Source organism: Rhamphochromis sp. 'chilingali' (assembly GCF_963969265.1).
Source record: "Rhamphochromis sp. 'chilingali' genome assembly, chromosome: 2".
Taxonomy (NCBI): domain Eukaryota; kingdom Metazoa; phylum Chordata; class Actinopteri; order Cichliformes; family Cichlidae; genus Rhamphochromis; species Rhamphochromis sp. 'chilingali'.
The window spans coordinates 5,612,203-5,755,523 of NC_137930.1; the positions used below are offsets into that span (position 1 = coordinate 5,612,203).

Genomic DNA, 143,321 nt, shown 5'->3' on the forward strand with positions numbered 1-143,321 from the left:
CATTTAAGTCATATTTTCAGTCCTTGTCTTTGGATTTAAAGATGTCCAGATATTTCCAGGAGCTTCAGGAGTTGCTGATTTAGGTCTGTTTTCTTTGAAATGACAATTGCAGTAATTACACTTTGGTTATACAGTTGAGTTTTGTTTTTATTGGACATCCAAGTGAAACCTTTAAAGATAAAACATCATTATTGGCTGTCATTGGCCTACTACCAGTCAGACCTGGTAATGACCTGTTCAGGTGACGTATGCCCGCTGCCTAGAAGATATCCAGTGCGTTTGTTTGTATATATATGTCACACAGTGGAAATTTGTATTTGTCTTGTATATTGTTTTTATTCTGATTTTTAGTGTTTATTTATGAGTGTCGTTTTATTTGCATGGTTTTATTCTGTTTCTATTGCATGGTTTTTATCCACTGTGGACTGGCTGCACATGGGACAAATTAGCTGATAGGGACCACCTGCTGAGGCAGGGTGTGTCCAGAGGTGGCCTATCAGCTGTGTAAAGACCTTTTAAAAGCAGGCTAGCTGAGCACTGAAGGAGAGAGGCCCCAGACTGGAAGGTTAATGCTAGATGGCCAGCGTGACACGGCGACCCAGTCCTGACCTCATGGAACGGCAACAGTAGGAGACAACGCGTGTGATTGGCAGCAGGGCAGAGGTTTAAGCTGGGCTGGGATGTGATGGGCCAGTGGAAGGACAAGAAGATGGGAGGCTCTTCCTTGGCTGCCGAAGACGAGGCTGGCCTGGACTCTGCTCTAAAGAAGGAATTCCTGGCCCGCTGATGGACCCATAATGAACATGTGGCATAATTATAGCAGGGGGGGTTAGTGAATGTAGAAAATGGTAGTTTTACGGGTTTTAGAATTGTTTTATTTAGTTTTAGTGGATTGACAAACATTTTATTACATACATTTTAAGGGTGTTTTTATTTGTGCTCCCTGGCCTAGTAATAAACTGTTTCTGATCAGACCTGCTTCCTCTCTGTGCCTGTGGTATCTGACTCGCTTGCTCCCCCTTGTATTTTAAAGAGTCTTTCTTTTTAGCATGACATTCTGGCGCGACTGCTTTAATGTTGTCAGTTTGTTACATTATATAAACTTACGCTAATAGCACCTTTTAAATTGGATTGTAAATATGGTACTTAGAGTTGGGTCTATGCCAGAAATTCAATTCAGTTGTATTAATATCGCTCCAAATCAAAACAATAGTCACCTCAAGGTGCTAAAGATCATGCAAATATAACACACAAGAACCACAATTAAAACTACTGATGATCATCAACAAATATGTGGTACAAAACACCTTTGTCTCAACTCTTCTTTAACAATCTGTACATACACAGTCTTGTTAGATTAATCTAAGTACAAATACTTGAGCCACCTGCCGCTGTTTGTGTTTATTTGAAGAGTTTTTTTAACTGGATGTTTTTTAACACCACAGATTAGATCAAAGCGGAAGTATTATAACTGTTTCTTTCAGTCAACCTGTCATAACTAAACTGTTATCACAGCTATCATAGACTTCTGACCACTGCACACAAAGACAGGTGATTTCACATTAAATACTACTGTCTACACATTCATCATACATTTGGAGAACATGGCTCCATAAATTTATCAGTCCTAACGCTGATGAGATGATCATGTCCCTTACCTGAATCTTGCCTCTGGCTTGCTCCAGACCCCATCAGTCTTCAGTCAGCTGAGGCACTGTTCGTCTACATCCACCGACATGACGCTTACAATTTAGTGAGTCCACACAAAAGCACATAAAGCACCAAAGCGCATTTACGTAGAGTCTACACCCGCGTGGCTTGGCTAATCAGCTTCTTTTCTTCTCCGTCATTCCCTCTGTCTGGTTGAGTGACACTAATCCTGTGCACCAGCTCAGAGCAGCAGTAAGGAGGGCTGGATTTAAAGGGAGCACAGGATTAAGGCTTTATAAACTCTTATTTAATTATAATAAACAATGACAAAATTGTGCATTTAATTTAGGCTGTTATGAACAAGCCAGTACTAGCACTTTGATAAAAAAAATACTCAACAAGAAAATGGAAGAAGCCGCTTTGATCCATTTTTTTCCAGCTTTGCATGACCTTTTATCTTGGAATTCTTTATTATTATTATTATTTTTTATATATGTTTAACTATAGTGCTGCTATACTACTTTTGATCAAGGTCTATTGCGCACTATCATGGCTCTATTATCTTTATTTATTTATAGTATACAGTAGAGTACACAAGAAGGAGAGCAGGTGGGAAATGGGCTCTTCCAAGGACAGACTCAAACCCAGACCTTTGCTGTGGCCTTTGGATAAATGGGTCGCCTTCTTTTTTTTTTGTGTGTGTAGTTTCTTGCACACCTTTTCTGTTATGTATCTTTTTTTTTTTTTTTTAATGGGTCGCCTTCTTAACCCAGCACCCCACTTTCCCTTTCTGAACCAAACAGGAAAATAATGTGGACATCGACATTGGTTGTGTTGTGCTAGAATCTACTGTATTAAATATTACTTTGAAGCCGCTAATGGACCAGGAGAAGACAGCCCAATTATGCTATTAGCGTAGACCGTATGAGAGATGGACATGATTGGTTTCTAAAGCCCTTTTTTTAAAGCCTCAAGTTGGGCATTTCTGCTGTTGCCATGTTTGTTACAAAAAACCCACATGAAACGAAGAAGGGTGAGTCTGACAGGCAACTTATTAACCAATCACTGTGTTTTCAAACCACAGATAAGCCTATATTTGGAAACATGGTAAGACCAAGACTAACAAAGCGGTCGTAAGTTTTTATCCACAACAGCCAAAATGACTGTATGACATCATAAATTCAGCAGAGGTCAAGACTGAAACCTGTTTTTTCGTAGATTTCTATATACTGGGAAGACTTTTTGCAGACTGCAACTATCGCCATCTGGTGGCCTGCAGATAGAGGTTTTTAGGCATTTCTGTATTGGCTTAATTTTGTCTTGGAGGCTACCTCCATGTTTTGAGTGAATCTTCCGATCAATACTTTGATGCGATAAAAGGATATAAACAAATCAAGGCAGTAAGATTTTGAAAATACTGGCAGCCATCCTCGTAGATACACCAATGGTATCGATTCCAAAATCCAACTTTGCCTTGTTCTCGATTTATCGCATTCAGAAAGCTTGACCTCTGACCTTGAGGTCAAGGTCGCCGGGATTCGACCTCGTCCAAGGTTTTTAGTAGATGACTTTGAAACTCCTACATCGTTTTGTTCTTGAGTTATTGCATTCGCAAACTTGGGTGATGACAATACACCATCAGCCTATTATGCCTGAGGGGTAAAAATTAATGCTATTGGCTATAATGTTTTTAAGTCTTAAACCATAGGCAAATTTAATTTGGACTGTTAGCCTCCTTGAGTTTAATTTTCCATTGTCTTAAGATCTTTTTAAGGGCCTGTGGAAAAAAAGCCCCTCCCCATTAGTGAAGTGTTTTATTTTTGAAACAGTCTTCGAAGAAGAGAACACAACAGGTAACAGAGGTAACAGGGTGAGACTCAAAGACAGCAAACACATGCAACACTTATGTGCTGGGAGTCATTGGTGAGTTTTGTTTTGTGTTTAAAGAAAGCAAAAGTAGCTTAGTTTCAGTGAGTTCAGATAACATCAAAGTCATAACATCAATTAGTTATCAAGCCAGTAGTGTTGTACTAATGATGGTACTATAAGGATGTGTTCATAATACTTAATTTTACAATTTGAATTCTGAAGTCTCTGTAGTGTCCTGTGTATAAACATCAACATGTTCACTGGCATCTCTGGAGTAGGTAGAAAGTCAAATGTCCATGAAAATTAAATTAAAAAAACAAACACTCATGAACAAATACAATAAACTGCTGCCCATTTATTCCTTTCTGTGCTTCCCTCGCCTCTTCTAAATGTTGTAACTGATGGTGCGTTCACGAGGTGCAGTCGCCCAACGTCGAAGATACTCTAAATCATCTTCAATGTTTTCTTCGTCCGTGTTGACTTTGAGGAAGAAAAAACAAAACAAAACAAAACCCTGAGCAACCTGCGTGAATTTGTAGACACCACAGCAAACCGCAGGAATCATGAAAAAGCTCTCCTGGGAATTCTTACCGGGATGGGAATGTGATCCAGTGGTCAACACTTTGGGACAAAGGACCCCAGCTTCTTCTCCATCCGAATCATTGAAGCTTTCATCCAGATTCTTTTGGAGCTTCTCCAGCTCTTCCATCAGCTCATCCTGAGACAGACAGAGAGAGAGAGACAGCAATAGGCACACAGCAGCTCAGCAAGTGTCAAGAAGTGTCACAGAAGCGGAAAACCTGACTTAAAAATAATAATGATTCAGCAAATCACACTGAGCCACATCAGGCAAATGCCAATAATGTAAGCAGACTCTAGATATCAGACAAACCAAGAATCACTGCAAAAACAAAAGCTCCAAAAAAACATTAAAATCATCCTTACCTCATTAAATTCCACTTCAAATCTCACAGCTGTGTAGAGGCTGTCTAGCAAGTCTTCGGTCACGTCTTGTTCCTCAATAATGTCCTTGATCGGGTCATTGACCTTGGTGATGATTTCTCTGCAAAACCCTGAAGACAGTAGTGGTCAACACATTCATCTATTCGCCTGAAACATCCACAGTTTGACAAAGGAGCTTGCAAAGAAAAGCGTCTGGACTTCTTTAAGTTGCTTGAAGACGTTTCACCTCTCATCTGAGAAGCTTCTTCAGTTCTAAGGTCAAATGGTGGAGAGTCCCAAATATAAACCTAGTGGGAGTGACCCCCCACAGAGGGACAAAAGGACCCCCTGATGATCCTCTAATCGCCTGAGCCAAGGTGTGAAACTGGGTGTGGGTCCCAATCAGCCAGAGTTTCGGGTGAGATCATTGTGAAACCTGGCCCCACCTTCTCATGCGAATTCCTGAGGTCAGATGGCCCAGTATGTGAGTGGGCGTTAAGGTGTCTGGGGAGGGATCTCAAAACTGGATTATAGATGGCAGAGAGTTGGTGTCATAAACCACCGCCTCTGTTCAAAGATGGTCGCTCACAGTGGACATAGATGGCTTCTTTCACTCCTCTTTCAAACCATCTGTCCTCTCTGTCCAAAATGTGAACATTGGCATCCTCGAAAGAGTGTCCTTTATCCTTAAGATGCAGATGGACTGCTGAGTCTTGTCCTGTGGAGGTGGCTCTTCTGTGTTGTGCCATGCGCTTGTGAAGTGGCTGTTTGGTCTCTCCGATGTAGAGCTCTGGGCATTCCTCGCTGCACTGTACAGCATACACCACATTGTTAAGTCTGTATTTTGGCGTTTTGTCTTTCGGGTGAACCAGTTTTTGTCTGGGGACAAGACTCAGCAGTCCATCTGCATCTTAAGGATAAAGGACACTCTTTCGAGGATGCCAATGTTCACATTTTGGACAGAGAGGACAGATGGTTTGAAAGAGGAGTGAAAGAAGCCATCTATGTCCACTGTGAACGACCATCTTTGAACAGAGGCGGTGGTTTACAACACCAACTCTCTGCCATCTATAATCCAGTTTTGAGATCCCTCCCCAGACGCCTTAACGCCCACTCACATCCTGGGCCATCTGACCTCAGGAATTCGCATGAGAAGGTGGGGCCAGGTTTCACAATGAGCTCACCCGAAACTCTGGCTGATTGGGACCCACGCCCAGTTTCACACCTTGGCTCAGGGGATTAGAGGATCATCAGGGGGTCCTTTTGTCCCTCTGTGGGGGGATACTCCCACTAGGTTTATATCTGGGACTCTCCACCATTTGACCTTAGAACTGAAGAAGCTTCTCGGATGAGAGGTGAAACGTCTTCAAGTAACTTAAAGAAGTCCAGATGCTTTTCTTTGCAAGCTCCTTTGACTACGATGACCTGGATGACTGAGAACATTCACAGACATCCACAGTTTGAGTTTGAGGTAAAACACCTTTCCTGACAGGTTTGTGTTATTTTTGTTCATCTTGGCTTTGGGGAAGAAAATAAATCCCTGCACAACCTCCATGAATTCACAGACACCACAGCCAACTGCAAGAATAAAGTCGAAGCTCTCCCAACAAGTCTTACCACGATGGGAAGGCAAAGTAGTGGTCAGCACTTTGGGACAAGGGTTCCCGTCCTCTGCTTCATCCGCCTCAAAGAGGTTTTCGTCCACATTCTTTTCCAGTTTCTCCAGCTCTGCCAGCAGCTCACCCTGAGAAAAAAAACACACAGAGACACAGCAACAGGCACACAACAAGTGACAACTCTGGTACACAGAATCAGTGCAATCGCAGAAGTCTTCAAAAAATTAAGATCATTCTTACCTCATTAAATTCCCCTTCAAAGCCCACAGGTGTGCAGAGGCTCTCTAGCATGCCTCCAGTCTCATCCTCCTCCTCTGCAATATCCTTCATCAGGTCACTCACCTTGTTAATGATTTCTCTGCAACAGCCAGCAGACAGTTTCTTTGTTTTTTTTAAATTATCTTAGTACTCAGCATTCAAAGGCCATGACAGACTTCTTTCTCATTCATACATAGCTTTATTTCACACATTCCTGTAGTGTTTCTCCTCACATGTGTTCGTAAATGGCTCTCATGGCTTTTAAAGCGCAGTCAATGTAATTGATGTGTTTCTCGTAGAACTTCTTTCTTCTTAGCGCCTGCAGAGCCGCTGGTAGGAGAGCACGGTGAAACAAAAACAGCACATGAGCAGGAATAGATTTAACTTTGCTTTTTCAGTATTTTTTTAAACAGAAAACCCCCAAAATAGAGACTGTAAAACTGTGAGGTTTAGTTAATAGATGGATCTATGGTTCATAAACATTTTGCTCAAAGAAGTCCTACCATTAATTAATGCTTCAATCTTAAATATGATGAACCTAGCTCTAATAATCAGCTATGTACTACAGACCTTCAAGCTGGCAGTAGTTAAACCATTACTTTAAAAGCCAAACCCAGCAGTCTTAACTAATTATAGGCCAATAGCACAGACACTAACTCTGGATGGCATTACCTTGGCCTCCACTAACACTTTGAGTAATCTTGGAGTCATTTCTGACCAGGATATGTCTTTCAATGCAACACATATGTAGGACTGCTTTCTAACATTTGCACAATATCTCTAACATCCTGCATCCTGATGATGAAAAACTAGTTCATGCATTTATTAATTCTAGGCTGGACTACTGTAATTCAGGATGTTCTAAAAACTCCATGAAAAGCCTTCAGTTGAGCCAAAATGTTGCAGCAAGACAGCAATAGTTCTGACAGGGACTAGAAAGAGTAGAAAGAGTAGAAAGAGTAGAAAGAGTAGAGTATGACTCAAGTATATGTGTTGAGGTATCTGCACAAACATATAATTCATTTGAACCTTTCCAGTACTTTTTTTACTACGTTCATCTTCTTTTACATTACTTTTAACAAGTCAAAATAAATGTATAACCAGTTTTAGTTCTTGTTTCATAGTTGTGTGGCTAACGATAGTTAGTTTAATACCTAGCTAATTAGCTTTTAGCTAGCTAAGACTGATGTTTTATTGCTTGCCTACCCGTTTCTTTTCTTTCTTTATTTAAAGAAATATATTTTTCTGTAAAATAGCTCACCTCTTCTGTTTATTGTGCTGTTTTTCTTGGCAAAAAACTCTAGGTGGTCAATTTTCTTCTTCATAAATTCTTTCTTCTTCACCAGCAGCTCTCCTCTGGCTGGAAGCTTCTCCATCCACTCATTAACACAGGGCTCCTTCTCCACCTTTTCCCGCTATTGAAATCAAACAGAGATGTGCCTGTGAGCTTGACAGACGTGCAAAACAGCTTCAGGCTTTGACTCTGCAGTTCTTCGTGTCTTGATTATCTGCAATTTGAAACTGTAGTCAACTGAGTCCTTATGTACCAAGTTGGAGACCTCTTTCAAAAGAAAACACATCCCTGTGCTGCAGAAACAGGTGATCACCATTGAATATCACTGTAGAAAAATATAAAGAAAATTAGGGGTGATACAATACATAATTATCATTAGTTTTCTCAGTTATTTTTATCTTTTAATTTCAAATGTTCATCTTTGACTTTGAGTTTAGCCACCATTTGTCTGCTATTTATTTATTAATTTTTTATTTATCGACTTCTAGATAGCTATTTCACCTATCCATAACTTGTTAGGAAAACTGATTTCCAGTGTAGATCACCTATTTACCTATTTCAACTGTATTTTAAATTTCTTTTAGCTTTGTATCCACTACCTTAAACTATTTGTTTTGTTGTTGTTTATTGGAGAGAATACATTTGATAAAACATATAACCATATACTTTTGAAATATGCAGATAGACAGATAGATTGTAGATAGATTTTGTTCTTTGAAATTGGTTCTTTGCTAAGTTATCTGATATGTGACAACAATGATTCGTCTCTTGAGTCAGGTGCATTTTTATGACTGAATGACTCACAGGTCAGTGTTAATATATTTTTATGTATATTATATAAAAATATATAAAATATATAATATGAAGATCTTCAGGTACAAGAACTGAAGTGAAAATGAGTGAAAAAGCAGAAAAGAAATGTAGAGAAACGAAGTGTGGCTAAAAACCTTTGCTCTATGCTATGCAGTTTGCTGTATCTAGTTATGATAATAGGTGGCAGCATTTCACTTGAGGCAAGATGCCACCTTCGAAGAATGGGCGAGGAAGGAGAAGAAGAAGAAGAATTCGAATCACGTGACTACTGTTGAACCAGGAAGATCCACGGTGTTACCAAAACAACTCAGGACTACCTTGTAGAGGCGCTACAAATAACTTCTTAGTCGTCTCCTGGTATCATCTTCACTTGGACATGGATGGTATGTCGTGTGTTAACTTCTGAATTGTCTGTCTGAGTAGCCTTTGGTTCTTTATTTTAGCCAAAGCGACAGACTACGTTAGATAGCTAAAATTAGCGCTTTAGCTTGGGTGTGTGGTTAGCCGGGTTAGCTGTCTGACCTGTTTTTTGTTGGGGGTTTTTCCGTTTATCACATTTGACGTCCACTGAGTTTACGGACTCATTATTAAATGGGCCTTTGGTTTTATTGGGCTGTGCCAGAGTCTTTTCTTAGCAGTGACTTCTACAGTAGGAATGTGATACAGCAGCCAGAATTTGATTGGAACAACTTTGACAGACGGAGACACATTTCATCGTTCTCCCCCGGTCCTGTTAGATACAAGTCATCGCTATAAAAGTTTAAAAAAACAAAAACAAAAGAGCTTCCTCTTGCCTGCTTAAACGCTCAAGATGTGTTTCTTTAACTTATATTTATGCATGTACCTGTTCTTACAGATATAAATATAACTCAGACATTTGGTTCAGTTGGCTTGATTTGGGAAAAAATGAACTTAAAATAAATATATAAATGTATTTCCGGTATCTACAACCGTCCGCTGTTTTCTACATTATCATTGTTGTTAAAGTAGACTTGTTATACTTGATACTTACTATACTTACTATGATTTATTATGTGACATCGGTTAAATAAAACTGCAGGCTGTTCTCGATGACATCATACAGATCCAAAGGTCGGAAAAAAAAAACCTGCCTGAATTTGAGTGTTTAATTAAAGCAATATGAAGCCTGAGCTTTTGGTTCATAGTGTGTAGCTGGACATATACTTACACTTATTTAAAACTTTGATCTTGTTTAATGTGAACTTTTGATAATTTATATAATATATGATAAGCACAATACCTATTGTGGTGCTAAGCCAGAGACAGAAACTGCCCAACGTGATCGTTCTAAATAGCTCACTGAATTCGAGTGCGTACTTTAACACAATGCCAGTTTGTGAAATTTCTTCTCTCTTAGATATTCCACGATCTGCTTGAAGTGGTATTTTTGTAAAATTGGAGTTTAGGAATCACAACCACTCAGTGGCAGACCACATAAATAATGGGTTTGCAGAGGGCTGTGGCCCATTGATGTAAAAGTCGTCAACGCTCTGCTAACTAAATAACTATCTCCAGTGTCCCTCTGGCATTAACATTAGCACATAAACTGTTTTGGGAACTGCATGGTATGGGGTTCAATGGCAAGCAGCTCCTGTAGATGTAATGTGTAGTAAGGTGCCCAGCACGTTTGTCCATATAGTCTATGTGACAGTTTATGTTATATACACTCCAAATGTCTGACTCTGTCTCTCACCATCTCTTCACAGAAACACTCTTTCAGTTAAAGGTATGTTCCAGTGAAAATCTTAAACCTATATCAGACAACAGATAACTTAAAGTGGGATATTTATTAATGTATTCACATTTTTTCTCTGTGGATCACAGTTCACTTCCAAGCAGCTGGAGAGGCTGGCCAAGAAGGCAGAGAAGGATTCTGAAAAAGAGCAGGCAAAGGTCAAGAAGGTAAGCAGGCCAATTAGCTGGGGTGACGTAAGGGCCAAACGGTCCCACAGTACACTGTATACATCTTTCTTGCTCCACACATGTCATCATTCTAATACAGACAAAATGAAATGTCTGTATGTCTGCTCTTTACTTTTATTGGCATCCGTTTACTAGTTCTAAGTCATCATAGGGTGCTTTATTGTATTGTAAAGTAAACCCTGTACAGTATTAGAGGGAGAACCCCAGCAGTCAGATTATTGCCTGTGAGCACCACTTGGTAAGGGTGGTGATGAAGAACTCCCTTTCAATAGCAAGTGACTTCCAGCAGACAACAATGTCAGTGTAAGTGGAAATTTGGATAGCACAGACAAAACAAACAGGAGCCTGTTTTAATGTTAGATTTGAAGTACAATAATCGGAAACACCATCTCTTCGTCATCAGCTCTAAGTTTAGCAGATGTGAGCAATGTAAAACATCCAGTCTGTTATCATCAACATTAAGGGAGCCTATCTGCATTTTTCTGCTTTCTTTTTTTGACATGATATGAGGTAATGCTTGTGACGTAATGCTTTGTGCTTTGTGATCTGTGCAGTTGTGCAGTAGCGTCTGCTAATAAGCTTTGGGTGTGGCTGTGTGTTGTAGTAAATGGAAGATGATGAGTCAGTGAGTAGAAAGACTACTCCATGGAGGAGATTTTTTTTTTAAAATTTATTTTAACTGGACATCATTAGCACTTAACAAAAATGCAAATGATCCAGAAAATACTCACCAAGCTCTTTTTAGCAACCTGTGTACAGCGGCCTATTCATGCAGCAAATATCCAGCGACTTTTCATGCAATAAATAAAAATCTTCTGGTAAAGAATCAGCGCTTTAGTTAGTGTTTGCATCAAATGTGTGAGTTAAGAACTATGTGATCACTCACTTTTAGTGTCAGATGAACTGATTTGTGTGTTTCTAAACTCGTTACTCTCCTAGATTTTTACCACAATGTTTGTGAGAACTTACTCAAAATCAATGAATTTAATATCAATTTCTGCACAAGTGAAATCCTCACTAATTACTGAAGACAGAGACCAAGTTATTTGCTGCCATTTCCAGTGGTTCAATTTAAGTGAAACTGCTTTGATTGATGGGTGACCCAGCAAAAGGAACTGTAGTTCGTAGCCTTTTGCTCAGGTGGTAAAACAGCTGGCAGACAGTGATGACAGGGTCCAATAAAAAGTATGAAAGTATAAAAAGCTTTTTTTTTTTTTTTTTTTTTTTTACCTTTTTGAAATATTTATTAGTAATTTTATTTTGTGACTCAGTATTGAGGCCATTATTATTAAAGCAATAACTGAAAATGTGAAGTGAGTTTAACTATAGACCTAAAGACAAGACTCAAGGGAAAAAAATAAAAAGTAAACATATTGTAGGTTCTTCTGATTATTAGTCAATGTAAATACATGCAGTTAATAAATATAAATACAAATGATATTGAACTGAATAAAATAACATTCAACACTTACTAACTACTACTAACTACCTGACCTAATGAGTACTTTTTACTCCCTAACAACACCCCTAATCTAATAACAATCCAACAAAAAGAAACCTCCGACTCAGTCAAGAAAACTCAGTGAAATTAAACTGAAACTGGAAAAAACAGAAACACAATCTTACAATTCAGTGATCGTGGTGTAGTTATGCTGATCATTTTACCAGTCTGCTGACACGTGGAGTGGCACACATGAACCAGCAGGTGGCAGTACAACACTAGCTCAGCTAGTTTTAGGTATTGGGCAGGTCTGTCCCAATTAGAATGTATGTTTGCCGTAGAGAATACAGAAGTGCTATTCAAACGCATTCTCGAGCAACGGGGTTCTGACATGACAAAGCTTTTATTATCTGAAACGTCAGAAATATTTCACTGTTCAGTCATGACAGGTTTCCCTCCTGCTTTGCTTTGTTGAAAAGCTGACATGCATTTGAAATGAGGAAAGATGGAAGTTTGCTCTTTGATGCTGCTGCTGTTTCCTGTTACCACTGCTGAAAGAAATATGATTATTGCCAACTTCATGCAATCTGTTCTGCTGTAAATTATTTGTGTTTTAAATGAGGTGGATCACGTGTAAGGTTGGGTCACTCTAATCACAACAGAGATGGTTGCTGTTTATTATACATTTCATAATTATACAACCAGGATCACAGTAACATCATAAACATTTGGACTTTTAACAGACATTGGTGTGAATTGAGCACATTCCAAAGAAAAACAAATGCTAATTTATTGAGTTGTTAGTTATGGTGTATGAGGAAGAACACAGGAATACACAGTAAAGATGCAAGGTTATTGCTGATTATGTCTTTGATATTATTGAACCTGCAGCGTCTATGCTGTGCTAACACTGAGCCAAACTTGCAAAGCTAAGTATATTTTTAGTAAACAATTGTTTAGTTACATTTATGGCTGTAATTCCTGTAATTGTTCTAGTTCATTTGTCGCTTGTATGTGGAGTGTCTACAGTAAAATTTACCTAGTGATGTTCTGTGTATCAGTCCTAGGATGTATCCACCCTGTCTGTGCACATAAACAAAGGATTATTCTGAAGCTGAAAAGTGTTAACAGCATCTTTGTCTCATCAACAGGCTTTGCAACAGAAAAATGTGGAATGTGCCAGAGTTTACGCGGAGAATGCCATCAGGAAAAAGAACGAAGGCCTTAACTGGCTGCGCATGGCGTCTCGAGTCGATGCCGTGGCCTCTAAAGTCCAGACCGCTGTTACCATGAAAGGCGTAAGTTAGTGTTCAGTCAGCTCAACAGTTTGAATCAAAGACATATTTTTCCATGTTGAAATGAAAGATTCTAAATCAACTATTTTCATATCACAAAGTGTGTATGAGACGTATGTTACAAATGCCTTTTCTTTACTTTCCAACAGGTGACCAAAAGCATGGGTCAGGTCACCAAGGCGCTGGACAAAGCTCTGAACTCCATGGATCTCCAGAAGGTCTCTGCAGTCATGGATAAGTTTGAAAGCCAAGTCCAGAACCTCGATGTCCACACCTCAGTGAGTGCCTTCACTCTTTGTTTGTAGAGCACTTTTTCATGCTTTTTAAAATTCCACAGTAGCGCTAGAGGATGTAATAAGTCAAACCCAGCTTTGCACTCTCTGACCTCACATTCCCTTTGTTCTCTCCTCACCTCTTTTTTTTGTGCACCAGGTCATGGAGGATTCCATGAGCTCAGCAATGACGCTGACCACGCCTCAGGAGCAGGTGGATGACCTGATCCACCAAATAGCAGAACAGAACGGCCTGGAGGTGATGGACCAGCTCAACCAGCTGCCTGCCGGGGCTACCTCAGTGGGCGCAGAGAGCTCACGGAGCCAGGATAAGGAGGACCAGCTGTCTCGACGGTAGGAACCAGATTCTATAAGTTAAACATGTCCCCAGTAGCTATGGCTCTATGTACAAACCTCAAACAATTATCTGTTTAAATGCCAAAAAACACCACAGCAATGACTGCTTATTAAATGTAAACAACACACACGGTGCAAATATCTTTTTGCAGTATTTCCTCTGCACTGTGATAGCACCATTTTAGCTCTTTTTATATTCTGTGACAAAATGGTGTCAGTCATCTGCAGACAGGTAGCTGGCCTGCCAGTTTCTCCTAACCCATGCATCCTCCCATTAACCCACACACCTGATGCGTCTGGAACAAATCGTAGCATTATACAACAAATTAGAACCATATTTGTGCAGGAGCTGGGTATGGAGCTGTGCAACACCTGTTTGAGTCTGGCGTAAATTAAAAAAAGACATTACATGTGTCTTATTTCAGCCCCTGCAGCTGTGTTATAACTTCTGATAAGAAGAAACTTCAAAGTGTCCTCCGCGTTTCCCTTACTCACTGAATCCTCCCCCTCCTCACCTGGTTTTCATACTCTGGCAAAAACTTAATAAGTTACACACAATCCCGCGCTTCTGTGTTTACAACAGAGCACGAGATCAGGAAATCAGATTACTCCACAAGTCCCTGCCCCCACACTGAACACTGCTGTTGCGGTTGCAAAGTCATGAGGGAACAAGAAAGGCACAGTATGTTCAGTTCAGATATGACTCATCAGAATAATCAAATCAGCTTTTGAAAGAAAATGGAATTCTGCTTTGAAGCTTCCAAGTGTAGAAAATTGTTGTCTCCTTGTTTTTAGTACTAGTTAGTTACTTAGTCATTACTGTAGGTCTGCAGATGGGCGATAATGTGGGCTGAAAAGTAAAAAAACAAGCAGATTTTTCTATTAAATGAACCAAAAGTGACCAGTAGTTGAACAGAGCAAGCAATTCAACATCGCTTCAACCTTTTAGATTGCATCTTTTTCTTTTTGTATAGGAGTTAACTGTATCTCCCAGGCCAGTAAACGCTGCATAAAATAATTTGTTGACTTGAGTTTAAATGATTTCTCTGCGTGCTGTTGTGGCAGTCCTTGTATCTGACATCAAGTTATTCCGAGACAGCATGATTAGGACACAACAGGAATAGTTTCACACACCAGCCAGGCATAGGTGTTATAAACATATAAAGGTGTTGCTGTCGTCCTGTGAGCGACAGGTTTCTGGCAGGAAAACGTGCAGCCAGGATGAAACACTGTTTGTGCATCTTGTTAGTGAGAGTTGATTTAATGTTTGATTGTGGTATCATCCAAGTAATTGTTTCTGGAAAAAAAATTAAGTCTTTTACAAGTGCTAACGCTCATTTTATCAGCTTTAACACAACGTTAGGTTTGATTTTCTAAGAAAAAATCATAAATTTCCAGAATTTAAGGTCAATTTTAAAGAAAATGTTTTCTGATGTTAGAAAACTTTGTCACACCACTTCATAAACAAGGAACCGCACACGAACATAACAATGAGAAGATGAAACTGTAATAATAAAAACACAATCTTTATCATTTCTTTACAAGTGTGTAACTTCTCATGTTTTATTCCTGGTCAATATTTATTTTGTATGCAACCATTATTTTAACCACTTATCCAGTTCTGCATTGCCCACCAGCCCATCACATTGCACGCACAGCCATTCACTTTAATATTCAGGATCCTGTGACCTGAACATCATCATCTCCACACAGAGAGGCCTCAACTGACGGGTCAATTCACACCCAGAACCTTCCTCCATGCTGTACTGTGCAAATCATAAAAGCACACCTGGCGGTGGTTACACGAGTTACTGCAGGCACCTGTTGGACGCAGCTAATTGTTTCACTCTCTGTTTGTTCACAGCAGAAGTCTCAGAACTTTCTGACTGGATATGATAAAAAGTATGCTGGGAAACGTTTGCCAAGCAGAAATGATATTTAAAGGTGTTACGGTGAAATAATGAGTGACCTGCAATGCACAATGAAAATAATTGTGCATTCCAGCATTACTTATAGTATATCTGTAGGTTTTTCCCTGTCAATGGTGCGAGCGCTGAAACACTGACAGGGAAACATGTTTTTAAGGCTTCTATATGTTACAAAGACCTTTAACTTTCCTCATATTTTTCTTCCAGGTTGGCGGCTCTACGGAACTAAAAGCTGCTGCAGGAGAGGCGACGGGGCTGCGTGGAAACAGACAACTTCAAAGATGGCGGCAACGAGAGCTGTGTGTGTTTCTATTGAACTGTTCCTACTGGGAGGACTTAATGAGCCTATTGATTTACCAACCTTCCCCCGTCTGCTCTATAAATAAGTACACACAAACACACAGCAGAAGAAGCAGCACCTGAGAAGGCACGGGCGTCTCTCTCTGGCTCACCTTCCCTTTTCGATCCATCTTCCTCTGTTATTCCCCGCTGGAATCTCATTTTACCTTCACCCTTCTTCCTTCCCCTTTTCATCCCCTTTGTCGAATCACGGGCTTTCAGGTTGAAGATTTATAAAAAAACCAAAAACACCTTTTACAAAATGATGAGTTTTAAAGAGTAGTTGTATTGATTATATGGGGGTTGGGTGGGGGTCAGAAAGGGTTTAAATTCTTTGGAAGTGATAGGAAAGGAAATATCAGTTGACAATAGACTTTGGAAACACTACCCCACTGAACTCCTTCCTTTGTCAGATTTTCCAATCTTCATTTGTGTAACACTGCAAACAACAAAGGACAATCTTTGTTTCAGGGTGATATTTTCCTATTTTATTTTTATTCAGGATTTATTTTGGATTGTTTCTCATGCCTGTATTCAGACTTTTTTTGCTTTGAACGCCTTATTTGGAATGCAGATGCTTGCATAGGTGCTTCTCCGCCAGTGCCTGATGGACAGTCTGTTGTTTAGAAGGCGAGAGAGGAATTTTCCGTTGCTCTTCCTGCCAGCAGAGCCTGAGATTCTTTTGTCCTGTTCCAGCCAACTTCTACGCTGTCTGTGAACAGCAGGGCCTCAGGTTTACATTTATTATCTGCGTCTCTGTAGCCAGATCTCTTTTGTGGTTTTTAAGGCTGAGCTTTTGATTTTTAGTGGCATTGAGATATTTTCGTACGCTTCTGTATTTCAAAATAACACGATCGTCCCCCATCTGTCTCCGTTCCACCCTGAATGGTTTCAGGAGAGTAGTCACATCAGATGTGCAGGCATGTGATGAACTCCTAATTTGCCTTGCAAACCACACATTTGCTTTTTGGTTACGCAGGAAATGAACTGGAGGAGGGTTTAGATTAGGAGCCGTTTTAAAATAAAATGTACAACAGCGTCAGAATGTGTTAACAAGATATCAGGAGACTGCTTCCCATTTTTTGTTTTGAACGCTCGTAGCTCAGCGTTGACTTGTTGAGGGCTTTGGCTTGTTTTGGTGTTTCCTTCTTTGAGTGTAGACATCACGCGGGCGAACTGGAAGAAGCAAGACCTCCACCTATAACAGAGAAGCTTCACCCTCGGTATAATGTTTTCAGTTTCTTCTCCATTTTAACAGGAGGGTTTATTTATACTCTGGTTCCTCATACTCTGCAGCACTTTTGTTTTGTATATTTATCTTGTGAAAATAAAGTCATACCCTATTACGCCGACCCATGCTTGTTGTTTGTGGTTTGTGGTGATGCGTTAGCATGAAGGTCAGAGGTTTCTTTCCACTGCACAAACTTTACTCATCTGCCTGCTTATCGAGGGACATACTTTGAACCTCAAAGTTGATTGTGAAAATGTTTATCATTCTGTGTCAGCGCACCAAACTGCAAAATTGGGAACTGTAGTGATGAGGGCATGACGTCAGCATTACTCAAGTCTTCTCTTCCAAACGCAGCCACTGATAAAGGTTTGCTGCGTGCCGACGTGTAAAAACCAACAGTGAAACGGCAGCTATGTCCCTCTTTTATGTGGTGTCTGCGGTTTAAAAAAATAAAGAAGATATGTTTTCATATATTTATTTTTAACTTAAAGAAAATTATTCCAAAATCATGAGCATGCCTAGTCTGTAATGAAGCAAAAATACTGAATTTCTAGTGAGATGTGTGAAAACCTTTTCACAAGGCACTGAGGATTTAAGGAGCTTGGAAAGAAAAGCGACTGGACTTGTTTAAGTTTCTGGAGGACGTTTCACCTGTCATCTGAGAAGCTTTTTAAGTTCTAGGATCAAATTGATCAAATACAATCCTAGGTATTTAAACACAAGTGGGAGTTGTCCCGTTTGAGGGTTGTTGACCTATTATTGATCGTGAGCCAAGGTGTGAAAAGGGGTGTTGGTCATTAGCAGCAGAGGTTTCGTGTGAAACCATTGTGAGATTTTGCCTCACCCTGTGACCTATAAAGCTCAACTGAGGCAAGTTGTGAGTGGGCGTTAAGGCCTCTGGGAAGGGATCTTAAAACGGGATTATAGATGGCAGACCGTTTATGTTGTAAGCCCCGCCCTCTGTTCAAAGATGGTCGTTCACAATGTACATAGATGGCTTCTTTCATTCCTCTTTCAAACATTTGTCTTCTTGGTCCAAAATGTGAGCATTGGCATCCTTGAAAGAGTGACCTTTGACCTTTAGGTGCAGATGTACAGCTGTTGTTGGCTCTGCAGTACACTGGGATGTTGTGCTTGGTGAAGAATCACCTGAGTTTCTCTGATAAACCTACATAAAGGATGACAGTGTTGTTTTGTTTGAATTCAATTCAATTTTATTTATATAGCACCAAATCACAACAAAAGTCGCCTCAAGGCGCTTCATAGGTACAGAGAAAAACCCAACAATCATATGACCCCCTATGAGCAAGCACTTTGGTGACAGTGGGAAGGAAAAACTCCCTTTTAACAGGAAGAAACCTCTGGCAGAACCAGGCTCAGGGAGGGGCGGGGCCATCTGCTGTGACCGGTTGGGGTGAGAGAAGGAAAACAGGATAAAGACATGCTGTGGAAGAGAGACAGAGGTTAATAACAGATATGATTAAATGCAGAGAGGTCTATTAACACATTATGATTCTCCCTGGTTGGTGTCTGATCTTCTGTACAGTGATGAAAGCCCAGTTAGGATAACTACGTGTTTTAAGAGTTTTCTTTACATGTGCGTGTTCCTTTTCTTTCTCTTTCGGGAACACTTTCTTCCCGGTCAAACAGTAGGTACTGGGCTGTGTGTGTGGGCTCCTGATAAACTTCAGTGTTGAGGTTTCATTCTCCTCACTGCACACAGCACAGTCCAGAAATTTCAAACTATTACCTTTTGTATCCTCCCTGGTTAAAGTTTCTACTTCTTGGGTTTGGATTTTGACCCAGGTGTCATTCAGGTATCTGTGACAGTAGCTGGGTGCTGTCACTTTGAAAGATTCAAGAGCCTTACTTTCCATTTCCTCCATGTAAAGGTTGGCTACAATATGCAACACCGGGAGGCCCGTGGCACATACATGTTTTTGTCTGTATAAGACCCTTAAAATATATGGTGTTAAGGCAGAGGTCCGACAGTGTGCAAATGGGATCGGGAGTAAAGCTGGTTCTGTTTTCCAAGCAGCTGTTTTGCTGTAGTCGTTTTCTGACAGTCTCCACTGCTTTTCTTTGCAAACTCCTGAGATTACCATGACCTGGATGACTGAGAACCTACACAGTCACACTGAGGCTTTCTTCTTTTGAAGTCGCCATTCATGATGTTCAAAGATGCACTCGAGTGGGATCTCAGTCCTCGATTTGATGTATCCATTTTTCTTGTATCCCACCTCTGCCCTCACGGTTTCCTTTGATACCACTGGCTTTATGCACCAGCTGTCCTGCAACATACTGGCTGCTTTTTCCCAGTTGTTTCTGTCTTTACTTGATTTTCACTTTACTTTAAAAAGTAATTGGTTAGCTTTAGATACCCAAAACTGCTTGGATTTGTTTAGGCAATACAAACAACTTGATTAGTTTTAGGTATTAAAAAGTACTTTTAGGCACTACAAAATACTACAACTATTAAATTAGGTTCAAATAACATGTATGATTATCTAGAGACTGGTGGTGGATCACCTTACCCCGTTGTCCTCTACTTGATAACCATCAAGTAACCTTGCACAGAGAAAAATGATGAGTTTGAAAGGACAGTGTGTGTGCAGCCTAACCACCAAAGGACACCTTAGAAAAGCCAGATTGAAACTTATTAGCCAAAGGACACGTCTACTTCTTTGGATGAAAATCTGATAGCTCACCTCCACCTGACCTCTATGGGTTCTGAATATACAGTGCAGGAGGTGACTCTCTTAGTTCATAACGGTGGGGAGGTACTTAGAATGTCCACCGAAGCTAAAAGGAGAGAAAACTGGGACTAAAACATCACAGAGGAAGGTGACTTCATTCTCTGCTAAGGATGCATTACCCCTCCGTAATAACAGCAAATGGTTACTTGCTGCTAGGAAAATGAATAATGGCTGCATTTCACTTAGACAAAGTGCTGGTATTTTACATACAGAGAAAACCTCTTTCTATCACTATTGCAGGAAACCTCATGTTAAAGTTCATTTTTGTTGTACCTCTCTGCCTGCCGTAGGTCAAAATACTGAATGTAACTTGTACTTCATGCTCAGCATCCAATCATTTCTTCGCACTTTACATGCTTTTTGCATTGAGGTTACCTTAGGAGAACTGTTCTGCTAGCATAAGAACAAGTTTGTGATGTTAATGGGACAGACAGCTTCAGATGTTGATAAACCCACTGACACAAAAGCGTTATTGTTAAAGAGATGAAGTAACAGAGCAGCGCAGTAAAACATCACCTGTAACGGATATGATAACATGTAAATGATATCAGGCTGTAAATTCTGCAGCAACCTCAACACTCGAAGATGCTGTTTTAACTGGGTTAAATGAGAGTTTATAGTCAGACAGCCTTACCCAGGCATTTACCAACCAGAGGTTATCAAATCTGGGCAATGTGAAATCCAATCAAGTACATCTACATGAAGTGCTCTGAGAGTACCTTAAGGATGGGTTCAGTCAAACAGTTGGAGTGTAAAGCACTGTACACTTTGTACTGTACACTCTGTACACTGAGCTACAACGATGGAAAGACAATTACAATTATCTGGTGACAATAAAACAATGTAAAGCCAGTAAATAGAGGACAGGCATGTAGGCACTGCAAGTCAAACTGCATGCCATAGTGTTGGTTGGTGTTTGTGTGTGTTTGTCACAGAAGAAGAATGTACTGTGTTATTATAATACCAATAGCCCAAGCAAGACAAATACAGGCTCAATGTTATAAGAATGTATAAAATTATTATTATATACCTTAAATATAAGAGGAAACAGTAAAACCTTAAACCTAAAATGAACATCCACATTTTTCCAGATGATTTTTTTTAATGTCCTGATATGTAAAGGAAAGAGAGTGTACTTTATGCTTTATACTTTTATACAGTTACCTTGATGTCCAATATTTAGGCCTCTGTGCATTAAAGGCTTGAAAAGCAAAATTAAAGTGCTGTAACTTCTGCTGGCAGTACGTTGCTCGTAGTAGGATTACTGTTGTGTTGCCTGGTGCAAATTTGGCATTTCAGGACAATGCTTTTCGATTAGTCATCATGGCTGCTTGTGATCTAATTTGCAGCACAAGGCAGATCACGACAGTGGCTTTATGAATATTCATACACTGTGCAAATACAGGCGTCTGTGCTCTCTGGGTAAACCGATGAAACCACATCAGGAACAGAAAATGCAATTTCCCTCTGAAGAGTAAAGATGGGTGGCGTTTTTCAATTCCTCTTCCTTTATTTCCTCCTACTCTCCCTGGCTGTCTCCTTCTCTGTGTTTGTGAAATAAAGTAATGAGGTAAGTGATCATACCATGGATAAATAATTCGACAGCTCGGGGGAGCGGCACAAATGCCAGGCAGGAAATGTGCGTGCCTGGCAGCTCTACAACAAACTGGCTGTCACTCCATGAAATGTCAAAGTGTAGGCCACGGTGATCACCCCAGCAGGTTGTCTGGGCGTACGCCGCGTGTTCTGCTGAGGACTCCCCCGCCTTTTCTTTTTTTGGAAGCCTTGACTTAGCCGTGGTGACAGAAGGAGGACGCACAGCTCATGAAAACACAATAGATGATGAGCAAGCCCTCCCAGAAGTGACTTGACCACAGTGAGAGAGATGAGCCTGTGGTGAGAGAGATGAGCCTGCGGTGACATTGCTCACCTTCCACAGGGAAGCAAAACTGGAGGTTATGAATTGAAAATGGCTTTTAAATATGTGAGTGAGTCCCAGCAGAAGCCGGTTACTATAAAAAGACATGCGGGCAGGGTTATGTCGACAGCAGGGATTTCCTCTTTCATGCCAGAGTCCTGCAATGTGCGCCCGTGTCAGGTTTCTGCCGTATGTGTAGGACAAATAAGCACTAACCTGTTTGACAGCAGGTTTGAATGAGCATAATTGATCACTGTCACAATATACTCCTGGAATAAAAGGTGAGGAGGCAGCCTTGAATGAAACTCTGGGTGAAAGTTTAGAATAGAAGAATCGCCCTTTATTGTTAGTTTGGATTAGACCCAAGCCGATCAAAGGTTTACAGTAAACTAAGAGCATTACAGGGGAGTGGGGCACTTCAGCATGACACCCTTGTTATGAAAAAAATGAGAGAGGCGTTGACGTGTGAAATGTCACTGTTTTGGTCAGTTTTTTTTCTTCCAGCAAACCTCATGGTGAACTGGGCAGCAACTAAACCTTCTGCTCGAATGGCAAACAACAGAATGTATTCCACTTTTCAACAATTTTTTAATTTTAGTGCATTAAAGTATGCAAAAGCATTGTCCCATCTCAACACAGGGGGGATTGTGACACGGACCTCAGCAGCACAGACTTCCTACGCCAGGAACCATAATTCAAAGAGAGATAGCAGATTTTCTTCATTATTTGTATCTGCCGTTTGTATCTTTTTAATACATTTTGTGCATATTTGCAATCAAATTAAATGCCTTTAGTAGTCTTTTTGTATCTCTTTCTTTAATGTTTTGTATGTCATTTTGCATCCCTTTGTGGTTGTTTATTATAATTCCACTGTTTTTGACCAGTTTTGGTAATTTTATAATTGTTTAGCAAATTTATCTAGTTATTTTGTGCCTATTTAGTCATTTTGCATCCCTTTGTAGTCCTTTTTTGTATCCATTTTCATTTTGTATTGCTTTGAAGCTGTTTTATGTGTCATGGATATTTTTGGGAGTGTTTTGTCTTTTCTTTGTAGACATTTTGCACCTCATGAGTTGCTTTGTGTCTCTTTGTTTCTTTTTCATGCATTTGTAGATACGTCGCATCTATTTTTTTTGTCACTTTGCTGCACTCTGTTTTTCAACTCTTTGTAGTCCTTTTTTGCCACAAGCCAATTACTTAAAATGCAGAATGGGAGAAGTTTCTTCTTAATAATCGAATCGATTTTAAATTTCTTATTGTTGACTTATAAAATCCTAAATAATATGGCCCCCGATTACTTAGCGGATCTCCTCTGTCTGTGTAGCCCTAAGAGAGCTCTAAGATCATCGGGTCAACTGCTCGGCTGAAGACCAGAGGAGACCGTGCCTTTGCCACTGCCGCACCCAAATTATGGAATAATCTTCCTCTTGACATTCGCGCATCAGATTCTATCCAATCTTTTAAATCACGTTTAAAAACGTTCTTGTTTAATCTGGCATTTAAGGCTAATTAGTGTGGTTTTTATCTGGCTCTGCATTTATATTATGTAATTATTTTATATCTGTAATTTAGATTTTATATTCAGATTTTATCTGTATCATGGTTTTACTGGAAAGCACTTTGGTGTACTTAGGTCTTTAAATGTGCTATACAAATAAATTTGATATGATATGACGATAATAAAAGAAGCTTGTACTAAAATTCATTATATTTACTACCTTGATTGCTGAAAAGCATGATTGAGTTCAATAAATGCATCAATAATGTGTGAATTAAATAATATAGTATATTTGTATGATTGCTTCCATCATAAGTTGTTAATATTAATACCTGGATTTCAAGATGTTTTCTTAATTTGATTTGACTGGAGGATCCGGTTGCCTGAATACAGATACCAGCAGGTCAGCTGTTTTGGTCTGAATGCCTCCTTTGCTTGTGTTTAGTGGGTAATCCCTGGCTGCCCCTCCTGTGGATACAAATCACGATGTTCTCTTTCCCATGTGACCGCCCCTGTTTGTCTGAGCAGGGAGAGCTGAAGCCGAAGACCGCTCTGATTGGCTTAATGAAGGACTGCGCTAAGGTAAACACACTCACCCAAACACTAACAGGAAGTGCTGGGATTTTTCTTTACAAAATAAATGCATGTGTTAAATGGGCCGATTACTACAGCAACACCTATTACAAACAACAATTCAATTCAGTTTTCAATTCAGTTTTATTTATATAGCGCAAAATCACAACAACAGTCACCTCAAGGTGCTTTATATTATAACACACCTGTGAACTGGCAGAATTTGGTGAGTATGTTTTATGTTGTTGTGTTATCATTGTTAATTATTCATTTTTCATTTTTTAAGTTGCTGATTAACTAATATTTTCAGATGACAAAGAATTTTAAACATGTAACATAAAGCAATTTAACAGGCACACAAAATTCTGTTTTTCAGTAGGAAAATTTCTCAGCAAGTCTTTCACCCAAAATCAAACTGCTCAACCTGAGCTGTGCCACTGATGTACTGTACTCATTTCTAACCCTATCCATCCTGGTCGCTCCTAATGGAAATCTTATCATTTTTATCTGTTCGTCCCACCATACATCATAGCAGGTTTGACCGTCATCTCGTAAACCTTCCTTTTCACTCTTGCTGCCATCCTTCTGTCACAAATCCCCCCTGATACTTGTCTCCACCTGCCTACACTTTCTTCTTCACGTCTCGTGTGGACTGTGCACTGCTTTGGATGGTTGATACTCAACTATGTTCACTGCCTCTGCTCCTTGCAGCTTCACTGCTACACACCTGTATTCTGTCTTGCATTCATCTACCTCCATTTCTCCTGGCTCTCTTCCACCTGCTCCCTACTCCCACTATGAAGAACAATGTCATCTGCGAACATCATAGTCAGCAGAAATGTCTGCCTGGCCTCCTCTGTCAGTCTGTCGTTAACATTATAAACAAAAAGGGGGTCAGAACAGATCCCTAATACACCCCAACTTAAACAGTAGTGTGTTTATTAGATATAATTCAGATGGATTTTAATTCCAAATTTTTTGCTTTATGTTTACTAAGGGTGAAAGTGAAGTTTTCTTTTTTAGCTTTTATTTTGACATCCCATGCCCGGAAGTACACCCTGTTCGTGCACGTTCGCTTCACCAAAACATCATCGAGCAGCAAACAAACGGCTGCGAAGCTACGATGTTTTCTGTTTTCACCAACCGGAGAGACAAAAAGGACGGAAGAAAACGGTGCGGGTGTGCCTCAGCGTGACCGACATCTTAGCAGCGAGTAGCCAAAAGGAGACCTGTGCGAGTGTTTTCTTCCCGGGGCTGCCGCCGGAGAGCTGTGCCTCGACAAGGCTGGGCGGGGTGATGTTTAGGTTCCGGTATAAAGGCAGCGACAAAATGGGAACCAGACGAGATGTGAAGCCGGCAGCCCGCGCTGTGCTCTTATCTCGGAGACTAGAATGAGAAGTTGGTCGCCCGGGTGTGAAAGGGCGGCGGTATAACCGTCTGGGGAGGCCACTGGCGGGGGAGAAGCGTGTCGCTGCCGCGTCCCTCCGCCCCTCATCCGCCAGTACCATGAGGACGATCTTTACATTCTGCTGTCTTTTCCTTATTACCGGCGGATCGGACCGGGCGTGGGCCACCGGAAACCTCACTGTCGATGGCAGCAACAGGACCAACGCGACGGCCGACAGCAGCAGCAGGTATATCACAATCGGGGACGGGTCATTGCAGGAGTTCGAGTTCCCTGAATACACCAACGGCGTGATTGTAATCTCCAGCCGATACCGGAGCGCCGCGGCCGCCAGGACCGGCCGCCAGAGCTTAAAGCAGACTGTGAGAGTTCACTCCTTGGAACCAGAGGTGCTCTCGATAATCAACGTGACGGACGGCGGCCACGGAGGACAGGCTCAGAGCTACATCATCAACATCCGCTCTGGGCTGCCGGGCAGGGCTCAGCTGCAGATCCAGCTGCTGGACCTGGACCAGGGCTCGGTGCCGGTTCTGATTGAGGAGAGGACAGATTACTGCATCAAAGTGGAGCCCAGTGAGGATGACCCGGCCACCCGGCTCATCCAGTCGGGTGGTCTGTCCCATTTCTCTGAGAACCCCGTTCTTTTTGCCTTGCTGCCCCTCATCTTTGTCAACAAGTGTGCCTTTGGGTGCAAGGTGGAGGTGGAGGTGCTGCGGGGCCTGCTGAAGAGCCCCATGCCGTTGCTCCTAGGCGCACTGGGTCAGTTCCTGGTGATGCCTTTATATGCCTACTGTGTGTCCCAGTTGGCCTCACTGCCCAAGGCACTCGCTCTGGGGTTGGTCATCACCTGTTCTGCCCCAGGTGGAGGGGGAGGATACCTGTACAGCCTGCTGCTCGGAGGCGACGTCACCCTAGCCATCTCCATGACGCTGGTCTCCACAGTGGTGGCGGCGGCAGCCATGCCTTTGTCGTCAGCCCTGTACGGTTGGCTTCTGGGTGTCCATGCTGCCCTGCACGTGCCCTTTGTGAAGATCTTGGGCACCTTGCTGTTCATCGCTATCCCCATCTCACTGGGCATGCTGGTGAAGCTGCGGCTGCCTGCCCTCACTCGCGTCCTGCTGGCGCTCATCCAACCCTTCAGCTTCGTGCTCATTGTGGGCGGCATCTTCATGGCCTACCAAATGGGAGCGTCCATCCTGGCTAACGTCCAGCCCCAAATCGTGGTCGTTGGGATTACGGTGCCTTTGCTGGGCCTGGTGGTCGGGGCTGTCCTGGCCAAGCTGGCGGGCCTTTCTCCGCCACAGAGGAAGACGGTCAGCATCGAGGTGGGCGTCCAGAACAGCCTGCTGGCTCTCGCGGTCATGCAGCTGTCTTTCCGGCGACTGGAGGCAGACTTTGCGTCGCAGGCGCCCTTCATCGTGGCCCTCAGCAGCACCTCGGAGATGCTGCTCATCGTGCTGGGATACGTCACCCAGCGGAGGCTGTGCGGCTCGGCCGTCCCCAGGAGCGACGCCTGATTGTAGCTGCAGTTTTGCTCTTAACGTTTTTTGAAGAATGAACCGTTTGAATCCTGTGGAAAGCTGGTGTCCCTCTGTCTCAGCCTCAAGACGCCCAACAATCACCAACCCAACATCACTGTTGTTGTACACAGGACAGTGAATGGACTTTTTATGGGACTTTTGTTGTCGTTTTGGTATTTTTTTCATGAAAACCAAAGGCCTTTTACCCCTTTTTGTGTTTATTTTCCAGTACGTACTTTTTCAGATAAGATTATACTGTGAGGTAAATGTAAATATTCTTAAGAAAACAAATCCCTATTAAAAGAAAAGATATTTTTCTACCAGATTACTTTTTTTTTTTTTTTTTTTTTTTTGTGATCAAAAAGCAAAGACTGATATTTGTATCATGTTTACAAGCGGTCCATGTGTCTTAGCCTGTGGAGGGGGACGTTTTGTGGGGTGGGGTTAAAGTGGAAACTTTTGTGACTCAAACAGGAACATGGTGAAATTATTTTGAAAGTATTTGCCTCTGATTGTGTGTCCGGGATCTTTAAATCCATGTACTTGAATATTTGCAAGGAGAAATTCAGAAAAAGTCAATAAAAAAAAAATTCTTGTTAAAGCAGAACTTGGCTTGTTGAGTGTGTGTGTGTATGCATGCATGTGAGCATGTGCCAGAGAAAACCTACCAAACAGGTCAGTGCCCTCTGAGGCCCAACAGGCTGTTTGTTGAAGTTAACGGAAGCCAGGCTGCTTTCACACAGTCACGACCTTTATAAATGTTTGGTTTCGCTTTGACGTGAAGATGGTGAAACTGACTGTTGAGTGTTTTAATACTGAAACTTTCGTTTTTGCCTCTTTCAAATTGTGTAATCAACCACACAGTTAGTGAGGGGCTTTCTTTGGGCTAAGCCATTCATATGTAATTAGGACAAAGTGTGGTACATCGATGTGCTTAGAGGAAGCAAATATATTTGAAACCACTGAACAGTTCACCAGATGGCTCCAGTAGCACCTTGGTGTTAGTGCACCAGGATTTCACAGGCACTGTAACTCACCTTCAAGCACATATGAGTGATATTCTTCATATAAGTGCAACTGTGACAGTAAAATTTTTACTTTTGCAAACAGTGTTTACTTATATTCAGTTTGATTGCTACAGTGGGGTCAACAGGGTTTAGTTTGACTTGCTTTTAGTGTTAAGACAATTTAATCATCTACTATAATAAGAGATTGATAAAATCGAGGAATCGGTGACCGTGTTACATTATCTAAAAACATCAAGTTTTAAGTTTATGAGGTCCCAGCTGTGCCAAAATTCACATTCACTCCATGTCGACTGCATAAGCGACCAAACATTTGTCTGTATTTCACCTTTGATGAAACGGCTTCGACAAATATACCGTCGTGCTGTGATTTTGGTTTCCTAAAAAAGTATTTGTGTGTGTCAATCCATCATGTTACACTTCCTCTAATTTCCTCGTGTTGTTTGTCCAGTGAAGTTCCACATAGCCAGGCTTTCTTTGTCACAGCTGAAGCGAACCGAAGCTGAAAAGACGACACGCGTTTGCCACGTCTGTACATAATTTTGACACAATTGCAACATCATATAAAAAGCTTTAGTGTTTACCCTACGGGTGGCTGTCTCTGAAAAACGTGCTGCTGGGAGGTTTTCCAAATGATTGTTGTGTTTTTTTAGTGCTTGAAGCACAACACGCCTCACATGGGCTGATGATAAAAGTGTAAAAAAAGGAAACAAAACCAGTTTTCTGAACTGTCGTAGTGTTACAGGTGAGCTTGGATTTTTTTGTGTGTGACTTCCCGAAACCTCAAAAAACTCACTCTGGCTGACTGAAGTATTGAATGCAAGCTCGAAATTCAGAGTTTGCACAGCACCACAGAAACTCCCCTTCCTGCAGCTCTTTTGCAAAACATGCAAGTTTAGATGTGCATTTCCTGTTTACAGCACCAGGCTTTTATGTGCCTTCATTAGGAAACTCTCTGGGAGTGATTTGTGGTGGAAAAACAAAGGCCTGGCCTGCTGCAGATTTCAGAGAGCTCTCAGGAGGGAGGTGCAGCTGTAAAACTGCCAGACCTCTGCTTCAACTTGCAGAGGAGCACGAGGCCAAGAGATCCACGTTTCTTACAGAACAACCACCAAAAGAAGAAGAAGAGAAACATGGGATGTCTGAGTCACGACTGCTTTTTTCTTCCCTCTAATATTAAAACATGTGTCGTTTAGCCAGCAGAGGCCAAATGTGACCCAGATAAGTGTAAATGCAATAATGCGGTCAATGAAAATGAACCTTTGTCACAATATAAGCCTCTTTGACTGTTACGCATTCAGAGAATGGAGAGGGGGGTTTGCCTTTAACTGATTTGTAAACATTCATAAATTCTTTTTTAAAAGTAATATTTGTTTTGAAAAATATTAAATTAAAAGTATATAAGGAAATAATAATTATTAATATAATTAAATATTTAATGTGTTTTTATTTATTTTTATTATTTAATTGATTTATATTTTTACTTTTGTATTGCTTTTGAGTAACATCAATAAAACTTTTACCACTACTACGACTAATAATAATACGTAGGAGAAGAATTAGTTTTTTAAAAATAGGCTACCTGATTAATACCGGTAATAGTAAATTTTATTTCTGTAGAACAATTAGCAAAAATTGCTGCATGTATAGTAGCACAAGGATAATTTCATTTTATTAAAATTAATAAATTAAATCTCATTTCAAGAACAGTTTAATTTAATTATTACTGAACTGAATAATAATTCATACCTTATAATTAATTAATATAATTTGTCAGCTCTAAAGGACTGATTATCTTAACTGTAGTTGCGTGCACAACTGCATTTTGAGACAAAAAGCAAATACTAAATACGTAATAGAACTGCAAATAAATCTAGTAAAAAGTAAAGTATTGTTTCCTGAAATGTTTTAGTGTAAAGGTGTTATAGTACTGGATTACTTCAGTAAAGTACAAGTATGCCAAAAAGTGTTAATTTACTTCTCACTTAGCTTAACATGTGAGCCAAAAAGCAAAACCGGGAAAAAATACAATGTAAGTACATTAAAATGCAGGTAATCCTGACACGGGAACACACAGCGTCATGTTACTAAGATGATAACAAAACCAAGTGGATCAGGTCAACAGATTTATTTACAAATAGAGTGATTTCAGCAGTTTACCAAGTTTGTATATGTAACACTTTTACTCTGATGCAGGCAGGTAAATATACAAAAGTACTGGCAGTAAGTAAGTGCAGGTTAAAGCAACAAATGTTTTTCCAAGAGCATGAAGTTACCACAAACAGGTGAAATAAACTGACAAAAGTGAAGAAGAAAAAACACGTTTCTGCACTGCAGGAGAGCTGGAATGATGTTAGACAGGTATTTAACGAGATCACAGGTGCAGCAGGTGACCACACCTCCACAGTATTCAGAGAGAGATAGCATCAAATATGTATGTCACAATCATCTGTGACAGATGTGGTGTTTTTGTGGTGTGTTGTCACCTTTGTTTCAAATTGATAAGAGTAACTGATTCTCAGAGCTGAGGGGACTGGGCAGCATAAGGTGTTAGGACATTTGATTAGGAATTTGAAATATAAAGTGGAACTATAGCATGAAGTGATCTGAAAATAATGAGTATAATGTTTAACTGGATTCTGTAGCAAATGGGCTGGAGTGATGCATTTCCTGCGCTGAGTGTGGACAGGAAACGGCTGCGTCATTCAGGCCTGTACACAATGAATTGCAATAATCTAATGAGGAGCAAATGAGGGTGTGGATACGTGTTCAGTTGTATTATTCTGAAGCATTGATCGTACACTGGTAGTATTTCTAATCTGTATAAAGCAGGACTGCACGAGATCTGACATGCTGGTTGAAACTGAGATGGTGATAGGAAATAATGCTCAGATTTCTAGCTAACTCATTTGTGTTGGGTATCTAAAGGGAATCTGGATTTGTGTTTTTCTAAAAAAAATGCAGCTGGCAATAATTAACATAACAATATCAGGACGCTTGTAATGTGCATAAAACAGGTCAAAAGACTGAGCCCGGTAGGACCCCACACGAGGTCATGAGGGCAGCTGATGAGGTAAGTGATCACTCTGATAAGTAGGAGCAGCAAATAGAGCTTCTGTGCTCAGAGCTGGATCTCTTTGCCTGAAATGGCAATTTTAGGGATATCTATTCTTGATACAGATCATAGGTAGGAAGTTTTAGCTCACAGGGATATTGATACATATGCTGAAACTTTGAGCATGCTTAACATGGGTATCTAATATTGACAGAAAATAATAAAAATCAGAATAGGTTGATTCTAAGGTGAGCTTTAGGTGTGTGGTATATTAAGGTCAGCTTCGGGTCAGGAAAGCTTTAGGTTCAGGTTAGGATTTAGCTGTGACTGACAGGCCTAGTGCTGCGTGTGTGTTTGTGCCCTGAGGTATCAGTTGGGGCTGTTCTTAAGGAGGCTGACAGGTGATGACGCTCAGTCTTGCTGCCTTGCTGCTGCTGTTGCAGATAAACTCCTCTCTGAACATCAGCACTACTGTTTATATTCCTATCCTGCACATTAGCGCCACAATGGGAAGAGAGGGCTCTTAAAAATTCATGAGGAACCACTGCATTAAGTTTTCATGAGTTCCTTTCACCGGCTCCCATGGGATGGTTTTCCTGCTGCCTGCTCTGCAGCAATAAAACTGGGAAATCCAGAAAACACATGAGTGGCTGAGGGGAAAGGAAGTGAGGTAGATCTAAACCGAAGACTAGATGGAGCCTGCTGCTGTACAGTCATTGTTACAGCGCGATTTGGTAAGGTGTGGCACTCAGCAGGCCACTCCTGATGTGAGTGAAAATCATATTTGTTCAACTATTAACCCTGTGGAGTCTCTGCCATTTTAATCTTCCCCTTCCCTCTCGTGCCCCCCCCCCCCTTGAACTAAATTGTGTTCTGTGTATTCAAAAATGTAACTGATGTCATGTTTATGGTTTATGGTATCTGTTTTTAGACCATAGTGTGAAAAATGTTCCAGAATAAAACTGTGTTGAGAATGAACTGGACCTCTCAGCTGTGTTTACAAAGTTAAAACGTTATAATGAAGTTATGACATGGCCTGCTGTGGGGTACAGGTCAACCTGTCAGTTTTAAAGTGACACTCGATTACAGGATTGAGACCATAGAGTCATTGGGTAAGTAAATACTGAGGTCACAGATCAAGGGTCATTCCCTGATACACTTCCAAATAATTAGAGCTCATTTTAAAGGAACAAGAGTTGCCCCCTGCTGGCCATTACAAAAACTTAAGCACTGGCTTCCCATTTTTAGACCTTGGCAGTAAATCAATTTTTTTTATATACAGCCTATGAGAGAAACCAGGAAACATACACATTGGAGAAGCATGCCACCTTTGACTGATCTGGACAGGGACCGATCAGTCCCTACATCTAGCTGGTGTTGCCCAAAAGCAGGTTGCAGCATTATTTGGAGTGAGCCATGGTACCATCTCCAGAGTAAATGCCAAGTTCTTTATAAAGGGGGATCCCTGACAGGCCTCTCAAGAAGGCAACACCACAAGAAGACAGTTTCTTCGCCCTGTCAGCACTTAGGACCTGTAGGCTTCTTCGACATATTTACAATCGAGGTTTGCAGAACGATATGGCTGACCGCTCTACACCCAGACAATCCGGAAAGGACTGCATGCAGCCAGTCTCCAGCCTTACAGGGCTACTAGGATCCCACTGAACACTTGTGGGATCAGCTTGAACATGCTCTTTGTGGTAGAGTGACCAACACAACCGCATTGGTTGACTTGAGAAAAATGCTGGTTGAAAAAATGGGATGCACCCAACGGCAGTGTGTGAACAAGCAGGTGACCAGCAGGCTGTTCTAGCAGTGTATGGTTCTTCCACATGCCTCTGTGGTCCTTGTCTGTTAAATTAAGAACTTGTTAAATGACCTGTATGTATTGTTTGTTCAGACTTTAATCATCCAAATCAATAAACAATAACAAATAAAGATCAATAGCAGAATAAGGTGTTTGGGACTGGTAGAGAAGTTTTGGCAGAGTTTTTCATGGGCGCAACCTGCATACTCAACTCTGCTTCTCAACTCTGCTTCTCAACTCTGCTTCTCAACCCACAAATGCATTTTTCTTATTAATGTGGCACCACTGACGGGGAAATAAACAGGCTTTCCAACACCATAAGGTCAGTACAACAAAGAAATAACTGCTAAGCTTATATTGAACGGTATTGCAGTACCTTGGGAAATATTGAACATGTAACTCTCACAGTACACTGACAAAAATGCTGTATGAAAACAAAGATACTTACATTACAGTAACGCCTCTCCTTTTACACTGTGTGCCCTGATTACTGTAAATACCAGTCTGGTAATAGTATAACTGTAGAGCTTCATCAAGCATAAACATGCAAAAAGAGTTTTCTTTACTTAAGTCACATTTTTATGCTTTCAATAAATGAAATACTTTCAGTTTTTTTTTTTGTTTTTTTTTTACCTCTTTAATTCATCATCCTGAAATAGAATAATTGTTTTATTCTGGAGAATTTTCTGTTTTAAAGTTCTCTGTGAAGAAGAAAAATGTAACACCTGACAGATCAGAATAGAATAGAATGGAATAGCCCTTTATTTTCATTCTACAAATACAATTAAAATGTGTATATGTATACTTTAAATGTGGAGTACTTTTACTCAAGTACAGCCTTTGAACATTTCTTCAAGTACTGAACTTCGCAGCTGAAATCTGGCAAAGAGGAAATGGAGGAAAAGTCAATGCTTTGTGACATGTTGTATTCACTTCACTTCTGCTGCTTTGTGCACGAGTGGATTAAACTCATTGGAAAAAAAATACAGAGTTTGTAACCATATCATTAGAAGGTGCAGGTGAAGTGAGATTTACAATGCACAGTCAGAAGTTATTGGAAAATAGCATCATAATAAGATTAAGCATTTCCCTTATTTTCTACCATATATACAGTTCCAGCAATGTATGTTCATATTAAACCTGGGTAAAGCTTCAAATAATGAGGTCCGTTTATGTGTAAGTGATAGTATAGCCTCAGATTGGCTGGATTTAGACAGCTTTTTAAAAAACTTGTGGCTCTGTCATGTCAGAGATAGCAGCTAGATAGCATCTAAATACTCAAGAACGCTCAGTGCTTCCAGGGGGGCTCCTGAGATCACCCAGAATAAATGATGCCTGAAAATGTAAAGTCTGTGGCAGTTTTTTAAACACAATTTTTATTGAAGACGTAGCGCCGCTTTACAAAACAAACAGTAATAGACAAGAAGGCGGGAGGTGGCCTTATGGAAAGAGAAGCTATAACAGCCTATTTCAGACAGAGAAAAAAGCTCAAGGACTGAACCAAGGACCAGTGGAAGGATTATTTTAAACCGCTCTAGTATATGCCAAGCGTTAATAGCCTGATGAAAACTTGTTAACATTTATGCAGAAGAACCCATAAAATTTAAAAATAGCATTCATAAAGAGTACAGAATAACAATACATTATTCTGACTATTACAGAATAATAATACAGATACTGTCATGAAATCAATATCCTTAGTATCCTTATTTTCTTATTATATTGTTTTATGTACTTTAATAATGAAGGCTTGTAGAGCAAGGCCACTTTTGACTCACAAACTAAGTGCTCAGCCAGACTAAAAAACAGGAAGTTTTAGTGCACAGGCATATTAATAGATAAGACACAGAAAAGAGGAACTTTCCATATAAGCAATGTTTGAAACTGTGTGTGACGTGTGTGACGTCTGAAGTACAGAAATAACACCATATAAGACACATGTTGAGCTAAAAATGTTAGAGCTCTTGCAACTGGCGTTTGAGCTGTGCAGGGGTCTCTCTCTTCCGGAAGATGATTGAATAAAAAGAAATATAGATGTTTTAACACACTATGAGTCGGTTTTCTCTGTTCTATCATGGGGACAAAAGAATCGGGGTTAATAATACAGAGCGCTATGATAAATTGGAGCCACTCCTGCATGGTAAACATCACGAGGCCAAGAAGCGAGAGCAATGACCTGCGCTCTGTGTCAATTATTTATTGTATTCTTATCCCAACACTAACAGCTCTCCTAAATGGCAAGAAAAGTTCCTTGCTTAGAGTTCTCCGTTGAAAGCTTTGGGCAAATAGTGATAATAGTAAATGGCAGTACTGCTGTGCTGTCTCTGATTGAAAACTTAAATGGAAAAGAAGGTTGCATGGCTATTTGAATGTTTGTGGTCATGATACATGGTAGCAGGCAGGTTTCAAGAGACCTGCCTGCTACCTTTAAAAGACCTTTAAAAACCCTTTTTGTTTAAAATTTAGGTTTTGTTTAATTTCCAACAGATGAAAATATCAGAGGGACAACTCAGGGTGAGCCATATGGAGAGGCAAGGTTTGGATGGTTTGGGAATGTGCAGAGGAGGGAGGGTGGTAAATATTAATTAATATTTTTTGTAATGAAAAAATATACCTCAAACGTTCTTTATGAAATGAGTGACTCTTTTGTACTGACTGTCATTTCTTTTCTATTCACAGCCTATAGAACATTTAAACAACAGAAGCAGACCCAAAGTGCTTTAGAGACAAGAACATTATCATTCCAGGTTTGCACCCCCGCCTCTAGAGGTCAAAAGTATTGATAATGGTATTTGTAATACTGGCCCTGTATTTACTTCGTATCAGATCTATACAATAATTTGTGGTATTGCACAGCACCAGTTCATGGATGTTGTGAACGAGGACATACAGGAGGGTGAAATTGAGGAGACACTGCTCCTCAGTGGAGACACCTATAGGAAGCAACTGAAAGAAAAAGACACAGTAATATGTACACAGTTCAACCTTTTGGTTTTCATATTATTTATATCTTTAAAAAATAATAATGATAAATAAAATAACGAAACAAAACCATTAAAATAAACGAAAAGACTAAAGAAATAAAGCAAACCTTTATGAACTCACTCCGGCATATTTTCTGTTTGGCCCACAGTTGGAGGGATCTGATTGGCTGCAGTCCGGGCCAATGAGAGAGAAGAGCGGCAGGCGCGTGAAACATGGAGGAAAGCTTGAACCAAAACAGAGATTTTGCCTACTGTAAAAGCTAAAAAATGCGATTTAAGACGATTTATTTTGCCCGCTATTACTGAGTGAAGGTTCTGTGAAGGCGTTTTGTGAGCGGACAGTGAGAGTGAAATGTCTCTGAGTGCTACGTGTGAGTCGGTGTCTCAGAAAAGGACTCTGTCGAGCCTCCTCGGTGAGTTTGACAGCTGCACCCACCGTCAACACTGAACACGAAGATAATAAAAACGTTCATTCATTTCATTCATTCATTTCATTTATTTATTCATTTTCAGGCACAACAAATACCTATATTGAACATAAAATACACAAAACAAAAAACAAAACTTGCCTGAAACGTTTTGAAACAAGCCTTTCGTGCAGTATTATTATTATTATTATTTTATTGTTGTCTTCCTAGCTGGTCGTGAGCTGAAGAGGCCTAAGCTGACAGATGCCCAGAGGCTGCAGGAGGCAGCGATCCAGCTGTTGGAGCAGCAGCAGAACATCTGCAGCCTGTTCAGAGAGGTCGGGGTGAGTGAGGGGAGAGAAGCTAAGCGCCTACACTGAGTCATTTCATTAAGATTTTATTTAGGCCATTCTGTAGACTGAACATGTAACAACGCACAATGTCACGACTGTCAGGAGTTTAAAAGAGAAACGATAACCTTCAACTTGGAAACACAAGCACAGAATGATTGCAGGAAGTGCATGAAATGCTTTTAGAGATAAAAAAAAAAAGAAGCAGTATCACTCTGCACTATTTCGCAAATATCACATATATGTTTTTTCACACTTTTTGTAGCAATCTGAGACATGCAACCTGTCCTCTCATCAGGATGGAGAGAAGAATCAAGTGGCGTCCGAAGGTCTCTTATCCACCATCACTGGGTCACTGCTGGGTGAGACGAGCACTCTGAAATGCTCTCTGAGCTGTACGCCGCTTTTGTTAAATGTGTGGAAAGCTGCTGCTTTCTACAATTTCACTCTCCAAAACTGAAGCACTAACCTTTTTGGATGGCCTGTACACGACAATAAGCCATAATACCAGTCAGATAATTCATTTAAAAGTTCTCCGGTGAGCACCAACAGCATAAACATAATGAAGAGGTCTTATTCACTGACTCCAGGTATTACAGGTGATCCCAGGTTGTAGTGCTTAATATATTGTCTTGGCAAGCTGAAGGATGCTGGTTTGATTCCAGCTGGAGGCATAAATCCCCTCTGGGGTTGCGTCAGTTCAGTGTAAAAAACTGACAAATCAAACATGCATTTTCCTGCTGGGGTGACCCCTCGTGACACCTTACTAGGTAAAGTGTTTTTATTGCTCTAATACAACTATTGTCACTTTAATCAGTTATGTTTGTGTCTGCTGAAAGCAAAACATCTGAATTTTTCTTGATTATACTGTACTGTAGTGCACAGCTCTCATCAATGATGGGATTCAATGGCTGAAATAAGCTCATTGCTGCAGTTACCAGTGAATCTGTCTTGAAACATTTGCGCAAACACATGAAGTGATGTGACGCACCCAAAATTTCTTTGTACATGTACAATGACTATAAAGGGCTATTCTATACCTCTATTCCACGGAAGGGCAAAAATGCCAAAATGCTTTTGCATGAAAGTGATTATTATGAATGGAATCTGTGGTCCTTCAGTTGTGTGAAAAAATATCAGAAATGTTGTTGTCTTCTTCAGATGTCTCTTTTTTGTTTTGTGCTTTCATATCCCTTAATGTGACTTGTGGAATTTGAGTGCCACCTAAAACCAACGTAATTGTGGCATAAAGTTAATGTTTTGTGTTCCACTGTGTGGATAGCGAGTGAGCTGAGGCGTCAAGCTGTGCAGCTGGGTGTCCCAGTGGCAGTGCTGTCGGTGAAGACGGTGTTGGAGAGACTGAAGGAGATCACAGAGGAAACCAGCGAAAGGGAGGAAGAGGAGACAAAGAGAGAGATGCTCACTTCCTCTCAGAGAGTGAGTAACTGCCAGAGCATCTGACCATCTAATGCACAGGTGTCGAACTCCAGGCCTTGAGGGCCGCTGTCCTGCTTGTTTTCCAACTAACCTGCCCTTGTAGCTTCTTATTGGCAAAGCACACCTGATCCAGGTAATCAGCAGCAGGTAGGGCAGGGATATCTCAAAAACAAGCACGAGGCTGGCCCTCAAGGAATGGAGTTTGACACCCCTGATCTAATGTGATTATGGTGGGGAAGCATCTGTTGCAGTGGTGGATTCATCTGTTAATAGCTGCCAAACTTTCATATCTACATGGTGATCTCCACGGTTTGCTCAAAAACAAGCAACAAAAAAGACAAATATTGTTGTATATGATGTCTGGAACTTTCTGGCTAAAGAAGCAACAGTCTGTTCCTTCTTGTTTTAAATTTTGAAATTTCTCTTTATCACGCCCAGTCCAGCTATCCCTTTTTCCCCGAATTAAGTCCGTTCCGGTCCTCCTTCCAGGTCCAGCTGTGTGTTCTGTTGGAATCCAGCAGAGAATTGCTGTCACAAGGAGCCATCTGCCCCAAACTGCTTTGGCAGGAGTACATGAGAGATCAGGTGTGTGTACACACAGGAGCTTGTATACTGTAAATAAGCAGCTGTCTGTGAAGGTTCTCAGTCATCCAGGTCATCGTAGTCAAAGGAGCTTGCAAAGAAAAGCGTCTGGACTTCTTTAAGTTGCTTGAAGACGTTTCACCTCTCATCTGAGAAGCTTCTTCAGTTCTAAGGTCAAATGGTGGAGAGTCCCAGATATAAACCTAGTGGGAGTGACCCCCCACAGAGGGACAAAAGGACCCCCTGATGATCCTCTAATCGCCTGAGCCAAGGTGGAAAACTGGGCGTGGGTCCCAATCAGCCAGAGTTTCGGGTGAGCTCATTGTGAAACCTGGCCCCACCTTATCATGCGAATTCCTGAGGTCAGATGGCCCAGGATGTGAGTGGGCGTTAAGGCGTCTGGGAAGGGATCTCAAAACTGGATTATAGATGGCAGAGAGTTGGTGTCGTAAACCACCGCCTCTGTTCAAAGATGGTCGCTCACAGTGGACATAGATGGCTTCTTTCACTCCTCTTTCAAACCATCTGTCATCTCTGTCCAAAATGTGAACATTGGCATCCTCGAAAGAGTGTCCTTTATCCTTAAGATGCAGATGGACTGCTGAGTCTTGTCCTGTGGAGGTGGCTCTTCTGTGTTGTGCCATGCGCTTGTGAAGTGGCTGTTTGGTCTCTCCAATGTAGAGGTCTGGGCATTCCTTGCTGCACTGTACAACAAACACCACATTGTTAAGTTTGTGTTTTGGCGTTTTGTCTTTCGGGTGAACCAGTTTCTGTCTGTGTGTGTTGCTGGGTCTGAAGTACACCGGGATGTCATGCTTGGAGAAAACTCTCCTGAGTTTCTCTGATACACCGGCTACATAGGGGATGACAATGTTGTTGCGTCTGTCCTTCTTATCCTCCCTCGCTGGTGTCTGATCTTCTTTTCTGTGCCTCTTTGCTGACTTTAAGAACGCCCATTTAGGATAGCCGCACGTTTTGAGTGCTTCCTTTACATGTGTGTGTTCCTTCTTTTTTCCTTCAGGCTTAGAGGGAACATGTTCTGCCCGATGGTGTAGGGTCCTGATTACTCCAAGTTTGTGTTCCAAAGGGTGATGGGAGTCAAAGAGGAGGTACTGGTCCGTGTGTGTGGGCTTCCGGTAAACTTCGATGTTGAGGTTGCCGTTCTCTTCAATGTGCACAGCGCAGTCCAGGAAAGGCAAACAGTTGTCCTTTGTGTCTTCCCTGGTGAACTTGATGTTTTTATCCACAGCGTTAATGTGCGCAGTGAAGGATTCCACTTTTTGTGTCTTGATTTTGACCCAGGTGTCGTCCACATATCTGTACCAGTGGCTGGGTACTCTTCCTTTGAAAGAGCCAAGAGCCTTCCTTTCCACTTCCTCCATGTAAAGGTTGGCTACAATAGGTGACACGGGGGAGCCCATGGCACAGCCATGCTTTTGTCTGTAAAAGCCTTCGTTGTACTTGAAATATGTAGTGGTGAGGCAGAGGTCTAACAGTGTGCAGATCTGATCGGGTGTGAAGTTGGTCCTGTCCTCCAAGGAGCTGTCTTCTTGTAGTCGTTTTCTGACAGTCTCCACGGCCTCCGTGGTGGGTATGCAAGTGAAGAGAGAGACTACATCAAAGCAACTTAAAGAAGTCCAGACGCTTTTCTTTGCAAGCTCCTTTGACTAAATAAGCAGCTGTATCACCCATTGAGAAGATAGGTGTAGCTCTTTGAAACCACATACTCACAATCCCTGGACAGGTTGTGTGATCAAGGGACTCTGCAGCTTGATAAAGTCATATGACTTCTTTTTGAGCGGAGAGTTGCTGCCATCTATGCAGTCAGTCAGTCAGTCACACTTTGGACCCCTTAGGACCAACTGGGCATCATTTAAAAACACCACAGCTTACCTGTGTCTTGTAGTTGAACTTGTCCATCCCTTTATAACCACGGTGTACCCATCTTCTGACGGCTGCTTCCAGCAGGACAACACACCATGTCACAAAGCTCAAATGATCTCAAACTGGTTTTTTAAACATGTCAATGACTTCACTGTACTCAAATCGCTTCCAGAGTCACCGGATCTCCATTAGAGCACCTTTGGGATGTGTTGGAATGGGAGAATAAAATTAAAATGTCTGAGAAATGTTTCCAGCACATTGTTGAATTTGTGGCACAAAGAATTAAAGAAGTTCTGAGAGACAAAGGGGGTCTAACCCGATACGACCAAGGTGAACCTGAAAAAGAGTCGGGTGAGTGTAGTTTGAATGAAGCAGTGAGATAGTGAGAAAAGAGAAACGAAACTTTGACTTTGACACAGAACAACCGTCCTCATATGTTTAATTTATTTTGCTTTTCTAGACTTTGCCCAGCGTTGCTGGTGGAATATTAACCAACTTTCTGTTGGACTCAAAAAAAGAATCAATATTTGGATCCATCCCTTTCTGCTTTCTGGGTCCAAGCCACAGTAGTTTATTTAGCTGTATCTCTGTATCAGAAAGTTAAAAAACAAGTTGGAGAGTTACATGAAACTTGGTGGAGAGGCCTCTGTGGAGAAGCTCTGTCTGTAACCTTCTAGGTGTTGCACACAGCTGCAAAAGCGAGATGATGTAGTTCATGATAACCTTCCTGGTTTCCATTAATATTTCTACACTCAGGACTGAATTATATTTAATAAAGATTGAAACTGTGCTCTTGTTTTTTGTAAAAAAAAGTCTTTCACTTGGTGAACGTTGCTAAAATAAAGAATTTGTTGGGGTTTTTCAGAGGCTACCCAAACTGGAGATGGTCTACTATCTTCACTCTTACAACATCCTCAATCTGAAGTACATTTTAGAGAGGTAAGAAATATCAGTTAATGATTTTCTTTCTGCGCAGTCTCACAGAGATGAAGATCAAAACAGGGTGTAACTGTCTGATTATTTATGATCTGGGCTGTTCTGACAGATTAAATACCCCCACTCCTCACACACAGTCATTGTTTTGTTTTTTACCTTTGTTTAGTGATGAAGAGGTGAGATCATGGCTGGTGTCCCAGTTGAGGCTCCTGTGTGGATGGAGGCCTCCACAGGAAGAAGAGGAGACCAAACAGCTTCAGCAGAAAGTGTTGTCAAGTAGGAGACGCTCATATGTTTGTAGCTTTCACTCAAGAAATCGTTCAGTTCTTAATGCTGCTTCAGGTTTTAGAGATTTGGTCTTTGGTCCTGTCAGTTATTAGCTTTTCCTTACATGGCATTCGTGCAGCCCCTCAGTTCATCCACTGTCTGAAATAAAATGTTCTGATTGGCAGCCCCTCATAAACAAAAGGTTTGAACAGCAGGTGGGTGGGGCTTCTTTGCTCACAGCCAGAGCTATATGCATGAAATGAGAGCACTAGGGACATCTCCTGTTTCAGGTGTGGTTGGCGTCTTAGTGGGAGCAGGCTTTGAGCTGAGGCGCGATCCGGCGGCTGCAGACAGAAGGCTCTCCCTGCTCTGCTGCTCGATTCTAGACGACCTGCTCTTCTGTGAGTCTGCGTGTCCTTGTCCCACTTAGCCTGTCCTGTGTCGATAAAATATTAACTAAAGCACTTTGATTCACACTTCTGCATGCGGAAAACATCTTTTTTGACTTCTTCGATTGTTAATTGTTGTCTTGGTGTAAAGGTAGTACTTTCTTTTCTTTATTTTTAGCCACACTTTTTATTGCTTTCTGTCGTCTTTCAGGGGTTCTCGATATTGTGGACGAGAGTCTGATGCTGGAGTCTGCTGAAGCAGGAGCTGAGCTTTGGTTCTGGGTTTTTAAAAATTTATTTCTTATTTACCTTTCCTGCAATCAGACAGCACTGTTGAGGTCTCTGTCTGAGAAAGGAGACCTGCGTTTATATATATGTCACTGCAAGATCAGAGAAGAAAACTAAATTTTAGATTTTCCTACAAAACTCAGGAATCAAAGGCAGGAGAGCGGGCAAAGGGATTTATACTTACCTACAAATAGTCACACTAACATAACCTCTAGGTTTCGGCTCATTTTTTTATATGCAGGAGAAATGGTGATCTTCTGGATGTCAAATGCTGAGCTTGATTTATATAAACTTTATTGAAACCATGGTGCCTGACACCAGTTTTAGTCTTGCTGTTACATGCAGTGTGTAATTTCTCGCTCGGTGTCTTCTGCAGGATTCAGATTTTTGATGCCTCACTGTGTGGAGTTTCAGTGTCAGCCGACTGCCTTCAGCGTTTCTTCAAACACTCCCTCACGCAGACTCTCACCTACAAGCCCCGACTGAAAGGTAAAGACTTGTCACAGGCCCTTTCAAACAGACTGAGGCTTTAGTTTTTTTTTTAATGTTGAAGATTAGCTGGAACCTATCCACCTCTATTCATCTGGCAAGACCTTTAAGAGGGAACTGAGAGTTCAGTTTCAGAAAGATTTTCTTGATCTACAGTACGCAGTAAAAAAATCGTTACTGAGATTTGATCACAATGTAAAAATCTGTGTTTTTGTCTGTTGATGCCTTTTGTGCAGGTGACGTTTAAACTGTCATCAATAGTACTAAGGAAGGTGATTAAATCATCAAGTTTCCAAAACTTTAATGGGTTAATCAATACCCATTTAGCTACCAGTTTATATTATTTAGCTATAAATGATCAATGACTATTTAAAGGTCACACCACCCTGAGCGCGCCCGATCTCGTCTGATTTTGGAAGCTAAGCAGGATCAAGCCTGGTTACCTGGAGCAGGTCATCTACTCACTGGAAGATTGATGGTTCAATCCCTGGCTGCTTCAGACATGACAGATCTGCAAACATCTATAACACATCTGTCTTTGCAAGAATTATTTAACTCTCCATGTGGTATAAATATTGCACAATAAGTTTAATAAAAACTCTTTTAGGAAACATCACAAAAAGCATCAAATTAAGGTCTAAGTAACTCAAATCACTTGTAGGTCCAGCGATATTTGATGTGGTGTAAATAAATCTTTAAAAGTCATTTTTATGCTGCAGAAATGACATAACTGATATGTTCTCAGTGTCAGATGCAATCACCCTGCAGAATGAGTGGACCTTTGCAAAAGCCAGCCGCTTGCTGACTTCTCTCTTCCGTCAGGTAAATGTGTAACTGTAACTGGGTTTGTCAGTTTGTCACATGTAATTAAGATTAAGAAGAAGAAAACATGTTCTGTATTATATCTGTTTTCTTTCTGTGTCTGAATTGAAGCTAAATGTGAATTTCTTATTATTAATTTCTTAACTAAAAATAGGTGGAAATACTTTTGAACTTTTTGTCAACTTTATGTGAGACTGTAAACTATTCCCGAGGTTGGGGGAACAACCGAGAACGATCAGCCACATTTGGTTTTTAAGTGAGGAGGCGGAGTAAAGAAACTACTGATTTGATTGTTAGAAGTCAAGTTTTAGCTCCTTTCCTTCTCCCTTTAAGCGCACTTTCTTCAGATCGATCTCCTCATCACAAGTTAAAACAAAGCTTTGCACTGCAATATGATCAATTATAAAGGTGCGGCAGGATGCTGGTTTCACTATGACTTTTAGGTATTAAGTTGCTTTTAACTTTGAGACCTTCATTTGTATGATATTGTCTCTTTCACATTTTGCCAGCTCACAAGCGCTTATCTACCAACATCAGTGGTTTCCTCTTCAGGATTAACGCTTTCACTAAAAAGCTGAAAAGACCCACAGTTTACAAATCAGTGGTCAGCAGGGACTGCTGAGTAACTGTTCTGTGCTGTTTTGTTCCTCTAACAGCTGGCTGTGGTCTTCAGCGTGGAGCAGCTGCTGCGTCACCTGCAGCAGGTTTTGGAAACCCATGAAGTCAACTGGAAACATGTCCTGTGCTTCCTCTCTACCCTGCTGGTGTACTACCAATGTGCCCAGCCCAGCCTCAAAGGTAGGCGTGCTGATGGTCTATCAGCACAGACAGGTGGAAGTCTTATGTGTGAAAGGAAAAAGAAAAACCAAATTTAAAGAAAAATCATGCACAACCTTTATTCCAAACCAGCGTAGTGATATTGAAATAAACTCGAGTTTCTGTAGCAGTAAACTAGTATTTCAGAGAGAGAGGAGCACAGTGATATCTGTCCTGTTCTGTGTCTCCGATAGAGCTGCTGTCCAGACTGCTGAACTCTGCATTCGAAGGTTATGACCTTGAGAACCTCATAACCGCCTTCTTATTGGCTCGACAGGGTGGACTGGAAGGACCCAGCATCTTCCCCTCGTACAGCGACTGGTTCAAGGTTTCGCCTTTTAACATCCATTAATAGTTTCTAGTTTATTAATAGTTTTGGGAATTACCTTTTCTGCCATAGACTGAAACACTGAGAGCTTTATACCTTTTATTTGAATATTTTTAATACCAGCAGAATCTTTTTCTACCTTTCCAGATGTCGTTCGGTGGTGGCAGTAGCTATCATGCAAGCAGTAAGAAGTCGCTGGTGTTCCTGCTGAAGTTCCTCTCTGACCTCGTGCCTTTTGAACCTCCACAGTACCTCAAGGTGACATCCACGCGTCTCTGAGTTTACACTTAGTAGGAATGCACAGGGTATTAATATGCTTATATTCCCTTATTTGTTTTGCTAGTGCAGACTGCTTTGATTTGCAGTAGCACTAATGTTGCTGGTTTTGTTACTGTGAGTGCATCTTCTCAGTCTTTTCAACTCACTTGACTTGTCTGAATCCTGAGCGCTGTAGCTGCAGTGTTTGTTAAACCTGAAGCTACTTCAGTCGCTGTTGCACTGAAATCTTAATGCTTATCGGAGTGCATTAATGCAGCAATGTTTTGCTTATGGAAAATAAGATTATTCATCATTTGTTTACACACGGCAAATGTATTAATTCTTAGATTTAAGACTTCAATTCTACTCAAGGTTAAGCAGAAGCAGGTCCGACCACATATTTTGAGGAATTATTGAAGTTGAAACATTAAATTCAATGGACACGGTGATATGAAAACTTCATGTACAGAAGATAAAAGCTTTTATTTGCCATTTGTAGAAATACACTAGTTTAAAAAATCCGATTAAAAAACAATATGTCAAAACATTTATAGAATATTTATGACTACTAAAGAATAACCACTTAAATATCTTAAATATTAAAAAAGTCTTAAGTTTTACTTATTTAAACCTCTCGACAAAGCATTTCCATTTCCACGTGAAAGTCCCCTCTGGTTCTGGGGATGCTAATCGCTCCAGGAGGTTTTCTGTGTTGCCTGCTCGTTGCTGTCAACAGCCGCTCTCCTGAGCTCTCATGCTGCTTGCTTGTTTTGCTTGTTAATGATCATTTTCAGCTGCTATTTTCTACTTTTTGTAACATATCTGCTATGAAAAATGGATCGCCCATGAATACTTTTATATATTCATAACTACATGTCTGCTGGGAACAAATGCTAGCAGAATTATGGCATTTCCTGGAGAGCGTACACTATAAGAAAACGCTAGAAACTGAGAGGAATAGCCCAGCTCTGACACCTCACTGTCATTTTCCCCTGCTAGGTTCACATCCTCCACCCTCCATATGTGCCTGTGAAACACCGCAGCCTGCTGATGGAGTACGTCTCACTGGCTAAGACCAGACTGGCTGACCTCAAGGTAAGAAGAAAAGGGAAAGAAGAAGGTCGTTATCACCGTGTTACTTTGATTTTTCCATATAATACAATAAAAACAACACTGTGAGTGGATTGTGGTTAATAGTGTAGCACACATGAATTAAATATCATGGTGTGTGTGTGTGTGCAGGAGTCAGTGGAGGACATGGGTTTATATGAGGATGTTTCGGCTGCAGGTACATCGGTGCAGGTAACAGTGACACACAGTGGATATTCTATTATAATTTTAATTTTTGATACATATTCTATTCCATGCTGTGCCCTCCTTCTGTTTTCTATGCTCTGTTATTCTATTCTGCAACCCGCAAACTGGCATCAGAACCCAAACTATCTTCTACGTCTTAAGTAACAAGCAACACAAAACTTTGTGTGGACACGGGTGTAATTAGGGATCGCTGAGTCCTGGGTTGACATAAGACTAATAGTCCAATGTTTGTGTGTCTGCAGCCTCAGTGTCAGGCTGCCCAGGATGTGGACAAAGCTGTGTCTCTGTTTGAGAGCACAGGCAGAATCTCTGCCACAGTCATGGAGGCCAGGTAAACTACAGCACATTTATACCAGACACAGGGCTGAGGAGCCAGGGCCCCCAACCCTCGGCTTAAGAGAGCTTTAAGGTGTTTTCTTTAAAAGAATTTAGCAGCTACAGAAAGGTGTTATTCGAAAGCAGGACAACCACGAAGAGACTTTAATGGTCTGAAAGTGACACAAGACATTAAAGGGATAGAAAATACAAAAGTATGAGAACAGACTTCACAGAATGATCTGGATTACTTTGTGATATTTTCTTGAGAAGATCTGAATGGTATAACTCAATTTTACATGTATTTTTAATATACATGAAGCAACCAACCAGTCAGCCTGTCAGTGCTCAGGAGGCCCTTTTCTCATAATCTGTTTTAAATATAAAATACATGTTATTTGAAAGTCCTCTCTGGTCTTCTCACAGTATTTTCCGGAGGCCGTATTTCCTGACTCGGTTCCTTCCCGCGCTGCTCACTCCGAGAGTGGTAAGCGCTTCCTGTTATCCCTCCCGATATTCTTCTGTGCATTCTCATGTGTGAGGTTGTGTTTTTGTTGCATGACATGCATGAACTGTCATTTATTTGCAGCTTCCTGTGAAAGTCGATGCTCGAATGAGTTTCATCGAAGCGTTGAAAAAGTGAGTTTCTATCAGAGAGATGAAAATGTCAGCAGGTTGTTCCCAGAGTTTCTTCTTTAATTAAGTTTCTAGTTGTTTTAAGTGATAACATTGATCATCATCACCACAATATGATTATTTGTTACTTTTTGTGTGTGTTTAGAGCTGATAAGATCCCTGCTGCACAGTATTCATCCTACATGGAGTCCTGCCAGAAGCAGAGACAACAGAATAGTGGGTATTCTTTTAAAGGACCGCTGACATTATTTATTATTATTTATTTTAAAGATGGACATTATTTGTTTGATTATTAGCACAGTGCAGTGAAAAAGTATTCAAGGCCTCCTGATTTCTTCTGTTCTGTGTGCATCTCAAAATTGAAAGTTAAAACAAACCCTGATTAAACACAACAAAGTTCATATTGTCAGGTCATGGTGGTCTTGAGTGCTCAGATCATACAGCATACATACATGCTGCAACAGTTTGAAAGATGAGAGGTCAAACATCTTCACAAACCAAAAAAAAGGAGAATTGCTTTCTTTTTATGCACTTTTTATGTGTTGATTATTTTGTGTCTAAAATGTTTGTCATGTTATCAAATCACCAGTATAAGAAAGTGATCTCCCCCATTGACCTAAATGGTTAATAATGCCACCTTTTCTTAACATTGCTGTGGTGGAAGTTTGACCCAGTGATCTTTGAAATACTTGTACGTTGGAGGTCCTGCCTCAGCATCTCACTGGGATGCATGTCTGAGCTCTTTGACAGTCTAAAATGTTTCCTTTAAAGTCATTCAGACATGGATTTATCCTTGTTCTGGCACTAGATTTCCAACTCTATTTGACAATCCGATAACTTGATGTTCTCCTTTTGGGATTTCTGTCAGAAGCCAGAATCCAAGTTTCTCCGACAGGTCACCCTGTCCCTGAAGCAGCAAAGCACCTCTGTAAGATAAAAATAGTGCATAATAGATATAATTTGGAATTCTATTTGGTTTAGCAGACAGAGAGACATTCAACAGATGTACTTCTTAGTAGAAAGTAAGAGAGCACAGAATGACTGGTAATGTCTTTCAAGGGAAGTGATCAGTGATTAGAGTTTATAAGTGGAGATATATCAGCAACAACTACAGGTAAATTGGATTAATGCAGTGCATTCTGCCTGCTATAGCTCTACTTGCTATTGGTGTGCTGGCTCAGACAGAACGGCAGGGTTGCTGATCTGCACGTCCAAACCAGAGACAGACGCTGGAGACTTTCTTCATTTCCCAATTTAAGCATGAAGACAAACAGCTGGGCTAGTCTTGTGGAAACTTTGTTGCCTCTGACTTTAAAAAAATAATCCCCAACCTGTAACGAATGGTCAAGCATAAGTTACAAGATATGGTGACTTATCTTTTATTTGACTACAATATAATAAAAAAATCAATAACATCAATGAAAACATACTTTCATGACAGCAAGTGTAGTCTCCCTCTGCTGGGCATTCGGAGAATGCACGTTTTAAACGCTGCTTCATCAGCTTTCGTCTCCAGACCCTGAAGGGTTTGGGTGTGCATGTACACCTCTGTGTTGAGTCGATTTTATCCCTGCAGCCTCCTGAAGGAAGCAAAGCACTCATGATCTGAGAAGTGCTGCATCAGAGAGGCGTGTCATCGCACATGATCATTCAGCACTGCACTCATCACACTGACTCACTGATGTCTCAGTGTGATGAGTTTATGTGGGGAAAGTCAGATTAGATGTAAGATGAGGTTTCACTCTATGATGAGTGAAAACCGGTGCGATAAATTCTGTCACCTTTTGACAGATTTGTGTTTTTCAGTCTACGCGTGGGTATAATTTTGCAGAGACTCTGTTAGTTGAGCTGCTGTGCTTGAGAGTGACAGGTTAGACTGATTGCTGATTATATTTAATTGTCTCCACACTCTCAGCCCTGAGAGCCCTGTACATATAAATAATAAGCAGCTGACCTGTGCAGCCTCAGCTTTGCACTTATTTCATATAATACAACAATCTCATAGTCAGAAACTGATCCTCATCTCCTGTTTTCAGTGAATGCTACGTGTTCAGACGGCAATGATGACCCCCTGGAGGTCCTGAAGGTTCAGCTGCAGGAGTTTGCAGAACTTGTCGTTGATGGAAATGATGGAGGTGGGAAGGTGTTCATGCGCTCACTCACACGTTTTATATTCTGTCAAGGAAAACCCTTCACCAGTGTATAATAGAGATTCACACAGAGACCAGTTTCTTAGGTCTTTCTGATCTTATCTCTATTTATTTATATATACTTTTCATTTGTGGCATTTAAACTTAAGCAACATGCGTACAAACCTCACTTTCAGGTCTGTACTTTCATTTGGTTAGTAATATTTTAGCTGATAGTTTAAACTCCTTGATGTAGTTGCTAAACATCAAATTAAACTAATTTGAGCCTAATTATAGGGTTCCTCATATATAATACTTCGGATTTACAAAAAGAAGAGGGCTAAACAACAAGTACACATTCTGTACATAAGAAATGGGCATAGCCAAAATAATGTTGCCCACTGGTTAATAATGTCCCACTGTGAAGCCTCCAGATGCCTCACCGTGCAAAGGGCCCCGACTTGTCAGTCAGAAGGCAGGCCTGTCCTAAAGCCTGTCCTAAAGCATACCCCACGTTATTCCACCTTTTTCACTCTAATAAAGAGTTTTTTTGTTTTGTTTGCTGCTTTTGGCTTGTTGTGTTGTGAACCACAAGATGGCGCCACAGTATGTGAATCAAAGACCCTCAGGAAGTGAGTGTCTGTTATAAAGGCTCAGCTACTGAATGATGTGTACGTTTGAAAAAGTATACAAAATAGTTTTGATGAAGGCTTAGCCTGTGTTAGGCCTTCAGGTTCCTCCACAGTTTGTTCAACACTCACGTGTCCTCAGACATGTCGGCCCAGCTGTCCAGGATCTCACACACGCTCAGTGTCATCTTCCCTGGTCGTCCCGACGATCCGATTGGACAAAAGGTCATCAGTCTTCACACTGACGCTCCTCCATCCTCCGAGCTCCATGTCAAAGTACGCACTGATGAAAGTCTATAAATCAGCAGCCCTCTTGCTGTATGTGTGTGCTAACTAGTATGCATTTTTATTGACTCTCTCTCAGGTTGTCAATATGATCCTAAGAAACTTCTGCCAGTGCTTGCTAAATTCTTCCAAATCAAACCCTCCGAATAAGTGAGTAGGAACTTTCAGGAAAAGTTGCAAATCGTATATTTAAATAATCCTGAGCTCTTTTTAAATGCCTTGCCAGACTCAAAGCCTTTAATAGAGCTTTGCAATAACAGATAGCAAGTTTCTAAATAGGTTCTAATCATTAACACCGAATCTGGAATCCTGATTCTGACTGATTTGAAGGTGTGATAAAACCAACATGTGTCTCCTTTGTGTTGTCCAATTAAAAGGCCAAAATATTAACTAGTGCCTGTAAAATGAAAGTTGACCTCTGCAAGATGTAAATAAAACCTTGTCCAGGGTACCTTCAGAGTCTTCTTATATAAAGAGTAGGGGTGCAACGATACACAAAATTCACGGTTCGGTTCGGTTCGATACTTTGGTGTCACGGTTCGATATTTTTTCGATACAAAAAAAATGTTCATGCCTTTTTAATTTGTCATTTATTAAAATTATAAATATATATTTTAACTCAAAAGTACAGTTTTTAAATTTAATGTTGCTGAAACAAAAGTAATTAAAAAAATAAATCTATCTCAGGGCTCTCAAAATTTCAAAATCCCTGGTAGCCCTTCGGGCAGGGACTCTTCAGTTTTTGGTAGCCCAAAATAAATATAAGTAGCCCAAATAAAAAAGAGAGCAATTTTTTGATTGATGTTTTGTTTCCTGTTTTGTTTCCTTTACAATATTATACATTAAAGTATAATATTGTAAAGGAAACAAAACATTAATCAAAAAATTGTTGAAAAACAAATTAGAACATTGTATAAAAATTACAATCATCAACTCAAATACTTGGCTATAATTGAACAGAAACTTCTATGAACTTGTAAGAACTGTGTAGGACATGAATCAGTCTGTGTCAGATCCTGAATTTGAAATTTCCACTGAAGTCACGGGTAAGAGACAAGTGGAACCAAGATCGAGGCCATTTGCTTTTCGAAGTTTGCAAAGACTGCTACATTTTGCCAGTGGTAGTTCACTCTTTGCAACATAGTACGCTGTTCTAAACAGATTTTTCAGGTTTATTTTTAGTATGTTATTTGCAATTGGTGTTTGTTCTGGGAAAGATATTGCAGACTGAGCAATAATGCATTTCTTGCATTTCTCATGGGTTCTAATGGGGGCCTTTCTTAAAATGACTGGTCCCAGTAACAAAGGCGCTTGTCGACTCAGAAATCGAGAGAAAACCAACAACACACCCGGCAGAACATTATGTTATTTACACGAGTGCACATAAGTGGTCGCATGTGCGCATTCGCTGTCAAAATAAAAGACGCGCACCAGATAAGAAGTTGCAACGCACGTTTGCGTCCATATAAAAAGCACTGTTTTTGTCCGCTAGAGTGGGATTTTCACGGCACATTCCGCACCACATCTCTGTGCGTTCATCATTTGTTTGAAGCCAGCTCACCTCCTGCAACCACTTTTCCGAGAATACGCGCTTCTTTTGTGGTTCGGACTCCTTCTGACATTTGTTTGGAGGTGGAGGAACACCAAAGTAATTGCTTAAAGGAGCTTCTTCGACATCTTTAAGAGTTCTAAACAAATGTCTGTCCTCCTCCAGAAAATCTTATGTATGCAAACACGCGTTGCAACTTCATATCTTGTGCGCGTTTTTTTTTGTTTTTTTTTGACAGCGAATGCGCACCTGCGGACCACTTATGTGCAGCCCCGGTTATATAGCTCGTCATATTGCAGCCACAGAAATTCTTTTGTCCATGAAACCATAAAGCTGCACTTTCTTTTTGCCTTATAGTCTGATTTGTCATAACTTTTCCGTTTTGTGGTAAGCTTTTCTTTGGCTGTCACTTCTTCACCCTGACCTCTCTTATTTGGCTCAGCAGAACTGAAATATATATCCTGCTACTTTTACACACACACACATAACGGTCAGCGATTCTCTGCGCGATCAACCTCTCATATGTTTAAGCTTGCTGCGGGAGATTTCACTTGTCATGTTTGCATAGTAAGCTAACGATTGATAAGACTATGTCAGAGGAATTGGTGCGCAAATTATCATCACTCACCAATCAGTGCTTTCGCTCTCTATACATGTAGCGCGTGGCGAACACTAAAGCGGTCGCGCCAGAATGTCACGCTAAAAAGAAAGATTCTTTAAAATACAAGGGGGAGCAAGCGAGTCAGATACCACAGGCACAGAGAGGAAGCAGGTCTGATCAGAAACAGTTTATTACTAGGCCAGGGAGCACAAATAAAAACACCCTTAAAATGTATGTAATAAAATGTTTGCTCTCTACTAAAAACAATTCTAAAACCTGTAAAACTACCATTTTCTACATTCACTAAAAACCCCCTGCTATAATTAGGCCACATGTTCATTATGGGTCCATCAGCAGGCCAGGAATTCCTCCTTTAGAGCAGAGTCCACGCCAGCCCCGTCTTCAGCAGACAAGAAAGAGCCACCCATCTTCTTGTCCTTCCGCTGGCCCATCACTTCCCAGCCCGGCTTGCGTTCTGCACCCGAATCCATAATGTGACCACCGCCACAGCTCCCCTTGCGTCGGTGTCCTGCAACATAACAAATAGGGGCCAGAACAATGGTCCCAGAAGCGGCCCTGGCTCATGGCCATGGTGACCCTCTCCCAATCCAGCTGCACCCAGTAAACAACAGTAGAGACCCTACTCACAAATGCAGGCAGAGGTAAACCTCTGCCCTGCTGCCAATCACACGCGTTGTCTCTTATTGTTGCCGTTCCATGAGGTCAGGACTTGGTCGCCGCATCACACTGGCCATCTCGCATTAACCTTCCAGCCTCTCTCTTCAGTGCTCAGCTAGCCTGTTTTTAAAAGGTCTTTACACAGCTGATAGGCCACCTCTGGACACACCCCTGCCTCAGCAGGTGGTCCCTATCAGCTAATTTGTCCCATGTGCAGCCAGTCCACAGTGGATAAAAACCATGTCACATAAAACACTAAAAACCATGCAATAGAAACAGAATAAAACCATGCAAATAAAACACTCATAAATAAACACTAAAAATCAGAATAAAAACAATATACAAGATAAATACAAATTTCCACTGTGTGACATACACAGTTTGCGTGATTGCAAAGTGAAAGCAAAAAACAAGCGCAAATTCAAACGCGATTTCAATATGTCACATATTGACAGTGGCTCACCGATGCCAATGACATAATTACCCAGCTACATTTCCGAAAGAATGCAAAAGCATTGACATATATTTTTCCTTCCTACAATAGCCCGACGGGCAGGGCAGAGATAGATTTTTGTAGCCCGACTGGAAAAATCGCTAGCCCCGGGACGTCGGGCTAGCGATTTCGTGAGCCCTGTATCTGATTGAGGAATCACTCATCTTTGGAAAAGAGAGTTTATTACAGAGAAATGGCTCTTTCCGAAATAAAAGCTATACTATAAGCTTCTTCTGGGCTATATTCTCAGCAGCATATTGTAGCGGGTCAGGGCTGTTCGGGGTTCTGTTTGTACAGTTATGTTTTGTTTATGTTGCCATAGTGACGGGTGACGCCTTCTCGCTGCGACGGTGTGTCCTTCCGGGGTCAGAGGGCGCCCTGTGTGTTGTTGTTGTTGCTGCTGTGCGGTTGCCGCGCTAAGCAGTTAGCTAGCGGCAGTGTTCTTCTGCAGATGTCAATAAACGGCTGTGCTCCCTGGCTAGCTAACGGGAAGCAAGTATAGGGGGTCTATGATTTCGTTTGTGGCAAACTGCACAAGAACACAAGACCAAACGACACCTCCGTCTCCTCGTTGTCTGAGCTCGCCACATTGGTGTCAGAAGTGGGATGATGGTGGCACCCCATGTTCTGACCCGAGTGACTTTTCCCCCGCCAGTCGTGACTGGCCGGTGCGCCAAAAGAAGGCACCTGGACATTTGCAAAGTGAAAGCAAAGAACAAGCGCAAATTCAAACGCGATTTCAATATGTCACATATTGACAGTGGCTCACCGATGCCAATGACATAATTTACCCAGCTACATTTCCGAAAGAATGCAAAAGCATTGACATATATTTTTCCTTCCTACAATAGCCCAACGGGCAGGGCAGAGATAGATTTTGGTAGCCCGACTGGAAAAATCGCTAGCCCCGGGACGTCGGGCTAGCGATTTTGCAAGCCCTGCGTTACAGGCATGGCCCTTTAAGGATGAAGCCTGATGGGAAATGTATTCGGGATGTGTGTAGCGGGACTGCCTGGTGTGTGTGTGAAGAGAGAGAGCGGAGAAGGGGAAAAAGTAACGGTTAGCTACAGAAGAGACGAAAATAAAATAAATAAAAGGAATATAATAACTCCCTCGACAGCCAGAGTTGTGTCGGCGATGCTCGCTGTGAGTAAACTGTTTCAGCCCACTGTACGCGGTGTTCGTGCCTTAGAGAAGAAATAAAGTTCGGTGAAGCAGTTTCCTACGCCTCCTTCGATCTTTTTGCTAGCGGAGTTGACCTGTATAGTAAGCTGTTGCCGGCTACGAGTCAGTTACGGAACCTTCAAGTAACTGCCAGAGGTTTCCTTACTACGGTTCGGGGGCGCGGTAACACCTGTATCTGATTGAGGAATCACTCATCTTTGGAAAAGAGAGTTTATTACAGAGAAATGGCTCTTTCCGAAATAAAAGCTATACTATCCGCTTCTTCTGGGCTATATTCTCAGCAGCATATTGTAGCGGGTCAGGGCTGTTCGGGGTTCTGTTTGTACAGTTATGTTTTGTTTATGTTGCCATAGTGACGGGTGACGCCTTCTCGTTGCGACGGTGTGTCCTTCCGGGGTCAGAGGGCGCCCTGTGTGTTGTTGTTGTTGTTGTTGCTGTGCGGTTGCCGCGCTGAGCAGTTAGCTAGCAGCAGTGTTCTTCTGCAGATGTCAATAAACGGCTGTGCTCCCTGGCTAGCTAACGGGAAGCAAGACCAAACGACACCCCCGTCTCCTCGTTGTCTGAGCTCGCCACATTGGTGTCAGAAGTGGGATGATGGTGGCACCCCATGTTCTGACCCGAGTGACTTTTCCCCCGCCAGTCGTGTCCGGCCGGTGCGCCAAAAGAAGGCACCTGGACATTTGCAGGACTTTGTGTGGGGTAATGGGGTCGTCGGGGACGACTGACCCCTTAGGTGGGGGCTATGTAGCGGGTCAGGGCTGTTCGGGGTTCTGTTTGTACAGTTATGTTTTGTTTATGTTGCCATAGTGACGGGTGACGCCTTCTCGCTGCGACGGTGTGTCCTTCCGCGGTCAGAGGGCGCCCTGTGTGTTGTTGTTGTTGTTGCTGCTGTGCGGTTGCCACGCTGAGCAGTTAGCTAGCGGCAGTGTTCTTCTGCAGATGTCAATAAACGGCTGTGCTTCCTGGCTAGCTCACGGGAAGCAAGACCAAACGATACCTCCGTCTCCTCCTTGTCTGAGCTCGCCACAATATTAAACATAGCAGGTCCCCATAAGGAGAATCATGTGCTAACGGCTGTCTAAATGACTCGGGTAAAGTTCGTAGCATGCACGCTTGTTGTTTTTGTCTGCTTCCACTTGTCTTTGTACTAGGATGATGTCGGCGTAAATGTGCAGTCATATTCGTTGTGTTCCCACTAGTGCTGTCAGCGTTAATCTCGTTGAAATGATGTTAACGCCACAACACGCCAAATCTCCGTTAACGAGCTACCCCTGCGTGGGGCTAGACGGCCAACACGTTAACGAGCTAACTGCGCTAACACACTAGTTCCCACCCATGTAATTGAGCATTGCGTGGTACACCCAACATACTGTTTTACTTTAGTCCATGACGCGCTTACCTTCAGGGTCATATGTCACATGAAAACCAAAATAATTCCAAACGCCAGATCTGAATGAGGGTGGGGTAGGTTCAATTTGCCATGTTGCAAGGAGAGCTTAACTTCTGTCTCGCTAGCTTGCCCTGTGCTCTTCCTTCTGATGATGCTGTCTGTGTTGAACGCTCAGTGGATCTGCGCTCGACAGTGCAGCCTAGGCGGAGTAGTCGAACGCAGATTCACTGAGCGCTCAACACAGACAGCATCGTCAGAAGGAAAGTTGATAAAATAAATGACAAATTTTTTATTGTTCGATACATATGCGTACCGAACCGAAAGCACTGTATCGAACGGTTCAATATCGATACGAGTATCGTTGCACCCCTAATAAAGAGCTATAGAAAACAATAAATTAAAGTTATATTTGGTCGTCAAATTACATCCTAACCAGTTTCCTTTCAGTCGACTAATTGCTGCTGCTCTAATTGTTTGCATCTTTAGACAAAGCCCATGGGCCTCGAGGTTTGTGAGCGCTCTGCTTGGTAACACACAGCTCCTCTCCAGCCTCATACACAGACTCTGGGACCTGCTTCACAACCAGGTGCATAAACCCACATTTATTCCCTCTATTTATATCTGACTTTCACTTTGTGTCGTGGACTTTTAATTTTATTCTCATGCTTAAGAAAAAAAAAGTTTTTTTTATTCTTCTATGTGAAGTGGCTGTCGCTGAATGCTGCCCATATACTCGGCCTGGCAGCATTCCTTGTCCACCTGTATTCCTTGGTGTCTCGTGGTCCTCTGGTTCAGTTGGTGCTGCCCATTCGGCTTGAGCCAGTGCCGGCTGAAGAGGCTCTGAGCTTGGCGCTGTCCTGCAGCACACACGCCAACATGCTGTTCTGTGCCAGGTGAGGCTTTCCATGCATGGATGTTGACTTTTAATGGAGCGTTTTAATGATTGCATGCTCTCTTTATGTGCCTACAGCAGAGAAAGTTGACTGGTTAATGTATGTGGATATCATATTTAATTCCTTTGTTAATGATAATGTCCTGCACCTGTAACTAACAAGGATTGGCCATGCATACAATCCACATCTCTACATCTACAATATATGTTCAGTAATAGTGATTTGGCTCATTGTGGATGTCCAGGTTGTGTGTAGCAGCTGTCTGTTATGGGATCTGCAGAGAGGTCTCACTGCCTCAACAGCAGGACTGTATCCCCCATAGTCTCTATAAGAAGGTAACCTTTTTTATTTGACATGTGATTAAGTAATGAGGTTTGCTTATTGCTTTTCTTTCCAGAATTTATGCAAACCTTTCCAGAATAATTTCTTGGTGGCCGTTTGTTTGTCTTATGCTTTTTCTTATTTCCTGTCATATACATACTGCGACAAATATGGATGCTCATATTCTTGGAAACTTTTAATTAAAGATTTCTGTGTATGTAAAGTAATCTATGTGAACTTTTACTGTTAAATATTAGATATCCCTAATTTGCCCATTTTAGACTCACAGCTCTGACTGTGAGCACAGAAGCCCCACCCACTGAGCCAATCAGACGAAAGCTGTCTTAACTCTTTCCCCCATAAAGATGACATTTGATGACTTTGCCCAGTAGCCTTAATGACAAGTTTTGACACCTCAGTATATATCAACAAAGATGTGGTTTGAGGGCTATTAGAATAAAGTACTCGCTCTAATTTCTGATGCAAACCCGAACATTTTATTCTATAAGCAGGTATGAAATATGACAGAAATCACTCTTTTCAGAAAAAGAGCTTTGATGATAATTCATTATAGGCTGTCACTGGGTAAAGAGTCAAAGGTGGCCTTAATGGATGTAAAGCAGCTGGTTTCTGGCAGAGTGTGACCTAAGGGGCTGCACAAAGTCACAGAAAAGAGACAAATAAGGAATTTTTCTTTTAACTGTAACCAACACAAAGCAATTCTAGTGCAGCACAGGAATAAAAACATGGAGCTGGTAATGAGCATAATGGGTCACCTTTAAGCACAGGGTTAAATTTGAGGGCTAAATCTAGAAAACAGATGTGTCCAAAACTGAGACTTGCAATAAAATAAAACAGAAACGCAGAACTACCTCGCACCCTGCCTTTGAGAAGCTGAAATAAAAGCATGTGATCAAATAGTTTATAATGAGCTTATGTTTCCTCCACACTTGCTTGGCCTTGGCTATGAAATGAGGGCGGTGCAAAGTTTTGATTTTATTGTGTAAAAAGAAGCGGAACAAATGCAAATATCATGACAGACGCTGCACAGTCACAGTGCAAACCACTTCTTTGCTCAGTGCTTGCATTTGTACCTTTTATTTAATCAATAAAGCCAAACAAACAGCCCGAATAAACAAAGTGCGATATAGAATAAAGTCTTAAAACTCGTAATAAAGGCAGGAGGTGTTTTTAATATCATTCTGTGTATCGTCAGTCTTAACCAGCTTTCTGGGCCTTCCCTCCTTTCATTACTTAAACCTACTTATACTATTCTGTGTTTGTGTTTAGCTTCTGTACCTCATCCCACGACTGTTACCTGAAGCCAGAGGAACTGTAGCTGATGCTGGGCTAAGTGAACAACTGGAGGAGAAACAGACCGGGCTGTGGAGCAGCATCACTGACTCCAACAACACCTGGAGGAAGACGGCCTGGCATCTGTGGAGGAACGCTGCCTTCCAGCAGCTCAGACAGATACCACAGTATCAGGTCTGTGCTGGGTCCCCTGTTTCTCCATTAAACACACACCTGTGCAAACATTGTTTGCATTAATGAGCACAGGTGTTTGAGTGCATGTAGAAAATGATTCATGGAGTAGCTGTATTGATGTAATAATCATGAAGTCTCCTTATGTCTGTCTAGTTATTGTTCTCAGAATGGTTAGCTAATGAGCTGAGAGTACTGAGGAGTGAGGACGCCCTGCCTGACGCTGAACGGTAAGACGGCAAACACACCGTGTGAGTTTAGAAAATAAAATCTATGCCATAAAAAGCAATAGGAAGTTTAATCTAAAGTTTAGAAACTCTGCACTTAAAATGAAACAAAAGGCAAAAAAACATGCCCTACTGGCCCAGCCTCCACTTCCAGGATGAATCCTTATGCACGTACAGATCGGTTGAAGCGGTGCTGCTAATTTTATGATCCTGTTGCAAATCAGCTGTTTCACCGCAGACCTCAAACTTGTGCAGAGGACTTTCAAGCAAAAATACTGAAGCTGTGGTGGTCTAGAGGTGCAGAAGAGGACTTTGAAGGAGAGATTGGTCAACTTAAAATCTGAAATACTTCTTTCTGTGATGAAATTTCTTCCCCTGCACCTCTAAAGGAAAAAAAACTTGTTTGGGTTCCTGCTTTTATTTATTTGTTCCTCTCTGCAGTCAGGAGTATCAGCAGTGGGCCTGCATGGAGCTCTATCTGACTCGTCCAGAGAAGCAGGGAGGCTGCGGAGGAGACATGAAAAACCTCTGTTCTCATTTGCTTAATGCCATCATGGACCAGCAGTTAAGGTACTAGTAGTTAACATTAATGTGCGAAGTCCTTAAAATGAACCTGTCAGATATTTGACAAGAACCCAAATAAAAATGTTTCTTCAAGTCAGGAAGGGCGCGGTGGGAGAGGCAAAGTGCTTGTGGTAACTTAAAAACCTCTTTTAGAGCTTGGAAAAGTTCAGTTAACCTGACAAACAGTGTTTATGGATTTGTGTCCATGTGTGCATGTTTGATGTCAGCAGTTGGCAGAGCCTGGAAGCACAACAGCACAGAGTGCCAGGAAGAGGAACCTGCTTACCAGACATCCTGTCCCGACTCCAGGTGCGTGTACACTAACTGCACCACTCGGAAAAGCTTGTTTATTATAAACCTGGTAAAAACAAAGAATCTAATGTAATATTTAAGAAATTATTACATATGGAAAAAAAGAAGGCGGTTTTGCTTTGTTTCTGTATAACAGTCAAACTGCTGTGTATCAGTAACACCATCTGGACTTTTATATGCTAATGTTTATCACTGTTTCTGCAGTTTTATCAATTGGTGAAACAGGTAGTAAAATTTTAAAAAAGTATTCATGACTATAAAAAATGATACGTAACTTTGAAAAGTTCCTTTCCCCCCCATTTCTGCAGCAATAGCATATGGATGGGCTGTGTAGACATTATAGTTAATAAAGTGTGGTAAAAATAATGTTTATATTGAGGTATATTGTATTAAAGCTAGCAACTTCACACAAAACATTTTGTGATCAAGAAAAATATTTTAGTGAAGTGATCTTCTTACATATATATTCTTATAATAAAATAATATAATCTTAGCCTTTTATTTGATTTAAAAAACATGCAACAAAAATTCTGAATGCTCAATGAATAAAAAATAAAAGCCCTGAAAATTAAAGAGCGTGGATTTGTGAAAAATGGCTACAGAATGGGTAAAAATTCCTTAAGTGTCACACTTCACTCTGCAGAACAAGCAGAAATATCAGTAGTAGTAAAGTTTGTCTTTTTTTAGACGTAAAAACAGAAAAAATAAAAGCCCTCGTACACAGAAGTTGCACAGCAGCTTCTGGAGCGTCATCAGCTTCCATGTTGTGTTTTACTCATTAGTGTACAGTCTGTGTGACTTCAGTTAAACTAGTGAATAACACTTACGTGCTTGTGTATGTGCAGGAGCTTGTCTATGAGATGGACATGATGGAGCGGTCTGGCAGCCATGGCAGCAGAGCTGGTGTGGGTGACTTCCTGTTTGAGGTGTTGTTTCAGAGATGCTCCTCTACAGTGACCTCACAGAGCATCAGCACTGACGTCAGCCTGCAGCGCTTGCTGCATACATGGAACAGGTACGCTGTTAAATATAAGAAGGGAGGCATTGCAGGGGCGTGGCCAAAGGGGGGGCTGTATAAGGCTGATGGGGTATTGTTGGCACACTCGTTCTGCGATACGTGTCGGCTCATTGCGATTGTTAATCCACTGAATTACTGTTTGTGTGTGTGTCAGAGTGCTCCTGGCTCTTCCAGCTGTGTTGTTGATTAAAGTAAACACTGATGGAGGGGGAACAACACTGAGCTGCAACAGGCTAATAGAACACATCAACCAGCATCAGGTGAGCAGCTCATTTAATGTCTTTTATTAATCTGATTTAAATGTTTGGCTGGAAAAAGTACTTTTTATGCTCACCTCTTTCTTCACCTGCACTCCCCTCTGTTCATGCACTAGAGGAAAGCGTGTTCTCCAGCAGGCGTGCTGTCCTGCAAGATAACTGCACACTTCCTGAGAGTAAGAATCTTTCTGAAATCTAAAGTTCATACAGGTTGTACCTTTAGGTGAGCTTGTGAGATTATTGAGAGGTGTGCTTCCTCTCCAGGGTCTGTTAGGTGCCAGTGTACGTTGTGGACAACCAACATATGAAGTCAACAAAGCCTGGTCTCAGATCAGCGTGCAATGTCCTGTTTTGTTGATCTCCACAGTGGTACTGTCTGTTCATTCTGACTAAAATGCCTTTGAACACATTTGGCACCTTCAATATTTAGAAAGTCCTAAAATCTTTTATCACTGGAATCACAGATCAGTGATCTATTAGAGCCTGTGTGAAGCCTGCGATGTTGTGTAGAGACATGACAGGAATATAGCGTCTTTGTTGTGTGTCCGTGTGCAGCACTGGTGGCAGCGTCTCCGTCCGGTCCTGTTGTCACTGTGGCGTCGTCTGTGTGATGAACAGACGCTGCCGGAGCAGCTGCAGCTCCTCACGGAATGTCAGCACTGGGCCTGCAGGTAACGCCTCCTTCATGAACCACTGTCAGCAAATTATGTACACCTCCTCACAGCTGCTCACACCTGAACAAGTCACATGAAATATGTTCACATCTTAGACTGCCTTGATGTCTGTAACAGCTTTGCACACTTTTCTTCGTATCAGCCACCTTCATGAGCTTCATGGGGTTTGTTGTGGCTGCATTAGTGCAGAGTAGTCCTTTAAATGTGATGCAGACATAAATGCTTGTTGCTTTTCACTTATGGTGAAACATATTAAATGAATCCTCCTTTGGTTATAATAGTTCTCAAAAGTGTCTAATTATCTTGGTGAACCCTACAGAAACCCCATGTTAAAGTTCTTCTTTCTATCTGCTCTGCAGTTTGGAGAAAGGCCAGCTGCTGCAGATGCCTCCAGCTGCAGCTCTGCTGCTGGCGGCCAGCCTTCATCGTGTCTGGCGAGGCTGTGAGGCAAACAAGCCGAGCTTCAAAGCTGCTTTGAATTTCCTGCGACCAGACAGAGACTCCAAATACAGACAGGTAAGAGCATAAAACTAATTCTGCATGCTGTCCATTTTTTCACAGTTAGTGCACCATCTAATTCTATCTAATGGGCAAAAGACTGTGAATTCTTCAGAAGCCCCACCCACCACCAGCCACTCAGACGAAAGCTGGCTTAAAAGAAGTGAGAGGAGCTGAAAGGGTTTGTTTAATAAGACAAATCCACTGTGCTCTTTTGAACAGAGCATCCAAAGTTAGCCAATCAACAGCAACAAAAGACTTGCAGCTGCTGCCCTTTTCTGACGTTGGGTGGTTTTATGAAGTCATTCTCAGCAGCTGTTAATTCGGCTGCTATATTTAAATTTATTATATACAATTCACATACAGGCAGTTTGATTACAACATAATAGAACCAGTTTTACAGTGGGTAAAGGTAAAAAGTCTAATAATGTAGATGAAAGTTATATAAATCTAAACTTCTGATTAAGGGAAGAGTAGAACAAAAGTATCACACTGAGAGGTTCACTGTCTGACTGAGCCCATCTCCATCCTGCTTATTTGGTCTCCAAAGCTTTCAGTCACTTTTTCAAAAATGCTGTTGTGTTTCTGCTTCCAGGTGCTCGTTTTCCTTCTTTTCCTGTGCGTTAACGACCACCTGACAACACTGCTATATCCTCAGGTAACTGACCACCTAAACAACAATGCTGGAATTTAGAACTGTGCAACATTCACACTCATAAACAAGTTCTCAGAGTGGAAACAGGTCTTTCCAATGCATTTGTCTAGTCTGTTTTTGTTCCACGAATCCTACACAGAAACAGTCCAGGAACACAGGAACTGACTGTGAAGACATGCACAACTTATATGAACATAACATTAGCAATTTAAATATGATAATTGCTTATTTTATTTCAATTTGTAGGATAACAATATTTTATTAGCAGTATGGTCTTGACCCCAACCTCTGGACCCTGGTGCTGCTTTTGATATTCTGCGTGTATAAAAGTCCTTTTTATGGATTTGTGTCCATGTGAGCACCTGCCCGTCAACCAATGAGAGCTGGGATAGGAGGGAAACGGATATGAATGGAAAATAAATTGAAGAGGAAAAGACAAGACTGTATTGTTATTTCTGTCTGTGTTTTATAACGTGCATGGTTTTTTTTCCTCTAGGAGAGGAGCTATGAAGAAGGCCGGGCTTTATGCACAGAGCTCCTGGCTGTGTTGATGGACTCTCCTGATTGGCTGCTCATCTTTAAGTCCAGCGGTAAAGTGAACAGCAGCTCGGTGCTCCGGTCATCTTTTAAATCTGATTTGAATTTGATGTGGTTGAACTGATGTGCTGCGTTTTTATTTTTCACTCAATTCTAGAGCAAAGCATTTATCAGTCGGTTACCATGGTGACGTCAGATGACTTTACAAAACTAATGCCGTGGGCTTTCTGCAGGTGAGTGTTGCAGCTGCTTAGTGGAGGTGGGGCCTTGCAAACAGCTAGGTTGATTCATGAATTCCACATAAATTAAATGCTGCTCTGCACTAAAGCTGACACACCATCGCATTAGGAACGACAACAGGCCAAAACACACAAACGTGACAAGATGGAAGTTCCAACCTCACCTCTTATTTGTACCTGTTGTACCTTCTAAATTTCCTTGTGTTCGTGGCCGATCAGTTTGCTGCTCCTGCAAAGCGCCGAGCTCCTACAGAGAGCTGTGCGTTGTCCAGGGTTCCTCCATACTGCCATCGTCTGCTACCTGAGCATGCTGCAGCTCTTCCTGGAAGGAAACACTCAATCACTGGACACTGAATCCTCTAAGAAGCAGCTGGTGGTTTGTACTCTAACTTCTAACTGGTCATATGGCAGTATTGGAGTTGGCACACTGCTCTGGACTCACGTTCATCATCTGTTTTGGTAGGCGGAGCCTTCCCACATCCTTGGCCGCACCAAGCAGTTTCTTCTGAGAGCCATCTCGCAAACGCCTCTGACTTTACTCTCTTCGGGGCAGCTCCGACAGGTGAGCAGAAGGTGCATCAGCATGTATATTACCCGTTGCCCCTTTCACACCTGTCTCACACCTTCATATCTCCTTCCTGTCCCGCCTATCTGCTTGTGGTTTTCTCGGTCCAGCTGGAATCCTTGAGTGCAGAACTGGACCCGGAGCTGGCAGCGGCGCTGTCTGTGCAGCTCGAGCCTTCCAGCCCAGAGATGGACTTCCTCTAATCGACCGAGATCTCTCCACGCTAATATTCCAACCCTCCCTCCAACAGAAACACGTGGAAACACTGCACTGTTCAGACTCAGCTTTGTAAAAAGAAAACCTGTTTTATTCACACTGGGGGGTTTTTTTCTTCTTTTTTTACACATTACACGCTTTCTTACACACATGTACACCTGAAGCCCTTTCAATGCTACAATTCAAAAGAAGACTTTGATTTGTAATAACTTAATAAAAGCAGTGAGCCGATAAGAAAACTTCCTGGAATTGCAGCACATACAGACGCTTTACTTGGATCAGGCAAAGAGAAGGTCTCAGTATTACAGCTGCATTTAAGCCGGTTACACAGTCAGTAATGTGAATGTCAGATATTAAATGAAGGTATTCAAGATTAACAACACGGTGGTCTTAACAGCTGATTACTCACAAAGCCTACGAAATCAGTTATTGTCAGACTGTGAGCAGCAGTGTAAAACATCTGATTTAACTTACTGTAAAATTTTATTTTAGTTCATATTCTAATATTTCTGTCTGGTCTACTTGGCAGCATCTTTTTCAGTATTTGGAATTTTTGGTTGTTTTATCTTTCAAGAGTCAGCGTGATGAGTGCGTTGAGGTCTCAGGGCCACCGTACTGTTCTCTTTTCAAGTTATTATCCTCAGATTTCACAGAGTCATAATTGTACTAGCTTTTAATATGATATATGGTGAACCACTCCATATACTCATCCTGACTGCCAGCCTCACATTTCCTACTGCTGCTCTTTCACAATAAAAGCAAATAAACAATCCGTTTTATTCTGGAAACAGTTACAGGAAGCAATGTGTTTGTTGCAGAAGATGGATGATTTGAATATCAGGTAATTGATATAACTCATGAATCGTTATATTAATTGCACAATGTAAAGAAACATTGCTTTGACACTGAACTCTTACCTAATGTCTTTTCTGCTGTGTCGTCAACAAATCGGCTGAAAAGTCTTAAGAAGGTCATGAGCGTCAGTGTGAAGGAACACTGGATGAAAACTCAACTGCTGATGCTAAAATGAAACTCCGTGCTACATTGCTGTTTTGTTTCTGGGTCCTGTGCCACAGTTCAAGTATCTCTGCCTTGAATCAAGACTTCCTTCTGTCATCTGTCTTGCTCTTGCTGAACCACCTCCCCGGTCAGCGTGATGGTGTGTAGGTCCGGGTATGTCTGCTGCTGCTGCCCGCTGCCCCTCTGAGCCTCAGCCTGTGTCAGCGGGTGCACCATGGACATGTGCACGTTCAGGTTGTGGGCCTTCTCGAAACGCTTGCTGCACATCAAGCACTCAAACTCCAGGTCGGCCTCGGCTTTGTGTTTGGTCATGTGGTATTTCAGTGATGCTCGCTGGCGACACTGGAAGCCACAAACCTCACATCTGATAGGAGGAAAAAACAAAAGCATTTATCATTTCTCCTGATGGGGTTCTGGCTTTTAAACTGGGAAACATGGGTTTCATTCCTCTCGCTCTCTCAAAAAAGTGAATTTCTGTTTGTCCTCTTATCAGTTCACTTATGGAATTCCTCAGGGCTCAGTTCTTGTGCCACTATTTTTCTCTATTTTATTTTGACTTTTGAAAGTCTCGTTTCAAAGATTTATTTCCAATAACAGAAGACGACTTTGGTCTCTAGGCTCCGAGCTCATCACTTTCCATATAAAATTGTAGTGACTAAACATTTGAAATACTGTAAAAACAGTTCCAGAAAAACGATGATGAGGCCCGTTTTCTGATATCAGTCAAAAAGGGCATTTACTGATCTCGTTGTTCTATCAATGTTTTCCAAATCCCTGAATTTGAGGGGGAGAGATAAATAGGCTGAAACTTTGACTTGGCTATCAAACTCTTGATCCCAGTATGACCGTCTGTCAGCAGGATGCACCAGAGCAAGATGATCTCCCAACTTGGAGATACATAAATCTATGTGCATACATTTGATGGTATATATGACTTGTTCAGTTGAAAGCATATTCTGTGGTTCTGTGATGAAAACAGGAAGCAATTAAAGGTTTGTAAAATCAATCTGAAGCCACCAAAAGAGCTTGATGGCTCATGAGCTACAAAAATGTTAAAGGACTTACTGTAGTGGCTTGGCCCCCGAATGCCTCATCTGGTGAACTGATAGGTGTTTTCTTTGTTTGAAGGTTTGACCGCACTGGTCACAAATGTAATTCCTCTCCTCTGGAAGCACACAGACACGACGAGCATGAGCCACAAATTCAGACATTAAAGTAAGGTAAAAAAACCATCTTTATAAACATTAATTTATGCAATGCTAACAATAAATGCTTAGAAATGGAAATGATTGATTTAGTAACATCAGTACTGCGTTCCACGTGTCTGAGGAAGCTTTTAGATTCGTGTATCATTCTTCAGAAACAGCCTAAATGTGAAAAGCATGCATAAAAACAGCTATAACGAATTATTTCTCACTCAAAGCTGGATGACTAAAGCTGGAAAGCCAGAAAGTCAGTCAAACCTGACATCTCACCTGTGTGGATGAGCTTGACATGCCGCTGCAGGTAGCGGTCGATCATGAAAACCTTGTTGCAGCCAGGGTGAGGGCACGGTCGCTCCCTCACCTCCTCGTGATGTTCCTTGATGTGTTTCTAAAAAGTCAGCAAACAGGAACACAATCAGTCGTATATACAGATGAAGGCAGAGCACGTTTGCTCTCATTCATTTTAACTGCCTTCAGTCAAGGACAATTCATTTTAAATGGAAATAACTCATTATTAATCTTTAATCTCTGATACTATTACCAATCTGCAACAATCAATCTCATCTGTTTTTATTTCATTCATACATATTTAATTCATTTCACTTTATAGTTAGCAGTAAACAGACCTCTGACAGCGCTATGCTCAGGAATTGTTTCACCTTGCTGAAAACAGTTAAACAATATTTAATAAAGAAGCATTTCTCCAGTCACATGAGACCGCTATCCCAAATTTTTAAAGAAAAGCAAGCCAAGATTATTCATACAGGAGATCAAAACTAGTGCACGGAAACATGCACAACTGAAGGTGGCTTCATTTAACAGTGAGCAGTGAATTCTGACCTTGAGACCATCGGGAGCTCTGTAGACAGCCGTACAACCCTGATATGGACACTTGTAGATGTTGGGGAGCTCCTCCCTTTGAAAAAGAAACACACAGATTGTTAATCTGCATTTCTTCTAAAAAAAAAACTGAAGCAAAGAATAAACTACACCCAAGCTGAAAATGACCTTAATGGAAGCTGCATCACGTACCCCTTAGGTTTGAACTTATTCTTCCAGCCTGGCTTGGGTCCAGGCTTCTTTCTGATTTTGGGCTCCTCTGGGGCCTTTGAGCTTTTTCTTCTCTTGTTTGGGACGTTGACCCTGTGGGCTCTAGAAGGATAAGGGGAAAATAAATTCAGTGAGAGCTTATGAGAGAAAGACATGGAACATATTCTGTAACTGCAAAGGTGGTCACTGTCCCATCCAAAGAGCAAATTAACAGCTCAACCAGGAAACATGAGCCTGTTGCCCTGATGTATGTGCACAGCTGAGGTTCATTATAGAGCAGCTGTGTGGTAGCAGGCACAGGCTTCTCATTTTTACTGTAGTAAAGGTTTTTTCTTTCTTTTACCCTTTATTGTCAGAGTGTAACTGTGACTGTGGCCAGTCAGCAAACCTTTTAAAGACTTGTGATTCTTTACATGCTGCTTGTATATCAATGGAGACCCAAACTTAGAGGCTTCATAATAACAGCCTGCACAGCTGCTGACTGGCAAGACTTAACACTAAACTAATCAAATCTACATTGGCCGTTATCGTGTTACATTCACAGGCTGATCTACACTAAAGGCCCCGTAGACCGGTGATAACAGATAGTGAGATAAGGCGGTGTTTCCACTCCCTTTACTTCACCATAGCAGGCCCATCTTTTCTATTTGCACCCACCTCTTCTCCGAGTATGGCTCAAACTCCTCATCAGACAGCCCTCCTTTTCTACCCTCATCAAACTCATCTTCAGAGATGACCCTGGACACACACAAACACAAAATTAGAAAAATTTCAATTTCTAATAATTGCCAAACCACCAGTAAATATGAACTGTGGGACCAACCTGTCAGAAAGATCACTGCCAGCAGTTCTGTCCTCCAGCTGACCCGGAGCAGGAGACAAGGCCTCCTCGTGACCTGTGTAATCTGAAGGAGAGAGGAGGAGAAAATGTTAATATGAGCAATGATGAGGTCTTAACATGGGTTTCAGTATGTGCAGAAGAAGAAAAAGTATTTTTTATATTTCAGCTGGAATGTCTGTGCACATCAGTCTCGAGTCTCCAAAAATGAATACACATCTTTAATATTTTATCTTCCTGGAAACACTCATTCTCATTTCTTCAAAATGAACTGATATTCAGACACGCTGATGTGAGTCAATCATATATTTTTATTTGATGAAAATAAAAAATATGAACATTTAAGTGCAGATGGTCTGCAAGATCTTCAACAGCATCCCGAGGGAGACTGGGGACACTGAGTCCAAATGCGCCTCGAGGCAACTGTTGGTATGATTTGGTGCTATATGAATAAAATAAAATTGAATTGAATGAACCATGTTCAGCACGTCTATTGCCGAAGCCGTTGCACTCAGCTGCGGCTGCAAGGTGGTTGGTGCCTGTTGTGGTGGTAATCCCCCAACCAAATGGTGGACACCAGAGGTGAAGGGAGCCATGAGGCTGAAGAAGGAGTCCTATCAGGCTTGGTTAGCCTGTGGGATATGTACCGACAGGCCAAGCGGAACACAGCTCGAGCAGTGGATGAAGGAAAAATCTGAGTGTGGAAGGAGTTCAGCGAGGCCATGGAAAAAGACTTCTGGACTGCCTCGAAGAGATTGTGGTGAACAGTCAGGCGACTCAGGAGGGGAAAGCGGTGCTCTACCTGCGCTGTGTATAGTGCTGGTGGAGCGCTGCTGACTTTGACTGAGAAGATTGTCGAGTGCTGGAAGGAATACTTCTAGGACCTCCTTAATCCATGGAGGAAGCAGAGTCTTGGGACAAGGGGGACGACTCACCTATCTCCGGGGGCGAGGTCACTGAGGGAGTTAAAAAAAAAAACTCCTCTTAAAACTGGGACTCCTGGTCCCAGTTTTAAGAAGGGGGACCGGAGGTCGTGTTCCAACTATAGGGGGATCATACTCCTCAGCCTCTTCAGCCTTGTGGTGAAGAGAGAGCTGAATGTAAAAACGAAGCTCTCAATTATCGGTCGATCTACCTCCCACCCTCACCTATGGTCACGAGCTGTGGGTAGTGACCGAAAGAATGAGATCGCGGATACAAGCAGCAGAAATGAGCTTCCCCTGAAGGGAGACTGGCCTCTCCCTTAGAGACAGGGTGAGAAGTTCAGCCACCCGGGAGGTGCTCAGAGTAAAGCTGCTGCTCCTACACATCGAAAGGAGGTGGCTGCCCATCACTGAGCACAGTGATTATCTGATTGTTGGGGTTTTATCTCTGATCTTGTGCGAGTCTTTTATTGTACAACATAAAACATCTTGAAAGAACTGAAGAGGGCTGATACACCGGTAGTCTCAGTGTTAGTCTGAACGACTGTAAGCATTCCCACCTTCGTTGTCGCCCGTCCAGTCATCAGGCGCTGAGCTCTGCGTCTGAGCCGTTGCTGCAGGTGGACTGCGCTGAACCACAGTACTAGTACTTCTCGATGAGGTCATTCCGTTCCCGCCAGATTGCTCCTCTTCGTCTTCCTCGCCGTCTTGTTCTTGTTCCTCCTCCTCTGACATTGCTCCATCACCCCTCCCACTCCCTAATGCTCTGTTGCTGGAGCACTGGTTGGAGGTAGTGCTGCGGTGAGTGTCCATGATGTATCTGTGACCATTGACGCAACCCCAAACAGCCTTAATGGCGCCCAGGCACTGGCCCTCCAGCACCTCCTTCAGGTCGGGGCAGGAGCGGCAGGCCTCTCCGTGGTGATGAGCCCAGGACACCAGACTGTGGAGGCACTTTGTGTCTGAGGTAAAGGATGAGGGAGCTGAAGAAAACAGAAGAGCCTGTTAAAACAGTTCAACTTATGGAACTTCAGCAAGATGGAGTGAGGAAGTAATGTTTTACTTACTTGATGAGCAATGGTTTACAGAGGACTCTGGACCCTTTGCATTCTTCCTGAAACAGACACAAACACTTCCCCATGTTTTTCTGCAGTAAAAACACTTTACGGTCACCCTCAGGTAGATATATTTGTTTTTTTATTGACTCACTGATTTTTCAGGTTCTCCTTCCCCACAGGCGGGAGATTGACTCTCTGCAGAAACCGGATCAGGATGCTTTGGCACTTATAAAACTTTGCATGGCATTTCTTGCAAATAAATTCCGAAAGCCGAGGGTCACGGTCCACCTGGACCCCGACCAGCCTTTGGAAGTCTGTGTGGAACAGAAGCGGTGACTGGGCCACGGCGTCTGACTCCTCGTCTACAATACTGAGGGAATCCCGAGGCCATTTGTTGAAGGCGTGCCGCAAGCTGCGCGGAGAAAACTTCCCGTGACAAAGCCGGCAGACAGCAGCAGAGAGTCTACCTGAGGGGGCATCACAACTTGATTTCATCTTACAGTGCTCCAATAATACAATTTACTAGTGTCCACATTAACAGAGAAATATACAGTATACTCTATTTTGCTTGGTTTGTGCCAAACACACAGGATCTACCTCTGATTAGAGGCCCGTAACATTGTTTTTTCTGCACTCGATGTCAGCACTGGCTTTGCCAAGTTAAATAGTTTGAGAATCACATGACAAATATCCCACAATAGCTTACACTAACATCAACTTTCTGTGTTTAAAACGGGCGTAGTGAGCCACTAACCTGAAGATCTGGACTTAGTCTCTGGATGTTTCTGGGCGTCTTCGACTGTCGTCACATTGAAGTCTGCATCGGTGGTCTTTTCTGTTGCACAGTCATTCAGGTAGAAACTGTCTGTGGTTACAGCGGCAGTCTTCCGAGGTCGCCCTCTGTTTCCAGGTGACCTCTTCTCACTGGTGACATCCACTGGCATCGGCGTCCTGCTGAGCTTTTGCGGCGTCTCAGAAGACCTTGTATGTCTACTTTTCTTCTTCATCATTTACTGTTATTTTTGTCAGCAGCTGATTTCGTGAAGGCTGCCTGTGTCAGTGTAATAAACAATAAAATATTTAAAATATTTAGCATTTCTGAGTTTTAGTTCCATTTAAACACAACCACAGGTACATATCAGGGTTTTTTGTGCATATTTTGTGCTCACCAAAGAGTTTTGGCTTTCTAAAAAAGCAAAATCATCAGGAAATATAGAAATATTTAACCCATTTCCTATTTTTAATGAGATTTCATTTACTAAAGATTAAATTACATTTTGTTATGGCCAACAACAGAAAAATTTATATGTTCTGTCAAGCAAGGTACCGCAGACTATTTACTTTAACTACAAATTGATCAATCCTGTTTATTATGTTGCTCCAAAGTTTCATTTAGAACCAGAACCAGTTGTAAAATGTAAAAACTTATGAAATGTTGTCATCATTCAAACAAGGAGGAAGGAGGCAGGAAGCGTGGATCAACGTGTACATACACACCAAGCACTTTATTTTTTTATTATTATTAAGTACACCATGTTAGTAGCAGGTTGGACCTCTTTGTCCTTCAGTTGCCATAATTCTTCTTGCTATAGATTCAACAAGGTGCTGGAAACTTTACTCAGAGATTTTGGTTCATACTGACATGAAACCATCACACAGTTGCTGCAGACTGTTGGCTACATACCCATCATGTGAATCTACTGTTCCACCACACCCCAAAAGTACTCTGTGACTGTGGATGTAATTTTAGTCCAGTTCAAGAAACTAGTTTGAGATCGTTTGAGCTTTGTGACATGGTGCATTATCCTATTAGAAGCAGGCATCAGAAGATGCATTCACTATGGTCATAAAGAAATGGACATGGTCAGCAGAAATACTCAGGTAGGCTGTGGTATTTCAGTGATATTCAGCTGCTATTAAGGGGCACAAAGTGTGCCAAGAAAATATCTCCTACACCTTTACTCCATCACCAGCAGCCGGAACTTTTGATACAAAGTAGGACAGAGCCATGATTTTCATGTTTTTTTTTTATGTCAAATTCAGACCAGGAAATGTTTTTCACTCCTCTATTGTCCAGTTCTAGTGAGCCTGTGCAAATTGTAGCCTCATTTTCCTGTTCTTTGCTGACAGGAGTGACAATCCGTGCGGTCTTCTGCTGCTATAGCCCATCTGCTTCAACGTTCAGAGATGCTTTTCTGCATACCTTGGCTGTAGCGAGTGGGTGTTTGAGTTGCCATCGTCTTACTATCTGCCTGAAGCAGTCTGGCCAAACTCTTCTGACATCTGACATCAATAAGGTGTTTTCACCTGGAGAACTGCTGTTCACTTAATATTTTCACTTTTTTGAACTATTCTCTGTAAACTTTAGCAATGGTTCTGTGGAAAAATCCAACAATTTCTGAAATACTCAGACCAGCAGATCTGCCGCCAACAGCCATGTCACTGATGCTCAGTTTGAACGTCCTCTTGGCCATGTCTACATGCCTAAATGTACTATGTTGCTGCCACGCGATTGGCTGATTAGATATCTGTCAACGACCAGCTATACCTAATGAAGTGGTCGGTGAGTCCATGGGGCAGAATGAGGTTTTTTCCCTCATAAAAAAACAGCTGTATAATAAATACAACATTTTTTTAACCTCATTTAATATTCTCTGAAACCTTCGTCTTACTTTAAAGAACATAATCAGTCCATCTGTACATCTTCTGGGATACGTTTAATCTTTTTTTCTAAGAAATCTTTAACATTGATGACACAGGAACTCCATCCATGGATAAAGTTAACAGGACACTAATGCCAATCAAGCCGTAGCACCTTTGATTTAAGCCCCCGATAAAACAAAAACCGTGACAATGGTCCCGGATAGTTTTTACACTCCAACATGATTTTGTTTACAGATTAATTCAACTAGCGTTAGCTGGTTAGCATGAATGAGCCTGCTACATTTGTTAGCTGACGTGTTAAAACACAACACACGTGACATAATAATTACAGCACTCGTCATGGAGGGCCTACCGTGACTGTGCACAGGTCCTAGCACTTGGAAAACATGCTGTTCTTAACGTGCAAGAAGGTTTTCATTAGCCTGGAAAACAAACTGTGTGCTTTGTAGCTGCTCCCAGATGTAAACATTAGAACCCGGAAGCGCTACCGGAACAAAACACAGAGTGGCGATACCCGAGAGCGCCACCTGCCGTCCACAGAGAAGAGTCCGGAGGTAGAATTCTACATCTTTTTTTTTTAAAGAAATAATATATTTTGTCTGTTTCTTTTTTCGCCTCAAAAGTTAAAATTTTTTTCCAGAAAGTGTGGCTCAGTTTCTCAAAACAAAAACTGCTTTGTCAAAACTCCACACACAAACCTCCACACACAGACTCACTGCCAAAATGAAAAACAGCACTCAAAACATGTTCTCTTTTTTCAAAACTGACTCCTTCCACACATCAGTACACACGGCTGTTATACCGTTTACAGGACTTCCACGTCAGAGTAAAACTGTAACTGACCCCTGAACCTAATAACTGCTTGTGTCACCCTTGGAAACAAGAACTGCAGTCAGTGACTGCAATAGACATTAAGTCCGCTTTAAAGCTGCCCAGGCTGTCTGCAATCACATATTTTAAAGTGGCAAGGAGCCTCATCCTGATAGTCTATTGTATATAATTGCATTGTTTCCAGAGGTGGTAAGTAACAAAGCACAAATATTTTGGTACTGTACTTAAGTACAATTTTCAGATATCTGTTCTTTACTTGAGTATTTTTTTTTACTACTTTTTACTTGTACTCCCTGCATTTTTAAACAAATATCTGTACTTTCTGCTCCTTGCATTTTCAAAACAGGCACGTAAACGTTTGATTTAAATCCAATCCATTATTATTATTATTATTTGGGGGGAGGCACTATTTCCTCACTGCGAACATCCAAACTTTAAACCGATTTGAGCCTGAACAGAAACACATAAAAGGCGGTCCTGTTCATTTATTAATCACCAGAGGATGTGGCATAAAAACAGATGACGTGTCTACCAAACTCAGGGGTTAAAAGTGTGAAGGTGCTTTTTGTTGTTGTTGTTGTTGTTGTTGTTATTGCCACAACACTTAGCCCTACTGAACAGGAGCGAGCATAAATAAAGACAGTGACTTTTTTAAGCGTTAGGTCTTTCAAATGAACTTTTCTATCAGTGACAGCAACATACAAACTGTTTGTGTGGCGTTTGTCTCACAGTGTGTTGCTGGCTAAAGGTCCAGCTGCTCTGTTTAACAGGGAGAGAAAAAAAGAGTTAAATTCACTCAGAGATGGAGAAAGATAAGGAAGACAGGATAAGAGAGAAAGAGGAAAGCTTAGCTTTCAAGGTAAGGACTGCTTAATGGGGTTTAATAAACTGGTAATTTAAAGTCTTTATGTTTTTAAATCAGACATTGGCTCTGTAGGAAACAGAAAACAAAGATTTTTTTTCTTTTGGTTCAAGCTGAGGATAAGTAGAATTAAAAATAGCCTAAAGTTTGTATTCCCATCTATTTTATCTATCTATCCTAATCTATTTTATTTTATCATTATGTTAATAAAGCACAAAGTTCAGCCAATCCTCCAAAGAGCAACTTTTTACTTTCTTACTTTTAGTACATTTGAGAGCCTGTACGTTTTTGCTTTTACTTGAGTAAAGACGTTGAATCAGTACTTCAGCTTTTACTGAAGTACGTTTTACTAATAGCATTTGTACTTCTACTTAAGTACAGGATGTCTGCACTTTTGCCAACTCTGGTTATTTCTCTTCATTTGCTCCCTGTTAAATCCAGAATCAAATTTAAAGTCTTTCTCACATATAAGCTTGAATAATAAGCTCATCTTATGTCACAGACCTCAGAGGACCTTATCACTCCAGCAGAACACTTTGGTCACAGACTGCGGGGTTAGTTGTGGTCCCTAGGGTTTTTAACTTTTTTTTAGCTTTTTTTTTCCAGCTTTCAGGCCCCTCTTCTGTGGAAGCAGCTCCCAGTTTGGATTCAGGAGACACACACTATCTCTACCTTTAAGATTAAGCTTAAAAGTTTCCTTTTTGACAACACATATAGTTAGGGCTGCATCAGGTGACCCTGAATCCTTCCTTAGTTGTGCTGCAATAGGTGTAGGCTGCTGGGGGATTCCCATGATGCACTGTGTGTTTATACACCACTCTGCATTTAATTATTTGTTAATACTTATCTCTGACTTTCTCTTTTCAAACTACTTTCTCAAAACCTCTGACTCGTCAGACAAAACCTCATGATTGCATGGGAACAGTTTTATCAGCAATAAAAACCACACAGTGTCTTCAGATCACATACACAACCAGTCAAGATAATAACTCTACTGAGCATCCGTTTCACACCGCAGCAAGTGATGTACCAAAACACGAGTATAGTGTAAAGATTCAAGATTATGGTAGCATTGTACTTCCCTCATTTACAGGTGATACGTGCTGTATATGGCTCCAGTCTTAGACTAATGAATGTGGACAGTTTCACATTCTCTCATCCTGCTTGGTTTTGAGACGCATAAGTCAAGGAAACATTATAGTAAACAATGAATTATGTAGATTACTTTTATAAGTAAAATTACGGTCTTCTACTTTCTTTCATTTGGGTTGTTACAGTTTTATCACAGAGAATCAAATTTCATCATGATTATTAGAAGTGATTTATTGTGGTAGATCTCACTCCTCCTCATCTGCCTCCTCTCTGATTGTTTCCTCCCGTTCTTGGTATCAAACCTTCAGCTCACTGGAACTCGCCGGTCGCTTTATTAGCAATCAGTGTGAACGATTTTGAGTTGTCGCGTTCACGGAATGACAACAGAGCTGTAGTCGTGTTGTGTTTCCTGTTGTTACCATTGAGTGAGAATTTGTTTCGAGCTTTTTGAAAAGAATTTAAATAAGAATTGAAAATTGTGTCTAACTAGATGACAACAATTTAAGGTTTTGCCAAAAGAGTGATTGATTCAGGGAGTTAGTTTTGGAGAACCAGAGTTTGTGTTTTAGCAATACAAAAAAAATAAATAAAAAAATGCTGAACACACAGGACGAGAAAACGTGTGAAGCTGCCCTTTTTCATAAGCAAACTGCAGTATGAGACATAGACTTTGTGTATATGTAAATATATCTCTGAAGGTAGTGTACATTGATGTTTTTATACATTGATTTCTGATTTTCCTGCACATTTTTGGAGATGACAACACGCCACGTGAAGCTGGAAAGGCTTGATTTACATGTCCCGACTCTGTTTTTGTAACCAGTGCTGAGCTCTGGTATTATCCTGACGTTTTATGAGTGCAATCTGATAACATGCGGTTCTCAGCACTGATAAAATTGTTTTGATGTGATTGTGCGGTGTAGCCATGAGACTCAGAGGTGAATGTAGTTTGTGTTCAAAGTGTAAAAGAATTAATGTTTAGTTTAGTCTTGCACTCAAAGAAATAATTCATTTTATCTAGCCACGTATATTCCATCTAAACAAATCATGTTATGTTAATCTATCTTGATTGTGTTGTTTCAACACGATATATGTTTGTAGGTTTAACATAATATTAATACATATTAATATTAATAACATAATATCTCACAAGGAGGCTCACGCCTCTTGGCTTGATGCCCTTCTACAGCCGTGTCTGGCTCTCCTTCTTTGACAGTGGTGGGAGACATAGTAAACATTCCAGTGGACTACCTCTGCGACCTGAATGAGCTCTTTTCTGGGGAATTAAAAGAAAAGGTTGCAAGAGTCATCAAGATGCACAGCACCATGTAAGTTTGTACGTCATTCTTTAGAATTTCGTGAGTCAACTCAAAAAAATGAAATTGAGTGGTTGCTACATGCACAAGATCCAAACTTGTAATTTGAGCTAAATAATTCCATGTTTCTATCATGTAGCATCTGTCAGCCTGTATCATGTCATCTTGTTGAGATGACATGATACAATCTAGTAAGAGCGGTTAGTTGCCTGGATCCAGCCACTCTTACTAGATTGTATCATGTCATCTCAACAAGAACAAATTAAGTTGCTGAATTTCATGCAGATGCTACATGATTTAATTCCGTTCACCATAGAAACATTGAATTATTTAGCTCAAATTACAAGTTTGGATCTTGTGCATGTAGCAACCACCCAATTTCATTTTTTTGAGTGATTTGGTCACATTATAAGAAGTGGGTAGCTTCTGAGAAAATAAATAGGCCTTAGCAAGTGTGAAAAACTGTAAAGAACTTGAGGAAATAATTTTTCTTTTGTTTTTTTTAACATAGAACATGTTTTTTTCATGTGTTTTTATCTATTATCACACACACACACACACACACACACACACACACACACACACACACACACACACACACACACACACACACACACACACACAAAACTAAATAAAAACTAAATCAAGGTGACAGAATGATCGTGAAGAAAAGGTTGCAGATGCAAGCACGGAAGTGATTTAGATGCACACTTGCTCCTTTACACCACTGAACACAGATAAGATCTTGTGTGCATGAAGTTACGATTACTTCACTTCACCACACATACATTTTCATTAAAATGGGGGAATGACTCATGACAAACATGTTTTAGTGGTTTTGTTTGTGCATTTATAATGCAATAGTCATTATGCAGTCTAAAGCACCTCTTTATCTTATCTTTAGCTTTGAATACAAGTTTTTACAATAATATAAAGAATAAACAACACATACAGTCAAAACTATTCCTTTAGCGAACAGTCAAACTGACTAGAATGTGAGTATCCAAATGTGAGGAACACTACTGAAAACTACACATGAGGCTGAAATGAAAAGAAAATATTCAGTTGTGGAAATCAGCAAAAATGTATGAACGACTATATAGAGTTCTATAAACAGTGTAAACTGTATGTAGAAAGATAGACGTGCTTTTTGTAAGATGTTGTGTTCCTGTAGACTGTGTTCCTCATCATTGTTAGTAATCAGTCCACGACTGTTGTGTCATCTCCATCTAATGGAGTTTTTCACATGGACGGTTTCGTGGTTGAAGACAGCATACAGGCGAGGGAACAGCATACATCCATGGGGAATGCCAAGGTTCAGGGTGACAGGGTGTAAACATGACACTCAGGGGACATTTCATGTGGACCAGAGTCATCCTTTCACTGTGGCCAAAGTGAGTGAAACTGGCCTGTGGTCATTTAGACTACCGGTACTCACATGTTTCTGCTCAGGTATGGGCTCAGTGGTTTTGGATTTGAGGCAGGAAGGCATGATTGCTTCGGTCAGGCTGAGGTTGAAGATTTCCCTGAATACCTCAGCTAGCTGGTCTGCACATGCCTCAAGTACACGTTCTGGGACACCGTCAGGCCCTGATGCTTTCCAGTTTCTGACTCCACGCAGTGCACTCCTTGCTTTCCTTCTGTTCGGTCTCAGCTCCAGGTGATTTGGCTCCAACTGAGCCGTGTGTCTAGTGCCAGTGTTAAAATGAGCAAAGAACATGGTTAAGGTCCTCGGGCTGCGTGTAATTTGTTGTTGCAGTGTTGCATTATTTTTATCTGTGTGAACCTCCAAGTATCTGCTTCCCCAGATCATCACTAACACATGGTCACACTGGTCAGAAACATACACACAAGTAACCTGCTGTAGCAGCATTCCTGTTGTTTCTTCCTCTCACAAGGAGGCTCACGCCTCTTGGGTTGATGCCCTTCTACAGCCGTGTCTGGCTCTCCTTCTTTGACAGTGGTGGGAGACATAGTAAACATTCCAGTGGACTACCTCTGCGACCTGAATGAGCTCTTTTCTGAGGAATTAAGCTCCTAATTAAAAGAAAAGGTTGCAAGAGTCATCAAGATGCACAGCACCATGTAAGTTTGTACGTCATTCTTTAGATACTTTTTAAATGAAACCGATGACAAAATGAAAGATGAATAATTTATGACCCACAGAAAACTAAAGAAAGAAGGGAGTAAACAGATTTGTACTTTTTATTTTTTCCATCTGCATGTTTATCAGAGTCCACACAGGAAAAGATCTGCTGCAAACAAACTTTCCCGTGGGCTCAGGAGCTCTATCAGCGCTACAAAACTGAAGGCAGCTGCTAGCCACCATGAAGATACATGTCTTTTAACCCATAACAACTTAATATACTATTAGTACATAATTGTTATAAAATATATTATTGTGTACATCTAACTTGCCTTTTCTTCCTGACCCTTGTGCTGCTGTAACAAGCAAATTTCCCCAATGTGGTATTAACCTCCTAAGACCCAAACTCTTCCACGGCATGCATTTTTAATTTCTCTTTGATAGTTGGGCATATTGGGGCCCGATGAACGTAAATACAAAGAATTACCAGATCTTTTTTTTTTACCTTATTTTTGTCTTTAAGAAAAATAAGAGCTACATATGAGGATATTCGTTTAAAAATTTGGTAGAACAGTAGCAGTATAATGTCCTCGTAGGTGGATATCAGGCCCTTGTAGAGCAAAATTGAGTATTTTGATCTAAATAACCCAAAATGTGATGTCCACATATGTGGATGCCAGGTCCTAGGAGGTTAATAACGTTTATATCAGTCTTTGTGTTAAAGCTCTTTTACTACATAATAATTTGATAAGCTGCTGTCTGGTTTTAGAATCTCAAAGGTGTGAAGATTTGTTTGTTGTCAGTTATTGGTTATGAGCACGGGACATTTACGTTTCATTGGACCTATTTTCACTAAAGGAGACTCCTTACACTGAGGGGTTTATGTCTAGTTCTTTTGTGTATGATGTGACTTTTTCTCCTGCCTAATATGTTTTTATTTTCTTATAACACACATTTAAACACAGCCGAGTTCTTCCTAATGGTCAGAAAGTACAAAAGTCTGAGGTAACTAGTAAACATATCTGTATTCCATCTGTTTAAATAAAAGACTTTAAGGCAGTCATCATGCACAGTGATTTCTATTTTTTTACATATCCATCATTGTCAAACATCTGGATGTTTGAAACTCCACCAGTCCCCCATCCTGACCTAAATAATCACTTTCCTGATGAGTTTATGGGCTCAATCTCTTTTTTGGGACATGCTGAATAAAACATTAAAAGTATTTTCTATTTCTTTTTTTCTTTCTAAGTCCAAAGAAGAATTACCCAGGGTATGCTCAGTGAGCATGCAGTCAGCTCCACCTTTTCTTAAGTCGTTTGGTTTCAGAAAACCAAGATGACGACTTTGGAAACACAGACTTCAAGGCTTCAAAACGAGACTTCACACAACAGGGAACAATCAGAGGATGAACTGTACATCATCCTCTGATTCTGGACTGTATTTTATGAATATGTTAATGACATACAGTGAAGAGGTCCAGTACTGTGCAGAGATGAGACCACCGATTGGCTCCAGCTGCCTGTCAGAACAAGCCATTCAGGCTTGTTATGAGGGGGAAACTACCCACAGAGGCCCAAACTGTGTTATATACCAAGCTATAAATAAGCTTTTTAATGCTGTAAAGTAATGAGTCTGTGGGGATTAGCTCCCTTTTTGGAAGCCGCCTCATGTGTTGCTGAAAGTAACTGTAACTTTTGCCACTTCCATGCTGGCATCATATTTCAGCTTGAGTCAATCATGACCCAGGCTAGCCACTTATCAATCAAAGGGTAGTTACACCCTAAAGCTTGTTATTTCTTTTTTTACATTAAAAAAGAGCCATAATTTACAAACACACTTTATTAAAGACTGAAATTTGTTGACTGATGACATCAGCTCATCAGGAAAGTTTTTTCTGAGTCATTTCCTCATCAGCTTCCAGACACCAACTTGCCTCCTGCTGATCATTAGAAAAAAACCTAGAGACTAACTTTTACTTACAGTCTATGTTGCAGACATTTCCATCTAATGGCATGTTCCCAACCATCACAGCACAGTGTTACTGTATCATCAATGTTCTGCTGGAAACTTTCACTGGAACAGATTCAAGCATGTTATCTGATTGTTGAGGTTCTCTGACTAATACTAGAAAATCTTTATTCAAATCAATAAAAAGCACCTTGAGGTGAACCGATGCTATTTTCTGTAAACCTGAATTGAACCAAGTGTCACATGACCAATTTTAAACATGATCAGTGCATCAAATCTGCTGGAGTTCCACCGCTGAGTGAGAAACAGTTGGCACGTAAAAACATCTTGTAATTCAATATTTCTGATTCATTTGGGGTTCACATGGAAACATGAATCAAATGATGAGACAAAATAGAACAAAAAGCTGCTACTAATATTTTACTAATATTTTTTTACAGATTAATTTGCTAAACATTACTAAACATTTACAAATCAGAAAAAATGCTCTCATAGTTATCCAGAGACAAAAGCTGCTTTTCTTTGTGACTTGTCTTTACAACCATTAAGAATGTGTTAAAAATAATTCATAGAAAATTTAAAAAATAGTGATTTTTTTTCATGTGTCATATTGCAACTACTAAAAAACCTAAAATGAATCATTGCAGTCTTGTTTCATGTTCATTAAGTGCTTGGTATTAGCTGTATTTAAGCATTAATAGTGATTTCTTACTATAGGCTTCATTCACTCAGGCTCTTTTTCAAACACACATTTACACACTCTGATGGGCGCATCGGGGTCGGCCTCGGGGTCAGCTTCGTCACCATGTTTGGAGTGCAAAACTATTTATAAACAAAATGAAGAAATGTTGTCAGGCAAATTTTGTGAGGTGAGAAAGTGCAGCGCTTCCTGTTGAGACGCTCGGTGGACTTGATGCTGGAACCAAAAAGTTCCTGAATCTGGCAAACATGACATTAAACGTTATCACCATGCATAGACTGTGCAACTGTTGACTGATAAATGTCAGCTGAAACCACAGAATCACTGCTAATTTCACAGAACTACAGCACATTGTCTCTAAAAACAGATTCTCATGTGAGAACATGCAGCTCTGAGTCAGCTTGCAAAGGGCACATAGTTCATGCAGTTTATATCGACACTGTACGATCAGGGCACAGGACTGCACATGAGCCCGAAATAATTGGACTAATTGGTTTAGAGACACTGAGCAAGTCAGAGCTGCACTGAGGGGGCAAAGTGCTTTGCATGTGTAAGAACTCTGACTGCTGATGATTTGGACAATCCTCCAAATAGAGCGTTACGCCAAGAGCCGAGGCTCGAGGAACCCCTGACTGATTTTTTGCTTGTGCCGATCTAAAGCTACTGATTGAAACTGAATAATGAAGCCTTTGAATTAAAATATTATGACACGCAGTCAAAGGAAATGGCGATCGAGCTCAGACTGAAACTCCGTGTGAGTCACTGTTGATCTACAGGTTACTTTTATCTTTAGTAAGAGCTATTTCTGTGCTATGATTGGTTAGAAACCTGATTGGTACTTATCACAAAGACCATGAGATAAAAGGTATTCCTTCAGCTGATTAAAAATAAAAATGTTTTCAAATATTTTGCTGATATAAAGAAAAAATCTATAATTATTCAAAACTGAAAGATACAGCGCATTTGAGAGAAAGAGGGAAAACTCCTGTCTGTTGATAATATTTATTACTTGATTTATAAAACACACACACAACCACACACACGCAGAGGTAACATAAAGAAAATGCATAAATAAATATAAATATATAAATAATATTATAAATACAAATAAATGAAATAAATAACAGCAGTCCATCCACGTGAGCCTTTTCCCTCACTTTGCTGAAGCAACATGTTCAACAATGATTATGTGAAACCAAAGGCCAATCCGGTCTCATGATCAAATACAAAGAAAAAACACAATAAATAATTTCACTCTGAATTATGCTAAAAAAAAGACAGATATGTGTATTTGTGTATTAAAGTTGGAGGCTTTTACTTTGAATAACCTTTAGCTTTACTTTTTAGTTAAAACTGTGTAGGTGAGACCAGAGCTGAGAATCATAGCTGTAATTTTATGCTGATCTGTGGAATTTCACACACGCAAATGTGTGAAATTACAGACGCACCACGCACATGTACCCAGACCCATGCGTTGCGTAATGGGTATTATATTTTACAATTTTACAATACCCAGATATGCAGTCGTTGTGTGGATTCCTCTCTGAACCACAAGCTGCTTCCTTGTGATAAGATCAGGGGCAACAGGCTTACAATGGAACACACAAATAGCAATCTCACACAATCTTTTCTGTTTGTCGCTGTCATCTATATCAGTCGAGATGGTATCACGAAAGGTGCTGGGCTGTGGTTAAAAGAGTACATTCTAATTTCTCAGATCTGCCTCTCATTTACTGGGGCTGCTAAAAGGTTAGAGACATTTTACTGCAACTTTTTACTTCATCATTGTTTCAGTTTTCTCGTAATAATGATTCACTGCTTTCTTTCAAGGAAACGCCTCCTCAGAGTGCACTTCAGTCACCTCGTTGACCACTCTACTGTTTTAATCACAATTCCAACATTTTGAGGCACTGACTTCTTTTTTTTTCTTAAAGTTACATTAAATATATATATTTAAGACTTTTCTGAAGTGGGGGAATGGGATGGGGTGATGACACACTGTTTTTTGTGGCTCTATAATTCCAAAATCGTTACAGATAAGGAGGAAAGTGCAAACTCCTATTCAAATTTCATGGTGAAATTAGTGTATAAATGCAGTTTTTTTGTTTCTGGCTTCACTTACAGCTGAACTTCAGAAAATGGTGATGGAATATTTTTCTGGGGCGTCAACCACAAAGCAGCACGGAGGCCAGCGACAGGGTTAAGGTATCTGCTTTTTGTGTTTTACTTAAGTCTCTTCTGGTGCAGAGCAACCCAAATGATGTTTGATGCAAAAGAGAGAAAATTTGTTCCTGTGATAACAGTTGCAGTGGTTACGGTCTGACCGACTAATGCTCGTCACACCAACACATGAACAGGAACTAAAGGTTGTGGTTAAACATTTGTCTGCGCCTGTTCATCTCTGAACTGTCCTTCACTTGTGAATAAAACAATTTTGACTGGTGTTTGTTTCTGTTTGTTTTGCATGACTTTCCCATAGCTACTCTGTTCTGTGGAATTCATTAAATAATGCTTTCAGAAATAAATCCACACCACATGCAACCACGTTGACTAAGGCTCAGCTGTCAGTGAAGCACCAGTAAGAGCACACGTGCATGCTGGAATATAAAAATGGATAATCTGTTTTTCACAATTGAATTTAAATTCAAAGTTGCAAAGACTTATAAAAGAGTGCACTACCCACTTTATTACGTATGCCTGTTCAACTGCTTATTAATACTAATCAGCCAATCATATTGCGGTACTTTGGTGCATTTAGGCGTGTGCACGTGGTCAAGACAATTTGACGAAAATTAAACTGGGCGTCTAAATGACAAAAGAAGGTGAATTAAGGTGGCTTTGAACTTTGGCTGTTGGTGCCAGATGGGCTGGGAGCTTCTCCACACAGCCATGTCTAGAGTTCACATAGATTAGTCACAGTCTAAATAATACAAAATATCTTCTAAGCGGTTCTTTGGGTAAAAATACACTTTTGATGTGAGAGGTCAGAGGAGAGAGGCCAAACTAGCTTTCGTTGCAGTTGTCACGTTTGCTTGGCTGGAAAAAAAAAATGCTGGTTTGATTCTAGCTCAAATGCTGTTTGAGGTTGTGTCAGGAAAGGCATCCTGTGTAAAACCAAATCAAACTACTAACAACTAAACTAGTTGTGGTGGCCCCTTGTGTCAAGGAAGAAGCTAAAAGCAGCCTCTTCATCTTCGAGCTGATAGAAAGGCAATGGCAGATACAGAAGAGTATCTCTGAACACACAACATATCAAAGCATGAAGAAGATGGGCTTTGTCTGGTTAGTCTGCCTGATGGTGGATTAAGAATTTGGTTCAAATAACATGAGATCCATCCTACCTTGTCTGCTGGTGGTGGTGTCATGGGGTGTGGGATATTTTATTGGGCCTCTTAGTGACCACATCCATTACTTTTTAACCACAGTTTACCCATTGACTGACAGCTGCATCCAGCAGGATGGTTGTCGTGGTCCCAGGCTTGCCCATAAAAAACTCACAACCCTGGGTCCACACCCATGTGCCATGTCATGAAGCTCAAATCATCTGAAACTGGTTTCTTGAAGATGACAGCGCACTCACGGTACTCAAATGGCCTTCACATTCAGATGGAGAACCTTTGGGGCTTGATGGATGTGCAACCAACAAATCTGCAGCAAATATTTGATGTCAACATGGACCAAAACCTCTGGGGAATGTTTCCAGTATCTCGTTGAACCTGAGGCATGAGTGCTTGAGTCAGTTCATAAGCCAGATTGATTCAACCTGGTGTGATCAAGGTATAGCTGATAAAGTGTCAGGTGACTGTGATGTTGAGGGGGTCTGGAACCTCATACCAGCAGCTGTTTATCATTTCAGTTTTTAGAAATAGAAAATTTCCATTTTGCTTCCATTGCTTCTGAGTGAAGCAGGTGCCTATGAGTACTGTAGAGTCATGTGACTCGAGAACATATGGTAGTGAAAATGGAGTGATCGTTGTTAGTTGAGTTGAATCCATGTTACATCCTTGATGTTATCTATTTCTATACTCAAGGTGGAGGAGCTGCAGAGGTGTTGCTTGATGGGTGATTTTTAATCTACGTGTTTAAGTGACAAAGACATCTGTGTCTCTTACACTTCCTTTTACCCAAAAAGGCAAGTCACTACGACAGATCTGTTAAGACTGCCCTATTTATGAGTGTGGCAAAGCATTAAACTTTCAGATCACTTTTTAGAACGACAGCCAAAGAACATCATCACATCCAGAGTGAAGTCACCATGAAGGCCACAGTGGGACTGCTGCTTCTGCTGCTCACTGTTTATTGCTGCGCTGCTGCACGTAAGTCTGTCAGTCTGCATGTGGCTAAGGATAAATTACACCTGAGGCACTTTGATGTTTTTATTTCAATTTTCATCTAATTTAATAGTAATCATCATAAATTGCATGACTTACAAGGTTTGCATTTGACTAAATTAACCTCAGATTAGTTATGGTTTTTGGTGTGCTGTTATTTTGAGTAAATACATTTAAAAAGGTTGTTGTTTGGCTTTGGTTATAAAATATGCATGCGTAACAAAGATGCATTTGTACCACAGACATGATATTAGGTTTTCAGATGTCATGTTACAGAGTTAAAGTGACATCTGAAAACCTAATATCATGGATGAGGACCTCAAGGATGAGGTTTTGCATGGTGTCAACTAAGATGGATTTTGCAGGGTTAGCTTGTTATCATGAGTTGTACACTCATAACTAAGGCTGTGTTTAATCACTCATAGAGTCAGAAGGCCTCTGGCTATTTTTTGTCCAGAGGCTTCTTAGCAGGTTGATTCACGTAATTTTAACATGAAGGATGCTGAGGTCACTGAACTGATGTGGCTCTTTTTCTTTCTTCCAGCTGAAGCATTGGATGAGACAGCTCCTGGAGAATGCTGTTTCCATTTCTTTACAGAACGCATACCAGTGAAGAACATAGTCTCTGTCACCAAGACTCACAGCAGCTGTCTGGAAAAAGCATTTGTGTATGTCACCACAATGAGTAATTAGATTAATAATAACAGTTTCTGAACACAAAACAAATTGCACGAACATTTTACTGAGACACAGCGTAATATTTTCAGTACTAACTCTTTTGTAATATCCCTGCAGGATCCATACAGCCAAAGGAAGACGCTTCTGCGTGGGCCACAGTGTCACCTGGGCTCAAGATGCTTTTAAGAAAGAGCAGAGCAGTGACTAACAATGCTCTTCAGTGTCCACGATCAAGCATAATAACAGGCTCTGTTATGTTACTCTTCACTGCCAGCATTTTTATAATGACTGTATTTTACAAGACGCTTTGCAAAGCATAAATAAACCCATGTTCTCTTGATTTGCTTGCGATCCTCTCCAAGAATGTTTCAATTAAAAAAAAACAAAAAACAAGCATCTGCAGTTGTGGTCAGAAGTTTCATGTCGATGATGAGTGTATGTAGTGTCACATTAATTTTGGGACTTTTAATTATTTTTTTTGAACTCAGGAATCTCAGGACGAGTGTACATGAACTTGTGTACTGTAAGAACATGCATGGATGTTTTTAACTTAGTGAAAGAGGTTTCATCGTGGGTAATTAAACATTAAGAAAGTTAGTGAATAGTTAATGAAGCATTAAAACCGCACAGGTCAGCCGTTTGTCCCGGGTATGAAGTGAGAAAACATTTGAAAAGTTTGTCACAACATAGACAGACAGGCACTGATGTCAGGATATCCAGCTCCTACAATGAAGCCTGCCTTCCTCACAATTTTGTACAGGTGTGAAATGCCCCTCTTCTTCGTGCCGATAGAAAATCTGCAGCAGCGTTTTGCAGATGTTGAAGGAGTCTGTGCTGACTCCTGCAAGGCTTCTCTGCCTCCCTCGGCTAGACTCTGAGTACCTTCTGCATGCGCTTGAGCTCCTGCTGATCACCAACTTTCACGTTACCTGTGATCCAGGGCTTGTTGTTAGCATAGCAATATACAGTCCTTACTGGAACAACAACATCCATACAGAAGTTCATGTTGCAATAATAATGTATACTTTATTGATCCCCGTGGGGAAATTAATCTCTCTGCATTTAACCCATTCACTCAGTGAAGCAGTGTGCAGCCACTAATCAGGTGCCCAGGGAGCCGTGTGTAGGGACGATACCTTGCTCAGGTGCTTCTGGGTAGCCATTCAGTGGATTCGAACCCTGACCTTCCAACTACCTACTGAGCACAACATAGCCTGATATGGGGTCACAAGTTTTTCACTCCTGGAACAGTACATGCTACATTTTGACATTTATTTTTTTTTTTACCATATATTTTTGCAATTTCACCATTGGATTTTAACTGAAACAGTGAAGGGCATCAACAGATGTATAATATTAATTAAGAATTGTAGGCATTTTTATTCACAGTCCTCCATTTTCAGAGGCTTAAAGAAACTGAATAATTGAGTGAGAGCAGTTTCATGGCCAAGTGAGGCCTGTTCCTGGTATTACGTGACAAATAAGCAGTTTAATGTCTAACTTGTCTTAGAGAAGACAGAAGATTTTTTAAAAAGTGGATGATTGCAGAAAATCTTCCCTCACATCTTGAGGAGAAACGTGTATCATTCTCAAACTCGACAATCAAGAGAAACGTTCATGAATGGGAATACAGAGTTTACTGATGGCGGCTGCAGTCAAAGAAGAAGATCTCAGGAAAGAAATTCTTTTTGTTGTGACTTTTATGGAGTAAATTACAAAAATGAACAGGAACGACTAGAAAAAGTGTCTTCCAGATTTATGAGACAGACCATCTGCCCATTCCCAGCATGATCCCTCAGGAGGCCAGCTTTTTTTATGGTCAACCATAATAAAGCTCTAGTTATTTTAATCTGTGAACAGATTAAACAGCAATTTTATAATGACTGTATTTTCTAAGATGTTTTGCAAAGCATAAGTAAACCCACGATTGTTTTGCTTTCGATGCCCTCCAGGAATCTCTCTAATACTGTGGTCAGAAATTTACATACACTCATTATGGCCAGATTGGGTGTACATAAACCACAACTATATGAACACACGGAAATTTTGAATGAAAAGGATACGCTTTAATTGCAGGGTGTTTTTGAACAAATGACATTGCTCACTGGGCACATGTGGACTCTCACGGTCTAAAACTGAATCTGCCTGCACTCTGACAGTATAAACACTAGGGAGAGTAGTGTTTGTGCGGTGTTATAAAAGGGGCGCTGCAAGGTTAGAACACTCATTGCTATGAACCTGTTATGTTTTGATGTGTGTGTGTGACCTCCTGCGTGCAGTAATAAATAGCTTGATCACAGCTCCTACCGTGTTGCAGACTTTATTTACAAAGTTCCACGACAGCTGGAGCAGAAGATTCAAATTAATAAATAATATCAATAAATCTGCAGGAAGTGTGTGATGTTATCATGTCAACATGGATAAAAAATCTCTCCAAATGTTTTCAGCACCTTTTTGAATCTATACAATGAAAAACGTGATACAATAAATATGGTCCAACTCAGTACAGTGTGCATAACTGTGTTCACTGAATGCATATATGTGTGCACATATGCAACCTGTTACCCTCCGAGTGACGAGTTACTGTCATTGCTGATCGTAGCGGGTGCCCACTACTGCAGAGTCATTTGGCTGGAGAATAAGTAGTAACCGTGCTGTCCAGTGTAGCGAGTGATGTATTCACCATTTTTGTGACCAAACAATATTTACAAAAATAAATAAGAAAGTCAACTTCATAGTTAACTCAGTAAAAATAAACATAACTGAACTTAAATCAGCAGAAATTATGGTCACATGCACACAGCTATACTGACCTGGTCCTTTCTCCCACTAACACCAGAGTTCTTCTGCTATCCAAACAATTTCTCCTCTGAACTATTCCATGCAGTAGGTAAGACAAATATTACCATTCTCATAAACGTATAATGCTACTCTTTATTAGCTATAAAAACTAAGGTGTAGTCAATACATATCACAACAATAAATCCATTTCTCAACAAACACAAAGTCAAATTACAAGACTTTATCAAATTACAAGAATTCTCCCCCTTCTTGACCTGGTCTCTTCCTGTGATCTCAGACTAACCTGGACGCTATAAATACGGGGAATTGAAACTACATTTCCTCCTATTGTTCCTGGCACACAGGTAGGTTAGGTGAGTTCAAACTAGACAATTAACAAACTTGTCAGAGTTGATTTAAACCAAGATGTTACATTAAATAATCTGTAACAGTGCGAAACATAAACAAACCCGGGATAGTACACGTTTGCCTACTACAGAATACATATGAGATATGGCTAAATCAAAACAAGAATGTTAACTAAGAATATCCAGCTTTTAACTCTGAACAAAAGGTGTTCTCACCCACTTTGTCACACAAACATTATAAAGGAGGTCATGATAGCTGGCATATTAATGATCATGAAACTGACCTCATGGCCCATTATTAGTCAGTGGTGCTAGTTTCAGTCATTATGCAAATGTACTGGTTATAAGGTTGGGGAACCCTGCAGTCGAGCTGAGACTAAACAAGTAATTGAATAAGCGACAAAATGTTTCTTGCACTGAAGACGCTATGTCCAGATGAACAGAATCAGCTTTGGGGGATTATAAAGAATCATATGGCAGAAATAAACAGACATTATGCTGTTACGCATGTCTTCTCAAACAAAATTACTTTAATTAAAAAAATTAAAAATGTGGTCATCGTTCTCAGCTGACTTGAATAGATGGAACATGATGTTATCTGTTTCCATAATCGATGTGGAGAAGCTGCAGAGGTGTTGCTTGGTGAGTGATCTTTAATCTACATGTTTAAGTGGTGGTGTGTCTCTTACACTTCCTTTTACCCAAAAAGGCAACTCACTATAATAGATCTGTTAAGACTGCCCTTTGTATCAGTGTGACAAAGCATTAAGTATTCAGTTAACTTTCTAGAGCGACAGCCGAAGGACATCATCACATCAGAGTGAAGTCAACATGAAGGCCACAGTGGGACTGCTGCTTCTGCTGCTCACGGTTTATTACTGCGCTGCTGGACGTAAGTCAATCAGTCTGCTTTTAACTGGGGATAAATGCCCTCTTGAATGTTTTTATTCGATTTTTATCTGATTTTATTAGTAATCTTCATAACTTAAATGAGTTACAAGTTAAAAACTTTTACTGTTTATTGTGAATGAACTTCACATTACGTGGGTGAGGTTATTACAAAACTTCAAAAGGGCGATGAGTTATTTTAAAAATTCATTTTCAAATGTTTTGAGTTTGATGACAAAACACGTTAAAATGTTACGAAGACAAACTTTTGCTTTTATCACATACATGACGTGAGGTTATGTATGTGTTTACTTTATGACCGTTTGATCCAGATAAAAAAAATAAGCTGTGGCGTTTTTAGAAACGAAGTGACAGTTTGACCTGAACAACCGGTCGAAAGATAATAATCAGAGGAAGAAAGACTTTATTTTTGTTCTAAAGAAAGCATATATATATATATATATATATATATATATATATATATATATATATATATATATATATATATATATATATATATATATATATATATATATATATATATATATATGTACAACACTACTGGGTCACTAACAAATTACACATATAGCTCAGCCATGGAGAGCAATGCCATGAAGCTCCCAGCACACAGTTTTGTGACCTGAGCGCTCTGACAGTGTTAATGTCATTGCCTTTCTATTTAAAGACTGAGTTCCAGGCTGAGTGCTCAACACCTTTGACACATGCTGCTATGAAACTGAATTTTTTACTGTCTTTTTATTTTTTCTTTCAGCTCAAGGAGTGCTTGAAATGTCTCCTGGACAATGCTGTTTCAAATTCTTTACTGGAAGGATACCACCGAAGAAAATAGTCTCTGTCATCAAGACTCACAGCGCCTGTCTGGAAAAAGCATTTGTGTATGTCACCACAATGAGTAATTACAGTAATCGTAATTTCTGAACACAAAACAGTGTGCATGCTTTTTTAGGGTCTTCTCTCACTGTCCCTCTTCACCTGTTTTTCTTTCCCTTCTTTCCCTAATAATAATAATAATAATAATAATAATAATAATAATAATAATAATAATAATAATAATAATAATAATAATTTTATTATTAAGATCTATCAAGTGGAGCAATTTGGCAAAGCCATGACCAAAAATAAATGGAAAAATAAATCAGTTGGGCATCTTTCTTGGCCTTCAGACAATAATCCCGGTAATAATAATTATTGTTAAGTACCGAATGGGACAGGCAAAAAAAAGAAGAAGAAGAAACCCGAAAAAAAAACCCCACCAACAGCAACAAAAACAAAAAAACTCAGAATCCATAAACACGCGAGTCACAGCGTGGTATCTTCTGTTCTAACTCTTTTGTAATCTTCCTGCAGGATCGGTACAGCCGCCGGGAGGCGCATCTGTGTGAGTCAGAGTGTCACCTGGGCTCAAGAAGCTTTTAAGCAAAAGCAGATCGGTGATGAATGAATGCTCTTCAGAGTTCATGATCAGCCATAATAAAGCTCTGTGTTATGTTAACCCATGCTAGCAGCAATTTTATAATGACTGTATTTTCCAAAATGCTTTGTGTATATATATTAAAAAAACAACCCACGCATGTTTTTTCAATAAAAATGTTCGGCTTTGAATCGGGCGTTTACTTTTTTGTTTTGTTTTGTTTTTTAAGGAGAAATTTCCACACTTCATCTTTACCCTGCCAAAAAAAAAAAAAATCCAGTAGCCTATCATACTGGTAGCGGACACAGGGCCTTCTGATTAGGAGTGAGGCCGAAAACAGTGGTTGTTTCGTGTAACCTGAACATGAACTCTCGCGTTCTGATTAACCTTTCAACACCGTTTCAGCTTAAAGCTATTAAAACTGAACGGTGTTCCAGACGTTTCGCTGTGTGCTACAGAAGTTTAAGATAGCTGCGGTTATAAAGTTCTGGGTCCAAATCAACGTGTGAAATTACATTTTTTATTTTTTTAGTGTTCTTTGTTTGTTTGTGTTTTAATAATTTCATTAAATTGTTCGAGGAAAGAAAAATATCTAGTATAAAATTTTTAAAGGCTTTCAGATTAAATTTTGAACATTTAGTCAGCACCAAATTGATATGATTTAACAGATAAATATTGACTACTCACATTAAAATATGCCATCTTATTTGCTCATATGTCGATATCGGCCAGCAGGGCTAATATCACCCCATAATAATAATTTAAAAAAATATAGATATATATATATCTTTGCATGAACTGCAGTTTAGCAACCAGTCACCTCAGCGGCTCTTCCTGCTTTTAATGCTTTTAATTTATCTGCCTGAGAGAGTTTCATCTGCGGTGATATTTCCTTTCTTGAACATGAGTTGCCCCCTGCTGGCTGCTAAAAGAATGCGACTTCAACCATTTGTAAAGGTGACAAAAGAAATCTGACAGATTGCGAGATGTATGGCGCTGTATTAATAAAATTGAATTTAACTCGAGGAGTGAAAGGTGAATGAAACTTCGTGTGTTTTTTGTTTTTTTTAAATATTTTTTAATAGTTGTTATGGGCCCTGTTAAAAACTCAGACATCTTTGTGACATCCATACTTATTTTTGTGACCTGGTAACAAAGTCCTAAGTAAAATTACTTACTTGCATTACTGTCTTTATCCTTATTTCCTGTTACATGTGTATTGTTACATCGCAGAGACTTACATTAAACATGGCCAGAGTTTCAAATAATGAGGTCAGCGTATATTCATGTAATCTCTATGACTGCTCTGCAGGACACTCCATATCAGACACCTGGACCTCCATTACTGACAAACAGCTCCCGTGGGCCTTTCTCACCCTGTGTGGAAGGCTCGGGTCTAAAGGTTTCAGGTCCTCTAATCAAGCTGGTCTATTTTTCTAGCAGAAGCTGAGATAGGAGGAGAGCTCAGTGGTGAAAAAGTTTTCTGTCTGTGTGGAAAGGCTCACTGTGGACCTGGAGTAATGACTTCTTATAGAGAAGGCTCATGACAGTGAGGTCAGTGTACTCAAATGGGCTCCACGTCACCCCTCAATCCAAAGGAGGACCTTTGGGATGTGCTGGAACAGGAGAGACACATCATGGATGTACAGCACACAATTTGCTCACCAAATTCTGAAATGTTTTCAGCATCTTTTTGAATCTGTGCCATGAAGAACTGAGACAGCTCTGACGGTAAAATGGGGAAAACCTGATAAAGGCACGTTGTACCAGAGAAAGTGTCAAGTGAGTGTAATTTTGGGACATATGGAACCACCCAGCTTCTGATTGGAGCAGGTGCCCATGACTGCTGTGAAGTCATTTGACTCTGCTAAATGTTTGTTATGTTGTTTCCTAGTGAAGCCCATATGGATCGTGTTAGAAAAAAGAAATACACGTGGAAGAAAAAAACTGGAATTATTCTTTCACTCCTTTCTTTTCGTGTCACGTTCATGTTTTTTCCATCATGGGAGTTTGTGGATTTTAGGATTATTTAGAGCTTTTCTCTCAATTACTTCCATTTTTAGTTTTCCATTGTAATCTCTTGATTAACTTTTGTTTCCTGTTTATTTTCTGTTTAGTATTTTGCCTTCGGGTTTATTCGTTGTAGTTCTTTGTGTTCTCAAAGCCTTTTCCAGTGTTTCCCAGAGTCTATTTTCTGTGTCCTGGCTTCAGTGTTTACTTACTTCCTGTTTTAATGTGTTAGCTTGTTTCTTTTGTGTCTTGTGTCAAGTTTTACTTCCTCTGTGTTGTTTTTCTTCTTTCCCATTTGCTCTCCTTAGTTTCCCTCCCATTTCCTATTGTTACATAATCCTGTTTTTACAGCCATCTCCCTTTAATCTTTGAGGTGGCATTTCTTTAACTCCTCAGTGATCTGCCTTTGTGTGCTTCTTGTCTGTTTCTTGGACTTATTTTGCTTTTTTTGCACTGTCTGGACTTGTTGCATCTTTTGGACTTTGGACTGTCCTCATAAAAGGTGCGTTTTCTCCTTGTACAGTATGCATTTGGGTCATCTCATTTCAGATTAATATATTTTAAATGTAACTACTTAGTTGAGTCGCATACATTTATATCTCTTGATGTTATCTGTCTCTGTATGCAGTGTGGAGTAGCTGCAGAGATGTCGCTTGGTTGGTGATTTCTAATCTTTGTGTTTAAGTGACAGTAAAAACTCACCATGACAAACATATAACGGCCCTTTAAGTGAGCGTGAGACTGCATTAAACATTCAGATCACTTCTTACAGCAACAGCAGAAGGACATCATCACATCCAGAGAGGAGTAAACATGAAGGCCACAGTGGGACTGCTGCTTCTGCTGCTCACGGTTTATTACTGCGCTGCTGCACGTAAGTCTGTCAGTCTGCTTCACAGTCTGAAGATAAATGTAATCTGAGGCCCTTTAATGTTTTTATTTGATTGGTCGTAACTTTTACAAGTTACACTGAGAAAATGAGTGAACATTATACCTCAGATTAATTAACTGGGACCACATCTGCAAAAAAGTTTGACAGCATTTCTAGTAGATAATGGCAGATGGTTTGAGCATGAATTGAGGCTGGGGTTTGAGGAAGGCCTCAGAGGGGACTGGTGGCGGCTCCTGGGCCAGTCAGATAGTAGTGCAGGGGAGTGTTTGGAGGAACGCTCCTGCTCCTGAAATTTAGACGAATTATTTCCAATTATACCTGTTTTTATCTGGTTTTAAATAAACTTATTGTTGTTAATCAGTTCTATATGCTGCATTTTAATCTGTTATGAAACTTTTTGGAGGGATTTATTATGATTTTTTTTATTTTGTGCAACTGCATTTTAGAAATGTCAATTTCAAGATTCTGAATCACCCTTTTCTCTTAGTTTACAAAACATGTTGAAAATAATATCATCCTCACAGCTGCGTTACCAGCTGGTTAACCTTGGAGATCCCTAAAAAAGACATCCACCTTGGTCCCTAATGGACATAAATGTCCATTCCCCAAAAAGTGCAATAAAAATCTTATGTATTAATATTTTTTTCCACTTTAAATTGGTCAGTCTTTTAAAACTACTTCTCCCTGAAATATTCATATAAAGTTTTAATTATATTTTCGTTGTTTTAACCCTTTAAATCCCAGTTGTATTACACGAGCGCCCTGTTTTTTTTAGCCCAAAAAACAAAAAAACTAAATATTTTCCAAAAAAAACATTTGAAGTAATATTTGATTGTTATTATAATTAGGCCTTTAGATGGTCCAAAGATTGGCACCAAAATTCATTTTGACCTGCCATTATTTTTTTTGCAGGAGCACATTAAAAAAAAAAATGCATCCACCTTTAATCCTATGTCCATTCCCCAAAATGTGCAATAAAAATATTAAATATTAATTTTTTTTTCACTTTAAATTGGTCAGTCTTTTAAAACTACTTCTCCTTGAAATATTCATGTCAAGTTTTAATTACATTTCGCGGATTTTAACCCTTTATATCCCGGTTTCGTCACATGAGCGCACTGCTTTTTTTGCCCCAAAAAACATAAAACTTGAATATTTTCCAAAAAAAACATTTGAGGTAATATTCAATTGTTATTATAATTAGGCCTTTAGATGGACTAAAGATTGGCACCAACATTCATTTCGATCGCCTTTTATTTTTTTTTTCAGGACCAGAAAATGGTCTCCAGGCGGCAAATGCTCCTCCTCTAGGCCGAAATAAGTGCATCTTGCCGGGGTAAGTCGCGACGATTACCGGGGCACGATCACCGGGGACCCCTTTTTCCAGCACACACGCCTGATACCACGTGACAACAAATACGTCATTTCCTGTTGACTAAAAAAAAAAATGCACCCTCTCATGGTCCTAGGGACCAAAAAATGGTCCCGCCCGATCAGCGGGCGAAGCCGCTGCTGCACGCCGGAGATGAGGCTTCATTTCCGGCAGGTCTGTCCAAGCAGCCCGCTGTTTTCCAGCAGAGGTCAAATGTGAAGCAAGGGCGCCACCCGGTGGACAAATAAAAAAATTACACACCGAACGCGATGGACGCGAATAGAGCGTCAGGTTTACATGTAAAGTCAATGGAAAGGCGCGATGACGCGCGATTGCGGGTCCCGCGAAAATTCGGAAGCAGATTTGCGTCGCGAAAACGCCAAAACGCGTGAAACGCGCGTCAGTGCAGCGCGTCTGGCGCGTTTGACTCGCGAATAAAACCACGCGCGTGAGTTTTTGTGTTGCATTTTGTGCATACGCGTGTTTCGCGTCTACCGCTCGAGTTGGAAAAATCTGAACTCCAGCGTCAAATCGCGCCGCGACAACCAATCAGGAGCCTGGTGACGTGGCTGTTACCTAGGTCAAAGGGGCAGATCCAGCCAAAGCCTTTCATACTTCAATGGAGGGGAAGGCTAATCAATGCGGTAGCAAACAACTCGGAGCTGTACAACACCAGCTGCTTTCAGTACCGAGACAGGAATAAAAAGGACCGAGCTTGGAGGAAGATATGTGAAGAGATCGGGCAACCTGGTAAGTTCATTCATTTCTCTTTTGAAAGTTTTCACTGACCCGGGGAAGCCGCACAAAAGCTAGCAAGCCACCGCTATTTTCCCACTGACGTACAAATACCGTTCTGCTTTTATGCATGTTGTCATTTAGGAATATATTTTATTGTTTATTAATAAACAGCACACAGTGGTCCCGCTGTTCATCTGTCACTGCTTTGCTTTTTCGCTGATTTTTTATTGCACAGTACAGCATTGCATTCTGCAGCCTGATTGACAAATCTCCTGCGCTTGCCAAATTTATCACGTTTGGTTTTGATAACCGTCGCGTCCAATAGAAAAAACAGCACAAAAACACCCATAACTATGAGCCTCATTCGGAAATAGACACCTGCACCGTGAGGGAAAAAGGCGCACGAAAGTGGCGGGCAGATGAAGACAAACCGCGGCAACCGCACTTTTACGTTTTGCAATCTACAAAGGTTTGCACTTTGAGAATCAATTGTGAGAACTGTGACCAATGTTCATGAGTGTGGGGAAAACAGTGTATAAAGTGCGTGGCCAGGGGCTAGTTATTCTGAGAACCCCTGCAATAAATGAGGGACCACTGTCTACTCTACGATTATTATATCCAACCTGTTAACATTTAATACTGTATTGATAGAACGAACTGATTCTGCAGCAGAGCATCCCCTGTTGCTTCTCCTGGCTGCCCAGTCCCTGAGCTCCTGCTGCTGCACCCACAGATATGTACAGCAAGCACTGATACCTTTTTAGTCGGTGGGATTCCCTTGTGATCACCTTTACTAAATATCTACAACCAATCTGATTATATCCTGTTATTGTTTTTTTTTTTTTTCAATGTTGAAATTAAAATCTAGTAGCAGCCTTCTCATTTCTTTGTGTTTTGTGCTGTTTTACAGGCCCACAGAGGAGGACGGCTCCGAGGCAGATGAGGGACGGGTCCCAGGACGGTCCATCGGCGGTGGAGCTGGCCATCCTGGAGTCCCTGAAGAGTCCACACCAGTCTCCAATGGAGCATTTCCTCCTCAGCCTTGTTCCTGCTCTGGAGAGCAGCTGGTCCTTTTTATTCCTGTCTCTCTGTAAATTCTTATATTTTATATATTTATGTTTAATGTTTTTCTGTTTGAGACTTTTAATATTATTTCAAATAAATTTTTATAATGACTAATGTCTCAGTTCTACTACACAGCAAATGTTGGCACACAACTTGACATATGTAGAATTTATTTCATATTATACTAATGACAAAATATACTGATACAGTGGGATGCAGAAGTTTGGGCAACCTTGTTAATAGACATTATTTTCCTGTATAAATCGTTGGTTGTTACAATAAAAAATGTCAGTTAAATATCATACAGGAGACACACACAGTGATATTTGAGAAGTGAAAAGAAGTTTACTGGATTTACAGAAAGTGTGCAATAATTGTTTAAACAAAATCAAGCAGGTGCATCAATTTGGGCACCACAAAAAAGAAATGAAATGAATATTTAGTGTATATCAATGTGTGTGTCTCCTATATGATATATGGGGTGCCTTTGTCTGGACGTGCTTCCCATCCAGAGCTGCACAGCACAGAGGAAAGTTCCAGCGCTCCTGGAATCCCTCTGTGATGGACCGCCAGTCTCCAGGTGAAGGCACAGCCATGAAGTCGTCCACTAGACAGTCCCAGATGGACGTCGCTGCCTGGGGGGTGATCTGGCTCACCGTGGACACACCGACTCTGAAACTGAACGCGATGGTCCTGAAGGAGTCCCCGGTGACAAGGAACCTGGACAAAATTGTTCAAAATCAGTATTATGTGTACTGCAGTTACAAAATACATTATTCAAATTCCAAAATACTTTTGTGATGTCAGATTTAAATCACAAAACATGAATCTTACATAAAACATTTTGTAATTATAAGGATAATTACACATTCCTCCCACATTTCCGGTTCACGCGCGTCAAAATATCATATTTTGACGCGCGATGGATTTTTCTTGGACACGCGTTGAGACGCGAATGTACACGCGTCAAATTAGGGGTGTTTGGAGCGTTTTATTCGCGTCCATCGCGTTCGGTGTGAACACACCGTAAGGCCTGTAGTCCAAAACGAAACCTAAGCTGGAAACCTGACGATCCCTTTGACCGTAATTTTTCTGGCGTGAAAAATAGCGTTTATAATGGGTTTCAATGTGGACATTTTTGTCCAAAGGGACTAAGGTGGATGCATTTCTGTAGCTTAGCCATTTTAGGCTAATTCAATGAATTTACACCACAATTATAAAATATAATTAAAAAGAAAATTCTTTGACAAATTTGGCTATATTCCACTCAACACAGTGAAAATGGTTTAAAATTAAAAATGCAAAAGACAATAAATGTCCCTAAGGACCTCTGAGGGATGAGCCCCAAATGGATATTTGCATCACTAAAGAACAGCGTCAACTAAGAGGAATTCTGCAGTATTAGCTAGTTATCTTGCCATGAGTCATTTAGGACCATTATAATGATCATGACTAAGGTTGTGTTTATTTTAATCAATACAGATTACTGTCACATGAGTTCTGGTTGAAGGGTTTAATGGGAGCTGATAGTTCATGTTCAGTGAGTGTTAGTAGAGTCAGAAGGGAACAAAGGTTCTGCTGGCTTTAAGAAATCCCTAAATAGCTGTGGTGTTTAAAAATCTTTTTTATTGTCTTTCAGTTCAATCAATGTTCAGATCAGCTGAACCTCAGATTATATTTGGTTGTTAACTTTAACTTATTATTGTTAATGCATTTTACATTTTACAAAACTTGAAAGCAACTCCACTCTGTTTAAAATTTAATCTTGGGCTGATGGGTTATTTTAAAACATCATCAGTGTATATCATAAAGGACCTGAGCGCTCTGACAGTGTTAATGTCACTGCCTTTCTATTTAAAGACTGTCAGTTTCAGCAACAATGCTCAACACCTTTGACACATGCTGCTATGAAACTGAATTTTTTACTGTCTTTTTATTATTTTTTTTCCTTTTAGCTCAACAATTGCTTGAAATGTCTCATGGACAATGCTGTTTCAAATTCTTTACTGGAAGGATACCACAGAAGAATATAGTCTCTGTCTTCAAGTCTCACAGCGCCTGTCTGGAAAAAGCATTTGTGTATGTCACCACAATGAGTAATTTCAGTAATCGTAATTTCTGAACACAAAACAGAATGCATGAAAACACGAGCCACAGCGTGGTATCTTCTATCCTAACTCTCTTGTAATCTTCCTGCAGGATCGGTACAGCCACCGGGAGGCGCATCTGTGTGAGCCAGAGCGTCACCTGGGCTCAAGAAGCTTTTGCATCAATGACCAATCTGCAGAACGATGATGAATAAAGCTCTTCAGAGTTCACGATCAAGCATAATAAAGCTTTGTGTTATGTTAACCCATGCTAGCAATTTTATAAGACAGCTGCAGCCTGGGTTTTGTACCGGGCATACCCAGTTTCCTGTTTTATATTCTCCTTTTTATATTTTTGGAGTTTTCAGTTTGGATGTTACCTTTGCCTAGGTTATGTTTTTATTCTGATATTGTTAGGTGTTAAGCTTTTCCTGTCCTCCTATGTTCCCCATGCCTAGTTCTGTTTTGCTGTAGTACTTCCTTGATTTAGTTCATCTCTGTCTTCATTTGTACTATGGATTTGCAGCTGCCAACTAAATAAAGGTCAGTCTTTGGTTATTCAAGGTTGCCTCCAAGTCTGCATCTTTGGGTCCATTTCCTGCCTCACCATTAAAGAACGACACGGCTGCAGAATGGAACCAGCAGACCACGCCATACTTTTGGATGGGAGCTTACTGGAGAGTTTTCATGGCTTCTCAGGATTTAGGCCCAGATATCTGATTCAAAAGATATCAAGGTACTAACAATTGCACTTTCAGATATGAAAAGCATAATCAACTAGCATCCTCAGCTGCTTCCATTCCCAACTATTTTGAACATGCACTCCACAAACACCCACAACGGAGAACAAAAATGAAAAACATTCACACCTCTCTCCTCCATATTCCCCGGTTCCTAGTTGCAGCAACGGCAGCAAACCCGCGCCGAAGCCCTGTCGCATCAGCTGCAGTTAGGGAAGCGAGCGGGAAGCTGGCTATCACAAAAAAAGGGAGCAATGTTTTGCAACAATAAGGTTGTGAAGGTCTTGAGACAGCTCATTGGTTTTACACATAGTGAAATGTTTCTTGCGTGACACCTTGGTAAAATACCTTTTTATAGGCCATTAGTTGGGACGGGACCAGTGGATATTTAAAGTGACACTAGTTGTGTTGTTTTCATGCTGTTAAGCCCATCTTGTAAGGGCAACAGCTGACCCCTGGTGGCCACTTTGATTTGGACTGAATTACACTGATTTTGGGGGATTTTAGGGAAACGTGAAAACACAAGCGGAGAAGAAAGAGGTGTGTTTCAACAAAGTAACTTTTTTTATCTTTTTTTTAATCTTGTTTCCAGAATGATTAAAAGTAAGAATTGAAATAAAATTGGTTTCAGAAGAATAATTAGGAAAAAGAGAGCTCTGAATTCAATCTTCCATATCTGATTGCTGTGAGATGTGAGGCTGAGACCAGTGAGGAGTGAAGCTTTCCCAGGATCAGACTCTAGGATGCTTTAGACACATTTAAGCAATAACAGCTTGACCAAAGTGAAAACCGACTGGACTCTGACCAAAAGCTTTTTGTCCAATGAGACGGAGGTGCTGGATTACCTCTGCACCACTGCTGTTCGGCTCTGATGTTCAAAGAGTATGTTTCATTTGTGCAAGCAAAACACATGTAATACATCAGCTGGCATTTATTCAGTAGTTTGTGCATCAGAACTTATCTGCAAGCATGTTCTCCTTGTCTGTGATGGTGGGTCTGGCCCACCTCTGGATCTGTACTCTCACTAATCCATCTGAAAACACTGAGATCATTTTAAAACATCTGTTGCTCATGTAGCTTGCCTTTTGTAGCACTTGGTTGAATATAAGGTCTTAATTCATCTTCACATATTCTCCATGTTTCATAGCAGAACACACAAACTCTGCTGGCAGACAGACTTAAATAATAAAGATCTTTATTTAGCACCATTTAAGAACTTGGTAAATACTGCATCAACACTCAACAGAAAGTGAACTTCTACTACGTCACAATAAATAAACTTTAACAACAGATTATTTGTTATGATGTTATGAACTACGACATGCTGTCATAGCGACATGGCATCAAAAAACTGCCACTGCCGGACAAACTTACAGAGCAATTTAAAAAAACATGACAGAATACTAAAAACTTTAGAACAACAGGTCAAAAGACAGTAATCAGTCATTTCTATCCCAGAAGTTTATTTTTCTTTTAATGGAAGCATGTTTCTTCTGTTCATGTTCCTAACATATAGTATTTGGATAAACGTACAGCTACACGTTACACGTACAGGAGCTGCTCAGCCACGAAGCTCCCAGCACACAGTGTTTGTGCTGATGTTGCAGGACCATGTTCATACTTGTAAAGGCAGACTGCACATCTGGGTGTATGATGTTTTAACCTTATGATAATGGGACCGAAAACACCTGAACTGAGGCGTGTGGCCCAATACTGTTGTCCATATAATGTAGATCAGAACTTTACAGCATATATAATAAAATACCTGAGCTCACTGATAGTGTTAATGTAGCTGTCCTTCTACTTAAAGACCCTCAGGCACAGGCTGAGTTTCAGCAGGAATGCTCGACACTTGACACACACTGCTTCTCAGCTGAAGCTCATAAAATTGAACAGTTTTCCAGACGTTAGATGGTGTCTGCTAGGAAAGTTTAAGCGTGCTCCAATTGTGAAGTTCTAGGTCCATATTAATGTGTTAAATAATTTTTTTTAAAGTCTTCTTTGTTTGTTCGTGTGGCAGTAACGATTTCATTTAATTGTTCCAGGGAAGCAAAAAAATCTTATATAAAAGTTTTTAAAGGCTTTCAGATGAAATTCTGAACATTTAGTCAGCACGAAATTGATATGACTGAACAGATAACTATTGGCCACTAACGTCAACACAAACGTCACATCTTATTTGTTGACGTCAGCCAACAGGGCTAATAGCAGCCTATATTAAAACCTTGTGACCTCAGCGACTCTTCCTCCTTTTAGTGTCTCTGCCCTGAGAGAGTTTCATCAGCGGTGACTCAGGCCTGGGTGACCGTCCCTCTCCTTTGGGTTTGAAAAAGAAGGATTCGTTGAGTTTCATCTGGACCGCTCTGACCTGAGGACCAAAAAAAGTCACAGTGTTACTGAACAGTGGAAGAAACTTCAGTTACTCCTTTTCTCCTGAGAAACATTTCTTACTGCTCAGCAAAAACAGAAATTCTTAAGTGTTTATAATGTCAAAATACACGAACCAACTGAAATGCACAGCCCTGGATAATTTTCTTTCTTGAACATGAGTTGCCCCCAATAAGATGCCTAAATTTGATACCCTCAGCCTCCTAGTAGTGTGTCTACTAGGAGGCTGAGGGGTAGCACTGCTGGTCACCAGTATTTTTAAGGGTGATAAGAGAAATCTGACAGATTGAGAGATGTTTAAAAAAGTGAATGAATCTTCATGCATTGTCCGGGATTGTAACATCTAGTCCTTACTGAATTAATACTTTTTATCGGCCCTGCCAACAACTCGGACATCTACGTGACACTAATTTTTGCAACTTGTCAAAAGAGTCCTAAACAAAAGCATTAAAGGTGACCATATTATCTTTATCCTTATTTTGTGTTATATATGTACTTTTACAAGGTGTTACTCATAATCAACATGGCCTCAAATATTGAAGTCAGCGTACATGCACGTAATCCTTATTAGTGCTCTGGACATACGATATCAACAATGGTTTTCTAGTCTTGGTTATTGGAACTAGTCAAAGAACGTCTGTCACTGATTGAAAGATAATAATAATAATAATATATACATTATTGATCCCTGTGGGGAAATTCCTCTCTGCATTTAACCAATTCACTCAGCCATTGGGCGCCTGGGGAGCAGCGTGTAGGGACGGTACCTTGCTCAGGTACCTTCCAATCATGGGGCCACCACGCTACCTACTGAGCAACCCCTGCTCCTAAAACTTTGAACAACACAATGGTCGCTACTAGGGCTGGGTATCGTCACTGATTTCTAGAATAGATTCGATTCTGATCCACAAGGTCCCGAATCGATTCGATCCACGATTCGATTCAATCCGATTCGATTCGATTTTAATCGGGGAAATTTTGCCTCAGTCAGAAATACTATAATTCTGATCACGCATCAGTACATTTCCATATTTTTATATCTATAAAAAGAAAGCTGACACTTGCGAGACTTTATCAAAGGTGTAAGCATCACAGCAGATGCCTTTGTGTCAAAGTAACACAGAAAAACATGAAGGAGATTTTCCTGGCCTGGGATTTTATAGCAGATGACCTTAAAAATATTCTGCAGTAGATCAAAACGAAAGAGAACCATTAATCAACACATGAACATTACCTGATGCTGCTGAAGTGAAGCAGAGCAAAGTTACAGAATTGCAACACAGCTAAGTGTTTTGCAATTTTGCATAATTTTAAAAAGTTTAAATTTGTTCATAATTGAACAGCAGAAATGAGGCTTTCTTTTCAGAAGCGAGTAAAAGGGGGGAAAAAACAGCGGCCGACAGCACTGTAAACAACGGCAGACTTGTGTGTAATAAGCAAGCGAGAGAGAGAGAGAGAGAGAGAGCGAGCGAGCTCTGCATGAAGTGTGATTTTATTGTGGTGGAAGCAAAACAGCAAAACTGGGAGGGAATTCATGACGATGTTTAGTGTGAAGTGTAGTTTGGATCTTCTTTTGCTGCTGGTTCAGTCAATATTGTTTGGAGAGAGATAAAAACCTACAGCTTCTGAATCTAGCGCAAAAAGGGCGTAAACACAAAGCGCGGACTCGCCGAAACATCAGAATCAGCGAGCTGTCGGCTTCCAGCCCCGACCGTGTCCGTGCCGTCGGGTGAGAAAGCCACATCTCCGCGCTTTGTGTTTACGTCTTTGTGCAGAATCCGTGTACCTGCTCTTATTTACTGCTTTAGCTGTTTGGTGGTTGCTGAAATTTTGTGAGGTTTAACCCGAGATTCTTGCATTTCGGGCAAAATAAATTTATATTCAAAAATCGATTCAGCATTTTAATAAATCGATATCACGTTATCCAAGCTAGAATCGATTTTAATCGATAAATCGATAATCAAAACCCACCTGTAGTCGCTACTAGCGTGAGAGTGTCCTTAGAGCTGGTTAACTGACCCTGCCGCCACTCTGCTGGTGAGTGTGTGTTTATATTGAATACTTTTAGTAAAAAATAGGATACAGGATAGGCTTTGAGTGGCAAAGAATGGGAAAATAAATATCAATAATTTGTAACTGTTAAATCTGTTTTTCATATTTTATCATGGTTCTTACACCTAAATCTTCCACAAACTAATCTTTACAGTCATACTTTTATTTTTTTTAAATCTCCCAGTAATCTCCTAAAAGAGCTGTACATTACATTTTTTTTCCACAAACAGGATAAAACAGCAGAATTCCCATCAGTGGGACATCTTACGCCAGTATTTTCAGTATTTTTGTGAAAAAAAAGAGAGAACTGCGATTTCAAGAGGCTTGAAGCTGAAAAACACATAAAAAGATATCTGGTGTTAGCTCTGAAGTTTGTAATATAAAGTTCAATATGTAAGATGAATTAATTTATCATCTGTTGCTCTGTAACTACACAAATAGGATCATGTGGTATCACCTGAATCAGGTCCAGCTTGCCAGCGCGGCACGGCTGCTCGCTGTCCTCGCTGGATGTCGTTGTATCAGCAGACTTTTGATCAGATTCTGACAACTGCGGACTGGGAGTTGTTTCTCCTCGACCCAAAAGCACCTGATTTTCTTTCACAAGTGAAGACCCAGATGGACCCATGCCTCCTTCTCCTTCACGGTTGACCTCCATTACTGACAAACAGCTCCTGTGGTCTTTTCTCACCCTGTGTGGAAGGCTCAGGTCTAAAGGTTTCACGTCATCGAAACAAACAGCTGGTCTACTTTTCTGGCAGAAGCTGAGGTAGGAGGAGAGCTCAGTGGTGAAGAAGTTTTCTGTCTGTGTGGAAGAGCTCACTGTGGACCTGGCAGGAAGTAATGACTTATTAATATGTGGCAGGCATGAAGGGGAACGCTCTCCAAGATCCAGGGAGGAGTCGACAATGATTGGCTCCTCCAGGAAAGGATGCCCCTCACTGAGCTTTAAATGCACTGAACGTGAGACTCTTTGCTCTCCAGATAAGTTTGTGTTTTCTTGTTTCAGAAGGGACTTTTTTCTCTGCTTATGTATCTTATGATGTCCTTTACCTTCTTCAGGTTCTTCTGGGTTTGGCTGCACAAAGAGCTGATGAGGCTGTGAGTCATGTGGCCATTTTTCTGATTCTTCATGAAATTGTTTAAGCTGTTGGCACTCGCCTTGCTGTGTTCGCACCTGAGGAGATAGCATAAGGGCTCCGTCATTGACTTCCCCGCTGGAGGGTTCGGAGAGCGATGTTCTGAAAGTCTTCTGGGTAATAAACAAGTCCTGGCTGTTGATGTCATCACTGGTGCCCTGAGAGTCCTGATCGCGGCTGTTCCCCGTCACTGCGTCCTGTGAACAGCTCTCAGCGCCTTTCACAGCCGCCTCCTCTTTGGTGGAGGATGACGCAAGTTTAGGCCGTTTGACACGGATGTAACAGGGTGACACTTCAAACACCACTTTTTTTTTTCTTTTGCATTTCTTTTTGGAGTCTTGAGTCAGACGATCAGGCTTCAGCTTTTCATTTTGTTGCGGCTTTGATGCTTCAGGCTTCTCAAAAGGTTTTTCCTGGGCACTACCGCACTGTTTAAATACAACACTGCTGCCTAGCTCTAAGGCCAGTCTCCTTCTTTGCCTTTCTTTCTTCTTTTCCTTTTTCTTTTGTTTCCTTTCCTTCTTTTCTTCTTTGAGCTGGGAGTTTTTCTTTTTCTTCTGGATGCTCTCTTGTGGTTTCACAGTCATGTTGGTTTTGTGTTTTTTGTCTTTTTTGAGATCTTTTTTTCTTTTTCTTTTCTGATTTTCCAAAATGAAGTCTGTCTCCTCAAAGTCAATCATGATTCTGTTTAACAGGAAAAGGAAAGTAGATTATTCTCAAATACACCAAGTTTATGGTTCTTTTTTGTATAACGAATTAATTTTATTACAGCAAAGACAAACATACCATTCAATAATATTGATGTCATATCACTAAGTGTGCTATGTTTTTGTTTAGAGCCTTACCAAGAGCCTAAAGCATTACACAAACTCTCCCACACTTTACATTATATCAGAAAGAGACACGACACTCAAAGAATCCTGAATACTTTGCATTACATAATTTGATGAGAAGATTAATAGGTAACAACAGTCATTGGAAACCAAAATCAGCAATGCTTTGAGGACTGTTTTCAAAATCATACCAACAACATTAAAAATTGAAATCCGAGGCTGATCAAACTTGTGCCATAATGTGGATGAGTCATGTTTATGGACCCCATGTCCATAAGACCCTCCGGGACACTGTCGAAAGATCAGGCTCCTCTCAGAGCTAAATCAGGTCACTGATGGGCTCCTGGAACTCTGTGGTGCTTTTTGGCAGCTTTGGATGCTCGTAACATCCCAGATTCTCAATTTGATTCAAATCTGGGGAACATGAGGGCCATCAGTGAAATGAATACCTTCATTATACAAGAACTGCCTTTACCCTTTTGCCACATGAGGCTGGGAATTGTCCTGTTTTGGTCCTGCTGGAGGTCCTTTTCTAGGCCTCCAGCAGTGCTCCTTGGGCAGATACTGGTCCTGCTGCTAGTTTGATGTCATTTTGTAGCCCTGACCAGCTCCTCTCACGTAACATCACTTCTCCTGCTATCTCTTGAGATTGTAGTGGGAGACACAGCAAACCTTCTTGCAACAACATGCGTGGATGTGGTATCAGGGAGGAGCGGGACTACTTGTGCAACGTGAATGGCTGCAGGCGCAGTCTCATTGTGCCAGCAGTGATAAAAACACATAAAAAACTAAACTAAACTAAACTAAAACATATCTCAGAAGGGATAAGAAGCAATGATGTGTGGCCACCATCTCATGTTCTACTAGTGACTCAAGCAGAAGACATTTATGAGATTAAAAATTTAGACTGAAATGAAGTTTTTCTTTTACTTTTACAACACCGGTGAACATCCAAGGGAAAGACATTGAGATAGTGGACTCTTATAAGTACCTGGGTGTTCACCTCAACAATAAACTGGACTGGACTACAAATACAGACATCCTGTATAAGAAGGGCCAGAGTCGACTCCACCTGCTGAGGAGACTGAGGTCGTTCGGAGTCTGCAGGACTCTGTTAAGGACATTCTATGACACTGTGGTAGCATCTGCCCTTTTCTATGCAGTGGCCTGCTGGGGTAGTGGATGCACGGACAGGGACAGGAGCAGGATTGACAAACTGGTGCGGAGGTCTAGCTCCGTGCTGGGATGTCCCCTGGAGTCTGTGGAGGTGGTTGGCGAGAGGAGGATGTTAGTAAAGCTGACATCCATCATGAACAACCCACATCACCCACTGCATGAGTATGTGAGTGGGCTGAGCAGCTCCTTTAGTCAGAGACTGAAACACCCTCGCTGCAGGAAGGAGCGCTTTCGCAGATCATTCATCCCAACAGCAGTTAGACTCTATAACTCCTCAATCACGATGTCATAAGTCACTGGACACTGAACATCCACGGTCACCACTTCATGCATAATGGACCTTCCATGTGTACGGACATGTGCAGGTATATATGTATGTATATGTATGCATATGTATATTTAGTGTGTACATGTGTGTGTGTACATGTCTATACATAGGAATAGTAGTGGTACAATAGTTATGTCAAGCTATATAGTTTATGTCTTCCATATTTCCAACCATATCCATAATCACATACTGTGTATGCTACCATTGTATATAGTGTATTATCTTACTTTTTTTCATTGATTGTACTTATTTGTATTTTTGTATTTCCTTCTGATGTCTGTACCTGAGCTGAGGTGACGCAAAAATTTCCCCGTTGTGGAATCAATAAAGTCTTATCTTATCTTATCTCTTTCTTACTTTGAGTACATTTCAGAACCTGTACTTTTTCACTTTTACTTGAGAAAAGAATTTGAATCTGTACCTTTTTCAGCACTTTTATTTAAGTACATAATGTGTATACTTTTGCCACCTCTGCCTCTATGTGAGTGAAGTTGCCCCCCCCCCCCCCCCCACCTTCTTCTAATCCAACAAAAGTGGTATCAAACGTTTGTGCTAATTTGTGCTGCAAAAATTTTCTTTTGTGCTGCTATCATTTTAAAGATATTAATAAAAATTTCTAGAGGTCATCAGAGGTCAACCAGCCCCCCCACATGAATTAAATCAAACAAAATGGGTGTCAATCAACTGTGCTACGTTTGTGCTGGTTTGTGCTGCTAAAATTGTTGTTTGTGCTGCTTCTGTTTTAAAGATATTAATGAAAATGTAAAGGTCAAAAGGTCAACCAGCCCCCCCACATTACCCAAATCAAACAAAATTCATGTCAAACGTTTGTGCTGGTTTGTGCTTCAAAAATTTTCGTGTGTGCTGCTATTATTTTAAAAATCTTAATAAAATAACGTCTTGATGCGTGCCTAATCATCCAGGTAAGTAAATCCCAAAGGGTTGATACTGTTCATCTGGACATTTTCAGTGGGAGAAACATTTCATCACTCATCCAAGTGACTTCTTCAGTCTCAGCTGACTGCAGGAGAACCTTCCAGATGAGGCAGGTGCAGTAGATCTCCTGGGGAGGGAGGCAAGAGAGGTCCCCACAATGCTCTCGGCTGCTCTCACTACCCGTTGTCATTTTTTCCTGCAGAACCCAATGCAGGAGTCATACCACACAGTGATGCAGCTGGTGAGGATACTCTTAACTGTGCCTCTGTAGAAGGTGCTCATAATGGGGGTTGAATCTCTTGTGCTTCTCAGTTTGCAGAGGAAGTAGAGTCGCTGTTGGTCTTCTCCACATTCAGGGACAGGTTTTTGTTGCTGTACCACTCTGCAAGATGGTTAACTTCACCCCTGTAGTAGATCTCGTTGTGGGTCAGCAGAATGAAGAGAAGGGGGCTCAACACACATCCTTGGGGAGCCCCCGTATTCAGTGTTCTTGGGCTGCAGGTGTTGCTGTCGACCCGTACTGTCTGCTGTCTTCCTGTCAAGAAATCTAGCAGCCCGTTATACAGCAAGGTGCTGATCCCCAGCAGATCCAGTTTGTGAATGAGTTGCTGAGTTCGGTATGCGAACTCAAATGGATCCAGGTTGGGCGAAAGCGATAATTTGATTTGATGCATGACTAACCGTTCAAAGCACTTAATAAGGGTTAGGGTGAGCAGCACCAAGTTCCTGGGGGTCCACATCAGTGAGGACCTCTCCTGGACCACTAACACAGCATCACTGGCCAAGAAAGCACAACAGCGCCTCTACTTCCTGCGCAAACTCAAGCGGGCAAGTGCTCCACCACCCATCCTGACTACATTCTACAGAGGAACTATTGAAAGTATCCTCTCCAGCTGCATCACTGTGTGGGGCGGTAGCTGCACTGACTATAACAGGAAAGCTCTACAACGCATTGTGAGAACAGCTGAGAGGATAGTTGGTGTACCACTCCCCTCCCTGCAAAACATTTACACCACTCGCCTCGCCCGCAAAGCCATCACAATTGTCAACGATGCAACCCACCCCGCGCACTGTCTGTTCAGCCTCCTGCCCTCTGGAAAGAGATACAGAAGTCTCCGCTCCCGCACTACTAGGCTCACCAACAGCTTCATCCACCAGGCTGTGAGACTGCTGAACTCTCTTCCCTCCTGGCTCCCAGCCAGCAGAATCACCAGATTGGCAGAAGTATAGGAAGACAGACTGGACTCTACCCCTCCCACCCACCCCCACCCCCATCCACGCACACTCTCCAACAAGGAAACACTCTCTGAACTAAGAACTGGAAAACATTCCTGACTGGAAACAACTACCTCTGCATTGCAATTGCACACACCTGCTGCTATATATTTTTAGTATTTCTTTTAGCACTATTTGTATTATTATATTACTATTACTGCTGCTATAGTCTTATGCTGCATTAAAACAAAATACCCCTACCAACCACAACCTGGGACTACCTCAAGTAGACTAGTATACTATTTTCCAGGGAACACTGTTGGAACACTTTTATTTATTTTTTTGTCTATCCTGTTACCTATTTAATATTACCTTATTGTTAGGGCTGTTTTTTGTTGTGCATCTGCACTTTATTGTTGTCAATGTCTACGCATGGGACAGTGTGAAACGTAATTTTAATTCCTTTGTATGGCAAGTACATTTGAAGAAATTGACAAATAAAGTTTTCTATTCTATTCTATTCTATTCTATAATGATGGAGGTGAGTTTGACAGGACAGTAGTCCTTAAAGCAGGAGGTAGATGACTTCTTGGGTACAGTAATGATGGTGGAGGCTTTGAGGCATGTGGGAACGACGGCCTGACCCTAGTGATGTGTTAAAGATGTCTGTGAAGACATTTGGGAGTTCCACAGCATAGTCCATCAGTGCTCGTCCAAGGATGTTATCAGGACCTGGAGCTTTGCGTGTATTGATTTTGGCAAGGGATCTCTGTGACATCATCGATGCATTTTGGGATGTAAGCAATGACAGTTTCTGTATATTCCTGAAAGTCTGTGGTGTTGTCATGTGTGGCAGCCTGTGGTGGAAAAGCAGTCTTGCAGTGCCTCTGAGGACCCTTCTGGCCACACCTGTACCTGCTTATGAACTGGTTTGGTGACTTTGACCAGGGGCCTGGGGGAACCCATGACACACCTAGGTTTCTGCCTAATAGGTGGAATTAAGACACAGTTCCAAAAGCAAACACAACTGATCAGTGCTGAGAGTGGTCCTGTTGCTGAGGTTGGGGTGATCCTGTAATCTCTTATGAACTACCTACAACGCTTCCGTGACTGGGATGCAAGTGAAGACAGATGTAACATCTCTCTCTCACTGTACATGTACTGTTTATAAAATTAGGGAAACATAACCAGAACAAAAAAAATAATTTGCAGGACAAATGTTTGACATCCATTTTGTTCGATTTGAAGAAGGTAGGGGGGCCAACTTCACTCACATGTGTTTATAAGGTTGGGAAAACCTGCAGTCAGCTGAGACTGAAGAAGTCACTTGGATGAGTGACGTTTCTCCAACTGAAAATGTCCAGATGAACAGTATCAACCTTTTGGGATTTACTTACCTGGATGATTAAGCACACATCAAGACGTTATTTTATTAATATTTTTAAAATGATAGCAGCACAAATAAAAATGTTTGCAGCACAAACCAGCACAAACATAGCACAAACGTTTGACATAAATTTTGTTTGATTTGGGTAATGTGGTGGTGGGGGGCTGGTTGACCCTTTGACCTTTACATTTTCATTAATATCTTTAAAACAGAAGCAGCACAAACAACAATTTTAGCAGCACAAACGTAGCACAGTTGATTGACACCCATTTTGTTTGATTTAACCTCCTAGGACCTGGCGTCCACATATGTGGACATCACATTTTCGGTTATTTAGACCAAAATACTCAATCTTGCTCTAGAAGGGCCTGATATCCACCTACGAGGACATTATACTGCTACAGTTCTATCAAAATTTTAAACGAATATCCTCATATGTGGCTCTTATTTTTCTTAAAAATAAAAATAAGGTAAAAAAAATAAAATCTGGTAATTCTTTGTTTTTACATTCATCGGGCCCCAATATGCCCAAATATCAAAGAGAAATTAAAAATGAATGCCGTGGAAGAGTTCGGCTCATAGGAGGTTAATTAACGTGGGGGGGCTGGTTGACCTCTGATGACCTCTAGAAATTTTTATTAATATCTTTAAAATGATAGCAGCACAAAAGAACATTTTTGCAGCACAAACCAGCACAAACGTAGCACAAACGTTTGATACCACTTTTGTTGGATTTGAAGAAGGGGGGGGGGGGGCAACTTTACTCACATCCTCTAGCCTGCCTTTAACACTTCACTCCATCCTAAAAGGTGAGGGGAATGATACGAATCAGCGACTGAAACCTACTGAATGGAAGTATTTCGTGTGCTTCTCCACACGTTTCTTCCCCTTTCTGTACCTTATTATAAATTATGGTGCCTAAATCAGTAAGCTCCTATATAACTGGTTACTACTGACGTTTCAAACTAAACTGTTTAATGGTTGTAGGACCAAGCAAGGTTATGCTATCTTTACTTTTATTTGAAGATTCTAAGTACAAGTGGAGTGTGTAACATTGTAGCGATCAGTGTAACTGAATCTGGGGATTAGCAACACGAGTTAAAATGACTATATTACAGGGTAATGGATGTTCACTCACTTTTTTTCCAGTTCAAGGTGGCGGCGGGTGGGGGTGGGAGCTTTAGCCTATCCCAGGTTAAGAAGGGTTGAGGTTTTAAAAGTCAATTTCGTAGGTCAACTATTCCGGAGGGCGCTATTACCTGTTTAGAGCCTGAAAATTATAATATCATTATACAGAAACCTTTTTTTTTTTTAACATAAGCTAATTGTTACCTCCGAGGGCAGCTTCAGCTCCAGCCACAAACTGCACTTCAAAGGGACCGCCGAGAGTTCATGCGGCGTTCGCGGACTTCTGTTAAATCCTGTTAAATCTTGAGAGTTAGTGGAACGCGTATTAAAATATTTAGACATAATGCATTAGAAAAGCTAAGTGTATAAAATGGGGTTTTGTTTTTTATTGCTTGTAAATAGTTTACATTTCCCTGCTGTCACAGGTTACCAGTCCATCACAAAGAAAGACAGAGAGGTGTTTAGACTCATACTGGCTGATTTATTTCCATCAGACTTTATGAACATGTTTCTGGACTGTGAGAGAACAATACAAACTCCACAGAAGGACCCAACAAGTAAGCAATTTTCTTGTTTCCCACTAAGGGCAAGCACACTAACACTTTCACCTAGTGAAACACTGTCACCTAGTGGTAGACCAAATACTTTTACCAATAGTATTTTAAACTACAGTTTAAGACATGTACTCATAACAACGTATTAAAAAAAATTAAGGGGCATGGCGTTGGTGGGTATAAAAATCCATGAAAAAATAACGTTTTTTCACATTAAAGTGGCAAATTTTGGAGAAAAAAAGCGTGAAAACTTGGTGAGAAAATGACTAAATATATCTATAATTATATATTTAGATATATAATATATAAATCTCCCTCTACCATTGCTTTTTCTAAAGAAATTACTGTACTGTGATTCTATTATAACTTATGGGCAGATTTGGGGCTCAACATAGCAATATACAGTGCAGAAGTCTTGAGCCGCCAAACAACACAGCTTGAACTGTCTTAGCAAAGCGCTCCTGTAATTTCTTTCAATAGTCTTCAGGAATATATATATATATGTGTGTGTGTGTGTGTGTGTGTGTGTGTGTGTGTGTATATATATATAAATATATATATATATATATATATATATATATATATATATATATATATATGTATGTATGTATAAAACCCTTTCCCTGGGAACTTTGCACATATACCAGAAGTATGTTTTGTGTTGCCATGCAGACTCCCAAAATTGTCAGCTATTTTTGGTCTGCCTGGGAGTTTGAAGGATGCTATGAGTAAGACTTTTGCTGCCCTGCAGCTCTAAATGACCGCAGTCTGTGGGGGCTGATGGGGGTGATTAACACGTATGACTCAGACGATACTTTGCCTCAGGGTGAGATTTCTACTCTTTTCACTCTGTTGTGGGTTTACAAAAGAATTTAGATACTAAAACAGCAACAATAAGCTCTGACACATGTGGAATAATCATTGTTTTTCGGTGGGGTCTAACATGTGGACTGATTTAAATCTCCTCATGTGAAGACTGACAATGAAGACCTATCAAAGGCATTAGCATGTTGGATGTTATTCCTATAATTCCTCATCTTAATGTTCCCATTGTGCTCCCACGTGAATCGTATTGGGGGCATCTCATTTTCATCTGGGGGGAGTTTTTCTGTTTCCATGCCAACCACATGGAGCTAGGCATCGAAGCTCAGAGAGAAGGGGTATGTGTGTATGTGCGAGTATGTGTGTGTCTACGTGTGTGTGTGTGGAGGTATATTTCCCTTCAGGTGTTTTGGTCTTAAATTGCTTCCCTCCCAATCTACCACTGTTGCACTCCAGATGACAGTTCACAGCATTACTGTGTGTGTGTGTCTCTGTGTCCTGAAAGAAGCTTTTAGGTGTGAGGTCTATATTTAATGCCATGCTGCACAGTCCTTATATACAGGGAGTGCAGAATTATTAGGCAAGTTGTATTTTTGAGGAATAATTTTATTATTGAACAACAACCATGTTCTCAATGAACCCAAAAAACTCATTAATATCAAAGCTGAATGTTTTTGGAAGTAGTTTTTAGTTTGTTTTTAGTTTTAGCTATTTTAGGGGGATATCTGTGTGTGCAGGTGACTATTACTGTGCATAATTATTAGGCAACTTAACAAAAAACAAATATATACCCATTTCAATTATTTATTTTTACCAGTGAAACCAATATAACATCTCCACATTCACAAATATACATTTCTGACATTCAAAAACAAAACAAAAACAAATCAGCGACCAATATAGCCACCTTTCTTTGCAAGGACACTCAAAAGCCTGCCATCCATGGATTCTGTCAGTGTTTTGATCTGTTCACCATCAACATTGCGTGCAGCAGCAACCACAGCCTCCCAGACACTGTTCAGAGAGGTGTACTGTTTCCCCTCCTTGTAAATCTCACATTTGATGATGGACCACAGGTTCTCAATGGGGTTCAGATCAGGTGAACAAGGTGGCCATGTCATTAGTTTTTCTTCTTTTATACCCTTTCTTGCCAGCCACGCTGTGGAGTACTTGGACGCGTGTGATGGAGCATTGTCCTGCATGAAAATCATGTTTTTCTTGAAGGATGCAGACTTCTTCCTGTACCACTGCTTGAAGGTGTCTTCCAGAAACTGGCAGTAGGACTGGGAGTTGAGCTTGACTCCATCCTCAACCCGAAAAGGCCCCACAAGCTCATCTTTGATGATACCAGCCCAAACCAGTACTCCACCTCCACCTTGCTGGCGTCTGAGTGGGACTGGAGCTCTCTGCCCTTTACCAATCCAGCCACGGGCCCATCCATCTGGCCCATCAAGACTCACTCTCATTTCATCAGTCCATAAAACCTTAGAAAAACCAGTCTTGAGATATTTCTTGGCCCAGTCTTGACGTTTCAGCTTGTGTGTCTTATTCAGTGGTGGTCGTCTTTCAGCCTTTCTTACCTTGGCCATGTCTCTGAGTATTGCACACCTTGTGCTTTTGGGCACTCCAGTGATGTTGCAGCTCTGAAATATGGCCAAACTGGTGGCAAGTGGCATCTTGGCAGCTGCACACTTGACTTTTCTCAGTTCATGGGCAGTTATTTTGCACCTTGGTTTTTCCACACGCTTCTTGTGACCCTGTTGACTATTTTGAATGAAACGCTTGATTGTTCGATGATCACGCTTCAGAAGCTTTGCAATTTTGAGACTGCTGCATCCCTCTGCAAGATATCTCACTATTTTTGACTTTTCTGAGCCTGTCAAGTCCTTCTTTTGACCCATTTTGCCAAAGGAAAGGACGTTGCCTAATAATTATGCACACCTGATATAGGGTGTTGATGTCATTAGACCACACCCCTTCTCATTACAGAGATGCACATCACCTAATATGCTTAATTGATAGTAGGCTTTCGAGCCTATACAGCTTGGAGTAAGGCAACATGCATGAAGAGGATGATGTGGACAAAATACTCATTTGCCTAATAATTCTGCACTCCCTGTAAAAAAGTCTCCAACATCCACATTTACACATCACATATTTCTTCATTATTATTCATTCATTCCTTCAAACTGACTGAAAATCTGACTTTGAAGCCAGACATATTTTTTTTCTTGTTTCCTTAAAGCTCACGATGGACTACTTAAAAACTTTCACTTTTTATCTTTGGCACTCATGGTGATTATTAAGTGTGTTTGGTTTCACTGCTTTTTGAGAGCCTTAAGATTTTTATTATTGTTAGGTTGAGGTTTTGAATTAATTCAATTATAATTTGAGTAATTTTAAGCATTTATTCTTGTTGTAGTTAAGCTCTAGTTATAGGTTTGTTTGTTTTTTAGACTTTTGGATGCGGATTTAGATGGTTTACAGTTCTGGTGCTGTCTTTGAATTCAGTCCCTGTGTTTTCCCTTCACTGTCTCGTCTTTCTGTATTTTTTCCCTTGTCCTCCCTCCAGAGTCTCTTTGTCTCGGTCTTTTGTTCGACTTTGTATTCAGTAATATGTCTTTTGGATTGTTTCCTGTTTGCCTTGATAGTGTATTATGGGATTTACTTCCTATTTACTCTGTTCTCTTGATTACTTTCACATGTTTCTTGTCCCCTTCCTTATTGATATTTGTAGTTTTGTGTAATATCCCTGTATACTGTTGTGTACTCAGACTCCTACATGCAGCTACTAGAGTCAGGTTAACTGGCTATTTCAAATTGCCCATAGGTGTGAATGTGAGTATAAATGGTGCTCTCCATTAGCCTTGTAACAGATTGCCGACCTGCCCAGTGTGTGTGCCCCGCTTCTCACTCTATAGCAGCTGGGACAGGCTCCAGTTCCTCTACGACCCTAAAGTGGGTAAGCAGAAGAAGATAGATGGACTTTATGTCTTTCATATACATTCAAACTACCGTCACAGTGGTTTGAGTGTGTATGAAATATTTGCCAGATTTACTACTACTCATGTTTGTAACATATTTTGCTGTCAGTTTGGGCTCTTTTGCCATTAGTCAAGTTAATTTATTCATAAGCAAATTTAAAAACAACAGAGGAAGACCAAAGTGCGGAACACACTGAAAAAAAAGGATGACAAGACACAAAAACAAAGAAAAGTGGGGGAAAAAAAGCTTTAGAGTGTTAAAGTAACCAAAGAATTATTCCAGAGTGTTCTAGCTTAAAAGACAGGTCTTCCTGTCGTGTCCGATTTGGACTCAATGCAGAACTCATAAAATAGGTTTCATGTACAGGAAGGAACAGGAAAACAAACGCCAAATCAGACAAACGTAAGAATTTATAAGAGACAATTCCACTAACTGTTTGCAATTCAACAATCAACAATCAAATCCTCCACCTTAGGTAGAGAGCAGCCGAGTCATCCCAGGTGTGGGAGCTGAAGAGCGAGAAAAAAGGAGGACCCGCCTCTGAAACACAAGGCGTGGTTAACTTGCACACACTCAAACACCATACACACACTGACAGGGAGAGGGGGATAGAAAGATAGTTTAATAATAAAATAAAACAACTGCCTTCTCATCCCAGTCAGTACTCTAAGTGTTGACTTCTTGGCATCACTACAGCACCAATAAGGGCATCACCAAAGTCAATATAATTTATTTACTCAGAGCATCCACATAAATCAATTTAACTGATTTCTGACAGATACCAACACTTTGGCATTTTTAAAAGCCTTACTTTGGTTTGATTCAGTTTTATAGCTACCTGTTCTAGTTTGAAAGCCTTCGACAGATGTCAGGTTCACATTGTGTGGTAGTCACTGCTGGCCTTAACCGCCCAGTCCATGTTGGATTGATAACATTCAAAACTGGTGCCTTGACTTAGCTTTTAAAAATTGGTTTCAGGATTCCTTAGCAAGAGTGTTAGCTTGTAACAGCTTTCCCAAGATATTTTTTATCCATCAGTTTGGCTGTTTTCACAATCAGAGAGCTGAGTGCAGCAGAATAAAGTGAATTTATTAAAAGAAAACTGTATGAATAATAACAATAACTATTGTTATTGTTAAGCACTTTGTGCAGCATCGGCTGTTGGAAATGTGCTATATAAATAAATCTGACCTTGACCTTGACCTTGAAGCTGAAAGCCAGAATCTGATGAATCGTAATAACCTACTTTTCAGCAGTTAGACTGCTTCAAATTGTCAGACAAACACTTTCTCTTTCAGCATTAAATGATGTACTCTGGCAAAATCGCAGAGATTGGTGGAATGTGAAAATGCCTTATCAAAGCAATCAGTCCAGCTACGTGTAGGGAATTCTGACTGTAGTAACAGTGCAGTGTGGTAGTAAAACCACGCCTCAGGTGGCAGTGTGCATCTCTGGGAGAAGAAGCGAGAGGCATGAACAGCTTGTAACCCCTACATCATAAATCCCACCTCCTCACCATTCTGTGTGCATACATGGAAAGGAGGAGGTGAGAAGAGCAACAGCAAGACCCTCAGCCCCAAATAGAGCAGGCATCAGTGGCAGCAGACGGCTTAAGTGGAGGTGGTGCAAAGTGGCCCACAGATGCACAGCAGTTTCAGCTTCAGATTAGACATTAGTCAGTGTGGGATAACATTTCACCTAACTAATGCAATCCTCAGTATTTTGTGAAAGCCTTACATTAGTGAAAACCTGTAACTGTCACAATCTTTTATACTAAACTGCATATTTCTAGCAGACTTACTCACAGGACATCTGACCTTTTTGTTACTATTTTCATCTGCAGCAAAAGCCCTTATATATGTGTGCAACATTACAGTAAACTGTTATAGATATCATCATTTCATGTTTCATGAGTTTTGCTCAAATCCCATCATATTTTTTATTCTTGCACTCTTCTAATGTTGCATGATTTACAGTTGGAAATAATCTTGTTATTGGGCTTTGGTGCTGCCCTTCAGTTTACTGATGATCTGAAACAAGTGTTTACAGCTTCCTACGGGGAATACGTTGGTTGTCCTACGTCCCCGTAGACAGAAATATGATTGTAACCCATGTGAAGTCAGGAAAGTGTTTACTGAGATTACAGAGAAAGAAAACCATTTCTTCATAGACTTCTAAATAACTGCCCATGGCAACTGTTTTCAGTGTAAAACATCTGATGATATGAATTGACTGGACTGATGAGCTGTGGAAACACAGTAGCCAGCTGGTGATGGTGTTTGCTAAGGTGATAATGTCAGACGCTGTGTTTTCACTGTATTCCATTTTCCACAAATGGTCAAAATGATCCATAACTCAAGATTTTAGTATTTAAATCACATGTGTGACAATCCACAGCCTTTAATCACACCCTACGTCTCAGTTGGAAAGAGCCACTCCTGCACTCCGTCGTTTGTCAATGTCAGCCGTCATCTTGGGACCTTCTAAAAGCCAAAACATCAACTGAAATAGGAATCCCCTTATTTACACCCCTTTACCTAGTTTTAATGCTTATGTTATTTAGCATTAATGCTGTTCACTTCTTTGTTTATAGCCTCACTTGCCCTTCTGGTGATACAGAGAGAAAGTCTTTTCCTTGTCTTTCAGAAATAAACCATCTTCTTACTTGGAGACAGAAATAAGGATTAAAAGAATACATCCGTCTCAGACAGTTTCTCCTGTCCAGTTTGAGAATATCAGGAGAAACACAGAAAAGCAGAAGGTAAAATACAACACTGTCAGTTTCCTTGTCTTTTTGGCTTTGCGTGCCATAAGAAAGTCTCTACACATTGAATGAGCATGAGGCAATAAGAATGACAAGGTCCTAAGCTAAGGTCAGAGGTCGCTGTAGTAGTGTCAAGGCGAGTGGAGGTCAGCCCGTCTGAGAAGACCCCATAAATCTTACAGGGCTGGTATGCAAACAACTTTAATCACTGAACACGAGACCTGTTTGTTGGATCAACGGGTTCAACAGCAGACTTCAGAGTAAAGCCAATATTTATGAATTAACATGTTTGCTTTGCATGATGGTTAAACACAAAAGGCTCTGCAGGTAAATCTAAAACCAATGATTTGGCTTTGTTGTCTCTGTGTGGATTTATAAATAAGACACATTTACTTCTTCTCTCACGTTTTAGTTATGAATGCTTGAGCTGCTTGGCATAACTAGTGATGCCGTCATTCCCGTTTTTACTCGTTCAAAAAGAGGTCAAACAATTGTCAGTATATCCACCGGGGATGATCACATTTCACGAGAGATGATTTTTTCTGCACTTTGTGAAGCGTTGCAATAAGACACTTGTTGTTTTTTGTTTAATTTACAGTAAGGAACAGCTCTCAGATTACAGTAGGTGTAGTGTGAAATATCAGTTTAATGCTGGCAAATTTAGCTGCCAGTACTTTACTGTAATTCGACAGCGTGTCATGACATAGACATCCCCGGCTCCTCCACATTTAGAAAACTCATACCTTTGTGCTTACCTAATATGCAGCGTATGTGCCCGTAATAAGGCCTAGACTTCTTCTTTCAAGTATAAGCTATTTGGTCCCGTGGCTCAATTACCCTTGGGACACCTGTGACTGAAAACTAACCCAGACGTCTAAATGACAGAGCTGCACTGAGTGAGACAGGGAAGGGATGAATTAGGATTATTCAGATTTTGTAAAGATAAAAAAAAACGATATTGCTTTTTGTCTAATATAGTTTAAAACATTTACCTTCTGAATGCTGCAAAACTGTTATCAAAGCTTATGGGAGGTATGCCTGAGAGCCAAGAGAAGCAATAAATAAGGTTAAGGAAATACATAGTACAGTTACATGTTCCAGTCAGAGTCTGACGCTTTACAAAGAGAGAAATGATCATTTTGATTGTAATAAGAGTATTTTTTTTTAAATGTCTTCATACAGTACAAAGGGAACAACAAGCATCCAGCAAGTAATGCAACTTTTAGACATCATTAAACAATGCAACAATAAATGGAACTGGGCTATTTGGTTTAAACTAACAGGACAACTCAAAAAATATATATTATACATATTTGTATATTATAATATAGTTTAAAAGATAAACTAATGTAAAAGAAGAGAAATGTGTAGTGTGTTCATTCTTGTGTTACAGCAGTTGAAAAGCTCAAGAGAAATTGTTTTACTCAAAACAAAAGTGCATATTTAAGAAGTAAAAATACAATAAAGGAGCTCTTATTAAAAAGCCAAATATTCCAAGTAAAACAACTGTAAAGTAAACAATACTAAAAAAAATTAAATGTATTAAACAAAACAAGCACAGCAAATATCAGACAACATTATAGTGGTTCAGTATTAACACTGTAAAGTGGAAACAATGAAAAACTAATCAAGCTACAAATTGACCCGTTTACTTATAAGTGTCAAAAAGTAGACCAGGGAATAAAAGCTTGCGTCTTTGAGGTGTTTGTCTTTTTCTTGCCACACTTCTGTTCAGTTTGTGAAAACAGCTCTATCGTGTGTTTCTTCATATTTCTTCATGTAAACCCTGAGTGTCTGGATGATACTGAGACCATGAACTCTATGAGGGACGAGGTGTCCTTTTCCATCCATCCATCCATCCATTCGCTTCCGCTTATCCTTTTCAGGGTCGCGGGGGGCGCTGGAGCCTATCCCAGCTGTCATAGGGCGAGAGGCAGGGTACACCCTGGACAGGTCGCCAGTCTGTCGCAGGGCGTCCTTTTCCTTTAATAGGAAATAAATAAATAAAATGAATGTTTATTCATGTTGGTATGCTGGATGATACAATAGTTCAACAACAGTGCAAAAATTCCGTATTCATTCAGTGTTATTAATATTGCACCAACCTACTATGGCAGTCACCTCGAGGCACAGCTGACATCCCATCTTTTTCTGTGACACTTGATCTTGATTAAGACAACGAAAGGTAACAGGCTCATCTTTTAAGCACTGTAACTAAAGTAACATCTGCATTTAGATCAATGGGAAATACATCAGTTTTGGCTGATAGAGAAATTTAATGAGTGTGAAGCTCATAGGATACAAGCAACTCCTTTGATACTGGGAAATCAAGCTCCTGAGATTTGCCATTGCAGAACCACTTTTTAGTTGTTGTTTTTGTTTGTTTGTTTGTTTTGTTTTTTTTAAGAATGGTTAGGATTTGTTATGCTGTTGGGGGGTGGGGGGGGGGGGCATTTTGCTGGCATGGTTCAGATGCACATGTCCCCTTAGAGGGAACAGGACACTGCAAATCAATACACAGATTTTCTGAACTATTGCCTTTCTCCTGTAATGCAACATTTTTATGGTTTGGATGGTATATAAATGGTCAGTCACCAGTTCTTAACACTGATCACCTACAGGGTGTTACAGAGCACTCCGTAACACATAATCAAAATGCTGAATAAGGGAAAATCTTTTAGAGGATCGAAGCAGCAGATTTATGGTTCACTGATGGTGTTATTGTACGCGATCACCAAGAAATCTTTATGAAAATGATGTTTTGTTTTGTTTTTTAATAAAAATCGCCACTATTTAAATGTTTTTTAACTTAATAAAAAAGAAAAATGTGTAACTCTCCATGTATGCTTGCCAGTCATGGTGAAGACAGTGACGGCAGTGGCATCACCCAGCCATGCACCTCCTGAACTACTGCTTACTCTTTGATTCAGGATGTTTCCTCTGACGTCAACTTGGTGCAAAAGCTCTTTTTTTGGGAGACAAACTCATTAAGATAATGTTAATTCTTGGGTAAGAAGTCGGCGTAACCAGGGCGACTCCCTATAAGTCAATGAGGGTCATAAACCCATCCAAATGTTGCTGCTATTGTTGTGAGGCGCACGGGAGTCAGACAAAAAAGGTCACTTCAGATGTGAACTAATAGATCTGGATGGCTCACAGAAATAAAGAAAAAACAAAAGAGAAGCATGCTAAATTGAGAATGTGGAGAGAAGTTTGAACTGAAGCTTGGGAATGTGTAGTTTTGGACCCTGAAACAAGACCCTCTGTGTAGTCCCACTACCATCATCTTATTACAATAAGTAACTTCATAACACGATTCTGTGCCAGTTAGAAAAACTGCACTGTCACAGTCACATAGATAAAATGTCTCCAGGCGCAAAATCCCTGTGCATAAAAGTAGTTAATGGATCTGCAATATACCAACAATGCATTCATTCTGACAAAAGTTTGTGCGTGTAAAATAAGTGTGTGTGGGTATTTGGGGTCAAAAGCATTTATTTGCTCTCGTATGACAAAAGTGAAAGCCTGGAGTTCAGAGGCGGTGTTGTCATTCCTCTTCTGCCCCCTCCACGAGCTAGAGGTGTGACATCAACAGCAATAATGAAGGCAGCTCATCAATGGCAGGAGCCCGAGGATATAAAAAGGAACTTGGGGAGTCCTGGTCTAATCATAACTGATAGGAGCAGACCACCAAAGCAGGCTGACTCACTTTACAACACAGGTAAGTTCATCTTGGGCTATACTTGGGCTAAAACGGAGGCCCACTAAGGCTTGAATCTAATTGAAGTTATTAGTTGTGTAAGCTTTATTGTAATATATTAGCATTTTTATACATTAATACATTAATAAAATTAATATATGTTGAGATAAAGGATGCAGTGGTTTCAAGGTAGATTAAATTTAAAAATAAATTGACACTTTTAAGACTAAAGGTCAAATATTTTTTTCATTTCAGGCAGTTTTAAAAAAAATATTGAAGTTTTGTTCTTTTTGTATTTTTTGTTTTTAACAGGTAATCAAAATGGGAAAAACTGACTATAAGATTCTACTTATTTCACTCTGCCTTTTACACTTCTCCGTTCACTGTCAAGGACGACCACTAAGGTAATCCTCACAGACCATTTAAGATGATTTTTTTTTTCACCATAACAAGTTCATCACTATTAGATCCTAGCTATATCACATATCTGTGCACAGTAAAAGGACAGTGAGTGAGGTCCAGTTCATGCACAACCTCGGAGAGCACAAGCAGGTGCAGGAGCGCCGGGAGTGGCTACAGATGAGACTCCGGGGTATCCACACGGCAGGGGCCCGGAACAGCAGTCGGGAGACGGCGAGCCGGAGGAGGAGAAGGTGGCCGCTGCGTCTGGAGGAGCTGGACGAGCTGAGCGATCTGACTTCTGATGAGATCCAGCACGCTTTGAACGTTTTGGACGAGCTCCTCAAGTCAGAATGAGTTTAGATTTTTTTTTAAATTGTTATTATTATATGACCGCAGCAACATTTCCAGAACCTTCACGGTGCAAAACTTGAGGCTACTTTGTAGATTCTTGTTTCTTTTATAAGTGTTAGCCTGCCTTTACTGTCAGTGTGCATTTTTACTCTATTTATTTAGACTGATTTTATTTATTAAACTGATATTTATGAATTTTTTTGGATTAGGCAAAGCTTCCCTGTTGTGCGTGCACTTTTATATGACAGGTGGTGTGTAGGCCACTCATAAAAACGACTTCTACATCTTGAAGGAGATAAAATTTTGGACCAAATGTGTCGTGTTTTTAATTTCATATATTTTTACATGTATAAATTAATTTATATGATTGCATTGCAGGTTTGCGCGCTGTTTACTTTACTTTTGACTGCAAAGCCAAAATAAATAAGTAGGCTGCAATGCACTTCAAAAATATAAAAAATATAGTTTAAATGACTTTAGTAAGAAGTATGACACTAATGAAGTGGAATAAACGGAATAAAATATTTAAATGTCATGTCATTGTTGTAATTCTTATTATGTGCAGTGTGCGCCTGTGTCAGCACGCTGAACTGTTTTCTCGCGATATTCCACGCTAACTCCGCTCACCCAAACCAAAACAAAGAGTCCTCAAGCTAACAGTAGTTTGTCTACAGAGGGTTTTCTTACAAAAACGCTCGTCTTTTTCTGCCTCTCCAATCTTCGGTTAAAGGTGCAGCGGGCTGTTTAAGCAACTGTCACGACTACAAATCGGAATGTAACGCAAAAAGGTAACAGGGAGCTTTTATAAACTCCTTTTTCTGGTAGCAGTTAGCTCCTAGCAGTCAGGAGATGCTGTAAGCGCTAACTTAATAGGCTAACCTGGTTTCTTATAATTTTATCAGATTACGCAGCTCAACTAAAGTTAACCAACTTAATTTGATATTAACTCAACTCTTTGCTGAGCTGGAGCTGCACTTTGTGTTTAGTGTAGTTCTGTTAAGTGTCAAAACTCTGTAGTGGGTGGTTGTTTGTAGTTGCTGTAAAATAAGAAGCTAATGTGATAATTCACCATTATGCGATATGAAAGCAGGGTACATTGCAATCCATATGGACAGACAGGTGATGTAATGGTTAATCCCAGCTTGAGTGAGTGAATATTTGTGAAATAGTTTGATGGCTCCACTACTTCTGGATCCATAAATTTATTACTGAGCTGGGAGTTGACCTTTGCAAAAACAGCTAATTTTCCCGTAGATGAGGAGGCGGTAGTGCTGTTGTTAATGCAAGGAAGGCTGTCTGTATTGATTTTTGCTGTTGTCCAGATCTTTGAGGAATGGTCTTATCAGTGCATGATGGTGAGAGTTATTATAAGTGCGCTTTGAAGCTTATCTTGGAGGTTAATGAACTGTGTCTTGATGCCGTGACAGCAGAATAGGATGCTAAGGATAGGGGTGAGATAGAATAAGTAGTAAGAAGAGTCTTGTTGCAGGCTAAAACCTTTATGGATTAGCTATATACACTGCTCCAAAAAAATTAAGGGAACACTGGATCATCACAGCATAACACAAAGTCAGCTCATGGATCACATAAATCATTGTGAAACTATTTAACCTGCTTTTTTGTGCAGATGAAAGTGACAACAGGTCAAACAGGAGAGGCAACAACAAGACAACCCCTGTTAAAGGGAATAGCCACAGACCTTTGCTCCCTTCATATCGTTCCTGACTGTTTTTTTTCCTCGAGTTTTGATTTTTGCTAGTGTCCTTGTCAGTGCTAAGACCGTGAGAGTATACCGAGGTATACTGATGAAACGGTCGATATAAAAATTTAACACGGTGTCAAACACAAACATGCATCATCATCCGTTCAGTCTCATATGTACCGATTTGTGTGCATGTAGACTGAATTTAGTATTTACGCCCACATTTGGAGGATGCAGGAATTAATTATTTTGTTGCTCATATCAGAGAACACAGTTCAGCTAAGACCGGTGATTTTTTTTAAATAAAATGTAGTTAATTTTATTAATTGACATTACAGACAACTTGGTTTGGGGTTTGTCGGTAAGTGTCCAGGACTAGGTTTCAAAAAGATTTCTCCTGACCACTACTCATGCGAGGGCCTTCAGCTGGGTCCGAATTTTCTCCAGGACACATGTCAGATTGACTACTTTTTCTTTTTAAATATTTATCTATTGCTATTACACACTGCGTCGTCTCACAGCATCACTATTATGTAATTAGTGTTGATGTTTCTGTGATCTTGCACTTTTCCAGCTTGAAAGCTGCTGAGAGACAACAAGGTTTTGTCCCCCTTTGCTACTCATGTCAATGCAGCGGTAACTCTTAGAGACCCGGGTCTTGTCTTTGTTTGAATGGTGTCCGTAGGTGAGTATGTGGAAGTAGTTAAAGATTTGAAGATTCTCCCACTGAAATACATAATAAATTATTGTTGAATAAAGTTTAATAATTGAAAAAGTATAAAAGTTAAAAGTAAGACAAATACAAGCACACGTGTCCAAAAGAAGTTCACAGGCTAGAGTCAAATGTCAATCATAAATATTCCACCCCTGTAATATTCTCAGCTTTGTAATTCTTTGTCAATATTCTTGATATTTATAATTGAGCGATTTTTATATATTAGTACTATTTCTTAAATTTGTAAACTCTGTAACATATTGTATTATTTAAATAGTTTAGTCTGTTACTGTTACTGTCTCGGAGCAACTGTAACCCACATAATTTCCGTAGGGATTAATAAAGTATTCTGATTCTGATTTATTTAGAGCAGGTAGTTGTACTGCCCTCTAGTGGAAGAGAATGTAATTGTTCTGCCCCTTACTCACTCCGATGGCTTAGAGCAGCGGTCCCCAACCCCAGTCCGCGAGAGTTGAGGCTCGGGTGTGAAATTAATGGTTTCCGGGTTTTATCGGTTTTTATCATTTTTTTTAATAGTTTTTATCGTTAACTCGCTTTCCCTGGGTCTTTTCCCGTGTGTTATGAGTAAATCTTTTTTGGGGGGTACCGGTACTGGTTTTATTTTGTTGTATTTATCCACGACACCTTAAAGGCCGGTCCATGAAAATATTGTCGGACATAAACCGGTCCGTGGCGCAAAAAGGGTTGGAGACCGCTGTTATAGAGTACTAATCAGGTGGAACCAGATAACCTTCCACGGCACGCCTGATCATTTCTCACTGCACACCTATGTGCCGCTGCACAGTGTTTGAGAAACACTGCTTTAAAACTCAGCTTTCTTGGTTGCGATGGTGACGTGTTGAACTTTCTGCACAAAATATCTGCTGACTCGCAGAACAAACATGGCAAGTTGTGTTCACAAACATGAGCAAATAATTTTAAGTAGTGCAGCTGGCAAGTCAATGTACAAGGTACATCTTGTTGACATTTAGTCTTCTCCACCTTAATTCTTCATGCTACAGATTCAACAAAGTACTGGAAACATTCCTCAGACTTTGATAAATGCTGTCATATCATACACTCTAGGAAGCTTGGAAAGAAAAGCGAATGGACTTCTTTATGTTTTTTAAAGACTTAGATTACCATGACCTGTGTGACTCTTTACAGACATGTCATATTTACAGTTGTTGCAGATTTGTCAGTTGTGCTTCACTGACCATGGAGGCCATTTGTGTACAGTGAACTCACTGTCATGTTTAAGAAACCCCTTTGATGAATTTCATGAACATGGTCAGCAACAGTACTCAGGTAAGCTGCGGTATTTTAACAATACACGGGACTATGGTCCCCAAAGTGTGCCAAGAAAATATCCCAGCAGAGGCCTGATCCACTGATACAAGGCAGATTGGATCCATGCTTTAATTTTGTTTACGTCAAATTTTGACTATGCTGCCCAAATCCTGCAGCAAAAATTAAGCCTCAGTTTGCTGTCTTAGCTGACAGGAGTGGCACACATTGTGATCCTCTACCACTCTATCCCATCTGCTTTAAGGTTTGACGTGTAGTGCATTCAGAGATGCTTTTTAGCATACCTGGGCTGTAATGAGTGATTATTTGAATTACCGTTGCCTTCACTGGAAGGTTTCTCTTTTTCAGTCCATTCTCCGTTAAACCTGGAGCTAGTTGGGTGAAAAAATCCCAGTAGATCAACAGCTTTTGAAATACTCAGACCAGCCCGTCTGGCACTGATAACCTCTAAATCAACACCAACAAAGTCTTAATCACCTTTCTTACCATTCTCATTCTTGGTTTCAAGTTTAACTGTTTTTTACCATGTCTACACGTGATTGGATGATTAGATGTTTGTGTTAACGAGCAGCTAAACAGGTGTACCAAATGAAATGGCCAGTGAGTGTATGTTTTCTTGACATTTCTTCAACTCAAATATTATCTGACCACCGTGTTAAGAATATTTAAAAAGGCTATGCAAGACTCAAAAAAAAAGATTTGTTGCCAGGTTGCTGAAAGTTCAAGAGTTACGAATTGGGTATAAAGAATTTAGCATTTGTAGTATGCAGCACTTAAGTAGGTGTAATGCCTTAGACATCTAGCTGAAGATAGAAGTAGGCTGTGTTGAACAGTCAGTGCCCATGAAATGCAAGATTAAAAAAATGTATGTGTAAAATGTAGTAATAATTACAAAAGTAGCTCCATGTCTTAGTGGTCCTATCTAAAGAGATTTTTAACCCATTTACAAGGCACAATAAACAAGTTTTCCCCCACAGGAAATATATTAGGCAAAAAGAAATGGAGGAATAAGAGATAAAAAGACAACAATAAATAAGCAAAATACAAGAATATCCAGTTATAAAACGCCTGGGGACTAAACTTACCAAATTAAGAAACAAAGCAAGGAGATAAAATATATTGCTTTCAGATGCAAGTCCAGGGTTTCTGCTGTTTCAGTAGTTCAGCATTCAGCACAGTGAGGGAGATTCTGCTAATGATATTGTTATCCAGGAATTCATCCTGTTTGTTCTTCAGTCACTTCAAACTGGAAGTTGTTGAAGGCACAAACAAAAAGAAAAAGAAAAAAAAAGCGTATTAATGCATTTTTATTTCATGCGAAGGGTTAAGTATAAAAGAGGCTGTGTTATCTCTGCATTTCATCTTCATCAAACTAGGATCCAGAGCCTATGAAATTTGAAGAATTAATCTCATTTGCGGTTTTTCAAATATATTTATGAGGAATGGGAAACTGGAGGATTTCCGTTTTATTAGATAATATCACAGTTTTGAAAATAATTTTTAAAGTTCAGTAACCTTCTGGATAAGCCAGGGTAAATTTTCTTTACGATATAATGTCAAACAAATAAATCGTTATAATTGTTGTGCGCAAAGAAAGAACGACTTAAAAGCAAACCAAAAAAAAAATAAAAAATTAAAAAATACACGGAGCCCTGAGAAGTGGCAACTTACGAGGATCACGTGAAGGCAGCACCGCTCTGATTCAGCGAAGCACGCGGCCATTCACAGTTTAAGGTCCCTCCGGTGACTCTGAATGACTAGCCCGAGCGAGTCTTCCCCCCCTCGCCATCCAGACACGTTAAACGCTTTTGGTGGATTTTTATTTGTGTTTTTCTTTTTTAAACCAGCGAGTTAAGTCTGGCCTGAGTGTGTGTGTGTGAAACGATGCTGATGAAGTTGGAAAGTAATGAGCGAGGATGCTGAAGCTGCCGGCAAGCCCGCTTTGTTCGGAGGAGCGCAAGGCTTTTGTGCCGCTGTCATCCCGCAGCTCGTTCCCTGCTGCTTTGTCTTCACTTGGCCCTCTGATACCGAGCGGTAGGTGCACGTCGGCTTTCAAAGCACCGAGGCTTTTCAGCTCTGTCATTGTGTTACATGTGTTAGTACTCTGCTCTCGGTATGCCTCCCTGTCATGAAAAGAATTATAATAGTGGTCCAAAAAGGAAGAGCAGTGACAGGAGGTTTATCCTTGATGGGACTCTGTGGAGTGTGTGATGATATAATGATATTTATGGTAGTCTCACATCCACTCATCCTGGGCAAGGGGTGGCATTTATATCCTTGTTATGAATGGTAATTCCCATTTTTATGCCTTTTTAATTAATTGTCCTTTTGTTGGATTTATTTTGTACAGGGCAGCTTCCCTGCCTTCGCCCATCAGTAGTGTCAGCTGCCCCTAAATAATAGATTGGACCCTCACCACTTGGGGCTCTCACCTCATGCTTTTAATAGACTGCCAGGACGCCATGCATCGTTGCCTGTCTTACTGTGTCTTAGATGGGTTGCTGACTTGCATTAAAACTGCACACACAGAACCAATGTACCTCTTGAGATGAATAAGAAAGTAGAAATGGTGGTATAGGAGGGGGGAGGGAGGGGTGTCCAGTAGCAGGAAATTAGACAAGTGAAATGTTAGCCCTGTCTGTGTGAAATCGTGGCTTCTGTAGACTTGCATTGCCATGTGAAAGATGAGAGGATCTGCCTGCCCTGAGTGAAGTATTGCCTTCTCAGTTCCTTTGTTCCCTCCACTCTGCTGGTGTGGCTGCTGGCTGGCAGCCTGTTTGGCTGCAAGACCCGCTTTTATTCTTAATTTCCCATTTCGGCCAAGCATTAGAATCCCATTGGAGATTCATGCTGTGTCAGGCACTGGTGTAAATACATATATTACATAATCAGCCACATATTGCCAGAACTCTTAACTGTGGTGTTTTTGAAAAGGAGACTTCATTATTAATGAGCGTGTCATGAGTCGAGGTATGCTGTGTTGGATAACGGGCCGGGCTGTTGCTCTCTGTATGAATAATGGTGTTTTTCACATTTCAGCAATGGTCAGTGCCCGCTTTGTGTGTGCGCCTGTCGTACAGTTCACCTGAAGACACTGAACCTGAAGCAGACATTGGTGTTTTTGTGTGTGTCTGCACCCGTTTCTCCTTTTGCTCAGCTACTATGGTGACCCTTCCCTTCAAGGACACTGGCGGAGTCTGCAGCTCTGTATTAATACGGAAATTATTATTAATTTTTGTTTCCACTTTGATGTCTGAGAGGTTATCCTGCTTGAGAAGTTAACTATCTCCATGTGCATGGCTTTAAATTTTTATTTTTATTTTAGACACGCTAAATTTGTAGAAATTTGTGCGCAAACAGTTGAGCTTTTTGCTTCACAAGACTGATGGGTTGCCGTCTGGTAAAATGAATAAATGACCTTGAATCGCCATAGAGGCAAGTCATTGCTGCATTGCTTTTGCGGAGAATTCTTTTTTTTTTTTTTAATTTATCAGTTTGCTTGTCTTCTGACATTATGGTCTACCCTCCCGCTGACCCAGCCAGACAGTTAACCAATTAACCACTCAATCAGTCTGTCAGCCAGCCAGCCGGTCAACCCGTCTGACCAGCAGCAGCAAGCCGGCTGTCCGGCACGCTGAGATCTCAGCCGGCATCCAGGGAGCCTTTTCTAATTACCAGCCTTTGAAGCTCTGCCAAAACATGCAAAACCTGTTTAGTGGGCATGGTGCAGGGAAATAAAGTTCAGTTCTGCTGTGTTATTGAACAGCTTACTTAACCCTTGGTTCTAGAATAAACCCCAGTGATTTTCCTCACTTAGTGTCTTGTTAAAAACACAAAGTGCTGTCATTATTTGAATTATCCTAGATGTATATAAAACCATCCAAAGGGCGACAGTACTTGGAGTGTGCAGTCCTCCACTCTGGGTTGATGACAAATCCCTGGTGGCACTCCCGAGTTATAGTTATAGAGTTGCTATATCTAACAGTCTGGGGTATACAAAGTATCCAGAAATGTCACAGTGCACTTTTTAAAGGTTGTAATTTCAGGTGGAAAGGAAACGAGGCAAGAGACGTTACTATTCACAGCTTTCCTGTGGAGAAAACTTCCAAAAGATGGATTTCTCTCCTGGTGTATTCACTCGACTAAAAGAGCTCACGCCACAAATGCTGTTGTTTGTTTTGTTTTACGCAAAGACTAAAACCAAATAAAGCACAGATATTGAAGTACTGCTGCCTGTGACCACAAATCAAAACTATTGTAATGTAAAGTTTGGATGGGTTTTAATAGCAAAAATACTGTAGACATTTATTCCAAAATTTGATTTCTTTTTCCTTTTTTTGTGCTTTACTGCCACCTTTTCATGGTTGTAGTGTGTTATGTCACATCAAGAGTGAAAAAATGTCCCCACAAACAATTTCATTTAAGAATAATGATTATTTGAATGTTCAAACACATTCACATCCTAAATAAAAGTATCCCACATTGTGGCAGTGGATGCTAGTTACTATAAGTAGACACTCTCACCTCTTCTCTGTTATCATCTTTATTTTGATGTACAGTTTGAGTGATGCCCTAAATGTTGTCCTCCTCGATGATCATGTTCAAGTTCAAATTGAAAAGACTGAACAGAATACATGTTAGAAATCCAGACCAGACGCTTTTTAGTGTATGTTAATGTAACAACTTATATGTGTTGTCATTGTCAGAGTTGAAGCCACTTTTACAGGACCTTGTCTTTTTTATGGAAGAAGTCAGCCTGTTTCTTCCATTTTATGTCTCTCTGATGATATCACCTCCAGTAGACGGTCATCATCATATTTCATAGCGACTCCTCTCGGGAGACCCAGCTCTCTTCATTACTGAGACCTGGATTTGTTTCTGCCTTATAAGCTCAGTGCTATTGATCAAAGAGCCAGCTGTACTGTCGCAGTGGATCTATAATGGGTGCATTCATCAACACATCTAACAGAGTTATCAATCAGTAATAACTAAATAATGATTTAATTATCAGAACCTTTGGTAGTACAGTACTGTGTTAGTAACTGTTTGGTTACATTTTTGTACACTTCAGTGATTTGTCAACCTTTAGGTTCTGGACTGTTATTAGGCTAAAGACATTCATGTATTTTATAGTCCTTTTCAAGTTTTCTTTCAAACAAATAAATAATTGAGTCAGATTAATCAATACTGTCATTAACCGTTTGGTACAGACCTGTGTTAATAGTAAATGCAGTGATATAATTATCACACAGCTATCCAAGCAGATTTTATGTTCCCTATTCATCCTATTCGTCTGCTTGTAACTACATTATATGACTTCAGTGTACTGCACCTGTATTCTGTGTAAGCTCATTTTAGCTCCATCTTTTTATTTTGGGAATCTCCTAAGGCAGCTTTGTATGATTCACAGTTCAAACGAATCCATATTTGTTGATCCTGGGTTAAAATTAACAGAATGTACTGACGGCATCTGAATTTTAGTATTTTTTTGGGGAAGAATGTGGAGAAAATTGATGTTCACATCTCTAAGATCTGGTTGAAGGGGACATGTTAAGCTAGTGTCCAGCTCATATAATAGCTTTGCATGATTAACAGTTCAAAATAATGATAGAGTGAGAAATCCCTGCTCTGTGACATCACAAAGATTCACGAGCAGATAAAATGTCTGAAACAGTGTTTAGAACAATCTGAACCTGAGCTTTGGGCTCCTGGGGATTGTTTTGTACCTTTTTGAAACTTTGTCAGTGTTTAATATGAGCACCTATATATGTAAAAGTATAGATAATGCTTTACATTTGGTATTTGTCATGTAGTTTAACATGACTGAAGATCCGTTTTTGCAAGTATTTCTCTTTCAGTCTTAAAACAATGAAAGCCTGAAGCCAATAATGGAAGCGAGTTGCTTTTCGCTTGAGTGTGCGTGCCTGCTTCTGCATTTCTCGAGTGCATTAATGCACGCAGGAGCTTGTGTGTTTAACTCCTTTCTGAAATGGAGGGCAGATATTGTAAGAGCTCTCTCAGGGCTGCTTGTCTGTCTCTGGAAAAAAACACTCAAGGAAGCATCGCTCACTCCGAAGCAAGGTGGATCGGTCGTTACCTATCTGTCAAAAACCTGTGAAAAACCAGCTTGTGGAGCAAATAAACAATCAAGACGATTTCTCTTTGTTGTCCTCTAGCCAAGTGAGTTCGTCTCACTCAGATTGTTTCACATGGATGCACCCTCTAATTGATGCTGATGTAGTGTGTGCCTGTAGCTGAAGGCTGAGGTCGGTGGTGCTCACAGTTTGGTGCAGTTGTGTTTCTGCAGCACTTAGGGCCTGTTGGGGTTCACGCGAGTTGACTGCAGACTTTTCTCGTCCCGCGGCTCGGCATGTAAAAAAACTACTCTTTTGCTCCTCGAGCGATTTCTGCACGACAGTGTGAATGAGTCTAGAGAGGATGCAGTCGACGCACAGAGTAATGTGCCTCGCCGCTCCATGAAGTCACGCATCAGTACTTTGGGTTTCTGTGCGATCATTAGTGCCGTCCCACTTGGACTCGAAGCTTTGAGCACATCAAACCTGAATGGCTGCTTTGAATGAGTTTCTAAAGGGATGCTTTAAATATAAAAACCTTTATGGAGTTGCTCGATTATCTACTCACTGTTCAGCTCCATGAAGTATAAGACGATGAGAAGCTGTCAGATATGAGGTGTTTTTCTAGAGCTACAGACACAGTTAATGAAACGCTTAATATATGTATATATATGGGATAAACATTTTAGAGATTGGTATACTTTAAAGTTTTGCGACCTAATAATTAATACCAAATCTTCTTATATTTTCCGTTTTGCTCTAATGAAATGATGCTAGTTGCTCTAAATATTAAGGAATAAATGAGAAGGGCAGATGAAGGTCATCATTGCAGCGGACAAACAAAGTAATGCAATTTCTGACTTGTATTGATTCCACTCTTAATTTATGAGAACCAGTATTTGGCAGTTGCTCTCATTAAATTAAAAAAACCTGTTTAATCTTTGCAATCATGGATTTCCATAAGACAGTAAAGAAATGCAGGATTATGCTGTTTTTATGTATATAAAAGCCACAGAAGTGATAGAGATAAATATACGGAGCCAAACAATAATAGCCTTAATTAGTCTAAAAGTATGTGGGCATTTATTGGCTTCACCTGGAGAAGGTCGTAGGTCTTAATCTGAAACTGGCTTATATTAGAGTCAGGACTCGAGGTCTAATCTCACCTGGTTAATTAGTGTACGAGTCAGTCTTTGTGTTGATGCACTTTCGCGGTCATTTACATGTTACTGCATTACACTATTAGCGCATAACTCGACATGTTCTGCATCCATTTCATATTAAAAGCATTGCAGGGTTTTATGTACCTTACACAGCTGTAGCTAGTTGACCTGACATGTATAACTGTAGGAGGCATCAAGTGTTCTTAAAAAAACTCTGTTAATCTTCTCTAGTTTTATTCTACTGCATCCTATTACTATTTATTTTTAATAATCGAACTTTACGAGATGTGCGTCATTGTGATTTCCTCCCATCTCTTCACAAGTGAGCAGTGTGGTGTGTCAGCGTTGGACTGCAACCACCAGCAGCGGCCGGAGGTCAGGACCATGAGTCTGTACGGGGGCGGTGCCAGTGGCGGTGCGAGAGAAAGAGGAGGAGGAGCAGAACATTACCGGGAACAGCAGCGGCGGCGCTCCAGCGATCGTTCACGCGACTCCTCCCATGAGCGGGGAGAGAGCCAGTTGACGCCTTGCATCAGGAATGTTACCTCTCCCACTCGGCAGCACGGTGAGGAGGATAAAGGTGCTTGTTGTAGATGGTAAAAGCAGGCCAAATATTCTCTGCATTAATTGTCCACATTTCTCCATCCATAGACCGTGAACGTGGCGAAGGAGGCTCATCATCCAGGTCCTCCAGCCCACGTCCACCCAGGGTTTCTCTTCCCCATTCCCACGTAGGACACATACCTCGTTTCCTGGCTTCCCCTGGAGGTGACCACCACTCCAAAACTTTGAGCCAAGGATCCTCTGATATGATCTACATCTATGACCTGAGCAGTAAAGAAGGACATCGCAGTGGGCTGAGACTGGGAGAAAGAGTAACACTCATTGTGGACAACACACGATTTGTGGTGGATCCTGCTATTTTCACAGCTCAGCCTAACACCATGCTGGGCAGGTAATTGTCCAGACCACATCAGAGCACATTAACTTTTAAGTTTTATTATTTTACCAACAAAAATAAGTATTGAGGTAGTCACTCTGAAAATCAGACGACGGGCAAAAAAAGAAGTTCTCTGTTAGATTATAACTGCATAGAGATAACACAGGCCAGGTATATCATCAGCAGCTTATGCATTTTAATGAACACAAAGCATGGCAGTACAGATAGATGGTCATTTATCTGTTCAGCCGTTGTTTGCAGTCATTAAAAAAAACCTGCCGTGTATTTTCAGGATGTTCGGTTCTGGGCGGGACAACAATTTCACTCGGCCCAATGAAAAAGGAGAGTTTGAGGTGGCAGATGGTATCAGCTCCACTGTCTTCAGAGCCATCCTGGTGAGAAAGGATGTACACGGTGTCTGTGTGTCGGTCACTTTCTGTGTAATCCTCTCATTAGTGTTCGCTTCATGCCACATACACCGTGCACTCCTGCAGAGGAGCGCTTACAGCACCATTAGAGAACGCAGTGGAGGAAAACGCTTGTGCAGCTCGAGTCGTCTGACCCCTTGTTTTTTTCATTTGGAGTCAGCACTCTGAGCTGGCGTGCTGTCTGTCTGAGCACAGCAAAGCACTGAAGTGTAAACACACAAACAGTATTTTCCATTCTCACTTTAATCCATATTCCCAGGCCCTCTCAGCGTTGCTAGGCATGGCCCACTTGCAAGGATGGGGAGAGATGGGGAGGTCAGAGAAATAGAGGGATGTAAAGAAGGGGAAAAAATGACACGAGAACTAGGTAAGAGAGTAAGAAAGATCCAAAGAGAGATGAAAACGGAGAGAATGCTAGCTGGAGCGTAATAGGAAGGGACATCCAAGGTTATGGTATGTTTGGTGGCACCTCACTGGATGTTTTTTGGAGTCCCAGTGCCTCTGCTGGCATATTCTAGTGGGTTGCAGAGGATAAGAAGCTGATGGGAGTTTATTTAAAATTGAAGCTATTCTTCCATCTGTTCATATGATGTGGGCTAAATAGAAGCACCCGTACATTGCAGTGCAGTTCAGTCATATCCACCTATCCTGGTATAGTCTTGCTAAGATTTTGGGGGCTTTTGCTGCAATTCAGCAACTCTTGCGAATGATTTATGGTCCTACATTTGTGTCCCTTTTAGAGAGGGATTGTGTGACGGAGACATTCAGTCCTCCAAAATGCTAGAAGCGGGTGGCCTGACAGCAGGGACTTTATCCACAGGTAGAATGCTGGTTGGCTTAAAATTGACTTGAATAGTAGAGAGTAGAGTAGAAGAAGAAGAAGTAGCATTAAAAATCGCCACAGTGGACATTTTCATCTGTTTTAACACTCCGCTTCACTACAAAGAATTTCTTTGTATATTATTTTTATAGTCACCACATACATGAACAAGAATATTACCATATTACTGCTTGTTCCACGTATTTTTCACACACTGCACCTATAAACTACCAGCACAATACCACACCATGCACTTTAGTCCCCACACTAGCTGTCTGCTTCTTCATTCTGTAGCCCATCACCAGGTAACAGGGATAACAGTTTAACACGCTCACACTCAGAGGTAGATTCATGTGAAAGTCCTATGTGCAGTTGTACTAGGTGAGTTTTAGTATCACTAAAATGTCAATTTGTGCCGTCTAAAGACGTCTAATACAAATTAAAGTTGAGGCATTGCAGTTAAATGTAGAGAGAGGAACTAAATGCTTCCTGCTCTTTCCTCTAACATAGATTATTACTCTTTTGTCATTTGTTTTGCCCGAAGAAAGAAAGAATCACTTTAATTAAATACTGCAGAATTTAAATTGTGCCAGGTGCAGCAGAGTACTTCCGGTGAGGATGCAAAAATACATCAGCCAAGTGTCTTGTTGCGTATCAGCTGCTAAGCAACTAGTAAATAAGGTGACATTTACCGGTGTCACTGTCCCTCATTTATCTGCTTTTGTCATGAAAGTTTTGCAGTGGCTAAGTGTAGAAAAATAACACATATCAGTTTTTAGGTATTTATCAAGTCAGATTTTATACCCTTAAATTCTTTTCTGCTAAAAGAAAACTGAAGGGGAGAATTATTACAGCGTGACACGTCGACGGCCGTAATTAAAAGCAAAACTGATAAAGAAGGAGCGGGAGGTAGGGATTTTTTTGTATGCACCAATTGACAACTAACCCCCAACATGAAAAAAAAAAACTGTCAGTATAAACTATTGCAAAAGCACTCAACACGTCGAGAACCCACAGCCCCTTGGGGCATGCTTTGATGGGAGAAGCTGGCTTATAATGCTAATACTGTGCGAACAAGCTGAAAACAAAGATCCCTTCTGAAAGAAACTTGGCCAGCTTTAAAAGGTGAATCTGACCCAGAGGCTGCAGGACTGTCTGGTTTGCTGGATCGTGTAAAAGTGTCTCGTAAGGCCGCGAAGGAAACTTTTATGTTAGTGGAGCTTTTTACAGAGGGGAAAAAACTGCAGGTGTCACGTTGCATGTTTTTATCTGAGAGTACAACGGAAAGAGGAACTGCTGGTGAAAATAATGTGAGATAACGTAAAGACTGTTATGCACAGATATGAATACAGTTGTGGTTTGAAATGTTTGGTATGTGTTACAGCATACTGCTGCTTCTTTTTCCTGGACTATTTACTGTCCAGCTGAAAGAGCACCCAGTGCACAGACCGCAGTGAACATGCTCATTCATTAATGCTGATTTCATCTGTTCATAGCAAAATAATCATTAGCACAACAGCAGCCTGAGGAGAGGAAATATTCTGAAAGCCGTCCAAGTTGTCTGCTTCCAAAAGTGTTTGTGGCAGGTGTAAAATGTTATGTGTTTGCCTCTTCTCTTTGGGAGAGCATTAGTAACAACAGGCGAAAAGCTGCTCGATTGTGGTCGTGGTATAATGGATTTTGGCAAAAGCCTGCATGTCTGTGGGAATTACACAAGGAGACATGAGGCAGAGCAGGAAATGAGATGTGCCAGAACTTTCTGTCCTGTGTGCCCCGAGTGTCTCCACTCTTTCTTTTTCTCCCCATCAGTAGAAAGTCTCCTGGGTAACAGCCACCGTGAGGGTGCACAGGGACAGACAGAGGATGGAAAGTGGGGCAGGGAGGGAGGCTGACGTCGGAAGCTTTTACTTTCATCACCCTTCACCCTTTCTCCTCTAAGCCTCTCTCTCCTCTGTGACGTTGCTTTTTACTTTCATCTCCACTCGCTCGCTCTCCATCCCTCCCTCCCCCCTCTCCTCATCCTCTCTTTCGCTCTCTCTCAGCAGCAGCAGCATTAATAATGGCGCCTTGTTTTTTCTCCCTTGCTCATGTGCGTGCATGAACATCCACCGCTCCGTCCATTTATGTGTGCGATCGCGCCGCTGAAAATGGCAGGATTACTACAAGTCGGGGATAATCCGCTGCCCTGACGGCGTTTCCATTCCCGAGCTGAGGGAGGCATGTGACTACCTCTGTATCTCCTTCAACTACAGCACCATCAAGTGCAGAGACCTCAGTGAGTATCTAAATGGCTAGCTGTTGATTTACTGCATGCACACTGATGTAGTTCCTCCTTCTGTCAGTGCACAGTTTGGTGAGTGTGTTGGTTTTTTACTTCTTTTGTTTTTTAATGGGAAAAAGTACACGTCTCTGCATGTTGCATGGGTACAGGCAGTTACTTCAGGAATAGGAAAGCAATAATTTCACACTAACAGGCTGGATATTGTTCACTGTCCTTTACTGAAGCCATCAGTTGAATGTGGAGCAGATTATGCGATTGATTTATTGTGAAAAAGAAAGAGCTGAAATAACATTGTTTGCTTAAATTTATTGCACAGCTACATTGTACTGGTTTGTGACAATGCTGCGTGTGATGGACGTTTGTTGTTGTTGTCGTTGTGCATGGCTGTGCCTCTTGTTTGTGTGTCTGAGTGTGTGGGAGGAGTGGCTTCAGCGCGCAGCCTGCTGCTTGCTGCTGCTCTATGCTGAGCTCTAAAGTAGGTCATGATTAGCTGTGAGATTCAGTGCTTGTTATGCAGGCACATAACAAGCCAAAGCTGGTAAAGTTAATTAATCCACAACAGGATGGGATTTTTTTTTAATTCTACTTTTTAGAGTTCTTTTTTTCAGTCAGCATGTCTCTGATTTCAATTGATTGCTGTTCCAGGTAGAAACACCAGGGATGTACTGATATATCAGCTCAGTATCAGAATACCCTGTTCAGTGATACTGGCAAATAAGATTACATTTACCGATGTCACTGGCTGATATTTATCTTTTGTGTCACAGTACAGCTTACAAATATTAATTAATAAACCTTAAATCTTAATAAACATTAAGTAAATACAACCACAGGTGAGCAACAACACATGACAAGATGATTGGCTGGTGTGAGGGGGAGGAGTCAGAGATTAATAATAACTAATGATTAAATGCAGAGTGGTGCATGAACACATGGTGAGTGAAAGGGGACACCCGATCCAGCCCTGACGGTATACTTTATCAAAAAGGAAAGTTTGGATTAAAAGTAAAAAGGGTGCCTGTCTCTTGAATCCAAACTGGGAGCTGGTTCCACAAAAGGAAGCTGACGGCTCTGCCTCCCATTCTACTGGTATACACGCTAGGATCCACAAGTAAGCCCACAGTCTGAGAGAGACTTAATTAGTTAACTAAGAAGGTAAGCAGCAGCCAGGTGCTGCTAATCAAATGCACTTGATTAACTGACCATCAGCAAGTGTGAGCACTTTTGAAAAGTTAGAAGTAAATCATCATCAAAGATCTTAGAACAGCAACTGTTGCTGCCATGATGTCAGTCTGGGAAAGGTTATAAGGCCATTTCTAATGATTTCAAAGTCCACCGTTATACACTGAGAAAGATTATCCTCAAGTGGAAAACATTCAGGACAGTTGCAGTTCTTCCCAGGAGTGGATGCCACAGGAAATACATCCCAAGGTCAGATGGCACAATGCTTAGAGAAACTGCAAAAATCCCAAGAGCTCAGGCTCTACAAGCCTCAGTTAGCTTGTTAAATGTTAAAGTTCATGACAGTATAATAAAAAAGACTGAACAAGGAAAGGTTGTTAGGAGAAAGCCTCTCCCCTCTGAAAAGAAAAGGGCTGCACAGTTTAGATAAAGTTGCATCTGAGCAAACCTCTACTGGAACAATCTCCTTCAAAGCGACGACACCAAAGTTGAGATGTTCAGCATTAATGCACCGTGCCACATGTGGTGAAAATCAAACACGGCATATCAGCACAAACATCTCGTATCAACTCGCAGCACAGCGTTGGAGGTCTATGCTTTGGGCCTGTTTTGCAGCCACACTGAGGCGTATTTTATAGTCAAATGTGAGGGCATCTGTCTGAGAGCTAAAGCTTGCGGTGGAACCTTAAGAAAGCCGTGCATAAACAAATGCCCGCAAACCTCAATGAACTGAAGCAGCATTGTAACGAAGAGTGAGCCACAATTCCTCCACAACACTCTGAGAGACTGATAAAGACATTCAATGAACGATTAAATCAAATTAGAGCAGGGCGATATGA

At 40.8% G+C, this 143,321-nt stretch overlaps 8 protein-coding genes and 1 pseudogene across 13 annotated transcripts in view; 6 read left to right on the forward strand and 3 right to left on the reverse strand.

The window, feature by feature from the left end:
• Window positions 1-3,465: 3,465 nt before the first annotated feature.
• LOC308392534 (charged multivesicular body protein 4b-like) lies at window positions 3,466-7,915 on the reverse strand (annotated as a pseudogene). The gene is made up of 8 exons (XR_013974764.1): window positions 7,883-7,915; window positions 7,597-7,782; window positions 6,569-6,665; window positions 6,318-6,435; window positions 6,079-6,205; window positions 4,465-4,592; window positions 4,111-4,237; window positions 3,466-3,999 (listed from the first exon to the last, which is right to left on the reverse strand). The product of XR_013974764.1 is annotated as a charged multivesicular body protein 4b-like (transcript).
• A 778-nt stretch (window positions 7,916-8,693) lies between these two features.
• Window positions 8,694-17,370, forward strand: chmp1a (charged multivesicular body protein 1A). Its single transcript, XM_080874499.1, has 7 exons — window positions 8,694-8,825; window positions 10,170-10,189; window positions 10,288-10,365; window positions 12,979-13,125; window positions 13,272-13,400; window positions 13,555-13,748; window positions 15,887-17,370. Exons 1-7 carry the CDS (start codon window positions 8,819-8,821, stop codon window positions 15,906-15,908), a joined length of 597 nt encoding a protein of 198 aa, XP_080730625.1. The 5' UTR covers window positions 8,694-8,818; the 3' UTR covers window positions 15,909-17,370.
• Window positions 17,371-25,032: 7,662 nt separating this feature from the next.
• On the forward strand, window positions 25,033-27,530 carry slc10a3 (solute carrier family 10 member 3). The gene has a single exon (XM_080867162.1). It carries the CDS (start codon window positions 25,501-25,503, stop codon window positions 26,914-26,916), a length of 1,416 nt encoding a protein of 471 aa, XP_080723288.1. The 5' UTR covers window positions 25,033-25,500; the 3' UTR covers window positions 26,917-27,530.
• An 8,461-nt stretch (window positions 27,531-35,991) lies between these two features.
• Window positions 35,992-64,744, forward strand: fanca (FA complementation group A). 4 transcript variants are annotated; one of them, XM_080876322.1, is made up of 42 exons: window positions 35,992-36,203; window positions 36,429-36,541; window positions 36,813-36,909; window positions 37,830-37,984; window positions 38,474-38,569; window positions 41,316-41,389; window positions 41,553-41,662; window positions 41,944-42,054; window positions 42,254-42,317; window positions 42,707-42,819; window positions 43,565-43,641; window positions 44,298-44,439; window positions 44,652-44,785; window positions 44,933-45,043; window positions 46,043-46,138; window positions 46,286-46,345; window positions 46,603-46,691; window positions 47,102-47,162; window positions 47,265-47,314; window positions 47,457-47,527; window positions 49,348-49,446; window positions 50,212-50,345; window positions 50,434-50,504; window positions 56,737-56,836; window positions 56,956-57,143; window positions 57,388-57,478; window positions 58,755-58,952; window positions 59,106-59,179; window positions 59,618-59,746; window positions 59,968-60,049; window positions 60,898-61,067; window positions 61,225-61,330; window positions 61,444-61,503; window positions 61,592-61,696; window positions 61,883-61,998; window positions 62,361-62,517; window positions 63,095-63,157; window positions 63,651-63,744; window positions 63,849-63,924; window positions 64,150-64,306; window positions 64,394-64,492; window positions 64,606-64,744. In XM_080876322.1, the coding sequence occupies exons 1-42, from the start codon at window positions 36,143-36,145 to the stop codon at window positions 64,696-64,698; spliced, it is 4,347 nt and encodes a 1,448-aa protein (XP_080732448.1). In that variant the 5' UTR covers window positions 35,992-36,142; the 3' UTR covers window positions 64,699-64,744. The 4 variants fall into 4 exon arrangements, with proteins under 4 accessions (XP_080732448.1, XP_080732449.1, XP_080732450.1 ...); XM_080876323.1 differs by having other exon boundaries at window positions 59,971-60,049; XM_080876324.1 differs by having other exon boundaries at window positions 36,846-36,909.
• A 1,070-nt stretch (window positions 64,745-65,814) lies between these two features.
• znf276 (zinc finger protein 276) lies at window positions 65,815-73,959 on the reverse strand. Its single transcript, XM_080876326.1, has 12 exons — window positions 73,822-73,959; window positions 71,560-71,856; window positions 70,957-71,272; window positions 70,815-70,861; window positions 70,308-70,730; window positions 68,810-68,891; window positions 68,644-68,724; window positions 67,969-68,088; window positions 67,777-67,852; window positions 67,207-67,324; window positions 66,797-66,896; window positions 65,815-66,095 (listed from the first exon to the last, which is right to left on the reverse strand). Exons 2-12 carry the CDS (start codon window positions 71,813-71,815, stop codon window positions 65,825-65,827), a joined length of 1,890 nt encoding a protein of 629 aa, XP_080732452.1. The 5' UTR covers window positions 71,816-71,856; window positions 73,822-73,959; the 3' UTR covers window positions 65,815-65,824.
• A 10,515-nt stretch (window positions 73,960-84,474) lies between these two features.
• LOC308390120 (eotaxin-like) lies at window positions 84,475-87,544 on the forward strand (the record flags this gene model as incomplete). The annotated part of the gene is made up of 4 exons (XM_080871812.1): window positions 84,475-84,532; window positions 86,540-86,643; window positions 87,203-87,326; window positions 87,454-87,544. The coding sequence occupies exons 2-4, from the start codon at window positions 86,583-86,585 to the stop codon at window positions 87,542-87,544; spliced, it is 276 nt and encodes a 91-aa protein (XP_080727938.1). The 5' UTR covers window positions 84,475-84,532; window positions 86,540-86,582.
• A 3,772-nt stretch (window positions 87,545-91,316) lies between these two features.
• LOC308392185 (C-C motif chemokine 4-like) lies at window positions 91,317-101,511 on the forward strand (the record flags this gene model as incomplete). The annotated part of the gene is made up of 3 exons (XM_080875105.1): window positions 91,317-91,377; window positions 92,146-92,269; window positions 101,082-101,511. The coding sequence occupies 3 exons, from the start codon at window positions 91,317-91,319 to the stop codon at window positions 101,182-101,184; spliced, it is 288 nt and encodes a 95-aa protein (XP_080731231.1). The 3' UTR covers window positions 101,185-101,511.
• A 1,443-nt stretch (window positions 101,512-102,954) lies between these two features.
• LOC308392107 (uncharacterized protein) lies at window positions 102,955-111,713 on the reverse strand. Its single transcript, XM_080874976.1, has 3 exons — window positions 111,624-111,713; window positions 106,607-107,972; window positions 102,955-104,077 (listed from the first exon to the last, which is right to left on the reverse strand). The coding sequence occupies exons 1-3, from the start codon at window positions 111,710-111,712 to the stop codon at window positions 103,943-103,945; spliced, it is 1,590 nt and encodes a 529-aa protein (XP_080731102.1). The 5' UTR covers window position 111,713; the 3' UTR covers window positions 102,955-103,942.
• Window positions 111,714-126,487: 14,774 nt separating this feature from the next.
• The window catches only part of LOC308392964 (BTB/POZ domain-containing protein 10-like), a 23,105-nt gene continuing 6,271 nt past the window's right edge, over window positions 126,488-143,321 (forward strand). Inside the window, exons 1-5 of one of the 2 annotated variants that reach the window (XM_080876378.1) lie at window positions 126,488-126,657; window positions 137,155-137,396; window positions 137,483-137,786; window positions 138,064-138,166; window positions 141,174-141,294. In XM_080876378.1, the coding sequence (XP_080732504.1) occupies window positions 137,216-137,396; window positions 137,483-137,786; window positions 138,064-138,166; window positions 141,174-141,294 (709 nt within the window). In that variant the 5' untranslated portion in view covers window positions 126,488-126,657; window positions 137,155-137,215. Of the gene's footprint in view, window positions 126,658-131,324; window positions 131,629-137,154; window positions 137,397-137,482; window positions 137,787-138,063; window positions 138,167-141,173; window positions 141,295-143,321 lie in introns of those variants that run through there. The other variant, XM_080876377.1, reaches the window with a different exon arrangement.

Bases quoted from the DNA above. Each gene is read 5' to 3' on its own strand.
- chmp1a (XM_080874499.1), top strand. The intron at 13,126-13,271 runs GTAAGTTAGTGT...ACTTTCCAACAG, and splicing joins CCGCTGTTACCATGAAAGGC to GTGACCAAAAGCATGGGTCA. The intron at 13,749-15,886 runs GTAGGAACCAGA...TTTTTCTTCCAG, and splicing joins GAGGACCAGCTGTCTCGACG to GTTGGCGGCTCTACGGAACT.
- slc10a3 (XM_080867162.1), top strand. From the start codon at position 25,501: ATGAGGACGATCTTTACATTCTGCTGTCTTTTCCTTATTACCGGCGGA.
- fanca (XM_080876322.1), top strand. From the start codon at position 36,143: ATGTCTCTGAGTGCTACGTGTGAGTCGGTGTCTCAGAAAAGGACTCTG. The intron at 36,542-36,812 runs GTGAGTGAGGGG...CACTTTTTGTAG, and splicing joins GCCTGTTCAGAGAGGTCGGG to CAATCTGAGACATGCAACCT. The intron at 46,692-47,101 runs GTAAACTACAGC...GTCTTCTCACAG, and splicing joins GCCACAGTCATGGAGGCCAG to TATTTTCCGGAGGCCGTATT.
- znf276 (XM_080876326.1), bottom strand. From the start codon at position 71,815: ATGATGAAGAAGAAAAGTAGACATACAAGGTCTTCTGAGACGCCGCAA. The intron at 68,089-68,643 runs GTGGGTGCAAAT...TTATCCTTCTAG, and splicing joins GAGCCATACTCGGAGAAGAG to AGCCCACAGGGTCAACGTCC. The intron at 66,897-67,206 runs GTGAGATGTCAG...GTGTGCTTCCAG, and splicing joins TGTCAAGCTCATCCACACAG to AGGAGAGGAATTACATTTGT.
- LOC308392107 (XM_080874976.1), bottom strand. From the start codon at position 111,712: ATGAAGCTGTTGGTGAGCCTAGTAGTGCGGGAGCGGAGACTTCTGTAT. The intron at 107,973-111,623 runs GTGGGTTGCATC...CCTGTTAAACAG, and splicing joins CTGAACAGACAGTGCGCGGG to AATCATGATTGACTTTGAGG. The intron at 104,078-106,606 runs GTGATACCACAT...TTTGGTCCTCAG, and splicing joins GCAAGCTGGACCTGATTCAG to GTCAGAGCGGTCCAGATGAA.